Source organism: Oncorhynchus nerka, linkage group LG24 (genome assembly GCF_034236695.1).
Source record: "Oncorhynchus nerka isolate Pitt River linkage group LG24, Oner_Uvic_2.0, whole genome shotgun sequence".
NCBI classification, from domain to species: domain Eukaryota; kingdom Metazoa; phylum Chordata; class Actinopteri; order Salmoniformes; family Salmonidae; genus Oncorhynchus; species Oncorhynchus nerka.
The window spans coordinates 27627948-27755764 of NC_088419.1; the positions used below are offsets into that span (position 1 = coordinate 27627948).

The 127817-nt window shown below is 47.1% G+C and overlaps 1 protein-coding gene and 1 long non-coding RNA gene across 3 annotated transcripts; both read right to left on the reverse strand.

The window, feature by feature from the left end:
- Positions 1–7687: 7687 nt before the first annotated feature.
- hivep2a (HIVEP zinc finger 2a) lies at positions 7688–19012 on the reverse strand. The gene is given in 7 exon segments (XM_065008775.1): positions 7688–9861; positions 10652–11043; positions 11046–11591; positions 12113–12214; positions 12462–12637; positions 13468–13619; positions 13887–19012. Coding segments are annotated over 7 exon segments (7125 nt in total). The 5' UTR covers positions 18777–19012; the 3' UTR covers positions 7688–8994.
- A 115-nt stretch (positions 19013–19127) lies between these two features.
- LOC115119695 (uncharacterized) lies at positions 19128–117629 on the reverse strand. 2 transcript variants are annotated; one of them, XR_010460868.1, is made up of 5 exons: positions 117246–117629; positions 109246–109812; positions 108687–108761; positions 33671–33856; positions 19128–19198 (listed from the first exon to the last, which is right to left on the reverse strand). It is a non-coding gene; the product is annotated as an uncharacterized LOC115119695 (long non-coding RNA). The 2 variants fall into 2 exon arrangements; XR_010460869.1 differs by lacking the exon at positions 109246–109812 and having other exon boundaries at positions 117246–117607.
- Between the last annotated feature and the right edge of the window lie 10188 nt (positions 117630–127817).

A 127817-nucleotide genomic window follows, 5' to 3' on the forward strand; every position in this document is an offset into this window, starting at 1 on the left:
GCTGGGATCTTATGAGGGACATTGGAGTGATTTTTCTCCTAGGACATAGACACAGACAGTCTCCTCATGTTGTGTGATTGTGAGATAGTCAGTAACTGGGACAGATGTTTGGCATTTTCTTGCCTTGGGAAACATTATTGATGCATTGTTTACGTATATAATTGCATAAATTGTTTGGGTATTATAATCTAATTGCTGTGATGCTAAATGATTGAAAGCATTTCTCATGAAATAAAAACTATTAAAGTGTCATGTAAGGGGATAAGACGAAATACATGAGAGGTACTGACTAATAGAGGGCAGTCATCCGTCTACTTACGCGCAGTCCGATACTTTTCCCTCCACATTTTGACCAGGTTTTCTACACAGCTGTATTACTTTGTTTTACCTACAGATGGCAGTATATCTCTATGACATGAATGTTCTCAAAGCAGTTTAGCCCAGAGTCGACAAAACAGTTTCTACATTCATATATTCTATTCTATGTCCGTGCTGGCTTTTATTTAGGGTACAGTGTACCCAGCCTTTATGTAGTGCAGATATTCTGAATAAACCTATGTGTCTATGTCTTGCACTGACATTCATTGAATGACAGTTTCTGAACACCAATTGGGAAACATGTTGTTATGGTTCATATTCCAATGGCGCTGACACACACCTACCTCATTATTATCTCCTCTTTGGTCAAGCCATCACACATAGGTACAGTAAAGTTACAGTACAGTGCCTTCGGGAAAGCATTCAGACCCCTTGACTCTTTCCACATTTTCATACGTTACAGCCTTATTCTAAAATTGATTTCATTGTTCATTTCCCTCGTCAATCTGCACACAATACTCCATAACGACAAAGCAAAAACAGTTTTTTAGAAATGTTTGCTAATTTATAAAAGAACAAAAACTTTAATAACACATTTACATGAGCAGTCCGACCATTTACTCAGTACCTTGTTGAAGCACCTTTGGCAGCAATTACAGTCTCAAGTCTTTTTGGGTATGATGCTGCAAGCTTGGCACACCTGTATTTGTGGAGTTTTTCCCATTCTTCTCTGCAGATCCTCTCAGAATCTGTCAGGTTGGATGGGGAGTGTTGCTGCAAAGCTATTTTCAGGTCTCTCCAGAGATGTTTGATTGAGTTCAAGTGCGGGCTCTGGCTGGGCCACTCAAGGGCATTCAGAGACTTGTCCCCAAGCCACTCTTGCTTTGTTTTGGCTGTGTGCTTAGGGTCGTTGTCTTGTTGGAAGGTGAACCAATGCCCCAGTCTGAAGGCCTGAGCTCTCTGGAGCAGGTTTTCATCAAGGATCTCTTTGTACTTTGCTCCGTTAATCTTTGCCTTGATCCTGACTAGTCCCCCTGCCACTGAAAAACATCTCCAAAGCATGATGCTGCCACCACCATGCTTCACAGTAGGGATGGTGCCAGGTTTTCTCCAGACGTGAGCTAAAATTTGGTTTCATCTGACCAGAGAATCTTGCTTCTCATGGTCTGAGTGTCTTTAGGTGCCTTTTGGCAAACTCCAAGGGGATTGTCATATGCCTTTTACTGAGGCAAATCTTCCGACTGGCCACCATAAAGGCCTGTTTGGTGGAGTGCTGCAGAGATGTTTGTCCTTGTGGAAGGTTCTCCCATCTCCACAGAGGATCTCTGGAGCTCTGTCAGAGTGACCACCAGGTTCTTGGTCACCTCCCTGACCAAGGCCCTTCTCCCCCGATTGCTCAGTTTGGCCAGGCGGCCAGCTTGAATTTACCACAGGTGGAATCAAGTTGTAGAAACATCTCAAGGATGATCAATGGAAACAGGATGCACCTGGGCTCAATTTAGAGTCTTTTTTTTCCTTCTATTTAATACATTTGCAAACATTTCTAAAAACTGTTTTTGCTTTGTCATTGTGTAGTATTATGTGTAGATTGCTGAGATTTTTAAAATATTTAATCCAAATATTTAATCCATTATAGAATAAGGCTGTAAAATGTGGAAAAAGTCAAGGGGTCTGAATACTTTCCGAAGGCAAGTGGTTTCCATCTGAGTTTGTTAATGACACCAGTTTTTCCTGTCAAGTGCTCAGATGAACTTTCCCGATCCTTGAAAAATGGAAAAGAGAGGGGAAAATTTGAGAGGCTATGGTTTTAATTTGTTTCTTTTTTTCCTGGCACTTAAAATTGGAAAGCTGTTTACTCCTCCAACCAGATGCCTCTCCAGGAAAACAGGCACCACTTCTTTGGAACACATCTTGATGACAAATTGCAGTCTTCCATGTAGTACTACATGATGGTGATTGCAAAGGGCAAATTTAAAATGAGACAAGTGACTAGTTTGGCTAAATATGACAGCTTTTAGACAGCTTGTTTACCACCACGAAACAATTGCATGGCTTGAGGATTCAACAATTCTAAATAGAAGGCTTTGGTTTTATCCAGGAAAGTCCAGTTGATTAAGAGATAAGAACAACAAAATAATTAAAGAGCAGCAGGAAATAACAATAGCAGGGCTATTTACAGAGGGTACCTGTACAGAGTCAATGTGCGGGGGCACCGGTGTTGAGGTAATTGAGGTAATATGTACATGTAGGTAGAGCTATTAAAGTAACAATGCAGCATCTTAGAAGGGGGGGGGGGGGGGCAATGGAAAAAGTCTGGGTAGCCATTTCATTAGATGTTCAGGTATCTTTTGGCTTGGGGGTAGAAGCTGTTTAAGAAGACTCTTGGACCTAGGCTTGGAGCTCCGGTAGCCGCTTTCTGTGCTGTAGCAGAGAGAACAGTCTATGACTAGGGTGGCTGGAGTCTTTGACCATTTTTAGGGCCTTCCTCTGACACCGCCTGGTATAGAGGTCCTGGATGGCAGGAAGCTTGGCCCTGGTGATGTATTGGGCCGCACGCACTACCCTTTGTAGTGCCTTGCAGTCGGAGGCCGAGCAGTTGCCATACCAGGCAGTGATGCAACCCGTCAAGATGCTCTCGATGGTGCAGCTGTAAAGCCTTCTGAGGATCTGAGGACCAATGCTAAATCTTTTCAGTCTCCTGAGGGGGAATATGTTTTGTCGTGCCCTCTTCACAACTGTCTTGGTGTGCTTGGACCATGTTAGTTTGTTGGTGATGTGGACGCCAATAGCTTGAAGCTCTCAACCTGCTCCACTACAGCCCCGGCGATGAGAATGGGGGCATGCTCGGTCCTCTTTTTCCTATAGTCCACAATCATCTCCTTTGTCTTGATCACGTTGAGGGAGAGGTTGTTGTCCTTGCACCACACGGTCAGGTCTCTGACCTCCTCCCTAAAGGCTGGCTCATCATTGTCAGCGATCAGACCACTGTTGTGTCATCAGTAAACTTAATGATGATGTTGGAGTTGTGCCTGGCCATGCAGTCATGAGTGAACAGGGAGTACAGGAGGGGACTGAGCACGCACGCCTGAGGGGCCCCCGTGTTGAGGATCAGCATGGCAGATGTGTTGTTACCTATCCTTACCACCTGGGGGCGGCCCATCAGGAAGTGCAGGATCCAGTTGCAGAGGGAGGTGTTTAGTCCCAGGATCCCTTGGTTAGTGATGAGCTTTGAGGGCACTATGGTGTTGAACGCTGAGCTGTTGTCAATGAATAGCATTCTCACATAGGTGTTCCTTTTGTCCAGGTGGGATAGGGCAGTGTGGAGTGCAATAGAGCTTGCATCATCTGTGGATCTGTTGAGGCGGTATGCGAATTGGAGTGGGTCTAGGGTTTCTGGGATAATGGTGTTGATGTGAGCCATGACCAGCATTTCAAATCATTTCATGGCTACAGACGTGAATGCTACGGGTCGGTAGTCATTAAGGCAGGTTACCTTAGTGTTCTTGTGCACAGAGATTATGGTGGTCTGCTTGAAACATGTTGGTATTACAGACTCAGACAGGGAGAGGTTGAAAATGTCAGTGAAGACACTTGCCAGTTGGTCAGCGTATGCTCGGAGCACACGTCCTGGTAATCCGTCTGGCCCTGCGGCCTTGTGAATGTTGACCTGTTTAAAGGTCTTACTCACATTGGCTGCGGAGAGCGTGATCACACAGTCATCTGGAACAGCTGATGCTCTCAAACATGTTTCAGTATTACTTGCCTCGAAGCGAGCATAGAAGTTATTTAGCTCGTCTGGTAGGCTCGTGTCACTGGGCAGCTCTCAGCTGTGCTTCCCTTTGTAGTCTGTAATACTGTAGTTTGCAAGCCCTGCCACATCTGACGAGTGACGAAGCCGGTGTAGTACGATTCGATCTTAGTGCTGTATTGATGCTTTGCCATTTTGATGGTTCATCGGAGGGCATAGCGGGATTTCTTAAAAGCTTCCGGGTTAGATTCCTGCCCCTTGAAAGCAGCAGCTCTACTCTTTAGTTCAGTGCGAATGTTGCCTGTAATCCATGGCTTCTGGTTGGGGTATGTACGTACAGTCACTGTGGGGACGACGTCCTCAATGCAGTTATTGATAAAGCCAGTGACTGATGTGGTGTATTCCTCAATGCCATCCGGAAGAATCCCGGAACATATTCCAGTCTGTGCTAGCAAAACAGTCCTGTAGTTTAGCATCTGCTTCATCTGACCACTTTTTTATAGATCTAGTCACTGGTGCTTCCTGCTTTAATTTTTGCTTGTAAGCAGGAATCAGGAGGATAGATTTATGGTCAGATTTGCCAAATGGAGGGCAAGGGAGAGCTTTGTACGTGTCTCTGTGTGTGGAGTAAAGGTGGTTTAGCATTTTCTTCCCTTCTGGTTGCACATTTAACATGCTGATAGAAATTAGGTAAAACTGATTTAAGTTTCCCTGAATTAAAGTCACTAGGTGCACCACCTCTGGATGAGCGTTTTCCTCTTTGCTTATGGCGGTATACAGCTCATTGAGTTTGGTTTTAGTGCCAGCATTGGTCTGTGGTGGTATGTAGACAGCTATGAAAAATACAGATGAAAACTCTAGAGGTAGATAGCATGGTCTATAGCTTATCATGAGATACTCATTCTCAGGTGTGCAAAACCTTGAGACTTCCTTAGATATCGTGCACCAGCTGTTGTTTACAAATATGCAAAGGCCCCCGTCCTGTGTCTTACCAGAGGCTGCTGTTATATCCTGCCGATAGAGTGTATAACCCGCCAGCTGTATGTTATAAATGTCGTCGTTCGGCCACGACTCGGTGAAACATAAGATATTACAGTTTTTAATGTCCCGTTGGTAGGATATACGTGCATTCAGTTCATCCCATTTATTTTCCAGCGATTGAACGTTAGCTAGCAGTATGGATGGCAAAGGCAGATTAGCCACTCGTCGCCTGATCCTCACAAGGCACCCCGATCTCTTTCCGCAAAATCTCTGTTTCTTTCTCCAGCTAATGAGGGGATGATGGCCTGTTCGGGTGTTTGGAGTATATCCTTCCGGTGCAGACTCATTAATGAAAAAACGATTTGTCCAATTCGAGGTGAGTAATCGCTGTTCTGATGTCCAGAAGTTCTTTTCGGTCATAAGAGACGGTAGCAGCAACATTATGTACAACATAAGTTACAAACAATGCGAAAAAAACAAACATAATAGCACCGTTGGTTAAGAGCAAATAAAACAACAGCCCTCCCCTCCGGTGCCATCAATAACCACTCAATACAAAGGGTGAAGTGGGTGATTGTGGCACTAGGGAGGGGCAGTGGATTTCTCAAACAAATCCAAATATGTATTTACAGTAACCGCCTCACCCATTAAATCAATGACGACTGTAAACGGCTGTAAAAGAACAATAGGGAGTAGGTAGCCTTTCTTTAGGGCCAGGAGTTTTCCCTGAGCAGGGTCACGCTTAGTTATATTAAGAGGCTGGCTCCAGCGGCCGTCCTGCAGTCCTGATCTGTCTGTTGTAGCCATTCATCAGAGAGGGTTGGACATGAAGAGACAGAACACGGGCAGATGGATGGCCGGTGTCTGAGTGACACAGCCATGTCCTTGGGGCGGACGCTCAACCGAAACACCTGCACGCCACCGTGATGGAGGTGTGAGGACTAGAATACCTATAACGTTCTCACATACAACTGTCACAGCAGCATGCCACTGCATCCGCTCGCCTGGATAGGAAACAACCAATAGCCATTTGGTGGCTGGTTAAAATGTATTGTGTGTAATGGATTCCTATTTAAACATTCTACCTGAATACCAATATGTATTACATGTTAATCTCTACATGATCAGTGTACCACCATTAGAGGACATTTTTACAATGATACCCATTTAGTGTTGTAGCACTTGATCACTTGAATATGACTATGTATTATTGAGTAAATAAGATTTTCTTTCCAGTTGCAATATTCATGAGGATGACAATCTGACAATCCAAAATAGGTTTGAGTTACTGATCATCTATGGTGAGAATTCCCATGACAATTTCCGTAAACAGAATTGCTTTCAAAGTAAAGAAATCAAAACTAATCAAGACTAAAATACACCCTAAGATCAAAGTATCTTTCAAAGTGATCTGAGAGACAAACACGTTAGTGAGAATAACCAACCTAGTTGTGTCAGAGTGGATTACACCAAAGGGAAGTAACTATGTGTACTACGCAGTGTGACAGTGATAGCCTAAGCTTAGCAACTGGAGAGCTCTTTCAGGTTTTACAGAAGAGCTAGAACTGAGTTACGTTTACCAAAGGCCTACACTTATTTTGTGTGCAGACTCCTATTGTGTCTATGGTACTGTAAAGTAGGACATGTACTGTAGGCCTACGTGATATTGCAAGTGTGCCCACATACAGTGAGGCCCAAAGGTATTTGGAAAGAATTAAAGCATCGAGGACATTTTATTGTAGTGGTATTTATTTGAAAACAACAATCCGTTTTATTTCCACCTGCACTGTGATTAATGGTTGAAACTGGGGTCTTCCATGATATTGTACTTTCCACTGAACATCACAATGTTAGCTTTTCTATGTATGTTTAACAGCTTTCTTTTATTTCTTTCTATACTATGATTTGTGCTTTGATACCTTAGATTTTAAAGACATGTTGATACAGTTAGGTGAATACCAAGGACTAGTGACAAAAATGTCCAAAGAGTAAATTACACAGATCTTATACACACCATACAAAATACAGATATACACACATGAGTGACGGGCTGAATGCTCCTGTTCGTTTAGGTTTTTTATTCGCAAACAGGTTTTTAAAAGAAACTGGATTCCAAATCCCAGTTCCAAAATTGAGATACAGCATTATTGGATAGTACCCCCCCAAATTTAGGAAACATAAGGTGCATTTTTCAGAGTTCTGGATATCTGTGTGTACAAGCATTTAATATGTTTTGTTTTGTTGATGAACTGACGTCATTGCCCAGAATGAACTCTTTCCATGTATAAATGTGTATGACTGTGTGTGTGTAAGCCGCTGGGGTCTCCTCGTAGGTAACACACTGGTGTCTCACTAATCTGTGTGTGTGTGTGTGTGTGTGTGTGTGTGTGTGTGTGTAAGCCGCTGGGGTCTCCTCGTAGGTAACACACTGGTGTCTCACTAATCTGTGTGTGTGTGTGTGTGTGTGTGTGTGTGTGTGCGTGCGTGCATGCGTGTGTGTGTGTGTGTGTGTTTGTGCGTGCGTGTGTGCGTGTACGCGTCTGTGTATGTGTGTGTGTGTATACAAATTCATGGGCATTCAATATTTACATCAGCTGGAATGTTCCCCATACTAATCAATAAATCAAGTACTTCAAGCAATGTGATTCACAGAAGATCAAACTATCTTTAATATTTCACTACTACTTCAGTAAGCGTTGAATGAAAACAAAAAATAAAAGCACATTGATTCACTTAATGCTGAACAGTTCTACTTTTTGTAAAAAATGTAAAATCACAACTAGTGTAGCCAATCCAGCGAACAGGAGAGAAATAGGTCCAAGCATTTAGAAGTAACTACCATACTGTATGTGGGTGTCAATCTAAAACCTAAGTGCACATATATATTCTATATATATATATATATATATATATATATATATATATATATATATACTAGATATATATTCTGGTAAATTGTATCATATGTATATACCTCCAAGTAAAGTGCATTCACTTAGGTGTATATAAATACTTCTAACATTTAAAGCCATTTTACAGTGTACATATTGTTTGCTCTAATTATGCCATAGCAAAACCCATGCTTTACATAGAAAAGGCATCCACAACATTAAGAAAAATGTACATTTTATGAAACATGATACAATAAATAGTATTATAGAATTGCTGCTGTACACAAAAGCCATTAAATTTCACTCATATAAAAATATGTTTTAGTGCAACCTTACATATATTGATACTTCACATCATTCAGACTCAAGTGTCTAAAAAAGACGAGAAATTGCATTTATTACAAAGCTGATACACAAACGTGATATATTAACATATCTTCCTGCTTAATATGCTTATAAGAATATAAGCAAAAAGTAAAGAAAAGGCACACACATCTGTACATTTAAAAGTACCAGACTGGAGTCCATCATCAATTTGGTCAGGCTCATATATAAGTTAACATACTGTATGTATATTCTCTGAAAATTTAAATAAGAAAGAAATTGTTAAAATAGCAAACCAGGTTATAAAAGGCATGCTATACATTGAAACTACAGAGTATCTACTTAATTTGCTTGTTTAAAGACTTGTTTGTGTGTGTGTGTGTTTAAATGTCTGTCTCTCTGTGTGCGCGTCGTGTGTGTGTGTTTAAATGTCTGTCTCTCTGTGTGCGCGTCGTGTGTGTGTGTGTTTAAATGTCTGTCTCTCTGTGTCCGCGTCGTGTGTGTGTGTGTGTTAAATGTCTGTCTCTCTGTGTGCGCGTCGTGTGTGTGTGTTTAAATGTCTGTCTCTCTGTGTGCGCGTCGTGTGTGTGTGTTTAAATGTCTGTCTCTCTGTGTGCGCGTCGTGTGTGTGTGTGTTTAAATGTCTGTCTCTCTGTGTGCGCGTCGTGTGTGTGTGTGCAATTGTACGGGTTGATGTCTTTGTGTTGCACGTCCTTCCCTTTTTAACAATGTTCACCTGTTCTCGGTGGCATCCTTTAATATATTTTTGCCTCTCTTTGTGCTTTCTGGTCTTTCCCCTGGGCTTTGTTGACCTGGCGACCTCTCCTTGGCACAATGGCCTGGGCCTGCCGTGGAACCCGCCTGGCCCTTTGATGTGGCTGGCAGGGAGGTCTCCGAGCTGGAGCTGGAGTGTAGGGGGAGAGGGGAGGCAGAGTGGCCGTCCGGGGACTGCCTAATCTCTAGGCCACTAAAGTGCTGAATCCTGCTGGAGGCTCTCTCCTGAGGGCTGGGGTAAGGGGGGTGAGAGGAGTGAGGCAGTGGGGGGGGATGTCTCTGATGGGCGTTTGAAGAGCACACCAACATGCCCTTCTCCAGAGTGTCATGTTCTGTAGCGATGCAGAGCGAGGCGATAGCATTGGTACAAGTCTGTATGCTTTCCTCCTGCTGCTTAATGTCCTTGCTGTCTGACATGTCTGCACTGTCCTGGCGACTTCCTGACCAGGGTAAGGACGGTCCAGGGGAGGGGACCGGCGTCCCCCGAGAGGAAAAGGATGATGACACCATCCTCTCCTGGCGCTGGGGTGAGTCGGACGACCCGGTGGAACCCCTGGACCCTCCTCCTCCCTCGGCCAGGTGGAAGGAGACCTCGCTGGTGCTGGACTCCTCGGACGTGCTCTTCTGCAGGGGGAGGCGGGCGGGGTGGGTCAGGCCGGTGACTGAGGTGGGCACGGAGTGCACCATCTGGATGCCACCGATGGGGATCATGGGGAAGGAGGTGCGGACCTGTTGCTGGGAGTGCAGGGGGAGGTGGCTGAACAGGCCCTGGTGGGGCAGAGGGGACTCCTGGCTGCTGTGGGGAGGGGAACCCTTATTCTGCTCCTGAAACAATACAAGGTGAATTCAGTACAAGGTATAGTGGCTGTAGATCAATAGGGTCTGTCGATCTTAGTATGCAGATGATCTCTGAAAGTTCTAAGTACTAAGTAAATGTTACAACTATATGCAGCAAAACATCTGTGGTACACCTAATGATGTATAAAATGCTAACACTTAAAAATGTGGGTTCGTACTGACTGAGAAATTGTGAATGAGGAAAAGAGGGATTGTAATGGATTTTGAGAAGATAGGACAAATCTGCTCCCACACAACAAAACTATTACCAGCTAAAAATAAGTCAAATATGAATATTTGAAAATGATACAGCTGAAGCAGGCTCCATGTCATGCTTTATTTAAACTGGGGTTCCTGGAAAGTTGGGTTTAACAAGACTCGTAAGAACAAAAACAGCAGTTATTAACCACTGAGTGATGAGCCAAGCTATGGCAGCCTTATCTGTATATCACTCAGTTCCATGGAAACAAGCCAGATGGCATGGAGAAGAGAAGAATAACTGCACAGCACAAGCACACTGTACCTATTTTACCTATTTCCCCAGGGATTCTTAATTAGAAATAGAAATAAAAATGTCTGCAGATAGAGTAGCACTATATGGTGGTCCTTCATGGGTCCATTGTACTTGAACTTTAAGTTAGACTCTCTAAGACGGTTGTAGGCAGAGACCATTCATTAGTTAACATACCGTCAGTAAGGAGCTGTTTATGAAGACTCAAGTGCAGTGTGAATAGAATAAAATAGAAGAGAACAGTTTAATATGTTCTGGAACACTTACTGTCTCCATCTCTGAGTGGCTCCTACTGCGCTGGCCCAGTGACACCATCTCTGAGTCTAGGTGCTGACTTAGACTCCAAGGGGCACTGTGATGGTGCATTCCCCTCCTGGGGGAGACAGGTCTGATCATGCCCCGGTGGTGACTGCGCGGAGACAGCTCCCTCCTGCCCGCAAGGTCCCTGCCCGGTGACATGGGGCGTCCGGTGTGGGACAGGGGCGAGAGGTGACCTCTGGCGGACAGGTCCCTCCGAGGCGAGAGGTCCCTCCTGAAGGAGATGTCTCTCTTGGGGGAGATGTGCCTAAGAGGGGACACCTCTCTGTGGGGTGACAGGCGGCCACGGGGGGACAGGTCCCGTCGGGGGGAGAGGTACTTGCGTGAGGAGGTGGTGGGGGAGGGCTCTCGGAGAGGGAGGACCCCAGGCCTGGAGAGGAGAGGCGAGATGGGGACAGGTCAAAGGAGGAGGAGCTGTGATCTGTGGACAGGCCAAAGTCCTTGTCCATGGAGCTCGGTATGTCTAGCCTGTTCTTATAGTCCTCGCCCAGGGCGCCCTGCAGCAGACGCTGATACTCTGCCATCTGGCCCTGGCCTGCACGCTCGCTGGGCACCATGAGCTGGGTGATCTGGATGCTGGGCAGGCTGGTGAAGTAGCTGAAGATGGGAGGTTTGGGGCCGTGGCCCAGCAGGTCTGAGGAGCAGGCACTCTGAGAGGCCGCCACAGCTGTGATGGAGAGAGACGGTATGCCATAGGGCTGAGGGCTAGTGCTTCTGGAGCGTGTTTTCGGCGTGGAGTCGCCATCGTAATCGTCGTCATCGTCTTCATCATCATCCACCTCATCCCCGTCATCCTCGCCACCATCAGAATCATCAGCGTCTGAGAACTGGTGGTCCGCCATAATGCCTGACATCTTCCCAGACTCCCTCTGGCCATCCTCGCCATTGTCTAAAAAGAAACATATTGGTTAATCAACCGTTGATCCAGTCGCTATGCAAATGCAATAACAGTAGCCTACTTTATTCTGCAAGACAAATAAACGGCATTTAGTGCAGTCTTAACAAGGAAATGGGATATAAAAACACAGTAGGACTTTTTATATTTATGCGTTTTACAGATATTTTACAGCAACCGCAATTTATTTCAGTTTTACATTTACATTTACATTTAAGTCATTTAGCAGACGCTCTTATCCAGAGCGACTTACAAATTGGAGAAGAATTGGATTGAATAGGTCACTGGAGTTCTTTTATACTCTATGCAGAATGATGGGATTCAAGCAGGGAAAATGTGAACTTTGTATCTTAAAGTTGGATATTTTACATAAACCTGGCAGAGAGGTGGCTCCTGTTTTTCATTATGATAATTGTCCCTCAAGAACCGCACCAGTGCAACTTACAGGGCTCAGCATTTATGAAATATTGGCTCATCTCTACACAATGTGCTCAGTCAGTCTGTCTGATTCATACCAGCTTCCTCGGCGTCAGGATCCTCCACAGATGTCACTGACACTCCGAGCTCCAAGCACTTCTTCATGTGGGCTTTCGACTTCATGTGTTTTGTCAGGTTTCCTGAAATAAGAGTTTACAACTTTTAAAAAGTCTTACTGGAAGCAGCATAGGACGTTACTGAAGCAGAGAGAAAGAACCTTGCCACTCTCCTAATGCAATGTAAACCCAAGTCTGTATTTGCAGTTCTACATAGATCATTTTCCAGTGTGAACACTGTTTACGTTTGAACTATCAGGTTAAATTACTTGAGAGGAAAAGTGTACATTTGTATATATCTGGTTATATGAAGTGGAAGAAGGAAACCCACCTTTGGTTTTAAAAGCAAAGTTGCAGAACTTGCAGACATACGGCCGGACATCGGTGTGTGTGCGGATATGTTTCTTCAGCATGCTTGGTTTCTTACAGCGGATCCCACACTCTTCACAGATGTACTTCCCTCTTCCTCTGCCCCGCACGTAAACATAGTCTTCATTGGATTTGTACCTGAAATCATAAGAAGACCAGATATTTCAACGTTATTGGAGGATATTGAGTATATCGAAGCATGTGTTAAGGGGGCAAATATCAAGTACACCAAACAGACCACTTTACATTGGGAAGGTTTGCCTTATACTGCTTAGAGAAAATTATTCTGGTGCCAAATTCAACTGGGTATTGGTCAGAGATATTTTTTACAGCTGTTCCCATTTGTGAAATGGAATTCTTATACATTTTTCTCACTGTACATAAAATATCATAAAAGAGACATTACAGATATGTGATTTTGAAAACATTTCAGATGATTGAAAAACTAATTTGGAAATCTATTTTTTGCTTGCACCAAAGCAGCAGTAGCCTCATGCACAATAGTCAATAATACCCTTGGCTGTTAAAACAACAAAACTTTGCTCTACTATATTTCTATAAAAACAGAAGCCTATACTAGTAACTCCTTTCCACCACATTTAAAATACACCTGAAAAATACATCCCGTTTTTTTAATCTATCAAATCTCTACAGAAAACACCCTCAAATCCATAAATGTGAAGTAATAAAAAATGTGAAGTAATTTTTAAAAAATCAGGTAATACTTAATTTCCAGTTATCACAGTCATTGTATTACCATTCTCAAATAATATAATCTCTGAAGAAGTGGTTTCAGCCACCAGGCAACAAATAAAGTGCTGTTCATCTTCTGCGTTTCACAAAACTGTACATTTTGTGTAAAAGTCACAACAATATACAAATTTAGGCAGCCTCCTCGAAAAGGTGCCACAATGATATTAAAAAGCTTTCATTTTTTTTAATGGCTTATGGCAGCCATCTTCACATACCCTCCTTCAAAGATTTTGATGCGAGTGGGCTCAGCCTGCTTTGAGGAGGCCTCCTTCTCTCCTTGGTCCTCCTTGACTCGATCCCTGGAGCTCAGCCCCTTGATTTTCTTCCCATATTTGCTCACATCTAGCTGCATGAGCTCTGGCTTCATCTGCAAGTGAAAAACATGCATAACACTCAGTTAAATCCTCACAAACACACAAAAACACTTGATGGCAGATGTACTGGAATGTTGGCTTCAAAATAGACTTTTATCCCAGATTGGTTTCTAATATTGTAGGAGATTTCAAACTCTCTAAAGCATGCAAATTCTAAACCTTGAATACTTATTTAGTAACAAACCGTTAACCACCCATTAACCAATAAATACATTAACTATGAATAGATGGCATGCTGTATGTGACGTGTGATTGATTACCTGTTCAAACTTCTGCTTCCAAGCAAGAGAGGACACAAGCTTTCCAGTCCTGGGTTGATACATAGCAGCCATCGTGTAGGTTTCTGTGTTCTTCCTCTGCTTGGAGCAGAGCAAGGCCAGAGTAGCCTTGGTGCTGAGGCTGAGAGGGTTGGGGTTGTAGGAGCTGACGCACCAGGAGCCATAGACAGAAGTCAGGGGAGTCGTCTGAGCGTTGTTTGGCTTGGTGTAATTCAGGAAGCACCAGCTGACACTGGTTGTCATGCGAAGACTGGGGAACTGAAAGAACTGCTGAACGTCGGCCAGATCTGTGAGCAGCAGAGTGCTTCCGGCAGCACCCCCACTCTGATTGGCAGCCAGCTGCACCAGCATGTTGACAGGTATCTTGCTGCCCATGAGTGGCTTGGCTTCCTCTGGAGTGTCACTGGAGGAGACCATGAACTGTGGGCTGCAGCTAGCCTCTGGGGTGGAGTCATCTACGTCCAGCTCCTCTGGGGACTCTCTGCCACCAGGGAAGTCCGTCACGATTTGCAGAGGGGGAGTGAAGCTGTCAGCTGGTGGCACATCAGGTATGTGAGGTGCGTTGGAACGCACTGGGATTTTGGTGGAGGGGAAGTCTGCTGGTGGGGAGGAGGACATCCTCTCCTGATCGTCCATTGAACCCTCGCTCTTCAGAGGGGCACACTTTGATAACTTACCGCTGTCTTTCGAAGCACTCAGCTCGACAGCGCTCAGCTCCTTTACAATCTGACCGTACATCTTCTCCTCCTTGACCCGTTTCTGCTGTTTGGTCTCTATAAAGAGTTCCAGACTACTGGTGGGTGATAGCATCCGCTTGCTTCCCCCAATACTGGAGGACGCATCCGTGGTGGAGATGGTTCCTGATGTCAACGACAGCGGAATTCCCGTGTTCAGTCTCCCGTGTTCAGTGTTCAGATCCGGAATATTCCACAGTGGATAACGTAGAGCTCCCTCAGACTGACCAAGGATCTGAGATAAATTGAAGCCAACGCCTTGCTTTGAAACAGTGCAACCTGTGGGTGAACTAGATGATACACTCTCTGAGCATATGACTCTTGCTGAATAAGTGCTCTGGCCATGGTTAGCTAAGAGTTGTGAAACACTTGTGTACATAACACTTCCGTAAGATGGCACTTGAGTCTGTATCCTAACGGGGACTAGCATACCTGGGAGAGATGACTGTGAACCTGCATTCTGAGTGGCGAAGATTGGCTGGACCTGTTGCAGGAGCACCGTGCTCTCGGTGAGGGCCACTTTAGACGGTAGAGATCCGTAATGCTGGGCCTGGGGGGAGGCTCTGGAGGGATACTGATAGCTCTGACTGATAGCACCGTCAGCTTTTGCATCGCATTGCTCCTGAATCTGCTGTAGCTGATTAAGAGGTGGGTTGGATTTCTGGATCATGTGTGGTAGACTAGGCTGTCTGATATGTAGTTTCTGTAACTGGTGTGGCTGGAAAGCCAGATGCTGCTTGTGTCTCTGTGTGGACTCGGGATGCCAGAACAGACCCGGCTGACATGGCAGGAAAGGCAGTGAAGCCAAGCTGTTCTGGAGTGAGGAGTATTGCATCGTTTCCTTGCTCATGAGCTCGTGACCTGGATGCTCTCCCTCAGATGACTGTTGACTTGGCAGACGAGATGACTTCTGGAACAGTGGTGAGTCGTCCTGGCTGTCCTCACTAATGCTCTGTTGCAGAAGATGATGATGTGACCCTCTCTTGGGTCTTGCTACTTCGCTGGCTGATGCACCGAGAGAACTTTGAGAGGATGGGGGGCTCTGCCAAGATGAGGGTCCATGGTCCGAGTGCTCTTGCTTGACAGTAATTTCGAGACCACCATGCTCATGCACCGCAGTCTCAGGGTAAACGCTGAGGGATGCCTGCCTTACTAGGTAGCCCCGTCTCCGATCTTTCATGGCTGATGCACTGGAGTAAACCTCTCCCTGTCTGGATGATGTTGAGAGGCTACCATAGTCGAAGGACTTGCTACGGATCTCTGGGATCTCGGTGGGCAGAGCGCTGGGAGCCTGTTCTGATGAGGAGCGTCGCATCTCCCTCTGCTGGTGATGGCCGGGGATAGTGAGAGAGTTTCCGCTGTACTCAGACTGCTTGCCAAAGTCCTCCTGCTTGGACGGTGACACAGACTTTAGGCTCTCTTCCCTGTCAAAGGACATAGAGAAGCTGGAGCTGTGGGACAGGTTGCTCTCCTGGCTGGGGCTCCTGGACAGGCTGGTGCAAGACTCAAAGCTGGACTCCCCAGAGGAGTGCTCCAGGTCTGCCAGACGCAGACGCTTCTTCTTAGGAGGCAGCTTCTCCGCAGGGAGCTGGGACAGTGTCTCACTCCTCTGGGGCCACTGGAACTCTTCAACGTGCTTCTCCGGCTCCTTGGTCAGTACATCAGGCTCTTTCTCTGGTTTGTCTGGCTCCTCTGTCACCCTGATTTCAGGCACTTGGATGTTAGGCTGACGTACCAGTTTGGGGGGCATGTGACAGGGCTGGTTGGATGAAACTAAATCACTGTTGCTTTGCTGCTGCAGCTCCATGCTCTCAGACCTCAGGATAAACTCTGGGCTCTGCACATCCTCTATGTTCTCTGTATCTGATTGCTCTGAATATTGGCTGGAGGGTTTATCTTGCAGGTAGGCTGGGTGCTCGAAGGACTCTGACTTCTCAAAGGAGTTTGGCCTACTGAGTGAGTTGGTGTGCTGAATGACAGATATAACATTGCCAGCTGCCTTTCTGTCAGAGTCTGGGACTAGCACTACGTCCTCTGAGCACATGCTACTACAGCATGTTTCAAAACTGTCTGATTGGCTATGTGCACTGTACATAGATCCCATGGATCCCTTTCCAGTAGGTGTCCCCCTTGAACCCTCTTGACTACCTTGTTTTGAATCATAATCTCTGACCATATCTACTGAGCCACTACAACTACTGTCGTACTGGACAGGGCCATCCTCCTCATCTCCTACACTCTTTTCCTTCCTGCGTTTACGAGTGGCAATCTCTGTCATTCCCACTTTAGTACCATATGGGCTGTATGCTGTATGCTCTGGCAGCACAGGACTGCGCTCCCCTAGCTTTAATGCCACGGATGGGGCTGCGTTCTTGGGAACGTGTCCATAGGTGTCATAGTCGCCATGCCCTTCATGTGCTGAATGCTCAAATGCTGCCTGTCTCCTAAGCCTCCTCAGACCGGCAGCACCCGGGTAGAAGACATCATCAGTGGTCATCATCTCGTCAAAGGAGTGGCTTACTCTTATCCCCGGTGGGACGTTGAGGTTGGTCGGGGATGATGTTGGCATTGAGTTACTCCTAATGAGTGTCCCTGAATCAGAAGGAGTCTCTAGTAGACCTGTGTTGCTTTGGCAAGGGCCTGTGGGATACTGCTTAGGGTCAACACCTGCTAATAGTTGCACTTCACCGCTATCATTTCGGAAAAAAATATGATCCTCAGATATCTTCCCCATTACTATGTTAGTGTCTTGGCCAACAGTGGCCATGCCTACTGCAATGGATTGTCTAGATCTAGCAGAGTTAGGTTTGTAATACCAAGTCCGACCAAACATGATCTCCTCATAGGACTTTGCGTTTGTGTTGGGAGGGCTGATCTGTTGCTCTGCACTCTCTGAACGGGAGAAGTAGCCCGAGTCTGTGCTGCCTTTGCTGTGTGGACTCAGAAGGTTCAGGGACTGCTGGGACTGCTGGTCTGAGTCCTGTGATCCCTTCTTCTCTGTCAGTCTCAGAGCCAGTCTCTGTTTGATAGTGGGAGAGTCATCCACGTGGCCAACCTGGGAGCTGATGTGAGAAGCCTTGAGGTCCGTGAATGGGGGGCACTCCAATGCTGTTGGTGGGACCCCTTGTTTTGGGACAATTAGGATAGGCACTTTCATGGAAGCCATAGCTAGCTCCTCAGCTGAGTCAGCATATGCCGGCTCCCTACCCTTCTCCATTGTGCTTTTGTCCATCTCAAATGATATCTGGGGAATAGGGCTGCCTTTGTCCATAAACATGGAGGCCTCTGCAGTTTCCTCGTCGGTGTCTGTGCTCTGTTCACCGTCTGAGTGTACTTCTGTCTCTCCCACTGAGGATGCCTGATCCATGTCTGTGCGTGAAACTGCCAGTTCGGAGAATGGGACTAGTCCTGCTTTGATGGCATGGGCATGAGATTTCCTGTGTTTATACAAATTACTCTTGGTTTTAAATGAGAACCCACAGGGGACACAAGGGTAGGGGCGTTCCCCAGTGTGTGAACGAATGTGCTTCTTCAGCACGCTGGGTTTAGCACAAGCCCTTCCACAGTAGTGGCAGATATACTTCCCTGGCTTCTTGGGTTTCTGCTCCTTCTTGTATCCCTCCTCTGGTGGCTCCGGCCCTGACTGGGAATACTGGCCAAAAGAACTGGGTAAACTGGGAGATTTCTGACGAGGGAAAACTCCATGGGCACGGGAGTGTCCAGGGAATATGTCGTCGGATGGGAGCTGTCCAGCGAAGGGCCAGGCATGGGCCTCCAGACCGGGCTGTGGCTTGGCTCCGGACAGGAAGCGCTCTTGCATGGGTTGTTGTGGGTACGGTTGTGGTAGCTGGTAAGAGTAAGTACGAGGGAAAGCCTGTGCGTACTGACTATCTTGAGATGACTGACCCATTGCAGTTGATAGCAGCTTCCCAGAGCCATACTTTCGTGCTGAGCCAGTAATATTGCTGCCACTGGCACCACTTTGAAGGATTTCGCGATGCGAGTACCTCTTTTCCTCCGGGTCAGCAAAAGTGCTTCTTTTTGTGCCAGCTGAGGGCTCAGAGACCCACTTCCTTTGTAGCTTCTCCCGGGGATCCTTGGTGCATTTTGGTCCAGCAGCAGATTCACGTGGCTCCATTGTCCCGCTAGACGTCAGTTGGGTTTCTCAAAGGTCAAATGTCAGATGCTGTCACACCTGGAGATCTTAAACAAAGGGGCCTTCCATTGCTGAAGTTGTTGGGTTGTTCCACATTTGAGTCACGATGATCCTCTATAGTCTGCATCAGAACACTTTCTTTCTGTCAATCATACTGTAGACTTGCTAACATCCCTCCAATTTTCTGTCCAATTCATTAAATGTATGAAGATCTTTTCGTGATCTGAAAACGTAAACAGAATATATATATATATATATAAATGCCATATACTGTAAAATAAGACATGATCTTCAAAAACCTGATTGGGTACATATTTATTATTGAACACTTACCGGTCTAAAAAAAAAAAGTGCTTCTTGATTTCTCTCTTTTTACAACTTCCAAAAGAATCTTCACTTAAGACCTGGAGAGAGGAGAGAGAAATAATTCAGTGATTGAAACAAAACACTCACTGAGAAGTCACTGTTAATAACTTATGTCTCTAGGATTTTCCTCCATTTTCAAATAAATGAATCCCAGTTCGGTCATCTATATTCTCATGTACAGTGGCATGTAGTACAAAGAGTACAGTTCTAAACTAAACTGAAGTTGACTTGAGTGTAGTTTCAAACTGAACCACCCCCTCTTGCTAACAGTGAGTCATCAGTACCAAATAGGCCCACGTAGTTCCTAAAAGACACAGAAACTATAAATAAACATTTGTGGTTCTATTTCCGAGTGTTAACGTACAGAAACCACACCAACACCTGAATACAGAATGAACTCCAGTTTCTGAGGCTAACATGCTGAACCTGCAAGTCTATGCTGTGTATTTCCTGATTTCAGTTTTTTTTCTCTGATTGCGACAGACACACACACACACACAAGGCCCCTTTGCTCTGGCGCTGCTGGGGTAAGAGCACAAAAGCTGTGTGACGCGGGTGTCTGGAGGCCAACGTGAGAACTAAAAATAGCCCTGCAGAAAACCACTGGTATTTTTAGCACCGGAAATATTTACTTTTGGTCCGTTTTTGTTTTCATTCTCTTCAATGCTGTTACACAAAAGGAATGTGTGCAAACACCAGAGGGGTACACTACAAAGCAGGTTAAAGAAGCTAGCCAGCTAACTTTGGATTTATTTTTTTAAAGAAGCTTGAAAATCAGCATGGTCTAATTGATTCAACAAACAAAAAAGCATTTCTAACTTTAACTTTTTTTAATGAACCACAAAATCAACAGTCATTTCTGGTTGCTTATCAAAGTTAGCTGACTAACTTTGATCCAACCTTTCTAGTAGACCCCTCTGGACATCCCATAAGCCCTCTGTGGAAGCCTGAGTTTCGCAACTACAGTTTCGCAACTACAGTATAAGTGGTTGGATGGAGGTTTGTTACAGGCCAGAGCCCCTTTCTGTAAATATCACCAACAATATCGTAAAACATCCTTATATGTTTAAATTAAATCAAAAGCCAAATGTGTATGTTTCAAAACAGCCATGTTTTGATACATTTAAAAATAGGAAAATACAGAAACCAGTCTCAATTGAAACACACCTGCATGAACAGTTGTTGATACCAACTTAATGAAATGCGCTTGATTGACAGCTTTGTAAAGATAACGTAGATATAGATACATTCTGAGAGAGATATTCAGAGAGGAATAATAAATAACAAAGATGTCTAAACCTAAAGTACTTGTACCTGCCTCTTAACTCCTCCTAGCTTATTTTCACAAAATATATTCTCAATTGCTAGTATTTTGTGAAATAAGGGTCAACTGACGCAATTGAGCTTCATGATACCAGAGCAAACCTATCACTGAGTGGAAAAGAGCAATCTGTCTAAGCTGGAGTCAGTTTCATATATCACACTTAATGGCGGCCACGTTGGCACACCCCTCGCCCCCTCTCCCATCTCCACAATTGGGAGCATCTCCTTCCTTTAATGAATCTTTCTAGCTCTGCTGCTGGGCACCAGGGATGTGGATGCAATGCTGATAAACAGAAAAGTATCTCTTGTTAATCTATACAGATCTGCTACCATGGTGCTGAAGCATAAGCTTACCATTTTGTAAATCAAAGAAAAAGTTTTGAATGGGTTATATAAAGTGCTATTCATCCCAACTAAAACCCTGTCCTATTTTCTGACTGAGTGTGGGTGAGAATATTCATTGGCATCCGTTTGAAGTGGAGTACCTGGAGGAAGTGTGCGTGGGACAGTGACAGAGGCAGTGTGTCAGGGACACTTCGCTCTATAGAAATGGAACATCCTCAAAGATATAAACAGAAACACTCCACTGGATGATTCAAGCATTTTATGTAACATCTCCATAGTCCAACAGTAGATCATCTGATATGATGGCCCTCTGCCAACAACTGATGCCCCTGATAAGGCAGACATTTTTATTATACAGTACACCGGCCCCTACAGTAAGTTTCTGCACGCACACACACACATCAAGCCATGCACTACATATACCTCCATCAACCCCTCCTCCCCCGGAGGTATGCATAATGGGGGAGGACAGAACGCTGAGAGAGAGCCTCTGCCCACCTTCGGCCCAGTTCTGGTTTCTGACTGGGGATCTACGGGGAGTGTAGGAGGCTGCTAGCCTGGGGCAGTGCCATGCCCTATACACTGACGCACATCTCCATTGTGAAAAGATCAAACCTTACAGAGGCCCTTTAACTCTAGCAAAATACGTCCTCTTTCCAAAGCAGGGATTAGGTATTGAGCGTTTTTTGGGCAGGCAGATTCAGGAGAGAGGATTATAGAATGTTGTGCTATTTTGTGTGTCAATCACTTATGTGTGGCAGCCATAGTTATCCTTAAACCATTTGGCCAGCCAAGATGCCACATACCAATTTGAAGTGCTTGGAATTCCTTTCAACACTGAAATAGAGAATAGAGTGAATCCCGTTTTATTTTTCCTTCCCTCAAATACCAACATCTGAAGTTAAAATGAACCATGACGCCATATTTCTCCCTGTCCAACCAAAAGTTCAATGCAGGACAAGAGCACTGTAAATAAATACACAAACAAAATAGTGTAAATAAACGTCTTAATAACAGTCTTTAACACTGTTATTATCGACTGCTCTGCTGTTTTAGACCTGCCAGCATTACATGTTATAACACAAATAGAGACAATTCAATCAACCTCATCTGGTTCCAGTCCCATCTCTCTTACAGAGTTTGGCAATTCAAAAATGTGTGTAATTCCTCTAGAAACAAAGGTTAGTCACATGGGCAGACGCCTGTGTGCTTTGGTTATCGCTTCAACCAGAGGGCCATTTGATTAGCACAGTGGCCTAATTCAGTGGCCCGTCTGTGGGGTTGACCGTGACACACCCACCAGCGTGCGGTCGCGGTGGCGTGTTTTTAGGGCTCCGGTTACCCCCTTTTGTTTGTCCTCCTGGTGACATCACATTCACAACAGCCATGTAGGCACACACACACACACACACACACACACACACACACACACACAGGCCGTTTCTGATTTCCCTGAGCAGAAACAGGCACAGTTTCTTGTACTTTCCAGGGCAGACTCTGAATAATTCAAGGCATTGCTAATTGTTTCCATTCAGTAATTACAGAGTTTATGGTAGTCCTGCCTAGAAGTGCATCATGGTCAGTACCTCAGCCTCAGGAGGCCTAATGAGACCCCCAACTGAAACATCTTATTTATTTATCTGTGTGTTGGCTTGTTTCATTTTCTTTCTTTGTTTTTTCCCTCTTGCTTTTATGGGAAGATAGAACTGGCATAGAAACACATACATATCTGCATGCTCTCGTTTCTTTATCTTTCCTTACAGTGGGAATGAGAGGGGAGCTGGGTCGGTGTGCTGTGGTCTTTGTTCCAGCTATCCAGCTCATTAGGGATGGAGGCAACTTTAACAGCTCCAACTGGCTTTATCAACTGCTAGCTGTGGGAAAATGTGAAAGGGCTCTGAAAATAGATTGAGGCAAGGCTCGTACAAATAAAGTATTGTGTGTTTTAGGCGCATCTGTCTCAACGTTGCCTTTCACCTGAACGGGTTCAGGGAATTCTTCACAATGTGCTGTATTCAGAATCACTTGGTTCCCAAATGGACTGCATGTACATCATTGACAGAGCACACATGTTTGTGCGACTATAGAAAGGACTGAATCAGCTGTATTTAATGATGCGGTCTTGGACACACTTCTCGGTTCTGTTCATTTGTGGCTCTAAAGGTGAACAAAAAGTAGCTTGCATGGTCTTCACCAGTCTGTATCGTGTATCAACATATTTCATATTGACCATGACTAAAATAGAATGGAATACAAACATCAGCAAAACAAAGCACTATAAATAAAGGCTCCTCGGCCCGCCACGGAAAAAAATCTTTGAAACAGAAAATATCCCTGAATCTTATTGAAATCCCAGCAATAACTATTTTCACACTTAAACTTAACTCCCAGCAGCTTGGGTTTTGACAGCATGTGACGGGCACCATTTGCACAGCCAGCAGGTTTGGGGTGTGATTGTATCCCCTTGTAAGCAGGTTCTGTGGATGTATCACCCAGGCTGTTTGCAAGTCAGCCCCCGGGAGTGTCATATTGACTCCTCATTAGGAGCCCAAAGATGAAGCACAGCCTGGAGCGGGGAGAGACTGCAGCTGGGAGATACTGCAGTCTGAGACTGTGAAGAGGCAGAACGCAACAGGCTGAAAAACCAGGGGAGAGAGAGAGACCATCCATCGCTCAAACAGATCCAGATGATCAGCAGAGCCAGTTTGGCCTCACAGAGCAATACTAAAATTACAACTACAGTGTACAGTGTATTATAGAAATGTATAAGATGGTATGTGTGAATGGGTAATGTCTATAGCATGATGGGATGGATATTTTGTTTCGGGACAAACTCTCTACTGATTAAACTACTAGGTACAGGATTCAGACAAGAATCGTATCCAAACAGGCATCTATCCTGTCATATCCAGGTCTATATTTCCAGCAGCAAGTAGGAGGTTTAGCTAGGCGGTCGAAAAGGATGGGAGGGGATATTTTTAATGTAGAGGATGTGTGTGTGTGAGTGGTGAAAAGAGAGAGCTGCGCTCTGCGTAGGTGAGAGGTTTCGGCTATTCTCATTCAGACTGGCTGAGGTGAGGAGTGTGGGTGACACTTCCTGTTTGAGGAACAAGCCTGAATGCTATGCAGCAGGGTGACCAAACTTATGAATTGGCGTTACGAAAGAGGCTGGTTCCACAAGCTGGCTAGGCGGCTGGTCGCTGGCTCCGCTTGGGTCACCTCGACTCTCCGTCTGTGTGGGGTGACAGTAGGAAGGCCGTTCAATAGGCATAGCAAACCTTAAATTGATGTGTGAACTGTGCGCAGCCCTGCAAAAGGTACCAACAATATGATAGTTGTTCCACCTTTACCTCTGACAGGCCAGGTGGAAATTCTTGCTTCTATTTGCCTTTGTTGTTGTGAGATACCGCAAACATATTTGGCATTGAACAAGTAAACATCATCCAGCAACAAATTCTAAACATATCGACGTTACAAAAATCTGGGCGCTGGGTTGTCTCTTAACAAATCGCTGTGTGCCAAATCTTCACTGGGCCATGACACCGGCCATTAAATAAGACATGGATATCAGCCCCCATGCCTGATGATGTTACTGCTGATTGTGATGAATGTTATCTGCTCATCCAAGAATGCTGGGCCATTATGAACAAGTCATCTACAGTAGGAGCACCGGCTATAAACACTATCTCTGTCCATGGTGCGGAGCTAGTCAGACACTCAGGCCAACAGCACACACCTCACCTCACAGACACTTGCCCCAAAGACACCGTTTGCTCATTTGTTTATGAGCTTTTGATTGGTGCATCCATCCGGTGTCTGATCTGACCTCTCCCTGGCTCTCTCCCAGAGGACATTAGTCAGTTCTAGAGACCAGGAGCAGAGCTGTCTGTTGGTGTTGGGTAAAGGACGACAATACAGAGCTGTCTGTTGGTGTTGGGGAAAAGGACTACAATACAGAGCTGTCTGTTGGTGTTGGGTAAAGGACTACAACACAGAGAAGATGCTGTTCATACTCTGAGAGTCCAGTATTAAGTGTTTGGTTGTATGTGCAGAAGAAGCTAAAGGGGTATATGTACAGTGCAACCGGTTTGGCCATGCCACCAGCCCAACGCCTCATCTTGAAGATGAATTAGCCCAGAATCATCTGTGGACTTTGGACAGGCTTGATAGGGAACAGAGCGTGACATCATTTCCCCAGACAAGCCAGTCCATGAGCCTGAGCCTGAGTAGACACACACACACACACACACACACACACACACACACACACACACACACACACACACACACACACACACACACACACACACACACACACACACACACACACACACAACCGCATACACACACACAATATCACAACAGCACACAATTGTCCTCCTTCTCACTCTCTTTCTCTCCCTCCCTCTCTTTCTCTCCTCATCCTCCTCTATCAGTGAGAGGCCTAATATGGGGTGCTGGGAGAGTTCAGTGGTCTGAGCATAGTGATTGGGGTGTCGAGCCAAAAGGCCGGGCCAGGCCCCCGCAGGCTGAGAGCCATTTAGAGAGGGAAAATCAGCTCCTTTCAACATGAGGTCATGCTTAATGCAACGGGAACTCTGGCGGCCTCGCCAGTGTCCCCAGCCTGATATACAGTTACCAATCAAACAAGTGGCCAGACGGACACAGACAAAAGGGAGAGGCGGTAAGTGTCGCCATGCTAAGGTCCTGGGGAGGCTAGGTTGAGGGAGGGAGGGGAAGGGAGGGACTGTGGGACACTCTGGGAGACCAACTGTGGGACAGGGCATAGAGGAAAACACCTCTTGCTGTGTCTGTGTACCGGCCCTCTGCTCTGAGATGCTCCAACAGGCATTTCTGCAGACTGCTGCAATGCTAGAAAGAGCAACAACAAAAAGTCAGCAGCATGCAGCCAGGTTTTAGGATTTTTCTCCTGGAGGTGGTAACGGCTAAACATGCATGCTGAGTGCTTTGTGGGATAAACCATGTGACCCAGCGTTGACTCTCTATGTTGTTGGAGGTGCAATTATGGGATTTCTCCAGCTAAGCAGCAGAACCAAGTATCCCTAGTTAATTCATGCTCCACAGCTGTAGCCGTTTAATGTACATGTTTCCATTTAGCCCTGGATGAAACACATCACATCCTTTCTCTTGAAGGAAAAAGAAGGAGAATGAAGAAAAAAGTCCAGGATAAAAAAAGAAAAGGGCTTCATGTCGGTCTTAATTGTCTATGGAAAGACGGTCATATTTTCCACCGGGTAAGTTCCACCGGGTAAGCTTGAAACCATTACCGAGCCAGCCTTCATTACATTTTCCACAACATTTTGCAGAAATGACAGGAAGCAGCTGGAATGGTACTGATTAATTGTCTTCCTTACTTACAACACCATGCTTCATTGAAAGCCCACCGTCTTTTCACCTACAGTAGAACTTCATGAGGTAGTCTGAACTTTAAATCAACATAAAATGGGCGACCAGCAGTTAACCTTTAAAACCATGTAACCGTAGGAAAGAAGGACGCTTCCTTACGGACATGTCAGCTGTGACTATCTTGGATGGAGGATTAACACAGGTTTAATTAAGCCTGGAAGCTCATCACGTGACATGTCCCCCCTTCCTCCCCATCAACATACCCCTCCTCCCCCACACAGAACCCTCCTCCCCCACACAGATCCCTCCCAACTCTCAAAGTTGAGGTATTCTATTCCTAATATATACTGCACACCATGGGGACCCCAAGATATCAAACAGGGTGTTGTACTATACATCAAACAGGGTGTTGTACTATACATCAAACAGGGTGTTGTACTATATATCAAACAGGGTATTGTACTATATATCAAACAGGGTATTGTACTATATATCAAACAGGGTGTTGTACTATATATCAAACAGGGTATTGTACTATATATCAAACAGGGTGTTGTACTATATATCAAACAGGGTGTTGTACTATACATCAAACAGGGTGTTGAACTATATATCAAACAGGGTGTTGTACTATATATCAAACAGGGTGTTGTACTATATATCAAACAGGGTATTGTACTATATATCAAACAGGGTATTGTACTATATATCAAACAGGGTGCTGTACTATAAATCAAACAGGGTGTTGTACTATATATCAAACAGGGTGTTGTACTATATATCAAACAGGGTGTTGTACTATATATCAAACAGGGTAGTGTACTATATATCAAACAGGGTGTTGTACTATATATCAAACAGGGTGTTGTACTATATCAAACAGGGTGTTGTACTATATATCAAACAGAGTATTGTACTATATATCAAACAGGGTGTTGTACTATATATCAAACAGGGTATTGTACTATATATCAAACAGGGTGTTGTACTATATATCAAACAGGGTGTTGTACTATATATCAAACAGGGTGTTGTACTATATATCAAACAGGGTATTGTACTATATATCAAACAGGGTGTTGTACTATATATCAAACAGGGTATTGTACTATATATAAACAGGATGTTGTACTATATATCAAACAGGGTGTTGTACTATATATCAAACAGGGTGTTGTACTATATATCAAACAGGGTATTGTACTATATATCAAACAGGGTGTGGTACTATATATCAAACAGGGTATTGTACTATATATCAAACAGGGTGTTGTACTATATATCAAACATGGTATTGTACTATATATATATATATATCAAACAGGGTGTTGTACTATATATCAAACAGGGTGTTGTACTATATATCAAACAGGGTGTTGTACTATATATCAAACAGGGTGTTGTACTATATATCAAATAGGGTGTTGTACTATATATCAAACAGGGTATTGTACTATATATCAAGCAGGGTGTTGTACTATATATCAAACAGGGTGTTGTACTATATATCTATCAGGGTGTTGTACTATATATCAAACAGGGTATTGTACTATATATCAAAACATGGTATTGTACTATATATCAAACAGGGTATTGTACTATATATCAAACAGGGTGTTGTACTATATATCAAACAGGGTGTTGTACTATATATCAAACAGGGTGTTGTACTATATATCAAACAGGGTGTTGTACTATATATCAAACAGGGTGTTGTACTATATATCAAACAGGGTAGTGTACTATATATCAAACAGGGTGTTGTACTATATATCAAACAGGGTGTTGTACTATATATCAAACAGGGTGTTGTACTATATATCAAACAGGGTATTGTACTATATATCAAACAGGGTGTTGTACTATATATCAAACAGGGTGTTGTACTATATATCAAACAGGGTATTGTACTATATATAAACAGGATGTTGTACTATATATCAAACAGGGTGTTGTACTATATATCAAACAGGGTGTTGTACTATATATCAAACAGGGTATTGTACTATATATCAAACAGGGTGTGGTACTATATATCAAACAGGGTATTGTACTATATATCAAACAGGGTGTTGTACTATATATCAAACAGGGTTTTGTACTATATATCAAACATGGTATTGTACTATATATATATATATCAAACAGGGTGTTGTACTATATATCAAACAGGGTGTTGTACTATATATCAAACAGGGTATTGTACTATATATCAAACAGGGTGTTGTACTATATATCAAACATGGTATTGTACTATATATATATATATATATATATCAAACAGGGTGTTGTACTATATATCAAACAGGGTGTTGTACTATATATCAAACAGGGTATTGTACTATATATCAAACAGGGTGTTGTACTATATATCAAACAGGGTATTGTACTATATATCAAACAGGGTGTTGTACTATATATCAAACAGGGTGTTGTACTATATATCAAACAGGGTGTTGTACTATATATATCAAACAGGGTATTGTACTATATATCAAACAGGGTGTTGTACTATATATGAAACAGGGTGTTGTACTATATATCAAACAGGGTGTTGTACTATATATCAAATAGGGTGTTGTACTATATATCAAACAGGGTATTGTACTATATATCAAACAGGGTGTTGTACTATATATCAAACAGGGTGTTGTACTATATATCAAACAGGGTGTTGTACTATATATCAAACAGGGTGTTGTACTATATATCAAACAGGGTATTGTACTATATATCAAACAGGGTATTGTACTATATATCAAACAGGGTGTTGTACTATATATCAAACAGGGTAGTGTACTATATATCAAACAGGGTATTGTACTATATATCAAACAGGGTATTGTACTATATATAAAACAAGGTGTTGTACTATATGTAAAACAAGGTATTGTACTATATATCAAACAGGGTATTGTACTATGCCGCTGGGTATATCCAGTGGATCAGTATACCTCATAACCTCCAAGTATTTAAACTGCTGCGAGCTCTATAGAGACAAGTCGAAGGCAAAACAAGAAGGGGAGGCCGTGATCCTGGTGGATGAGACTGGTGGATGAGAGGACAAACTCAAACATCTGCCACCGATGTGACTCCCTGCCTGGTCCAACCAGGGTTGCACCCTAGACCAAATCAATTACTCTTGATTAGGGTAGTGTCAACAACGCAGCTAGCCTACCTCAGCAGTACTGTATCATTTTAATCATTTTAGTCAATTAGATTCTTGCTACGTAAGCTTAACTTTCTGAACATTCGAGACGTGTATTCCACTTGTCATTCAAATCTCCTCTGCATTAGCGTAGCCTCTTCTCTAGCCTGTCAACTATGTGTCTGTCTATCCCTGTTCTCTCCTCTCTGCACAGACCATACAAACGCTCCACACCGCATGGCCGCGGCCACCCTAATCTGGTGGTCCCAGCGCGCACGACCCACGTGGAGTTCCAGGTCTCCGGTAGCCTCTGGAACTGCCGATCTGCGGCCAACAAGGCAGAGTTCATCTCAGCCTATGCCTCCCTCCAGTCCCTCGACTTCTTGGCTCTGACGGAAACATGGATCACCACAGACAACACCGCTACTCCTACTGCTCTCTCTTCGTCCGCCCACGTGCTCTCGCACACCCGAGAGCTTCTGGTCAGCGGGGTGGTGGCACCGGGATCCTCATCTCTCCCAAGTGGTCATTCTCTCTTTCTCCCCTTACCCATCTGTCTATCGCCTCCTTTGAATTCCATGCTGTCACAGTTACCAGCCCTTTCAAGCTTAACATCCTTATCATTTATCGCCCTCCAGGTTCCTCGGAGAGTTCATCAATGAGCTTGATGCCTTGATAAGCTCCTTTCCTGAGGACGGCTCACCTCTCACAGTTCTGGGCGACTTTAACCTCCCCACGTCTACCTTTGACTCATTCCTCTCTGCCTCCTTCTTTCCACTCCTCTCCTCTTTTGACCTCACCCTCTCACCTTCCCCCTACTCACAAGGCAGGCAATACGCTCGACCTCATCTTTACTAGATGCTGTTCCTCCACTAACCTCATTGCAACTCCTCCAAGTCTCCGACCACTACCTTGTATCCTTTTCCCTCTCGCTCTCATCCAACACTTCCCACACTGCCCCTACTCGGATGGTATCGCGCCGTCCCAACCTTCGCTCTCTCTCCCCCGCTACTCTCTCCTCTTCCATCCTATCATCTCTTCCCTCTGCTCAAACCTTCTCCAACCTATCTCCTGATTCTGCCTCCTCAACCCTCCTCTCCTCCCTTTCTGCATCCTTTGACTCTCTATGTCCCCTATCCTCCAGGCCGGCTCGGTCCTCCCCTCCCGCTCCGTGGCTCGACGACTCATTGCGAGCTCACAGAACAGGGCTCCGGGCAGCCGAGCGGAAATGGAGGAAAACTCGCCTCCCTGCGGACCTGGCATCCTTTCACTCCCTCCTCTCTACATTTTCCTCCTCTGTCTCTGCTGCTAAAGCCACTTTCTACCACTCTAAATTCCAAGCATCTGCCTCTAACCCTAGGAAGCTCTTTGCCACCTTCTCCTCCCTCTTGAATCCTCCTCCCCTCCCCCTCCTCCCTCTCTGCAGATGACTTCGTCAACCATTTTGAAAAGAAGGTCGACGACATCCGATCCTCGTTTGCTAAGTCAAACGACACCGCTGGTTCTGCTCACACTGCCCTACCCTGTGCTCTGACCTCTTTCTCCCTCTCTCTCCAGATGACATCTCGCGTCTTGTGACGGCCGGCCGCCCAACAACCTGCCCGCTTGACCCTATCCCCTCCTCTCTTCTCCAGACCATCTCCGGTGACCTTCTCCCTTACCTCACCTCGCTCATCAACTCATCCCTGACCGCTGGCTACGTCCCTCCCGTCTTCAAGAGAGCGAGAGTTGCACCCCTTCTGAAAAAACCTACACTCGATCCCTCCGATGTCAACAACTACAGACCAGTATCCCTTCTTTCTTTTCTCTCCAAAACTCTTGAACGTGCCGTCCTTGGCCAGCTCTCCCGCTATCTCTCTCAGAATGACCTTCTTGATCCAAATCAGTCAGGTTTCAAGACTAGTCATTCAACTGAGACTGCTCTTCTCTGTATCACGGAGGCGCTCCGCACTGCTAAAGCTAACTCTCTCCTCTGCTCTCATCCTTCTAGACCTATCGGCTGCCTTCGATACTGTGAACCATCAGATCCTCCTCTCCACCCTCTCCGAGTTGGGCATCTCCGGCGCGGCCCACGCTTGATTGCGTCCTACCTGACAGGTCGCTCCTACCAGGTGGCGTGGCGAGAATCCGTCTCCTCACCACGTGCTCTCACCACTGGTGTCCCCCAGGGCTCTGTTCTAGGCCCTCTCCTATTCTCGCTATACACCAAGTCACTTGGCTCTGTCATAACCTCACATGGTCTCTCCTATCATTGCTATGCAGACGACACACAATTAATCTTCTCCTTTCCCCTTCTGACGACCAGGTGGCGAATCGCATCTCTGCATGTCTGGCAGACATATCAGTGTGGATGACGGATCATCACCTCAAGCTGAACCTCGGCAAGACGGAGCTGCTCTTCCTCCCGGGGAAGGACTGCCCGTTCCATGATCTCGCCATCACGGTTGACAACTCCATTGTGTCCTCGTCCCAGAGCGCTAAGAACCTTGGCGTGATCCCGGACAACACCCTGTCGTTCTCAAATAACATCAAGGCGGTGGCCCGTTCCTGTAGGTTCATGCTCTACAACATCCGCAGAGTACGACCCTGCCTCACACAGGAAGCGGCGCAGGTCCTAATCCAGGCACTTGTCATCTCCCGTCTGGATTACTGCAACTCGCTGTTGGCTGGGCTCCCTGCCTGTGCCATTAAACCCCTACAACTCATCCAGAACGCCGCAGCCTGTCTGGTGTTCAACCTTCCCAAGTTCTCTCACGTCACCCCGCTCCTCCGCTCTCTCCACTGGCTTCCAGTTGAAGCTCGCATCCGCTACAAGACCATGGTGCTTGCCTACGGAGCTGTGAGGGGAACGGCACCTCAGTACCTCAGGCTCTGATCAGGCCCTACACCCAAACAAGGGCACTGCGTTCATCCACCTCTGGCCTGCTCGCCTCCCTACCACTGAGGAAGTACAGTTCCCGCTCAGCCCAGTCAAAACTGTTCGCTGCTCTGGCCCCCAATGGTGGAACAAACTCCCTCACGACGCCAGGACAGCGGAGTCAATCACCACCTTCCGGAGACACCTGAAACCCCACCTCTTTAAGGAATACCTAGGATAGGATAAAGTAATCCTTCTCACCCCCCCTTAAAAGACCTAGATGCACTATTGTAAAGTGGCTGTTCCACTGGATGTCATAAGGTGAAAGCACCAATTTGTAAGTCGCTCTGGATAAGAGCGTCTGCTAAATGACTTAAATGTAAATGTAGTCACTGTCCAAAGTTAACAGCCCTGCTTATGGTGAGTATACCATCATGAGCCGGGTGTCTAACCCACTGACACTGCCTACCATAGACAACACTGTAAAGGGATACTACTTGCACACAGCAAGGATCCGTAGTTCAGACTCCTGGCAATGTACACATCGGGATATCTAGCACAAATGTTACCAAGTGTATGGGAGTCAATGGGCTAGTCAAATGGGTTTCCCTTCCCTGAAGAAACAGCTAGCTACACCACGAAGTTCATTCAGATTAACCAACATAGTAACAAACAGAGGAGCTCCTGTCAGAAAAGGGAGAGGGGAGAGGAGGGAGAGGAGAGAGAAGGGAGAGGAGAGAGGAGGGAGAAGGGAGAGGAAAGAGGAGAGAGAAGGGAGAGGAGAGAGGAGGGAGAGGAGAGAGGAGGTAGACAGAGGAGAGGAGAGAGGAGAAGGAGGAGAGGAGAGGTGTGAGCTGGAGGAGGTATGACAGGTGGAATATGATCTAGATGAAAGGTGACAGAATAATTCAGGGCATTAGATGGGGAGTCAGTGGGGAGTAGGGCAGAGAGGACCACTGACTAGATAAACACAGCCATAACCAATTGTGCATAAACACATAATTGAGAAATAAACAAAACACATTGTCTGCTTCCTGGTGGTACTGCAAAGTCCCAAATGTTCTTCTGTACTTATACTCACCTATTGAACAGCCAGTAAATCATGAGCAATATTTGTATCACCTTTATCATGAGTCAACCACAGCCCGTAGATCAGATAGCATCAGGCCTGTCCTTTTATCTCCCATCTGCTAGCACGCAGCTTAAGCTAACACACACCCCTTCCAGATGTGAGGCTCACTGAGACAAGGTGTCTGTTCCTAACATTCCCCTTATTTCCATTCTAAACACATGCACTCCTGACTCCTGTGTGTGTGTGTGTGTGTGTGTGTGTGTGTGTGTGTGTGTGTGTGTGTGTGTGTGTGTGTGTGTGAGTGTGTGTGTGTGTGTGTATGTGTATGAGTGTGTGTGTGTGAGTGTTATGAGTGAGCGTGTGTGTGTATGTGTGTGAGTGTGTGTGTGTACAGTTACCTGCGTAATCTCAGAGGACTTGAGGTGGTGATTGAGCCTGGCACTGTTTAAGGGTCTTCGGTCCGCTTGTTTGGTTGGGTGCAAGGTGGGGTGGTCGCTGGGTCAGGCTGGTGGGAGGAGGGTGAGGAGTGGGGGTTCAGAGATCAGGATGACCCCTTGGCCAGGGGGCGGAGATGACACAGACCACTGGAGAGAAACAGCAAAAAGAGAACCATTTATACACCCGCGGATGTCATAAAAATAAAAACCTGCCATAGAAAATCCAATAGACTGGTTCGGAATGGGCCAATGAATCAAACCAATTTTATCGTCGCTCTATCAATCTGCTTTTATTATTTAACAAAGTTTCAGCACTTTGGTCGGGCTCCATATGGTTAATGGAACACCACCTGCCAAAACGGTCCCAGAGGGGGCCTCAGACAATTGAGGCATACTGCCGAGTCATAGGGATAAGTTCATTATCCCAGATATACTACTGGGAAGAGAAGTATGGTCTCATACTGACAACACCCTCTCGGATTCAAGCAAACACAAGGACAGACACCTTGTATTATGTCCCTCTCTCCCGCACACTGTTGTGTGTATTGACGTCAAGTATAGAAGAGAAAAAGCACGTGTCATTTTACAGGAGGTCCACGTCAGCCTCTCCCATTAGAAGGACGACAGCTTTTGACATTTGGTATGGCGCTGTCACCGTGATAGTGTTGTATGGTACAATGAGCTCATATTTCATGGGATATCTAAGGTATGACGCAAAATGGAGAAATTGCCTGATAGAGCTAAGCTGTAACAATAGGCCTGAGCTCTTTCTACCATACATATCTCCCTCTGTTAGGAGAGGGTCGAATTGATGCTCTCTTTTCCAACCTGACAGCACCTGACAAATAAGACAAATGTTATCGGCGTAAAAGAGGAGCGGGCATAATTAGGTTGGTTGTTAATCTAAAGGACGGTGAGAGAGAGCGAGAGAACTTTCTTTCATCATCCTCCATGAAAATGCCAGCGTGAAACTCTGCTCGATCCATCCATTACCTCCTCGGCCTCGCTGACAAATCACAGATATTAAATTACCAGAGACCCAGGGAGCCAAGGCAACTGAAATATGGGAGAGGAGACACTATCTTTGTCTAATTCTCTTCCTCTCATCCTTTCCCTTTCTCTCATCCTCTTTCTTTCTTTCTTTCTCTTTCTTTCTTTCTTTCTTTCTTTCTTTCTTTCTTTCTTTCTTTCTTTCTTTCTTTCTTTCTTTCTTTCTTTCTTTCTCCTTCTCTCCTTTTCCCTCTCGCACTCTTTTCCTTTCTTTCTGGCTATCTGTAGCTTTCTCTCTCCCCTCTTTCTCTCTCACCCCATTTCTCTCTCTGACCACAGACTCGGCCCACCCTTCAGGGAGAGGGAAGATGTAATCCCATTGCTATGGTAAGGCCCCAGCCCTCGGCCCACTGGCTGGGTCTGATGCATGGACGCATTTCAATGTGATTTCGCAATAAAAGGGACCTCTCCCTGATTAAATACAGTATGGAGAGAGGCCTAAAAAACAACACTGGCCATAGTAAACTGAACTCAACCGCTCTGTGTTCCTCCATTTGATATGCGTTTTTATCCAGGACAGGGGTGGTATACTGGGCTGTTCATCTATTTTTACCTCAGAACCCTTTCCACTGCACTGGATAATACATGATTCATAGATGCAGGCTTTCTGAGAGGAAGCTGTGAAGTGGTCTATTCCTGATGGCAGGTAAGGTTGTTTTTTGAGATGTTCTCCTGGTCTTTATTTCGCTCTCTCTCTGACTCAGGATGCTGTGACTCAGACTTATGTAAGCTATGCCAGGCCAGAGGGCAGAGAGCAGGGGGCCAGGTTTCCTATCTCCGTGTGTCTCTATGAGTCTACCTCCTCCAGTAAGGTAGAATATTACCTCAGTTCGTCTGACCTAAGCCTGCTGGGCAGGGGTCCTTTGAGGCAAGAGGCACGATAACCCTTAACCTTTCCATGGGGATGCATCCTAATCTGCAGTACAACTCTCTCAGCAACAAAAGAGCATAGGTTAGCTAGCTTAAATCTAGCTATGTCAAATTCCACGCCCTGTTCCAATGCATGATTCCATCAGAAACAAAAATAAAGACATACTATCCTCTCTTTCACACAATGTAAGTCGATGTCCAAAAACGACAGTATAGTACAGCTAATCGAATCGATATGCCTAATGTACTGCCCTGAACTGTTGCAGAGTGTCTCAGAACACCAATAGATGACTTCAAGTTCATCACCCATAATTAAAAAGTGTTTCATGAATGTTTCTTATCCTCTTGGTAATAAGTCAAATCATGATCTATGACAGTTTATGGCACATTACGGAACTTGCCATGACTCAAAAGTAAAACAGTTGGCTAGCAACCAAGTACAGTATGCTATTGAGACACCAATGCATGTATCATAACACTAATGTCATTAGTCATAATTATAAATGTCTGTCATGGGTGTTATGTCAGGGTAATAAAAATGATAGTGTAGGGGTTGGGACTCTAATTTGTCCCACAGAACTCACTCAGAGATTGCTGCTCAGCCTAGAGGATTAGGCCTTATCTGCCTCCATAAAACTTTGATAAAAATATGTTTGATGAGGTCCCTGAAATTCCATCAAGTTGAAGAACATCAAAACAGAACTATAGAAATAGCAGAAGAACTATTCTGGATCTCTCTCTGCTATTTACCAGAAGATGAGCATCTTGCCAAGTCTGAGCTAGCCGAGCACTTGCGCCCAAACCAAACCCACGGGCTGTAGTCATACAGAATAGAGATGGATCCTCTTCTGAGAAGAAGTGAGCCATTTGTTTCAATGTGGGCCTGTTGGCAGCCTGTTTGCAGCCAGAGAGCAGGAGTTCCTCAGAGATTTGAGTAAGTGCTGTGATCATTGACTCCTAGTGGGAGAGCACTGCTCTGCTCCGGCAGCATAGGGGGCTATTCTTATCTCTAAAAATCACTATGTGGGCCTGTGAAAGATGCGCAGTTCCAAGGACGAACTTCCATGAAAAATACTAGAACAGCAAGGCTGTTACATATGCTCATCACTGCAACATCTCTAGTAATCTCTGAAACATCTGAACTGCATTTGTTAAAATAATTAGTCCTGAAAGAGTCACAGGAAACATCCTCTTACCTGTCCTGAAGTCCAACTAAAAAGGGAGCAATAACTGGAAAATGGAAACGAAAAAAATCTGTCCTTTATTAAAAATAGCAAACTTCCAGTTTCATACATTCTTTCCAATCCATTGGCTGTGGTTAGATATCCACTAAAAACAAGTTCCATGTTTACACTGTATGTTCTGCGGTGCAAAAATAGCGACCAGTATTATTTGTGCAATAATTCATCCTCCCTCCTGCCTACTGCAGTGGCGCAGTCAGGAAGAAGCCGTCACAGCTACACTCCTTATTATTGTCTCCATCTCACAGTGCAGGAGAATTTAATACCATACACATTATGGTACTTTCTAATCCTGATCCGGGCCCTGCATTTCTCTGAAACACCAACATCTTCCTGAGGAAGAACAAATCCAGTCACGCTTGTCTGACAGCAGGACTGTAGCTGCAGTGGCGTCGACGCGTGGCAAGGATGGATGCACCAGAAAGACCCCCGCCACTCTGAACGTAACAACCCTCTTATGTAATCACTAAATTCTTAAACACTTGTTTCCATTTAAGTGCCGCTTTAACTCAATAGAAGATACAAGTGCATTGTTTGGCTACGGTATAAGACGGGACACGTACGAGACAAACTGAAGAAAGCAGAGCCTGAAAAAACACTTCCGTAAAACTTTTTTTTTAAATCTACCGCAACCATCACAATTGCGGTACATTGGACAATGTTTATTGTGATGGCCTCAAAAAAACAGTGGCTGACAACCACTGTCTCGGTTTGAACTGAACTAAACTGAACTGGGGGTTGGAGATGACCCTCCTGCTCTTCTCCGCTTGCACAACATTATTCAGCTGATAAAAAATGTATGCGTAGTAATACAGGAGAGTTAGTGGGATCATTGGAAGTGGCATTAAGAAGCTAAATGTATCACAGTGTGAGGTGCCCTGAGGCCACCGGGCCTGTCATCACCTCCTGCCCTACTCCCCCTCCTCACCCCCACCCCCACCAACGGGGCTGAAACCATGGGAACAGACGAGCGCCCTGTCAGGTGCACCTGCATCGGCCTGACACCTCCTCTACCCTAGACGACAAACGTCCCCTTCTCTCTCACTCCATGCTTCTCTCTCTCTTCTCCTGTCCTCCTCTCACTTTCTCTCCCCTCTCCTTTTCGCTCCTCTCCTCAGCCCAGAAACAGTCAGCCCTCCACAGCACATGTTGGTTTAAGTCCTATTCACCAGGAAAACCAATGGCTGTCAACCTCCCTAACACAATCCCATAATGTAGGGGCCAATTAGGCTATATAATGGGCTGGAGTGGCAGGGACGCAGGGTTGACAAAGCTCCCGCTGCCCGTCCTCGCCACGTGCTCTCTGACACATTTCTTTGGCATCAGTCACGGCCTCACGTCTGCCCTGTGGCCTTTTGCTCGGAGAGAGAACAGCGGAACTCACTGCACACATACATGCTCCTGGGGGAACAAAGCCCCCTGTGTGTTTCAGTACCCTCTCTCTCTGTGGCTATGTCTCTGTCTTTCCCCCTTCTCTCTGTGGCTATGTCTCTGTCTTTCCCCCTTCTCTCTCTGTGGCTATGTCTCTGTCTTTCCCCCTTCTCTCTCTGTGGCTATGTCTCTGTCTTTCCCCCTTCTCTCTCTGTGGCTATGTCTCTGTCTTTCCCCCTTCTCTCTCTGTGGCTATGTCTCTGTCTTTCCCCCTTCTCTCTCACTCCATGCCCCTCTCTCTCTGTGGCTATGTCTCTGTCTTTCCCCCTTCTCTCCATGCCCCTCTCTGTGGCTATGTCTCTGTCTTTCCCCTTCTCTCTGTCTTTCCCCCCCCTTCTCTCTGTGGCTATGTCTCTGTCTTTCCCCTTCTCTCTCTGTGGCTATGTCTCTGTCTTTCCCCCTCTCTCTCTCTGCCCCTCTCTCTCTGTGCTATGTCTCTGTCTTTCCCCCTTCTCTCTCACTCCATGCCCCTCTCTCTCTGTGGCTATGTCTCTCTTTCCCCCTTCTCTCTCACTCCATGCCCCTCTCTCTCTGTGGCTATGTCTCTGTCTTTCCCCCTTCTCTCTCACTCCATGCCTCTCTCTCTGTGGCTATGTCTCTGTCTTTCCCCCTTCTCTCTCACTCCATGCCCCTCTCTCTCTGTGGCTATGTCTCTGTCTTTCCCCCTTCTCTCTCACTCCATGCCCCTCTCTCTCTGTGGCTATGTCTCTGTCTTTCCCCCTTCTCTCTCACTCCATGCCCCTCTCTCTCTGTGGCTATGTCTCTGTCTTTCCCCCTTCTCTCTCTGTGGCTCTGTCTCATGTCCCCCCTCTCTCTCTGTGGCTATGTCTCTGTCTTTCCCCCTTCTCTCTCACTCCATGCCCCTCTCTCTCTGTGGCTATGTCTCTGTCTTTCCCCTTCTCTCTCACTCCATGCCCCTCTCTCTCTGTGGCTATGTCTCTGTCTTTCCCCCTTCTCTCTCACTCCATGCCCCTCTCTCTGTGGCTATGTCTCTGTCTTTCCCCCTTCTCTCTCACTCCATGCCCCTCTCTCTCTGTGGCTATGTCTCTGTCTTTCCCCCTTCTCTCTCACTCCATGCCCCTCTCTCTCTGTGGCTATGTCTCTGTCTTTCCCCCTTCTCTCTCACTCCATGCCCCTCTCTCTCTGTGGCTATGTCTCTGTCTTTCCCCCTTCTCTCTCACTCCATGCCCCTCTCTCTCTGTGGCTATGTCTCTGTCTTTCCCCTTCTCTCTCACTCCATGCCCCTCTCTCTGTGGCTATGTCTCTGTCTTTCCCCTTCTCTCTCACTCCATGCCCCTCTCTCTCTGTGGCTATGTCTCTGTCTTTCCCCCTTCTCTCTCACTCCATGCCTCTCTCTGTGGCTATGTCCTGTCTTTCCCCCTTCTCTGTGTGCTATGTCTCTGTCTTTCCCCTTTCTCTCTCTCTGTGGCTATCCATGCCCCTCTCTCTCTGTGGCTATGTCTCTGTCTTTCCCCCTTCTCTCTCACTCCATGCCCCTCTCTCTCTGTGGCTATGTCTCTGTCTTTCCCCCTTCTCTCTCACTCCATGCCCCTCTCTCTCTGTGGCTATGTCTCTGTCTTTCCCCCTTCTCTCTCACTCCATGCCCCTCTCTCTCTGTGGCTATGTCTCTGTCTTTCCCCCTTCTCTCTCACTCCATGCCTCTCTCTCTGTGGCTATGTCTCTGTCTTTCCCCCTTCTCTCTCACTCCATGCCCCTCTCTCTCTGTGGCTATGTCTCTGTCTTTCCCCCTTCTCTCTCACTCCATGCCCCTCTCTCTCTGTGGCTATGTCTCTGTCTTTCCCCCTTCTCTCTCACTCCATGCCCCTCTCTCTCTGTGGCTATGTCTCTGTCTTTCCCCCTTCTCTCTCACTCCATGCCCCTCTCTCTGTGGCTATGTCTCTGTCTTTCCCCCTTCTCTCTCACTCCATGCCCCTCTCTCTCTGTGGCTATGTCTCTGTCTTTCCCCCTTCTCTCTCACTCCATGCCCCTCTCTCTCTGTGTCTATGTCTCTGTCTTTCCCCTGTCTTTCCCCTCTCTCTCCATGCCCCTCTCTCTCTGTGGCTATGTCTCTGTCTTTCCCCCTTCTCTCTCACTCCATGCCCCTCTCTCTCTGTGGCTATGTCTCTGTCTTTCCCCCTTCTCTCTCACTCCATGCCCCTCTCTCTCTGTGGCTATGTCTCTGTCTTTCCCCCTTCTCTCTCACTCCATGCCCCTCTCTCTCTGTGGCTATGTCTCTGTCTTTCCCCCTTCTCTCTCACTCCATGCCCCTCTCTCTCTGTGGCTATGTCTCTGTCTTTCCCCCTTCTCTATGTCTCTGTCTCCATGCCCCTCTCTCTCTGTGGCTATGTCTCTGTCTTTCCCCCTTCTCTCTCTGTGGCTATGTCTCTGTCTTTCCCCCTTCTCTCTCTGTGGCTATGTCTCTGTCTTTCCCCCTTCTCTCTCACTCCATGCCCCTCTCTCTCTGTGGCTATGTCTCTGTCTTTCCCCTTCTCTCTCCTCCATGCCCCTCTCTCTCTGTGGCTATGTCTCTGTCTTTCCCCCTTCTCTCTCTCCATGCCCCTCTCTCTCTGTGGCTATGTCTCTGTCTTTCCCCCTTCTCTCTCTCCATGCCCCTCTCTCTCTGTGGCTATGTCTCTGTCTTTCCCCCTTCTCTCTCTGTGGCTATGTCTCTGTCTTTCCCCCTTCTCTCTCACTCCATGCCCCTCTCTCTCTGTGGCTATGTCTCTGTCTTTCCCCCTTCTCTCTCACTCCATGCCCCTCTCTCTCTGTGGCTATGTCTCTGTCTTTCCCCCTTCTCTCTCACTCCATGCCCCTCTCTCTGTGGCTATGTCTCTGTCTTTCCCCCTTCTCTCTCACTCCATGCCCCTCTCTCTCTGTGGCTATGTCTCTGTCTTTCCCCCTTCTCTCTCACTCCATGCCCCTCTCTCTCTGTGGCTATGTCTCTGTCTTTCCCCCTTCTCTCTCACTCCATGCCCCTCTCTCTCTGTGGCTATGTCTCTGTCTTTCCCCCTTCTCTCTCACTCCATGCCTCTCTCTCTGTGGCTATGTCTCTGTCTTTCCCCCTTCTCTCTCACTCCATGCCCCTCTCTCTCTGTGGCTATGTCTCTGTCTTTCCCCCTTCTCTCTCACTCCATGCCCCTCTCTCTCTGTGGCTATGTCTCTGTCTTTCCCCCTTCTCTCTCACTCCATGCCCCTCTCTCTCTGTGGCTATGTCTCTGTCTTTCCCCTTCTCTCTCACTCCATGCCTCTCTCTCTGTGGCTATGTCTCTGTCTTTCCCCCTTCTCTCTCTCCATGCCCCTCTCTCTCTGTGGCTATGTCTCTGTCTTTCCCCCCCTTCTCTCTCTCCATGCCCCTCTCTCTCTGTGGCTATGTCTCTGTCTTTCCCCCTTCTCTCTCACTCCATGCCCCTCTCTCTCTGTGGCTATGTCTCTGTCTTTCCCCTCTTCTCTCTCTCTCCATGCCCCTCTCTCTCTGTGGCTATGTCTCTGTCTTTCCCCCTTCTCTCTCTGTGGGCTATGTCTCTGTCTTTCCCCCTTCTCTCTCCCATGCCCCTCTCTCTCTGTGGCTATGTCTCTGTCTTTCCCCCTTCTCTCTCACTCCATGCCCCTCTCTCTGTGGCTATGTCTCTGTCTTTCCCCTTCTCTCTCACTCCATGCCCCTCTCTCTCTGTGGCTATGTCTCTGTCTTTCCCCCTTCTCTCTCACTCCATGCCTCTCTCTCTGTGGCTATGTCTCTGTCTTTCCCCCTTCTCTCTCTCCATGCCCCTCTCTCTCTGTGGCTATGTCTCTGTCTTTCCCCCTTCTCTCTCACTCCATGCCCTCTCTCTCTGTGGCTATGTCTCTGTCTTTCCCCCTTCTCTCTCACTCCATGCCCCTCTCTCTCTGTGGCTATGTCTCTGTCTTTCCCCCTTCTCTCTCTCCATGCCCCTCTCTGTGGCTATGTCTCTGTCTTTCCCCCTTCTCTCTCACTCCATGCCCCTCTCTCTCTGTGGCTATGTCTCTGTCTTTCCCCCTTCTCTCTCACTCCATGCCCCTCTCTCTCTGTGGCTATGTCTCTGTCTTTCCCCCTTCTCTCTCTGCCCCCTTCTCTCTCTGCCCCTCTCTGTGGCTATGTCTCTGTCTTTCCCCCTTCTCTCTCACTCCATGCCCCTCTCTCTGTGGCTATGTCTCTGTCTTTCCCCCTTCTCTCTCCCTGCCCCCTCTCTCTCTGTGGCTATGTCTCTGTCTTTCCCCCTTCTCTCTCACTCCATGCCCCTCTCTCTCTGTGGCTATGTCTCTGTCTTTCCCCTTCTCTCTCACTCCATGCCCCTCTCTCTGTGGCTATGTCTCTGTCTTTCCCCCTTCTCTCTCACTCCATGCCCCTCTCTCTCTGTGGCTATGTCTCTGTCTTTCCCCCTTCTCTCTCACTCCATGCCCCTCTCTCTCTGTGGCTATGTCTCTGTCTTTCCCCCTTCTCTCTCACTCCATGCCCCTCTCTCTCTGTGGCTATGTCTCTGTCTTTCCCCCTTCTCTCTCACTCCATGCCCCTCTCTCTCTGTGGCTATGTCTCTGTCTTTCCCCCTTCTCTCTCACTCCATGCCCCTCTCTCTCTGTGGCTATGTCTCTGTCTTTCCCCCTTCTCTCTCACTCCATGCCCCTCTCTCTCTGTGGCTATGTCTCTGTCTTTCCCCCTTCTCTCTCACTCCATGCCCTGTCTCTTCTCTCTGTGGCTATGTCTCTGTCTTTCCCCCTTCTCTCTCACTCCATGCCCCTCTCTCTCTGTGGCTATGTCTCTGTCTTTCCCCCTTCTCTCTCACTCCATGCCCCTCTCTCTCTGTGGCTATGTCTCTGTCTTTCCCCCTTCTCTCTCACTCCATGCCCCTCTCTCTCTGTGGCTATGTCTCTGTCTTTCCCCCTTCTCTCTCACTCCATGCCCCTCTCTCTCTGTGGCTATGTCTCTGTCTTTCCCCCTTCTCTCTCACTCCATGCCCCTCTCTCTCTGTGGCTATGTCTCTGTCTTTCCCCCTTCTCTCTCACTCCATGCCCCTCTCTCTCTGTGGCTATGTCTCTGTCTTTCCCCCTTCTCTCTCACTCCATGCCCCTCTCTCTCTGTGGCTATGTCTCTGTCTTTCCCCCTTCTCTCTCACTCCATGCCCCTCTCTCTCTGTGCTATGTCTCTGTCTTTCCCCCTTCTCTCTCACTCCATGCCCCTCTCTCTCTGTGGCTATGTCTCTGTCTTTCCCCCTTCTCTCTCCTCCATGCCCCTCTCTCTCTCTGTGGCTATGTCTCTGTCTTTCCCCCTTCTCTCTCACTCCATGCCCCTCTCTCTGTGGCTATGTCTCTGTCTTTCCCCTTCTCTCTCACTCCATGCCCCTCTCTCTGTGGCTATGTCTCTGTCTTTTTCCCCCTTCTCTCTCACTCCATGCCCCTCTCTCTCTGTGGCTATGTCTCTGTCTTTCCCCCTTCTCTCTCACTCCATGCCTCTCTCTCTGTGGCTATGTCTCTGTCTTTCCCCCTTCTCTCTCACTCCATGCCCCTCTCTCTCTGTGGCTATGTCTCTGTCTTTCCCCCTTCTCTCTCACTCCATGCCCCTCTCTCTCTGTGGCTATGTCTCTGTCTTTCCCCCTTCTCTCTCACTCCATGCCCCTCTCTCTCTGTGGCTATGTCTCTGTCTTTCCCCCTTCTCTCTCACTCCATGCCCCTCTCTCTCTCTGTGGCTATGTCTCTGTCTTTCCCCCTTCTCTCTCTCACTCCATGCCCCTCTCTCTCTGTGGCTATGTCTCTGTCTTTCCCCCTTCTCTCTCACTCCATGCCCCTCTCTCTCTGTGGCTATGTCTCTGTCTTTCCCCCTTCTCTCTCACTCCATGCCCCTCTCTCTCTGTGGCTATGTCTCTGTCTTTCCCCCTTCTCTCTCACTCCATGCCCCTCTCTCTCTGTGGCTATGTCTCTGTCTTTCCCCTCTTCTCTCTCACTCCTATGTCTCTCTTTCTCTCTGTGGCTATGTCTCTGTCTTTCCCCCTTCTCTCTCCTCCATGCCCCTCTCTCTCTGTGGCTATGTCTCTGTCTTTCCCCCTTCTCTCTCACTCCATGCCCCTCTCTCTGTGGCTATGTCTCTGTCTTTCCCCCTTCTCTCTCACTCCATGCCCCTCTCTCTCTGTGGCTATGTCTCTGTCTTTCCCCCTTCTCTCTCACTCCATGCCCCTCTCTCTCTGTGGCTATGTCTCTGTCTTTCCCCCTTCTCTCTCTGTGGCTATGTCTCTGTCTTTCCCCCTTCTCTCTCACTCCATGCCCCTCTCTCTCTGTGGCTATGTCTCTGTCTTTCCCCCTTCTCTCTCACTCCATGCCCCTCTCTCTCTGTGGCTATGTCTCTGTCTTTCCCCCTTCTCTCTCACTCCATGCCCCTCTCTCTCTGTGGCTATGTCTCTGTCTTTCCCCCTTCTCTCTCTCTCCATGCCTCTCTCTTTCTCTCTGGCTCCATGTCTCTGTCTTTCCCCTTCTCTCTCACTCCATGCCCTCTCTCTCTGTGGCTATGTCTCTGTCTTTCCCCCTTCTCTCTCACTCCATGCCCCTCTCTCTCTGTGGCTATGTCTCTGTCTTTCCATGCCCCTTCTCTCTCACTCCATGCCCCTCTCTCTCTCTCTGTGGCTATGTCTCTTTCCCCCTTCTCTTCCCCCTTCTCTCTCTGTGGCTCTCTGTCTTTCCCCTTCTCCTCCTCCATGCCCCTCTCTCTCTGTGGCTATGTCTCTGTCTTTCCCCCTTCTCTCTCACTCCATGCCCTCTCTCTCTCTTCTGGCTATGTCTCTGTCTTTCCCCCTTCTCTCTCACTCCATGCCCCTCTCTCTCTCCATGTGGCTATGTCTCTCTCTTTCTCCCTTCTCTCTCACTCCATGCCCCTCTCTCTCTGTGGCTATGTCTCTGTCTTTCCCCCTCTCTCTCCATGCCTCTCTGTTTCTCTGTCTTTCCCCTTCTCTCTCACTCCATGCCCTCTCTCTCTCTGGCTATGTCTCTGTCTTTCCCCCTTCTCTCTCTCTCCATGCCCTCTCTCTCTCTGTGGCTATGTCTCTGTCTTTCTCCTTCTCTCTCTCCATGGCTATGTCTCTGTCTTTCCCCCTTCTCTCTCACTCCATGCCCCTCTCTCTCTGTTATGTCTCTGTCTCCCCCTTCTCTCTCATCCCCCTCTCTCTCTGTCTTTCCCCCTTCTCTCTCACTCCATGCCCCTCTCTCTGTGGCTATGTCTCTGTCTTTCCCCTTCTCTCTCACTCCATGCCCCCTCTCTCTCTGTGGCTATGTCTCTGTCTTTCCCCCTTCTCTCTCACTCCATGCCCCTCTCTCTCTGTGGCTATGTCTCTGTCTTTCCCCCTTCTCTCTCACTCCATGCCTCTCTCTCTGTGGCTATGTCTCTGTCTTTCCCCTTCTCTCTCACTCCATGCCCCTCTCTCTCTGTGGCTATGTCTCTGTCTTTCCCCCTTCTCTCTCACTCCATGCCCCTCTCTCTCTGTGGCTATGTCTCTGTCTTTCTCCTTCTCTCTCCTCCATGCTCTCTCTCTATGTTTCTCTCTCTCTGTGGTTATGTCTCTGTCTTTCCCCTTCTCTCTCACTCCATGCCCCTCTCTCTCTGTGGCTATGTCTCTGTCTTTCCCCCTCTCTCACTCCATGCCCCTCTCTCTGTGTGTCTCTGTCTTTCCCCCTTCTCTCTCACTCCATGCCCCTCTCTCTCTGTCTTTCTCTGTCTTTCCCCCTTCTCTCTCACTCCATGCCCCTCTCTCTCTGTGGCTATGTCTCTGTCTTTCCCCCTTCTCTCTCACTCCATGCCCTCTCTGTGGCTATGTCTCTGTCTTTCCCCCTTCTCTCTCACTCCATGCCCCTCTCTCTCTGTGGCTATGTCTCTGTCTTTCCCCCTTCTCTCTCACTCCATGCCCCTCTCTCTCTGTGGCTATGTCTCTGTCTTTCCCCCTTCTCTCTCACTCCATGCCCCTCTCTCTGTGGCTATGTCTCTGTCTTTCCCCCTTCTCTCTCACTCCATGCCCCTCTCTCTCTGTGGCTATGTCTCTGTCTTTCCCCCTTCTCTCTCACTCCATGCCCCTCTCTCTCTGTGGCTATGTCTCTGTCTTTCCCCCTTCTCTCTCACTCCATGCCCCTCTCTCTCTGTGGCTATGTCTCTGTCTTTCCCCCTTCTCTCTCTCCATGCCCCTCTCTCTGTGGCTATGTCTCTGTCTTTCCCCCTTCTCTCTCACTCCATGCCCCTCTCTCTCTGTGGCTATGTCTCTGTCTTTCCCCCTTCTCTCTCACTCCATGCCCCTCTCTCTCTGTGGCTATGTCTCTGTCTTTCCCCCTTCTCTCTCACTCCATGCCTCTCTCTGTGGCTATGTCTCTGTCTTTCCCCCTCTCTCTCACTCCATGCCCCTCTCTCTCTGTGGCTATGTCTCTGTCTTTCCCCCTTCTCTCTCACTCCATGCCCCTCTCTCTCTGTGGCTATGTCTCTGTCTTTCCCCCTCTCTCTCACTCCATGCCCCTCTCTCTGTGGCTATGTCTCTGTCTTTCCCCCTTCTCTCTCATGCCCCATGCTCTGTCCTTCTCTCTCTGTGGCTATGTCTCTGTCTTTCCCCTTCTCTCTCACCCATGCCCCTCTCTCTCTGGCTATGTCTCTGTCTTTCCCCCTTCTCTCTCCTCCATGCCCTCTCTCTCTGTGGCTATGTCTCTGTCTTTCCCCCTTCTCTCTCTCACTCCATGCCCCTCTCTCTCTGTGGCTTTCTCTGTCTTTCCCCCTTCTCTCTCACTCCATGCCCCTCTCTCTCTGTGGCTATGTCTCTCTTTCCCCCTTCTCTCTCACTCCATGCCCCTCTCTCTCTGTGGCTATGTCTCTGTCTTTCCCCCTTCTCTCTCACTCCATGCCCCTCTCTCTTTCTGTGGCTATGTCTCTGTCTTTCCCCCTTCTCTCTCTCTCTCCATGCCCCTCTCTCTCTTTTCTCCTTCTCTCTCACTCCATGCCCCTCTCTCTCTCTGTGGCTATGTCTCTGTCTTTCCCCCTTCTCTCTCACTCCATGCCCCTCTCTCTCTGTGGCTATGTCTCTGTCTTTCCCCCTTCTCTCTCACTCCATGCCCCTCTCTCTCTCTTTCTCCTTCTCTCTCACTCCATGCCCCTCTCTCTCTCTGTGGCTATGTCTCTGTCTTTCCCCCTTCTCTCTCACTCCATGCCCCTCTCTCTCTCTTTCTCCTTCTCTCTCTCTCTCCATGCCTCTCTCTCTCTCCTTGGCTATGTCTCTGTCTTTTTCCCTTCTCTCTCACTCCATGCCCTGTCTCTCTCTCTTTTCTCCTTCTCTCTCACTCCATGCCCCTCTCTCTCTCTCTCCTTCTCTATGTCTCTGTCTTTCCCCTTCTCTCTCTCACTCCATGCCTCTCTCTCTCTCCTTCTCCTTCTCTCTCACTCCATGCCTCCTCTCTCTCTTTCTCTCTCCATGCCTATGTCTCTCTCTCCTTCTCTCCTCCATGCCTCTCTCTCTCTCCATGCCTCTCTCTCTCCTTCTCCTTCTCCTTCCCTCCTTTCTCTCTCTCTCCATGCCCTCTCTCTCTCTCCTTCTCTTTCTCCTTCTCTTCTCTCACTCCATGCCTCTCTCTCTCTCTCTTCTCTCCTTCCTCCTCCATGCCTCTCTCTCTCTCCTCTCTCTCTCACTCCATGCCTCTTCTCTCTCTTCTCCTTCTCTCACTCCATGCCTATCTCTCTCTTTCTCCTTCTCTCACTCACTCCATGCCTCTTTCTCTCTTCTCTCCTTCTCTCTCATGCCTGCCTCTCCTTCTCCTTCTCTCTTCTCTCTTTCTCTCTCTCCATGCCTCTCTCTTCTCCTTCTCTCACTCCATGCCTCTCTCTTTCTCCTTCTCTCTCTCTCTTTCTCCTTCTCTCTCACTCCATGCCTATTTCTCTCTTTCTCATTCTCTCACTCCATGCCTCTCTCTCCTTCTCTCTCACTCCATGCCTATTTCTCTCTTTCTCCTTCTCTCACTCCATGCCTCTCTCTCTCTCTTTCTCCTTCTCTCACTCCATGCCTCTCTCTCTCTCCTTCTCTCTCTCCTTCTCCTTCTCTCACTCCATGCCTCTCTCTCCTTCTCCTTTTCTCTCACTCCATGCCTATTTCTCTCTTTCTCCTTCTCTCACTCCATGCCTCTCTCTCTCTCCTTCTCCTTCTCTCTCTCTCTTCTCCTTCTCTCACTCCATGCCTCTCTCTCCTTCTCCTTTTCTCTCACTCCATGCCTATTTCTCTCTTTCTTCTTCTCTCACTCCATGCCTCTCTCTCTCCTTCTCCTTCTCTCACTCCATGCCTATTTCTCTCTTTCTCCTTCTCTCTCACTCCATGCTTCTCTCTCTTTCTCCTTCTCTCTCACTCCATGCCTATTTCTCTCTTTCTCCTTCTCTCTCACTCCATGCTTCTCTCTCCTTCTCCTTCTCTCTCACTCCATGCCTCTCTCTCTTCTCCTTCTCTCTCACTCCATGCCTATTTCTCTCTTTTCTCCTTCTCTCTCTCACTCCATGCTTCTCTCTTCCTTCTCCTTTCTCTCTCCTTCTCTCTCACACCATGCCTCTCTCTCTTTCTCCTTCTCTCTCACTCCATGCTTCTCTCTCCTTCTCCTTCTCTCTCACTCCATGCCTCTCTCTCTTTCTCCTTCTCTCTCACTCCATGCTTCTCTCTTTCTCCTTCTCTCTCACTCCATGCTTCTCTCTCCTTCTCCTTCTCTCTCACTCCATGCCTCTCTCTCTTTCTCCTTCTCTCTCTCCCATGCCTCTCTCTCTTTCTCCATGCTTCTCTCTCTTTCTCCTTCTCTCTCCCTCCCATTTCTCTCTCTTCTCCTTCTCTCTCCCTCCCAGCCTTCGGCTGTCTATCTGGGTGCTGGAGGATGAGGATCATCTCTCTCCTTCTCCTTCTCTCTCCTCCCAGCCTTCATGCTGGGTGCTGGAGGATGAGGATCATCTCTCTCTTTCTCCTTCTCTCTCCCTCCCAGCCTTCGGCTGTCTATAAGGGTCTGGGTGCTGGAGGATGAGGATCATCTCTCTCCTTCTCCTTCTCTCTCCTCCCAGCCTTCCTGTCTATGCTGGGTGCTGGAGGATGAGGATCATCTCTCTCCTTCTCCTTCTCTCTCCCTCCCAGCCTTCCTGTCTATGGGTCTGGGTGCTGGAGGATGAGGATCATCTCTCTCCTTCTCCTTCTCTCTCCCTCCCAGCCTTCGGCTGTCTATAAGGGTCTGGGTGCTGGAGGATGAGGATCATCTCTCTCCTTCTCCTTCTCTCTCCCTCCCAGCCTTCGGCTGTCTATAAGGGTCTGGGTGCTGGAGGATGAGGATCATCTCTCTCCTTCTCCTTCTCTCTCCCTCCCAGCCTTCCTGTCTATGCTGGGTGCTGGAGGATGAGGATCATCTCTCTCTTTCTCCTTCTCTCTCCCTCCCAGCCTTCCTGTCTATAAGGGTCTGGGTGCTGGAGGATGAGGATCATCTCTCTCCTTCTCCTTCTCTCTCCCTCCCAGCCTTCGGCTGTCTATAAGGGTCTGGGTGCTGGAGGATGAGGATCATCTCTCTCTTTCTCCTTCTCTCTCCCTCCCAGCCTTCGGCTGTCTATAAGGGTCTGGGTGCTGGAGGATGAGGATCATCTCTCTCTTAATATCTCTCATTTAAAGTCACACGTCTGTCTTCCATAATTAATCGAAGTCTTCTTAATAAATATGCCTAAACTCCTGTTTCTGCTTTAATTAGTCTCGTAGCTCGGGGCGTTATATAGAGCCAATGCAATTACCTTATACTTAATGGGGATGCTAAAAAATTTATGGGCGGAAACCGAAAAGTACATTTGAAGAATGGCACAATCGACAATGTGGACAGGATCCAGCACTGCTCCTGTGATGGGGGGAGAATGGGGGTGAAAAGAGAGAGAGAGGCTCCATGTTCCAGCACACAAACACACACATCAGAGGGTTCTGTTATTCTTCACTTCTCTCTCGCTCCAGCTGTACATCCCCCCCCTCCCCTCCCTCCAATCCCCATGTCTGTTCCTGACAGGGCGGCCTGATGGAAAGCAAAGCACTGAAGGATGAGTGCATCAGCGTGGAATTCAGAGAATAACTGCGGTCGTGACATCAGAATCACACCTTTTTTTTAAAAAGTGGGGGCCCTGAGCGCTCCACTGACAGCTAAGGTCGAGTGTCGTGTTACTCTTTATAAAGAGCCGGGAAATCGGCCTAAGTGGATCTCCTGACGGCGTCGGCGGCCATCTTTCATTTGAGTGGTCTTGACGCTGGCGTTCGTTCAGCGGTGAAGTCAAAAGGAGAGAGGGACCTCTGTGTGCTGCTGGACAACAGACAAACCACTGATCTCTCAGAGAGCTGCTTGGTTGGCCAGGCCTACACATGGATTCCTCCACTGAGGACTTGTCAGGACTGAGGTTTCAACACAATATCCCCTTCACCCTGGGGATGTGTGTGCGTGCCTTCATGCCTCTCACAGGCCATATGTTGACTAAACTCTTCAGTTAGATTTTTTCTCCAAAGACAACAATGCATAACACGTCCCTTTCCTCTCAATAGCCTTTATACACTCATAGAACCATAGTCCACATTGCCTCCAGACAGACAGTTTCCCCAAAAACAAAATCCTCAGGAATTGTTCAAAGCCTCAATGCTAGTAACACTAACTATCCCCACTGTGTGACACCCCAGAGGGGCTCCAGAACCAGACCAGACAGAGGAAACAATCAGGGGACTCAGGGAGTTGGGAGCCAGGAGCCAGCAGGTGTAGCAGAGCGAGAGCAGGGCCTTTGAGCTGACAGGTCGTTGCGCTGCTGCTCTGTAATCAGCTCATTGGGAGACAGGATTTGGGCTGAACCAAAATGGGAAGCACATGGCATTTAATGGGGATTAATCACACAGTGAACCCGGCTCTCTGGAGAGGGACACGCGTGGCCACGGACATGCTGTCTCCGGGGACCAGATAATCAGTGTCATTTTCACACCCCGCCATCCCCAAATCCCAAATGACTTTGTCTTTCTCTGGGTGTGATGAAGAGAGAGACAGGGGATATCTGTCAACACACTCACACTAACACTTCCGCAGGCCGAGGCCAGCGTCGAACCACCAGCGGGCAGGGTGAGCTGATAACCCAATGACACTCGATGTGCTTGTCATGTCCAAAACAGAGCCATGAGAATCATGCGGTCTGTGAGGGGTGAACCACCCACTCTCCCTCTGTCTGTCACCTGCTCCTCCTCTCTCCCCCGAATAACAACCTGGCCAGACCTTGATAGCTAGCCTGGGCTGCCTGTGAGTCTCAGCAGCAGCGCCAGCCGCCGGCGTCCCCGCCAAGCCCACTCCTAGTATACGAGGCGGGAGCTGGCCCCGCTCTCCTCTGAGTCAGCCTGTAAAACTTAGCAAGTCCCCGTCTGTCCAGTTTCCACTAGTTTCACCTCCCGACCCCCCCCCTCCCTTTCTCTCTTGTTGTTTTAGGAAGGTTTGGGTCGTTTAAGAGCACAAAGCACTTCGGTGCTGGGTGTGCTGTGCTGGGGCTGAAATCTCTGGGCTGAAATGAGAGCTTTATGGCTGTGTAATTGATGGTCTCGGGACGGGCAGCACATTTTATCAGGTCCCAAACGTGTTGATTGAGGTTGAGGAGACAGGGGACTGCCAACTCATGAACACTCACAGCCAAAGAAGGTGGAAACTGTGCATATGGTATATATGCATTATCATGTTCTCTAAACAAGGTCTGACACCATCCATCTTTAACTAAACAGTAGTCAGAAAGAGGAGGCTACTTCAAATCACCTGCCACTACAACACTGTTCAATATGATTCACATTAAATGCTACCGTACATACAAGCTGCATGTCTGATAATATGTCATTCACAAGTCAGACCACCTCCCATACATTGTGCTCCTCCAGCCCCAGTGTGAGAGAGAACTTCGCCTTTCCTAGGTGTGAATTATTTCCCTCCCATGTTAAGCAGTGTGCTGCATTGTTAAAGGGCACAGCTGTTTTCTCATGACAGGGAGCTGAACAATAGCCCCTAGCTTTGGCCTCCCCTGGTACGACGGTCATTTCCTCATCCATACCCTCCAACCCAGTGGCATTCCCCACTCCCCACACACAAAGCTCTGAAAAACCAACTGCCTTCTGATGAAATTCCCTGAAATCCGCAGGAAACAAAGCGTAATTCATCCATAACAGCGTCTATTTCCACCATTGTCTTGTACACACCATGTGGGTATAGAGGGTAACTGGCTCTGGTTGTCCTGCCAACCCTGTTTGTGGAAATCCTGGGTGTTGGTCAAACAAAGACAGTCTACATCCCCCACTGCCAACAGCCAACAATACTTGGGAAGGAGCGGGGAGGGAGGGACAGAGGCTTGGTAGAGCTAGCTGGCTGTGGTAGGGGATGCCTGTAAGACCAAACAGGACAGAAACAGTATAGGACGTAGGTTAGGCTATCCTGTTGAAAGAAGATAGTTATCAATGAAAACCCTGTGTTCATCCTTGTGAGCGGCCACAAAGTGTTATAGAACTCATGCTGATGTATTGTAAAGTACAGCACAGATCAGATTCCAATGATGATACCAGTGTAACATTCCGTCGGTGTGGTATTCTCACACGCCAGACCGATATGTCCATTGTTGGTGCCATATTTTGTGTGTGACTGTAGTGGCAGTGGAAGATGGTGTGCATTTGACTTGTGTGGTCAGCCTTTCATACAGATGTGTTTAGAGTTGAGGTTTTTACCGAATCCTTCCAGCTGTCTGTCTGTCAGCTCTACCCACAAACCTTTGACTGGAGTCGGACTTCCTCTCCATGAAAACACACACACACACACACACACACACACACACACACACACACACACACACACACACACACACACACACACACACACACACACACACACACACACAGTCTGGGTATGATGTAACAGTGCCACACCCCCTCTAGGCATGATGTTTCCAGGTGGCGTGGCCTTAGAGGAGCTACTCTCCCAGACAGAGGACGGTGAAATGGTAGGTCCACAATCAGAAGATCAGCCCTTCGTGCATCACCTCCTTTGAAAGGAACAGCTTAGTCACGAGAGGGAAAAAAAGAAGAAAGAACTGTAAGGCTTCCAAAGCATCGTGTTCATTAGTCCAGAAACATCTACAGAGTATCATTGTTCAAGAGGCTCCCTGACAACACCTATAGGCTCTATGATAGACAAAGGTCTGTTCACACCAAAGCCTTTCACTCAAGGTGTTCTGAAGATTAGTTCAACACGTCCTAACGCCGCAATCATAATGTAACATCATCAGCCTCAGGGTTTGTGTTGGGATTCCAGACGCCTTAAAACATGGACAATCAAGCTGAGTCGTTGATAATGAATCGTAAGAAATCACAACATAGTTTAGTTCCTCACAAATGGGTAGTTTATGATAAGGGGTTGACCAAAACAGGTTTGCCACATTTTTATTTCACCTTTTACTTCCCCTTGGTTATTCAAGTATCAAGCCAAGGTTGACTGCTGACTCACCTCAGTGACGGTAGATACAGGTTGTATACTGATACTCCAGCCTCTGCCGTCATATTCATTATGGCCTTTGATACAGAAACTGCTGTGTTTGCACAGAGTCTTTCCCAGCTAATCTCTGTATAATGGAGGGTGTGATAGGCTGTAGGGCTTCCTCAAGATAAAGTAGTGCCCTTACCGGAGTCCCTGTCAAGAGGATTAGCTAGAGACTGTAGGGAGTTGGAGCGTAAACCTGATTCTGTAGGGACCCGGGCCATCCTCTGAGGCCCCCTACAGTAATGTTGTCATTGGAGAGCAGGCTGCCTGCCCTGTCCACACGCCTAATAAAGAGCGAATTGGAGAGGGGAAATGGAGAAGAGTTACCTGGAGCCAAGAATATCTCCCTGTCTGTCTGTCCGTCAGTCTTTCTGCTGGGGTTCTTCTTAAAGCCACTTCAGACAGAGTGTCTATATTTTGGCATTGATTTCTGCCTGTTTAACAGCTGCACTGAGAGGGAGACGGCCCCGAGCGCAAGATAATAACAATGCCTGAGTGAGCCTCAGTATGCATTCATATTAATGCTAAGCTAAGCACATGAGTAAAGTGGCCCACTTATCAAAGCAACCTAGTTGCCAGGCCTGAATTATACAGAAGGCCAGTGTCACTCCAGCCCAGCAGGGAGAGAGAAAGAGAGAGAGAGAGAATCTCCCTGATGAGTAGATCGGGAGCAGGACAGTACATCCTCAGGGAACACACAGGGTCAGAGCTACCCATGGCTAAGGGCTGTAGTAAAGCCACTCCCACCCTGCAGGCTGATAACAAATCAGCTGTCTGCTTCTCACACCTCCACAGACACAACACTATACACAGCGACATCCACTGCTATCTGCTCTCCGTCCCAGTCGCAATGAGGGGTGAGGCCAGGCCAAGCCAGGAGAGGAGAGGAAGGCCTGCTGTTATCCCTCATTATCTATTCATATCAACACAGACAGATAGAAACATGGGAAATGTTTCTGCTCCATTCACTTTATACAACAAATGTTATTCAGTCAAGTAAGAGGCTTTTATCAAATTGTACTTAGTCAGCCGGAGGAAATGTGTCGGCGGGACAAGAGGGTTCCTTTAGTGTCTGGGTAAGGTAGCAGGGGGAAGGGAGGGGAGAGGAACGGGGAGAGAGGACTGACACAGCTGTGGTGGGCAGAACATGGAATCCTCTCCACCAGACTGGGGAGACCAGAGGGAACACTACTTCACTCTACTGACTGACTGACTGACTGACTGACTGACTGACTGAGTGACTGAACACAAGGTGCCAGAATTGGACTTAAATGGCTTCTTCTATTAACTCGACATAAACAGAACCTCATGGAGGACCAGATGTAGTTGGGTTCAAAGACCTGACTTTCTCCTGGTCATGTGACACAAGCGGGAAAAACTTGGGCCTTAGATATAGCCTACAATATAACGACTCTATAATAGGGGCTCAGATCAGACCTGGTCAGATCAAGTGCTTATTAAGAAACAACTCTGGGCCATATTCATATTGTATGGAGAAACACTTACTGTGTAGCTCCACTGTAAGTAGTGTAATATCCTGCTGTCTTTCTTGACCAACCAGAAAACAGTACAGTCCTACAGTACAGTGTGTTCTCTCTAACGTCGGGGAAGAAGATTCCGGAAGAGCACGTTCAGGAACCTGAATAAGAAACAAAAGGTGTGCGCTACCTTGCTTACTGACAGCTATACTGTTTGTAACTGGATGTTTTACATAATATTCTACTGACCCACAATATGGGTCACTCCAGGGACACTAGAAACATGATTTAAAAACAAGGCATGATGGAGATAACTGAACTGCTCAAAACTGTCTTTTTTCTCTTTTTTTTATTACTATTACTGTATTTAAAAAGATATGCACTCTCCACATTAGATAATGTTGTATCCTGTCCAATGGAATTGATCCATGCATTCATATCCATTGAGAGTCTCCCCTGTTTATGTTAAAAAGGCACCAGATCCCCGCTGGGTATTCACAGCAGAAGGGTTAAACTGCTGATTGAAATAGGTCGAAGGACATTTCTCAACGGAGCAGCTGCAACAATATTTGAGATGCTTCCATAATAAGAATCCTATGTAGAGGGGAGGGAGGAACGGAGGTAGGGAGTGAGGTAGGGAGGGAGGGACGGAGGTAGGGAGTGAGGTAGGGAGGGAGGGACGGAGGTAGGGATGGACAGAGGGAGGGAGGGACGTAGGGACGGAGGTAGGGAAGGAGGGACAGAGGTAGGGAGTGAGGTAGGGAGGTAGGGTGGTAGGGAGGGAGGGAGGGACAGAGGTAGGGATGGACAGAGGGAGGGAGGGAGGGACGTAGGGACGGAGGTAGGGAAGGAGGGACAGAGGTAGGGAGTGAGGTAGGGAGGAGGGACGGAGTGAGGTAGGGAGTGAGGTAGGGAGGTAGGGATGGACAGAGGAGGGAGGGACGTAGGGACGGAGGTAGGGAAGGAGGGACAGAGGTAGGAGTGAGGTAGGGGTGAGGTAGGGAGTGAGGTAGGGAGGTAGGGATGGACAGAGGGAGGGAGGGAGGGACGTGGGACGGAGGTAGGGAAGGAGGGACAGAGGTAGGGAGTGAGGTAGGGAGGGAGGGACGGAGTGAGGTAGGGAGTGAGGTAGGGAGGTAGGGATGGACAGAGGGAGGGAGGGAGGGACGAGGGACGGAGGTAGGGAAGGAGGGACAGAGGTAGGGAGTGAGGTAGGGAGTGAGGTAGGGAGTGAGGTAGGGAGGTAGGGATGGACAGAGGGAGGGAGGGACGTAGGGACGGAGGTAGGGAAGGAGGGACAGAGGTAGGGAGTGAGGTAGGGAGTGAGGTAGGGAGTGAGGTAGGGAGGTAGGGATGGACAGAGGGAGGAGGGACGTAGGGACGGAGGTAGGGAAGGAGGGACAGAGGTAGGGAGTGAGGTAGGGAGGTAGGGTGGTAGGGAGGGAGGGAGGGACAGAGGTAGGGATGGACAGAGGGAGGGAGGGACGGGGGACGGAGGTAGGGACGGAGGTAGAGACGGAGGTAGGGAGGGAGGTAGGGAGGTAGGTAGGGAGGTAGGGACGGAGGTAGGGATGGACAGAGGTAGGGATGGACAGAGGGAGGGAGGGACGTAGGGAGGGACGGAGGTAGGGAGGGAGGTAGGGAGGCAGGTAGGGAGGTAGGTAGGGAGGTAGGGACGGAGGTAGGGATGGACAGAGGGAGGGAGGGAGGTAGGGAGGTAGGGTGGTAGGGAGGGAGGTAGGGAGGTAGGTAGGGACGGAGGTAGGGAGGTAGGTAGGGGAGGTAGGGAGGTAGGTAGGGAGGTAGGGACAGAGGTAGGGAGGTAGGTAGGGAGGTAGGTAGGGAGGTAGGGAGGTAGGTAGGGAGGTAGGGATGGACAGAGGGAGGGAGGGAGGAGGGACGTAGGGACGGAGGTAGAGACGGAGGTAGGGAGGGAGGTAGGGAGGTAGGTAGGGAGGTAGGGACGGAGGTAGGGATGGACAGAGGGAGGGAGGGAGGTAGGGTGGTAGGGAGGGAGGGAGGGACAGAGGTAGGGATGGACAGAGGGAGGGAGGGACAGAGGTAGGGATGGACAGAGGGAGGGAGGGACGTAGGGGAGGGACGTAGGGAGGAGGTAGGGAGGGAGGTAGGTAGGGAGGTAGGGACGGAGGTCGGGATGGACAGAGGGAGGTAGGGAGGTAGGGAGGTAGGGTGGTAGGGAGGAGGGAGGGACAGAGGTAGGGATGGACAGAGGGAGGGAGGGAGGGACGTGGGAGGGACGAGGGAGGGGAGGTAGGGAGGGAGGGAGGGACGGAGGTAGGGAGGTAGGGACGGAGGTAGGGATGGACAGAGGGAGGGAGGGCTAGGGACGGAGGTAGGGACGGAGGTAGGGAGGGAGGTAGGTAGGGAGGGAGGTAGGTAGGGAGGGACGGAGGTAGGGATGGACAGAGGGAGGGAGGGAGGGACAGAGGTAGGGATGGAGGTAGGGAGGGAGGGATGGACAGAGGTAGGGAGGGAGGGATGTGGGGAAAAACTCTAGGGAACAATGTGGTATTTCTGCCTGCCTATCTAAAATTATCTTGTCAGAGTGGATTGGGGCTGTGAAGGACACTTTTTGAGCCATTGCTCAAGTGGCCTTGGACCGGTGAGGAACTGCTGAGACCAGAGAAAAGCCATGCGCAATATACTGTGTATGTTCGGCACAAAAATAAACACACTTACATGGGTCTAACGTCCCTGTGGATTCAACCCTATACGGCTGTTTTGTTCTGATGGTTTCTTTTTGGCGTGCTTTTGTTTCACTCACAGCCGTACACAAGTATTTACGTTGTGGCTGATTTCTCTACCTTTATTTCAATGCCTGGATGTAGCCGTTATAGATGGCTGTGTTTTAACACAACACCGACACAAATTCCTGTTTCAGCGTTTCAACCAAATATGTGAGATTGAGAGAGCGCGATAGAGAGGCGTGCAGCCGGAATCGAGCCAATGACGCTGAAGGAAGTGGTCACGAGAGGTGTGAAGTTGACTTCTCTGAGTCTCTGACTGACAAGGGAGGGAGAGAGAGAGAGACAGACAGAGAGAGAGAGAGAGAGAGTCACTTTTGTTTATTATCTACTTCACTTGCTTTGGCAATGTTAACATATGTTTCCCATGCCAATAAAGCCCTTGAATTGAAGTGAATTGAGTCACACACGGCTTCCGCTTTACGGGGAAGATAAAGGACAGGAAACAGGCCTAAGACGAAGTGGTAGTAAAAAGAACAGAAAACAGTTTCATTCATGTTTACCCAACAGCAGGGCAGCAAGGAGCAGGCTGTGAGACATGAACCCCAGGGGCCCAGGGGCCCAGCCGTGACTAAACACTGACTGACTCTCTGACTGGCAAGAGGTGGAAACACTCGGCTCCACATGAGGAGGAAAGTTAGTCAGATTCCACCTGGCTCACTCAACATGTTCCTCCCTTAAGAGGGAGGGAGAGGAACTGGACTGGATTATAAAAACATGGCTTTGTGACAGACTATTCTACTTGTTCTCCTCTCTCTTTATAAAAACATGGCTTTGTGACAGACTGTATTCTACTTGTTCTCCTCTCTCTTTATAAAAACATGGCTTTGTGACAGAGCGTATTCTACTTGTTCTCCTCTCTCTTTATAAAAACATGGCTTTGTGACAGAGCGTATTCTACTTGTTCTCCTCTCTCTTTATTAAAACATGGCTTTGTGACAGAGCGTATTCTACTTGTTCTCCTCTCTCTTTATAAAAACATGGCTTTGTGACAGACTGTATTCTACTTGTTCTCCTCTCTCTTTATAAAAACATGGCTTTGTGACAGACTGTATTCTACTTGTTCTCCTCTCTCTTTATAAAAACATGGCTTTGTGACAGAGCGTATTCTACTTGTTTGTCCTCTCTTTTATTCTTTGTGACTTATTCTACTTGTTCTCCTCTCTCTTTATAAAAACATGGCTTTGTGACAGAGCGTATTCTACTTGTTTTCCTTTCTCTCTTTATAAAAACATCTTTGTGACTTTCTACTTGTTCTCCTCTCTCTTTATAAAAACATGGCTTTGTGACAGAGCGTTCTCCTCTCTCTTTATTCTACTTGTTCTCCTCTCTCTTTTATAAAAACATGGCTTTGTGACAGACTGTATTCTACTTGTTCTCCTCTCTTTTTATAAAAACATGGCTTTGTGACAGAGCGTATTCTACTTGTTCTCCTCTCTCTTTATAAAAACATGGCTTTGTGACAGAGCGTATTCTACTTGTTTTGTCCTCTCTCTTTATAAAAACATGGCTTTGTGACAGAGCGTATTCTACTTGTTTTGTTTCTCTCTTTATTAAAAACATGGCTTTGTGACAGAGCGTATTCTGCTTGTTCTCCTCTCTCTTTTATAAAAACATGGCTTTGTGACAGATTCTACTTGTTTTGTTTCTATTCTACTTGTTCTCTCTTTATTAAAACTCTCTTTATAAAAACATGGCTTTGTGACAGACTGTATTCTACTTGTATTCTACTTGTTCTGGTTTTCTCTCTTTTATTAAAACATGGCTTTGTGACAGAGCGTATTCTACTTGTTTTGTTTCTCTCTTTATAAAAACATGGCTTTGTGACAGAGCGTGGCTTTGTGATTCTACTTGTTTTGTTTCTCTCTTTATTAAAACATGGCATGGCTTTTCTACTTGTGACAGAGACTGTATTCTACTTGTTTTGTTTCTCTCTTTATAAAAACATGGCTTTGTGACAGTGTATTCTGCTTGTTTTCTTCTCTCTTTATTAAAACATGGCTTTGTGACAGAGCGTATTCTACTTGTTTTGTTTCTCCTTTATTAAAACTGGCTTTGTGACAGAGCGTTTATTAAAAGACTGTATGGCTTTTTGACAGGCTTTGTGAGCGTATTCTACTTGTTTTGTTTCTCTCTTTTTATTAAAACATGGCTTTGTGACAGAGCGTATTCTACTTGTTTTGTTTCTCTCTTTATTCTGGCTTTGTGACAGAGCATTGTTTTGTTTCTCTCTTTATTAAAACATGGCTTTGTGACAGACTGTATTCTACTTGTTTGGTTTCTCTCTTTATTAAAACATGGCTTTGTGACAGAGCGTATTCTACTTGTTTGGTTTCTCTCTTTATTAAAACATGGCTTTGTGACAGAGCATATTCTACTTGTTTTGTTTCTCTCTTTATTAAAACATGGCTTTGTGACAGACTGTATTCTACTTGTTTGGTTTCTCTCTTTATTAAAACATGGCTTTGTGACAGAGCTGTATTCTACTTGTTTGGTTTCTCTCTTTATTAAAAACTCTAATCTACTTGTTTTGTTTCTCTCTTTATTAAAACATGGCTTTGTGACAGAGCGTATTCTACTTGTTTTTTCTCTCTTTATTAAAACATGTTTTGTGACTATTCTCTTGTTTTTTCTGTTTCTCTCTTTATTAAAACATGGCTTTGTGACAGACTGTATTCTACTTGTTTGGTTTCTCTCTTTTTCTCTCTTTATTAAAACATGGCTTTGTGACAGACTGTATTCTACTTGTTTGGTTTCTCTCTTTAGAAAAACATGGCTTTGTGACAGCGCATAATCTACTTGTTTTGTTTCTCTCTTTATTAAAACATGGCTTTGTGACAGACGTATTCTACTTGTTTGGTTTCTCTCTTTATTAAAACATGGCTTTGTGACAGACTGTATTCTACTTGTTCTCCTCTCTCTTTATTAAAACATGGCTTTGTGACAGAGCGTATTCTACTTGTTTTGTTTCTCTCTTTATTAAAACATGGCTTTGTGACAGACTGTATTCTACTTGTTTTGTTTCTCTCTTTATTAAAACATGGCTTTGTGACAGACTGTATTCTACTTGTTTTCTCTTTAGAAAACATGGCTCAGCGCATCTTTGTTTTGTTTCTTCTTTATTAAAACAGTCCTCCTTTTTGAAAAGCCCTTTTTTGTTTGGTTTCCATGTCACTTGTTTTGTTTCTCTCTTTACATGGCTTTGCCAAAGTAAAGGGTTTGGTTTCTCAAATTGCGTGACTCTTTTCTTTTTCCGTGTCTGTCATAACATGTTCAATCCACTCTGTGTACATGTTCATTTTAAATTTTCCGCTGCATCATGGAGACAGTCAGAGAGCGAGGGAGCGACTCTTGGTTGGGGAACATCGCCTCTTTATTTCTCCAGTAGGAAGATAAATCCAATCATCCCAAATTAAGAACATTTGGGGGATAATTGTTTTTCCAGTAGATTTCCAGCGAGATGACACAGCCCTGTGGTACGGTACCCGGGTAACAGAGCATGCCAATGATTCCTGTTCCTGCATCCATAGGTGGATTTACCAGCACGGCTAGAGAGAGAGAGCAGAGCAGGTCCCTCCTGATTGGCCTGCAACATGTGCGTTGGTAATTAATTGTGATGGGAATGAAAACAGCTTTGGGCTCAATTAAAGAGTAATTAACGAGGCTAGGGTGGGAGCCGCGCGGCTGGGGCGGAAGCCACACAAACAGGCCCTGTGTTGGAGCAGAGCCCCAGAATACCAGAGAGACCTAGAGCCCTGGGCTGCCAACCAACCAAACAACCAACCCAACCCTCAACACAGCAGCAGCACAGGTGTTCCTGCTTGTATGGGACTTCCTGTCACCATCACTGGGACACTTTCCAGCCCAGCCGGGATCAGGAAGACATGGGAAATTCCACAGACTGCATTTTACTATAGCTCCATACAGAGGATAACAGGTGTGTTCCACATCAGCCTATGCCGGCTGTACTGAACTATATTCAAAGCCAAAGAGAGGACTGCGTCCCTAGAGTCCCTGGTTCGAATCCAGGCCGTATCACATCGGGCCGTGATTGGGAGTCGCATAGAGCGGCTCACAATTGGCCCAGCGTCATCCGGATTTGGCTGGGGTACGCCGTCATTGGAAATAAGAATTTGTTCTTAATTAACTGACATGCCTAGTTAAATAAAACATGTTAAGTACAAAATAACTTGGGAGGTATATCCTTCCATTTTCTAGTAAGACGGAGCACTATAGAATTTCTCCTAAGTGATATATATATATAAGTTGTAAGAAGATGGGCTTCTCTCTCAGCACGGCTTGTATCTCTTGAGGAAATACCCTTCACTCTCCAGAGAAATAGGAGTCTTAGCCAAGGGCTAGTATTTCAGCAGCGAGACGTCCACAGCAACATTATTTCCTATCAGAACAGTAAAGCTAGCAGCTAAAGCCCTCTGTCTACAGAGGCCTATGGAGAAATCATGCTCTATATTACAGAGACAGGAGCTGTCTCCCTCTCTCTCCAACTCTCTCTCTCTCCCTCTCATTTTCCCTCTCTCCCCCTCTCTCTCTCCCTCTCTCTCTCCCCCTCTCTCTCCCTCTCCCCCTCTGTCCCCCTCTCTCTCCCCTCTCTCTCCCTCTCCCCTCTCTCTCTCCTCTCCCCCCTCTCTTTCTCCCTCCCTCTCTCTCCCTCCCCCCTCTCTCTCTCCCCCTCTCTCCCCCTCCCCCCCCCCCCTCTCTCTCCCCCCTCTCCCCCCCTCTCTCCCCCTCTCTCTCTCCCCCTCTCTCTGCTGAGTGAATGTGATTCAGGGTGTCACAGTAGATAGGGACACTGAGCCAGCTTCATACAGAGAGAGCTAGCTACCACAAATCAGTGATGAATCAATGACATTACATAAACCTCTAGGATACAGCTAAACATCTTTCAAGTCAGAGTCAACTGGGTGTCCTCGTGAGGGCTGGACACGCATGCACACGCATGCACACAGACACACACACTTGCTTATGGTAGTCCATCGTATCCGAGGATGACTTTCTACTTCTGAGTTAACGAGGAATTCTTTGGTCTTCAGCACAGTGCTTACGTAACGTTAGCAGCTGCTGTTTTACTGGAGCGGAGGGTTTATACACCACACAGTACACTGGCTCCCCTGGGACACACACTGGAGTCACCACTGCCTCCTAGCAACAGCTAGTGTGTGTGTGTGTGTGTGTGTGTGTGTGTGTGTGTGTGTGTGTGTGTGTGTGTGTGTGTGTGTGTGTGTGTGTGTGTGTGTGTGTGTGTGTGTGTGTGTGTGTGTGTGCGTGCATATAGATGTCTGGAGGGGGATCAGAAAGGGGAGCGAAGGAGAATAAATCAACAAGGCCTGTAAACAAACCACATAATCAACTGTGCTGGAGTTTCTTTTTCCGAGCAATACTGACTACAACACTATGTACCAAAACACCTCACTGCTCAAATAGCTGTGGTGGTGGAAAAACATGGCTTCTAGCTAGGCCAGGCCTAGGACTTTTGCCTGAAAAACATGGCTTCTAGCTCGGCCAGGCCTAGGACTTTTCCCTGAAAAACATGGCTTCAAGCTAGGCCAGGCCTAGGACTTTTCCCTGAAAAACATGGCTTCTAGCAAGGCCAGGCCTTTCCCCTGAAAAACATGGCTTCTAGCTAGGCCAGGCCTAGGACTTTTCCCTGAAAAACATGGCTTCTAGCTAGGCCAGGCCTAGGACTTTTCCCTGAAAAACATGGCTTCTAGCTAGGCCAGGCCTAGGACTTTTCCCTGAAAAACATTGCTTCTAGCTAGGCCAGTCCTAGGACTTTTCCCTGAAAAACATTGCTTCTAGCTAGGCCAGGCCTAGGACTTTTCCCTGAAAAACATGGCTTCTAGCAAGGCCAGGCCTTTCCCCTGAAAAACATGGCTTCTAGCTAGGCCAGGCCTAGGACTTTTCCCTGAAAAACATGGCTTCTAGCTAGGCCAGGCCTAGGACTTTTCCCTGAAAAACATGGCTTCTAGCTAGGCCAGGCCTAGGACTTTTCCCTGAAAAACATGGCTTCTAGAAGGGACCTGGGCAGAAAAAACTCTGGGCCCTAGTTGACTGTTCTGCTCTGCAATGTCCCAGTAAACTGTGAGGTATTCAGCTAAAACAGTCCACCACCTCTAAACAGAACAGGACAGTAGAAAAATAGAACAATGGCTTAGTCAGGGTCAAGAGGAACGGCCCTCCCTCATAGTAGCAGAGTACGATATTGTTAAACCTATATCATATTGTGTTGATATTGTCTTGATCTCTATGACAATGAGATTAACCAAACAGGAAGTGGAGACCAACAATCTCCAGTCCCCTGGGCCACATCAACGCACCAGGAAACTCTGACATGAGCTCACTCAAGATCCTCTTCATCACTTAGGACTACTCCTGGGCATTTAAATGACAGAGACAGACAGGAATATTCTAGGTCCCTATTCTGTATTTGGGGAAAGTCTCTTTCGCTCCGGCAAAAATCTGTCATCTGTTGAGCATTCATGTGAGACGCGGCAAAGGTGAGGCATTGTCAGGCTGAATGGAGGACTGTCTGTATTGTCAGGGTACAAGTGCAGCTGTCACGACTGATTTCAGCTCTTGGAAATGCTACGACTTCAAGCCAATCCAGCTGTGGGGAACAGCCAGGCTGAAATATTACTGAATGATTGAAACTCCTCTTGGTTAGGAACAGTTTGTTCCGGCTGCAAATTGTACTGCACTTTCATATGACACAACCAGAAATCTATCAACAGCTGCTATTCAGTTCTCCCCACTGGACAATCATATATTCCCCAGCCTCTGTTTAATAACTGGCAGTGGTAATCAAATTGTAGCACTCTTCCAAAAGTTGCAACACCCGTCATGCAAACGTACACAAAACACATTTCACCCAATTATACGCCATTTCAGCTGCAAATTACCAGAAGCAGATCTATCTGAGAGAGGGCGAGAGAGAGAGAGAGAGAGAGAGAGAGAGAGAGAGAGAGAGAGAGGGCAGAGAGAGAGAGAGAGAGAGAGAGAGAGAGAGAGAGAGAGAGAGAGAGAGCGTGAGAGGGGGAGAGAGAGCAAGAGAGAGAGCGAGAGAGAGACAGGGAAAGGGAGAGAATGGGTGAAGTAGCATACCAGTGTTTAATTCCACCATTAAAGTGGTCATGAAGGGGCCACCCTGGGCCGTGTAGGCATGGGCCCCCCTCCCCCTCCTCCTTGGGCCCAGATGCCCCCCAACCAGGAATGCACGGGGCCCTGGACCTGTACAGCCCCCTTAGCTGAATGCCCCCCTGCAGCTACATCACGCCAGAGCTTTAAAGGAATTTCCTACTTTCATATAACATTGATAACGGGATGTGTACGCAGCGGGAACGGAAAATCAGAGGTGCGTTACGAGGTTTCACATTCCTCCTTCTCCATGGGCCAGACACGACTGCCACACATCTGCTGTACCTCTCAGAAGTCTCTCACTACTCTCTGTGTGTGTGTGTGTGTGTGTGTGTGTGTGTGTGTGTGTGTGTGTGTGTGTGTGTGTGTGTGTGTGTGTGTGTGTGTCGCTGAGGTATCCTCATAAGTAACACCCTGGTGTTTGTTTATTAAGTGTTTTCATGGAGAGGAAGTCCGACTCCAGTCAAAGGTTTGTGGGTAGAGCTGACAGACAGACAGCTGGAAGGATTCGGTAAAAACCTCAACTCTAAACACATCTGTATGAATGGCTGACCACACAAGTCAAATGCACACCATCTTCCACTGCCACTACAGTCACACACAAAATATGGCACCAACAATGGACATATCGGTCTGGCGTGTGAGAATACCACACCGACGGAATGTTACACTGGTATCATCATTGGAATCTGATCTGTGCTGTACTTTACAATACATCATCATGTTATTAGCAACAGTAGTAATAACACTACTTATTTCCCCTATTGTGTCAAAAAGCCACAAAGAAAATTCCCGCCTGTTTCCAGAGCTTGTGCCCTGTTCGTGTAATTCTCCAGCTTAATATCTTAACACAAACTTGGCCTTTGTACCGTTGGGAGCGTCATGCAGAACCAGATAGCAGATTTTCCCTCCGGCTCTGGTCTCTACAGATGACCTATGCTGGGGTTGGCAACACTCAGGGCCCAGTTTTTCAAACGTTATCTATCTGGATTCTGCCTATCAGAGAGGATTACATGCATAGAAATAGAATGAATAAAGTGGACAAATCATTGACTCGAATGGGGACTCTGGTTCTATTTCAATGCATTTAGTCCTGTCCGATAGACAAAATAGATAACTTAGAAAAAGTGGGCCCACAGGTTTCACCGGGTGACACACAGACGCAATATCTGGTTTCTCCCATGACTGCTGATACATTGCATCACTTCCTCTCTTCCTTTTGTCCTGCTCTTGAGGTTCCTCCTGTGTTTGGCTGAATACAGAGGAACCAGTAGCACATAGTTACTGCTGGGTGACAAAAACACTCAGACCAAAAACCACTGGATGTCTCATCATCCGTGTCGAAATATTCCAGACATAATGAATTTCATAGGTGAGTAAGAGAGAGTCTGTATTAGTTTCAGAGGACAGAGCCCTAGAGGGCTGAGCAGCCTTGTTCTATCCGCCTGTCATCATCACAACTGATCCTCTCCACGGTGTTTGCATGTGGTTCAAACAGACAGTCAGGCCAGTGTGTCGGGTTGTGTTGTACACTGGGCTACTGTAAGGCTGGGGGCAGTGTGTCGGGTTGTGTTTGTACACTGGGCTACTATAAGGCTGGGGGCAGTGTGTTTGTACACTGGGCTACTGGGTTGTGTTTGTGTTGTACTGGGCTACTGTAAGGCTGGGGGCAGTGTGTCGGGTTGTGTTGTACACTGGGCTACTGTAAGGCTGGGGGCAGTGTGTCGGGTTGTGTTTGTACACTGGGCTACTTTAAGGCTGGGAGCAGTGTGTCGGGTTGTGTTGTGTTGTACACTGGGCTACTGTAAGGCTGGGGGCAGTGTGTCGGGTTGTGTTGTGTTGTACACTGGGCTACTGTAAGTCTGGGGGCAGTGTGTCGGGTTGTGTTGTACACTAGGCTACTGTAAGGCTGGGGGTAGTGTGTCGGGTTGTGTTGTACACTGGGCTACTGTAAGGCTGGGGGCAGTGTGTCGGGTTGTGTTGTGGGCTACTTGTACAGGTTGTGGTACACTGGGCTACTGTAAGGCTGGGGGCAGTGTGTCGGGTTGTGTTGTGTTGTACACTGGGCTACTGTAAGTCTGGGGGCAGTGTGTCGGGTTGTGTTGTACACTGGGCTACTGTAAGGCTGGGGGCAGTGTGTCGGGTTGTGTTGTGTTGTACACTGGGCTACTGTAAGTCTGGGGGCAGTGTGTCGGGTTGTGTTGTGTTGTACACTAGGCTACTGTAAGGCTGGGGGCAGTGTGTCGGGTTGTGTTTGTACACTGGGCTACTGGAAGGCTGGGGGCAGTGTGTCGGGTTGTGTTGTACACTGGGCTACTGTAAGGCTGGGGGCAGTGTGTCGGGTTGTGTTGTACACTGGGCTACTGTAAGGCTGGGGGCAGTGTGTCGGGTTGTGTTGTGTTGTACACTGGGCTACTGTAAGGCTGGGGGCAGTGTGTCGGGTTGTGTTGTACACTGGGCTACTGTAAGGCTGGGGGCAGTGTGTCGGGTTGTGTTGTACACTGGGCTACTGTAAGGCTGGGGGCAGTGTGTCGGGTTGTGTTGTGTTGTACACTGGGCTACTGTAAGGCTGGGGGTAGTGTGTCGGGTTGTGTTGTGTTGTACACTGGGCTACTGTAAGTCTGGGGGCAGTGTGTCGGGTTGTGTTGTGTTGTACACTAGGCTACTGTAAGGCTGGGGGCAGTGTGTCGGGTTGTGTTTGTACACTGGGCTACTGGAAGGCTGGGGGCAGTGTGTCGGGTTGTGTTGTACACTGGGCTACTGTAAGGCTGGGGGCAGTGTGTCGGGTTGTGTTGTACACTGGGCTACTGTAAGGCTGGGGGCAGTGTGTCGGGTTGTGTTGTGTTGTACACTGGGCTACTGTAAGGCTGGGGGTAGTGTGTCAGGTTGTGTTGTACACTGGGCTACTGTAAGTCTGGGGGTACAGTGTGTAAGTCTGGGGGCAGTCGGGTTGTGTTGTACACTGGGCTACTGTAAGGCTGGGGGCAGTGTGTCGGGTTGTGTTGTGTTGTACACTGGGCTACTGTAAGTCTGGGGGCAGTGTGTCGGGTTGTGTTGTGTTGTACACTAGGCTACTGTAAGGCTGGGGGCAGTGTGTCGGGTTGTGTTTGTACACTGGGCTACTGGAAGGCTGGGGGCAGTGTGTCGGGTTGTGTTGTACACTGGGCTACTGTAAGGCTGGGGGCAGTGTGTCGGGTTGTGTTGTACACTGGGCTACTGTAAGGCTGGGGGCAGTGTGTCGGGTTGTGTTGTACACTGGGCTACTGTAAGGCTGGGGGCAGTGTGTCGGGTTGTGTTGTACACTGGGCTACTGTAAGGCTGGGGGTAGTGTGTCGGGTTGTGTTGTGTTGTACACTGGGCTACTGTAAGGCTGGGGGCAGTGTGTCGGGTTGTGTTGTACACTGGGCTACTGGGTGGCTGGGTGCAGTGTGTCGGGTTGTGTTGTGTTGTACACTGGGCTACTGTAAGGCTGGGGGCAGTGTGTCGGGTTGTGTTGTACACTGGGCTACTGTAAGGCTGGGGGCAGTGTGTCGGGTTGTGTTGTACACTAGGCTACTGTAAGGCTGGGGGCAGTGTGTCGGGTTGTGTTGTACACTGGGCTACTGTAAGGCTGGGGGCAGTGTGTCGGGTTGTGTTGTACACTGGGCTACTGTAAGTCTGGGAGCAGTGTGTCGGGTTGTGTTGTACACTGGGCTACTGTAAGGCTGGGAGCAGTGTGTCGGGTTGTGTTGTGCATTGGGCTACTGTAAGGCTGGGGGCAGTGTGTCGGGTTGTGTTGTGTTGTACACTGGGCTACTGTAAGGCTGGGGGCAGTGTGTCGGGTTGTGTTGTACACTGGGCTACTGTAAGGCTGGGGGCAGTGTGTCGGGTTGTGTTGTACACTGGGCTACTGTAAGGCTGGGGGCAATGTGTCGGGTTGTGTTGTACACTGGGCTACTGTAAGGCTGGGAGCAGTGTGTCGGGTTGTGTTGTGCATTGGGCTACTGTAAGGCTGGGGGCAGTGTGCTATCTCCTTTCTCACATGCTTTCTCTATGCACCCGTGGGCACCACTCACTCACCCCCTCACTACTGCTGTTTTTAAACCAGTGTTAGAGACAACGGGTTCTGTTTCTCCTCTCGCTGGTGTTTTCCTCGGTCTACCTTCATGTCTCTATGCTCTCTAAGTCAGCTGGTAAATCCTACTGGACAGTTACTATTCATGGGTGTAAAATTCCATCCACTTTACTTCACCAAGGGAGCAATTCTGCTGTCAGTTTTTCATCCCTAGTAGTTAGATCCCTGTCACTCTCTCTCTCCTACTCTTACTCTCTCTGTCTCTACCGCACTCTCTCCGTTTCTGCTTCCCACTCTCTCCTTCCCTTTGTCTCTCTGCTGCACACAACAACCATGTAACCCCACAGACCCAGCTAACGATGAACTAGTCTCCAGGCATTTCCCTCCACTATCACTCTGGACCTACAGAAATGGAAATAATCTCCGATATGGAAAAAGACAAGAATAAAAGACATGGAAAAACAATAATAATACTATATATACTTGTAATCTCTGGTTTATACGAAAATAAGGGGGATCATTAAAATGACGACATCTATATGCATAAGTCCACAGATATTTTTATGGAGGTTTGGGTCCACCTGTGCTATGAGTAATGCAGGCCGACTGGCCCGGTGATTTTTCCATGATTTAAATGAGCGGTGCAGCAGCAGTTGTCTCTGGAAGCGAGAGAGAGAGAGAGAGAGAGAGAGAGAGAGAGAGAGAGAGAGAGAGAGAGAGAGAGAGATTAGTGAGTCTGAACAAACGAACTGCAGACAGGAAGCTTGGTCGCGCCAGTGACTGGATCATTTCAGAGGGATTTCGTTTACGAGAGCTGAAGCTGATCCTACTGTAGTTCATGAAGCCTCTCTCTCAACTTAAGGCTCTATAGTGTAAAATACTGAGTGCTAACAAAATGCTACCCTTCTAGCGGTTAGCCTGCTAGCTTTGTTCAGCCATGGATGAGTAGCCTGACTGTGCCACAATGAGCCCCAGCACTGGAGCTCCATTCTGGGCTTGAGTCCCTGCCTCCAGTCCCCTTTCTGTGGGTGTGGGGGATCAGAGTGGACGTGGCCAGGAACAAGACTGGGTGGACAGGTGGCACCACCTGGAGATGAAGTGTTTACACCATGGAACACAGTCCCACGCTTTCCTGGCCACATTACAATATCTCTCTCTCACCTCCACATGGAGCCTCTCATTCATTACCTCTCTTTCACCTTCCTCTCTCTCTGCATGTCCTTTCAGCCTGCCCTGGGCACTGTGTCCCGTGTCAGCGGGCCATCTGTCTGAGAAGCCCCCCAGCCCTGTCTTTTCACTTCCTCTGTGTGTGTCCGGGCCTGGAGCCTGGCCTACCACTGCTGGGCAGTGCTGGCAGCAGGCTGTAATGACAGAGCACCAGCAGCTAGTCCTGGTCACACTGAGGGGTGCTGCCCTGCCAAACCACTGACATTAGCATTAGCATCTGTGCTAATCCTCCAATGTAGGCCAGGACCCAGCACCTCCAGCCCACCTGCCAGGATCTGGAAACAGCTAGCCTGACACAGCTAGCCAGACACACAGAACACATACACTAGGCTTCCTGATATGCTAACAGTGGCCAATGCTAGCCATACAAGCTCACCCCTAATCTTGAGGCTTACCTTCAGTCGATTTGAATTTGTGTGATTCACGCAAGCATTGTTGACAAAGGTCATATGTCTTTATGATTCATTGTTTTTGTTTGACAGTTGATCATATTCATATATTCATGTGTGTTCCAGTGCTTCATACTTGACTAATAGTAACCCATGGTAACTGTGTGAATACTGATTGTGAACACAATGGACAAGAGGCATGATGGACCTACTTCAGAGAGGTCCAATATGTTTTTGACTAAGAAATAGATTCACTGTCTTTTTCCCCTCACTACCCATCTCTCTCCCCGTTTCCCCCTTTCCTCTCTCTCTCTCCACGTTTCCCCTCTCTCTAACCTGTTTCCCCTCTCTCTAACCCCGTTTCCCCTCTCTCTAACCCGTTTCCCCTCTCTCTCTCTCCCCGTTTCCCCTCTCTCTAACCCGTTTCCCCTCTCTCTCTCTCTCTCCCCGTTTCCCCTCTCTCTAACCCGTTTCCCCTCTCTCTAACCCGTTTCCCCCTCTCTCTCTCTCTCTCCCCGTTTCCCCTCTCTCTAACCTGTTTCCCTCTCTCTCTCTCTCTTTCTCTCTCTCTAACCCGTTTCCCCTCTCTCTCCCGTTTCCCTCTCTCTCCCCGTTTCCCCTCTCTCTAACCCGTTTCCCTCTCTCTCCCCGTTTCCCCTCTCTCTCTCTCTCTCCCCGTTTCCCCTCTCCCTCTCTCTAACCCGTTTCCCCTCTCTCTCCCCGTTTCCCCTCTCTCTAACCCGTTTCCCCTCTCTCTCTCTCTCTCCCGTTTCCCCTCTCTCTCCCTCTCTCTCCCCGTTTCCCCTCTCTCTAACCCGTTTCCCCTCTCCCTCTCTCCCGTTTCCCTCTCCCTCTCTCTCCCCGTTTCCCCTCTCTCTCCCGTTTCCCCTCTCCCTCTCTCTAACCCGTTTCCCCTCTCTCTAACCCGTTTCCCCTCTCTCTAACCTCTCTAACCCGTTTCCCCTCTCTCTAACCCGTTTCCCCTCTCTCTCTCTCTCTCTCTCTCTCTCTCACTAATTCAATTTAAAAAAATATCTTAACTGTTAAGCACAGTGTGAGCACAAAGCCATGTTTGCCAAAGGCAGGGCTGTGTTTGGCTGCCTGCTGGGTATGAAGGGGGTAGGAGGCAGAGAGAGGGGAGCTTGCCCACCTACCAGGGCTCCGCTCTCTCTCTCTCTCTCTCTCTCTCTCTCTCTCTCTCTCTCTCTCTTCTCTCTCTCTCACACACACACACTCTCTCTCGGGCCTGGCACCAATGGCTGCTGGACTGAAGGACAGAAGGTGTGAGGGGCTTAGACCCACTGCGCCCTGTCAGAGACCAGGACACAGGCATTCACTGGGAGAGGGAGGGAGGGAGGGAGGGAGGGAGGGAGGGAGGGGGAGGGAGGGAAATGGAGCGGAGGAGAGACAGAGCGCAAGAGAGTGAAAGAGAGAGGGAGAAGTGACCACCCCCAGACATATTTAGTGTAACACTCATCCTCAGACACTATAGTCCAACAGGACACAGACTCCCCTATCTAATCACCTCCACAACTACAACTACTGGACTGTCTGTCTGTCTGTCCTGACAACGTTCTTCACAGGACCAGAAGAATCATGTATGTGCCACCCTCCTAATTCAGAATTCTCCATAAGAATGAGATTTGGGGGTGAGACAAGCACAGCGTGTAGCTACAAGGAGAATTGTGAAAATAAGGTTGCCGCAATGCACCTCAATATAGTATTACTAGAACCAGGGATCCATTGATGATGATAATGCCTACAGTATGTGTGTGTTTCAAGGACTGATATATATTCGGCAAGGCCGATTTTGCTGCTTCCATTCAACCAGGCATCTGCTGTACAGCGGTTATGTGTGGGAGTATCCATTCAGAAGAATGTATTGAGCAGATAGCTCTTCAGAACGCGATCCTTAAAGGAAGTCGTGTTGGCTTCAGTAACTCTAGCTGTGTGGTTATGTTACTACCTACACCGCGAGGACCAGATATAGGTCATGTCGATAGAGGAAAACGTCAATACTGGAGCATACGACCGACCGGCTAAGGCTGCGTTACTATGCACAGTCACTCACTCTGTGGCCAAAGTCCTGTTCAGAACACACATACTTTTGAGAGAGAGAGAGAGAGAGAGAGAGAGAGAGAGAGAGAGAGAGAGGAAGAAAGGGGAGAGAGAACTTGAGAGGGACAGAAAGAGAAGGAAAAAGAGAGAGAGAGAGAGAGAGAGAGGAAGAAAGGGGAGAGAGAACTTGAGAGGGACAGAAAGAGAAGGAAAAAGAGAGAGAGAGAGAGAGAGAGAGAGAGAGAGAGAGAGAGGAGAGCAGTGCTAAAAGTGCTGACATGTTGATTTACTTCCTCCTCTGAATCAGACAGCTGAACGAACGCTCCTTGGACAAGGTCACTGAGGATCACGCGTCTCAGGTTAACACACTGAACCCATCCACCTGGATATTACACTACAGCAGACAGAGACAGGACACTGCACAAGGACAGCCCTTCTCCCTAATGTCCCCCTGTTCCCTTCTCCTACAGTAGTGGGGTGGGGTTGAAGCCCGAAGGTAGAGAGAGGGAGGGATCTGTATACCCAACCAGATAGCGGTTTGGATACGACAGAGAAATGGAGACTTCATTTTATCCATCTAACGTACTTGGTGTTTGCTGCTAGTGTGGTCACAGAACTGTATATACTCTATATTTCTTCATTCCTTTATTTTTATTTTGTGGATTTGTGTGTATTGTTTTGGAGTGTCAGGTATTACTGCACTGTTGGAGCTAGAAACATAAGCATTTTGCTACACCAGATCTGATTTGATTTATGTGCTGTCGCCAACACCGTGTCACGTTCTGCATGGCACGGAACATGAAAAAAGGAGAGCATGAAATAAGCACAAACTGATCTGCTACCAGGCTAGTCTAAACCTGGGTGAAGTACATGAGGTGAACACTTCCCCCAAAAATACTCAGATTGAGGACATAGGCTACTGAATGTAAAATCATTCCCTGCGGAGGTCATGGATGTGGGAGCGAACGAGTAGCAATAAAGCAGATGGCAGTAAGGCCTCTCTGCACAGTAGACCATTGTAGAGTGGAGGGAGTGGGACTGACTGTTTCACTCACTGTAGAAAGGTCTGGAAGCAAGCAGCAAACACAGAGTTAGATAGATGGAAAAACAAAGTTAGTTAGGAGACCCCCTTCACACTGTTGGGGATCCAGGGAGATCTTTATCACGCACGCACGCACACGCACAGGCTTGAGGGTAATCAAATAATAGCAAACAGAAAACAAGCAACAACAAATGCAGTACCAAAACCTGCACACAATTACTGGCCTGTCCCGCTGCCAAGAGAGGGCAACTGATAAAGCAGGGTCCGTATCAGGTGGTTCCCAATGTGCTTCCATTGTAACCCTGTAACCAGAGTGGTGGCTGTTTAATGTAGCCCTGCATCACATTACCCCACGCACTTTGAGGGCTAATGGGATCCAACTTGGGTGGGTAATTGGATTGGCCCCCAATGACAGACAGACAAACAGACAGACGGACACTATACAGACAGACACTATATAGACAGACACATGACCAACACGCCCCATCACCCCACCATAACGATGTGGTAGAGTGGTACTCACCGCTCCCTCTCTCTGCCCTGTCAGGATGCTGACGTACAGCACTATACACAGGGCAAACACTAGCAATAGCATGCCCAGACATCCCTTCCATAACTTCCTGGTATGAGGATTAGGATGTTGAGTCTCTTAAAATGTATCTCCACACTGTTGAGAGACAGTAGGAGGCCAGACAGGGGGCCTACAGTGAGGGAGAGGGTGTCCTCGAGACATGCCCGTGCAAAAATGTCCCCCCCCCCAAACCCCCTGAAGCACAGTGAGCTGCGGCGACACACATTATAAATCGTCTGAGAATTAGAGAATGGAAAAATAGTTTAGCACACTTAGCAGAGGCACGAGTCCTCATTCCACAGGTGCCAGATAGGGGCATTACAGTTCTCTTCTCCGCAGAAAGACAGACAGAGGGAGAAAAAGACAAGAGAGAGAGTGCATAAGAGGAATCTCTCTGGCTGACTGAGGAGAGAAGGGAGAGAGAGGAGAGGAGGGAGGGAGGGAGGGAGGGAGGGAGGGAGGGAGGGAGGGAGGGAGGGAGGGAGGGAGGGAGGGAGGGAGGGATGATAAAAAAGGACCCAGCCATGGAAGCTAATTTCAAGGTTGTGGTAATCTCACCCCTGGGCCCCAGATGATGGAGTCTGGGGTTGGGGTTGTTGTTGTTGGGGTGGTGTATGTCATTAGGCATGCAGAGCGGCAAGAAGATAAGCTTTTCCGAAAACAACAACTTTGAAATAGTGTGTGTTTGCATGCGTGTGTGTGTGTGTGTGTGTGTGTGTGTGTGTGTGTGTGTGTGTGTGTGTGTGTGTGTGTGTGCGTGCGTGCGTGAGGAGGCATGAGGTGTGTGTATGTGTGGTGTTTCCCTGCCTTATCACCAGGACCTTCCCTCACATAACAAGTTATTCCAGTATGATAACACACACACAGAGTGAGACAGACAGACAGGCCCGCAAGCGAGTCAGTGGCTTGGGGTGTTGGGCTGGAAAACGGACTTGTTATGTGAGATTTAGAATAGGTGAGATTTAGAACAGGTGAGAATTAAAACAGACAGCAGCGGCTGGGGGATGGAGGATGTGGGAGGCTTCGCAGTGCCACGCTCGTCTGCGGAGCCCGGGGGGGGGATGTGAATGGGTGTTTTACAGCTACCCTTCCTCCCTCCTCAGGCTGCCTCACGGACTAAACAACAAGTGCCTCACCACTGGGGAGGAGAGCTAGAGAACAGGAGGATGAAGTAGGGAGGGAGGGAGGGACGTGCTCTGCGGAGCGAAGAAGAGGTCAGGTTATGTCATAGTTTCTCGCTTATCTCAGTCTCTTTAAATACCTGCCAGGGCTGTGCAAACAAGCCGTCAGTAGACAGAGCCCCTGCAGCCCAGGCCAGCCCCATCTGTCACACACACAAATACACACGCACAGTGACGGCTGTATCGCCACGACAACACACAGCAGACGGCTTGTACCAAAACACAGAGAAGAAGGCTGTGTATGGTGGAGAACCAACAGCCACTGTCATCCTCCATTCAGTTTACAAACACACTGACAACAAGGGAATCACTTCTCAGCAGCATCACCACAGAGAGAGAGAGAGAGAGAGACGAGGTAGAGAAAAGGAGAGGGATAAACGGTATGTCTACTTACCTGGGTATATCAGCTCCCCAGTCCCACAACATCTCCAGTCACCAACAGCAATCCTCTGGGGTGAAACTTTTCCTGTCCATTCTCCGGGGTCACCGATAGAAAGCCAAAACAGCCAAAACAGCGGGGCCAAACTCCCATCAATCAGAATAGCCACTCACTGGTAGTGAGAGCGTATGCTTGCTCGGAGACCTACTGATGTAAGCTAGTCACCAGAGAAAATACCCAGTCTGTTGTGACGCATATCCAGGATCAGAAATAGCAATAGGGCCCCCAGAGGGATTATACAACAGACTACATTTAGAGGAACTTCCACTGGCCCACAGAGCAGGAAGGCAGGCAGTGCTCATGCTCATTCTCTCTCTCTCGCCTGCCTGCCTGCCGGCCGGCCTGCCTGCCTGCCCTCTCTTTGCTGGCTCCACAGTCTTTTTTTACAAAGTAAGATGACATTTTCCTAAGCAAGACATGACCACAAATAGAGGGGTCAAGTGAAAGACAGCAGTTATGGGGTGGAGCGGCAGGAGCAGGGCTGTTGCCGGCTGCTTCTCTCTCTCTAAGTGTTGTGTTGTTATGACACAGCAGCACAACCTTATCAGGCTGGCCTAGCGGGCGACACCACACTACAGCAGTCTGGACACACACCACCTCTGACCCCCCGGGGGTTGTCCTATCCAAAAGCGAGTGTGTCCTGTCAAAGAGCGAGCCATAACATGGTATCCCTCTACTCTCCCTCCTTCCCTCTTCCCCTCCCGCCCGGCTTCCCCTGCCACCTCCCCCTCCCCACTCCTCCTCCTCCTCCTCCCTAGCTCTATAAATAACTTGCCAAGCTAATAGTGAAAAATGGCCTCAGAGATGTGTTTTCTCCGGCCCAATCCCCTGCTCTCCGGTCAACGATATGATTCGCTCCTGTGTTGCTCCTTCAGTGCGTGGCTACCGCCACATTACTGGCCATGAAGAGTGACATTGGGATAGGGCAGCACTGGGACAGGGCAGCAGTGGGACAGGGCAGCACTGGGACAGGGCAGCACTGGGACAGGGCAGAATTGGGACAGGGCAGCATTGGGACAGGGCAGCACTGGGACAGGGCAGCACTGGGACAGGGCAGCATTGGGACAGGGCAGCACTGGGACAGGGCAGCATTGGGACAGGGCAGCACTGGGACAGGGCAGCATTGGGACAGGGCAGCATTGGGGCAGAGCAGCACTGGGACAGGGCAGCATTGGGACAGGACTGCACTGGGACAGGGCAGCATTGGGACAGGACTGCACTGGGACAGAGCAGCACTGGGACAGGGCAGCATTGGGACAGGACTGCACTGGGACAGGGCAACATTGGGACAGGGCTGCACTGGGACAGGGCAGCATTGGGACAGGGCAGCATTGGGACAGGGCAGCATTGGGACAGGGCTGCACTGGGACAGGGCAGCAGAGAGAGATGGAAGAGGGAAAGGGAGAAAGAGAAGAGAGAAGCCCAGCTGAGCAATAGCTTCCAGCCACAACCCTCGCTGCAGCGTTGAATATTAATGCATGTTTATGCTTCTGAATTAACCTCAGGTATGTCATGAGTGACAGTGCTGGGCTAGTTTGAGAGCTCCCGTATAACATTCTCCGCATTGCCTACATTCAGGGCCACACGTTGTCAAAACGCAGGCAGTGTGGAGAGGAATTCACCTCAACAGTGGGCGGATGACAACAAACACATACGGCAGTTGTTTTGAGTGGACCAACTCAAGCAAGGGTAGACACCAGTTCCATGCTGGTGATACTCTGGCTAATAACGCCCATGCTGTCACGCAAGTCAAACGGGCACCTCTATTATAAGACCATTGTTACTTTGCCCTTACTGGAGAATCCAATCTACAGGTCTAGCAATAACTTGACCTCTGTTGAACTCCCTATGAGAAATCAGAAACTGCTGCGGGCAGGAGACAACTGGATAATATTTGACCCAACCCCCCCCAAAGGACTGTCCCAGAGCAGGGAGACCTGACACCATAGCCACCTATTGGCTATCCAAAGTAGCCAACACCTGCTGTGAACTAAACTCAATAGTCCACACTGTTCAGCTCTAAGTGGGAGTGCAGTACTCCTGAGCAGGAGGCAGAGGTATAGTTGATGCAATGTGTGGGACAAGATGAAATGACACAGTTCACAACGACAGGCCTAGCTATTCCTACGCGAGCATGTGCATTCACACTGGGAGACAGCAGAAAGAGAATAACACTATAGCACACAACAGGTGTTACGAGAGAAAGACAGGTAAAGTGTTTAACACACTCAAGACTCAACACTCCATTTGACTTCATCTTAAAAGACACAGTTCCCCATTGCCTTTTACAGGTGGAATAGCATCATTAGGTATAAACAGAGAGAAACATATGTTTATATTTTGAAATTAGCAGAGTATAAAAACTAGGACAGTTCTCTATCATATACTGTAGGCCCTTCTGCACATCTTTATGTAAACACATAACATGACCTGGATATCAAGCAACAGAATGATCTAGTAGAAACATACACTCAGATGTCAGTTTATTAGGTACACTACCCCATTTCTGAAGAAAAAACACAAATGGGAAAAATGTATGTATAGTTCTAGCATTTTGGAAATAAACTCTTCATTTATGCATAAAACGCTGAACGGCACATGCTGCGTGTGACCAAATCAGCTTATCCTGTCAAGGCACAAACTCTCCCACTATCCACGTTTGAAAACCATTTAGCTAGCTAGTAAAACAGACTAGACAACCTTGTAGAGTTCTTCAAGTGGAGAATTCTGTGAATGTCTATGAATACATCTAAAGATAGTTTTCCGGCACCTCAGGTCAATTCCTTGCCCTATGGGTTTCTATAACCGTGTTATAAACTGGCGAGGAAGATTCCAACCTTTGCCATCTAGGACCCTGGCTGCACAAGGTTAGTCCCAAACCTCTGAGAGGAGTGGACTCTTTCAATAGGCTACAAAACCAGCTACAGAAATGTAACCTAAATGTACGCTATAAAATGTAGTTACTTCAAAAGCTGGTGGCACCATATCACTCTAAAATACACGAAATGAAATTAATCCCAATGCAACACCAGTCATCAGAGACCTGGAATCACATTGAACTTAAGGATGTTACATTTGAGTCATTTAGTAGATGCTCTTACACAGGGCGACTTGCAGTAGTGAGTACACACATCTTCGTACTAGTCCCACGTGGGAATCGAAACGCCAACCCTGCCCTCGCTAGCACAACACTGTACCAGCTGAGCCACACAGGACTTTCATCAGACACATATTGATATCTGTGTCTAATGTACACTAGAGAGAGAGGGGGAAACCGGCTTGGTAACTGGAGCAGAGAACATGGGGAGAGGAAACCCTTTCTGTATTTTTCTATTGAAAGCTGTGCAGAGGGTTTCACTTATACACCCCCTGGAGCTGAGACAGAGGAACACACAGGGAGCGGAGTCCGCAAAGCACGCAGCACACACACACGCACTACATTTTAAACCGTGTTTTATGGTGCGACAAAATAACGAACGTGCTCCTTTAAGTCAAAGCAGACATCGAATGAGTCACATCACATTTTATCGCTATTTTATATCCCTTTACACGTTTCTTTCCTTCTATTCAGGGACGGACAGAGAGAGGGAGAAGTAGAAACACAGTGTGTCACATCAGCCTCTCTAATGGGACCAGAGCTTTTTCATGACAAGGTCATATTTGACCTAGCGACCCCTGACCGTCCCTGGCCAGGGGGTGGGTCTTCCTAGCAGGCCTTGGGGGAGCGTGAGGCAGCCTGACAGAATGAGATCAAGCGATCATGAAAACAGTCGCTCAGCAGCCCCTCCAAAACAAACCCGCTCTCATGCAGCCGAGGTACAATTGCTCATTGGAGTGTGAGGCAGTGACTCTCTCTCAGCCAGCCATCAGGGACCCAGTTAGGAGTTACACAACAGGCCTGCCTGCGTGTTTTCCACCGCCAGCTGAGGGGCCGACCCCACAGCTGTTCCCGATTCCGATGGTGAAACCCTTTCTGGGCAAAACCTCTCGGAACGTCGCACCCCCCCCACCCCCTCCCGCCCGAAGCCCTTCTCTCCGTCCCTGTCACTCCACCGGGTCTCATGTTGCCCGTGGCACCTGTTACCCCCAGCGGTAAAGCAAAGCAGGCAGGCAGGCCAGCTCAGAGAGCCCCCCACTCCCTTCCACCACTCCCCCATGGCCCTTTTTCTCTCCAGTGTCAGTTTACGGCAATCACCCAGACAAGCAGTAACAATTTTAGACCTGGCCCTGAGTCAGATCAGCTGGCTGATGCTGGGAATGAGCACCGGGGGCTTCCCAAAGAGAACACCCCTGCTGGGGTCCCATGGCCCGCAGCTCCTCTACAACCAACAACACATGGGAGTGCAGGTGAGTCACTAAGAGCCACGCTCAAGAACAAAACGATCAAAAGGTATCTGGGATCAGGCTGGCTCACTGAATAATGTGTTTTTTTTCCAGACTTGAATCAAAACCAAATGTACTGTCGTGATTCGTGAAAGATCATGGATGGGAGTTAATTTAACAAATTATATTTTTCCCTGACAAACAATTGCCCTGGAAAGAGCATTATGGCCTCATAATCAAGTCAATTGCTTTGACAGCACATATTTAACCGCTTTTTAATTTGCTCGAAAGACAAATCAGTCCAAATCCTCCATCACAGATGGCTGGATAAAATTTCCATCAAACATGATATTAATTGGGTTGCATCACACCTTTCAGTTTTACAGGCGATTAACATAATCTGGGTTTTAACAGGTTTTAATGGCAGCCAATTTGTAGCTATTTGTGGCATGCACACAGGAACTGCGTAGGAGGCTCTGAGAGGGTGGTAAGTGGCATCTTGAATATTGACAGATTTGATTCAAAATTCAGTTCAATGACTCCCATGAATATCCAGTAAACGCCCCCACACAACCCACAAAGTGTTTTAAATCTTCATACACCATGCTGTACACCACAAATATGCAAGCACGTTCTAGAGGGAAGTACATTTATAGAGGAACATTCTCAAATAAATCACTCAATTTACCCCTAAAATACACTCCTCTCAATCTTTCATTGCAAATGACTGAGACGATAATCTTACCTCTTGCTTTCTAAAAACAGATCCTTCCACAGAGCCAAACGAAGCTAAAGCACACATGCCATTCATCTTTATAGCCTGGGCATGCTCTGTCATTCATCTGTATAGCCTGGGCATGCTCTGTCATTTAGATCCTATGGCCTGGCTGGGGAGTAGAGTAACACTGAGCGGCTCTTAGTGGATGAGCAGTGAAGGACATGCTGTCAGAATGGCTCAGGCTAAAAATATCATGGGCTGCCCCATGGACGTTACTATACTCCTAGCATCTCTCTCTCTCTTTTCTCATGGACGTTACTATACTCCTAGCATCTCTCTCTCTCTCTTTTCTCATGGACGTTACTATACTCCTAGCATCTCTCTCTCTCTTTTCTCATGGACGTTACTATACTCCTAGCATCTCTCTCTCTCTTTTCTCATAGACGTTACTATACTCCTAGCATCTCTCTCTCTCTCTTCTCATGGACGTTACTATACTCCTAGCATCTCTCTCTCTCTTTTCTCATGGACAGTACTATACTCCTAGCATCTCTCTCTCTCTCTCTCGTCTCATGGACGTTACTATACTCCTAGCATCTCTCTCTCTTTTCTCATGGACGTTACTATACTCCTAGCATCTCTCTCTCTTTTCTCTTTTCTCATGGACATTACTATACTCCTAGCATCTCTCTCTCTCTTCTCATGGACGTTACTATAGTCCTAGCATCTCTCTCTCTCTTTTCTCATGGATGTTACTATAGTCCTAGCATCTTTCTCTCTCTCTCTCTCTCTCTCTCTCTCTCTTTTCTCATGGACATTACTATACTCCTAGCATCTCTCTCTCTTTTCTCATGGACATTACTATACTCCTAGCATCTCTCTCTCTCTCTCTCGTCTCATGGACGTTACTATACTCCTAGCATCTCTCTCTCTCTTTTCTCATGGACGTTACTATACTCCTAGCATCTCTCTCTCTCTCTTTTCTCATGGACATTACTATACTCCTAGCATCTCTTTCTCTCTCTTCTCATGGACGTTACTATAGTCCTAGCATCTCTCTCTCTCTTTTCTCATGGATGTTACTCCTTTTCGACTTCCGGCGCCGACAGAGATGGCCGCCTCGCTTCGCGTTCCTAGGAAACTATGCAGTTTTTTGTTTTTTTACGTGTTATTTCTTACATTAGTACCCCAGGTCATCTTAGGTTTCATTACATACAGTCGAGAAGAACTACTGAATATAAGATCAGCGTCAACTCACCATCAGTACGACCAAGAATATGTTTTCCGCGACGCGGATCCTGTGTTCTGCCTTACAAACAGGACAACGGAATGGATCGCATGCAGCGACCCAAGAAAACGACTCCGAAAAAGAGGGAAACGTAGCGGTCTTCTGGTCAGACTCCGGACAAGGGCACATCGCGCACCACTCCCCAGCATTCTTCTTGCCAATGTCCAGTCTCTTGACAACAAGGTTGATGAAATCCGAGCAAGGGTAGCATTCCAGAGGGACATCAGAGACTGCAATGTTCTCTGCTTCACGGAAACATGGCTTACTGGGAAGACGCTATCCGATGCGGTGCAGCCAACGGGTTTCTCCACGCATCGAGCCGACAGAAACAAACATCTTTCTGGTAAGAAGAGCGGCGGGGGCGTATGCCTCATGACTAACGAGACATGGTGCGATGAAGGAAACATACAGGAACTCAAATCCTTCTGTTCACCTGATTTGGAATTCCTCACAATCAAATGTAGACCGCATTATCTTCCAAGAGAATTCTCTTCGATTATAATCACAGCCGTATATATCCCCCAAGCAGACACATCGATGGCTCTGAAACGAACTTTATTTAACTCTTTGCAAACTGAAACCATTTATCCGGAGGCTGCATTCATTGTAGCTGGGGATTTTAACAAAGCTAATCTGAAAACAAGACTCCCTAAATTTTATCAGCATATCGATTGCGCAACCAGGGGTGGTAAAACCTTGGATCATTGTTACTCTAACTTCCGTGACGCATATAAGGCCCTGCCCCGCCCCCTTCGGAAAAGCTGACCACGACTCCATTTTGTTGATCCCTGCCTACAGGCAGAAACTTAAACAAGAGGCTCCCACGCTGAGGTCTGTCCAACGCTGGTCAGACCAAGCTGACTCCACACTCCAAGACTGCTTCCATCACGTGGACTGGGACATGTTTCGTATTGCGTCAGATGAAAATATTGACGAATACGCTGATTCGGTGTGCGAGTTCATTAGAACGTGCGTCGAAGATGTCGTTCCCATAGCAACGATAAAAACATTCCCAAACCAGAAACCGTGGATTGATGGCAGCATTCGCGTGAAACTGAAAGCGCGAACCACTGCTTTTAATCAGGGCAAGGTGTCTGGTAACATGTCCGAATATAAACAATGCAGCTATTCCCTCCGCAAGGCTATTAAACAAGCTAGCGTCAGTACAGAGACAAAGTGGAATCTCAATTCAATGGCTCAGACACAAGAGGCATGTGGCAGGGTCTACAGTCAATCACGGACTACAAGAAGAAACCCAGCCCAGTCACGGACCAGGATGTCTTGCTCCCAGGCAGACTAAATAACTTTTTTGCCCGCTTTGAGGACAATACAGTGCCACTGACACGGCCTGCAACGAAAACATGCGGTCTCTCCTTCACTGCAGCCGAGGTGAGTAAGACATTTAAACGTGTTAACCCTCGCAAGGCTGCAGGCCCAGACGGCATCCCCAGCCGCGCCTCAGAGCATGCGCAGACCAGCTGGCCGGTGTGTTTACGGACATATTCAATCAATCCCTATACCAGTCTGCTGTTCCCACATGCTTCAAGAGGGCCACCATTGTTCCTGTTCCCAAGAAAGCTAAGGTAACTGAGCTAAACGACTACCGCCCCGTAGCACTCACTTCCGTCATCATGAAGTGCTTTGAGAGACTAGTCAAGGACCATATCACCTCCACCCTACCTGACACCCTAGACCCACTCCAATTTGCTTACCGCCCAAATAGGTCCACAGACGATGCAATCTCAACCACACTGCACACTGCCCTAACCCACCTGGACAAGAGGAATACCTATGTGAGAATGCTGTTCATCGACTACAGCTCGGCATTCAACACCATAGTACCCTCCAAGCTCGTCATCAAGCTCGAGACCCTGGGTCTCGACCCCGCCCTGTGCAACTGGGTACTGGACTTCCTGACGGGCCGCCCCCAGGTGGTGAGGGTAGGCAACAACATCTCCTCTCCGCTGATCCTCAACACGGGGGCCCCACAAGGGTGCGTTCTGAGCCCTCTTCTGTACTCCCTGTTCACCCACGACTGCGTGGCCACGCACGCCTCCAACTCAATCATCAAGTTTGCGGACGACACAACAGTGGTAGGCTTGATTACCAACAACGACGAGACGGCCTACAGGGAGGAGGTGAGGGCCCTCGGAGTGTGGTGTCAGGAAAATAACCTCACACTCAACGTCAACAAAACTAAGGAGATGATTGTGGACTTCAGGAAACAGCAGAGGGAACACCCCTATCCACATCGATGGAACAGTAGTGGAGAGGGTAGCAAGTTTTAAGTTCCTCGGCATACACATCACAGACAAACTGAATTGGTCCACTCACACTGACAGCGTCGTGAAGAAGGCGCAGCAGCGCCTCTTCAACCTCAGGAGGCTGAAGAAATTCGGCTTGTCACCAAAAGCACTCACAAACTTCTACAGATGCACAATCGAGAGCATCCTGGCGGGCTGTATCACCGCCTGGTACGGCAACTGCTCCGCCTCAACCGTAAGGCTCTCCAGAGGGTAGTGAGGTCTGCACAACGCATCACCGGGGGCAAACTACCTGCCCTCCAGGACACCTACACCACCCGATGTTACAGGAAGGCCATAAAGATCATCAAGGACATCAACCACCCGAACCACTGCCTGTTCACCCCGCTATCATCCAGAAGGCGAGGTCAGTACAGGTGCATCAAAGCTGGGACTGAGAGACTGAAAAACAGCTTCTATCTCAAGGCTATCAGACTGTTAAACAGCCACCATTGAGTGGCTGCTGCCAACACACTGTCATTGACACTGACCCAACTCCAGCCACTTTAATAATGGGAATTGATGGGAAATGATGTAAATATATCACTAGCCACTTTAAACAATGCTACCTTATATAATGTTACTTACCCTACATTATTCATCTCATATGCATACGTATATACTGTACTCTACATCATCGACTGCATCCTTATGTAATACATGTATCACTAGCCACTTTAACTATGCCACTTTGTTTACTTTGTCTACATACTCATCTCATATGTATATACTGTACTCGATACCATCTACTGTATGCTGCTCTGTACCATCACTCACTCATATATCCTTATGTACATATTCTTTATCCCCTTACACTTTGTATAAGACAGTAGTTTTAGAATTGTTAGTTAGATTACTTGTTGGTTATCACTGCATTGTCGGAACTAGAAGCACAAGCATTTCGCTACACTCGCATTAACATCTGCTAACCATGTGTATGTGACAAATAAATTTGATTTTATTTGATTTTGATACTATAGTCCTAGCATCTTTCTCTCTCTCTCTCTCTCTCTCTTTCTCATGGACGTTACTATACTCCTAGCATCTCTCTCTCTCTTTTCTCATGGACATTACTATACTCCTAGCATCTCTCTCTTTTCTCATGGACATTACTATACTCCTAGCATCTCTCTCTCTTTTCTCATGGACATTACTATACTCCTAGCATCTCTCTCGCTCTCTTTTCTCATGGCAATGGGCCACAACTTTTGCTACTGTGATGGCACATTACAGTATTTTGACTAACAGATATGGGAATTTATCAGTTTGATTTGTTTACAAATTCTTTCCGGGTCTATGTGATCTGTGGGAAATATGTGTCTCTAATATGGTCATACATTTGGCAGGAGGTTAGGAAGTGCAGCTCAGTTTCCACTGTGGACAGTGGGCACGTATCTAATCTATTGATTCTAGATAGCATTCCAAATTGCTTTGTTTTCTGGTTGATTCTTTACAGTGTGTCAAATAATTATCTTTTTGCATTCTCATAATTTGTTTGGATCTAATTGTGTTGCTGTCCTGGGTCTGTTTGTGTTTGTAAACAGAGCCCCAGAACCAGCTGGCTGATGGGACTCTTTTCTAGGTTCATCTCTGTAGGTGAGAGCTTTGTGGTGGAATGTGTCGGCATCTTTTCATTTTAGGTGGTTGTAAAATTTAACAGCTCTTTTCTGGATTTTGAGAACTAGCGGGTATAGTCCTAATTTTGCTCTGCTTGCATCATTTGGGGTTTTGCGTCTTTGCAGAATTCTGCATGCAGTCTCAATTGGGTGTTTGTCCCATTTAGTGAATTCTTGGTTGGTGAGTGGAGCCCAGACCTCACAATCACAGAGGGCAATGGGTTCTATAACTGACTGAGCCAGATCCTAATTGGGATGTTGAGTTTTATGATCCTCTGTTTATGCAGAGGTAGGTATAATTATTGGTATGCTCTTGGGCAATGGTGTCTAAATATGATCTCTCTTGTATTCGTTGTCCTGGCAACTGGACCTTTTTTGGAACACCGTTATTTTTGGCTTACTGAGAGTCACCGACAGGTCCCAGGTCTGACAGAATCTGTGCAGAAGATCTAGGTGCTGCTGTAGGTCGTCTTTGGTTGGGGACAGAAGAACCAGATCATCTGCAAACAGTAGACGTTTGAGTTCAAAGTCCAGCAGGGTGAAGCCGGGTGCTGCAGACTGTTCTAGTGCCCTCGCCAATTAATTGATATACAGTATGTTGAAGATGGTGGGGCTCAAGCTGCATCCCTGTCTCACCCCACGGCCCTGAGGAAAGTGTATGTTTATTGCCAATTTCCAACCATTTGTTTAGCAGACCCTAATGCCAAAGTGGTCCCATGTGTCTCAGTTGGTAGTGCATGGCACTTGCAACACCAGGGTTGTAGGTTCAATTCCCAAGGGGGTCCAGTATGACGAAGAAGGAAAAAAAAGTATGAAAATGTTTGCAGTCTACTTACTGTAAGTCACTCTGGATAAGAGTGTCTGCTAAATGACTAAAATATAAACTTGAGTTAAGCACTTTTTTAAATCATCAAAGCATGAGAAGACTTCGCTTTTGTTTTGTTTTGTTTGTTTGTCAATAAGGTTGTGCATGGTGTATACGTGGTCTGTTGTACAGTATTTTAGGAAGGAGTCAACTTGACATTTGCTCAGGACATTGTTTTCACTGAGGAAATAAATGTTGGACTCTGCTGTTGATGATACTGCAGAGGATTTTCCAGAGATTACTGTTGACGCAGATTCTGCTGTATTGAGGTCCAATTTGCCTAAACTTTTGTGGATTGAGGTGACCAGACCTTGGTTCCAAATATTGGGGAAGATGTCAGAGATGAGGATAATGTTGAAGATTTAAGAATAGCCTATTTTAATTTGTGGTCTGTATCATTTTGTTTAGTATACCATCAACACCACAGGCCTTTTGGGGTTGGATGGTTTGTACTTTGTCCTGTAGCTCTTACAATGTAATTAGTGAATCTAATGGCTTCTGGTGATAGTTGATTCTAAGTGAAGTACATTATCATGAATATGTTTTTGTTCTTGGTTCTTTGTTATACAGCCAAAAGAATGGAGAAGTGGTTTATCCACACATCTCCATTTCTGGATAGAAGTGATTTGATTCTACGGATTCATCAATCACATTGAGCTGTTTTCTTGCATGCTGTTCCTTTCTTATTGTATTTCTGTATTGTGTAAGCTAAACCACTTCTCATCGCTGTTCATTTTCTTAGGTTTTCTGCTTAATATGTTAGCTGATAGGTCAAATATACTGTTCAGGCTTCCTACTGCTAAATGTACACTTACAGACTGTGGGTTAAGTTCAGTGATAAAGTAATCTACAGTACAACTGCCAAGAGATGAGCTATAGGTATACCTACCATAGGAGTCCCCTCGAAGTCTACCATTGACTATGTATAGTTCCAGCGTGCAACAGAAAAGCAGGAGTTGTGACCCGTTTCTGTTGGTTGTTTTGTCGTAGTTGTGTCTAGGGGGCACTCTCTCTCTCGCGCGGCAGCCAGCACACCACACACACTATATTCGATGCACACATGTAATGCTGTGAATTCTCTCAACACACATCCTATTGGAGCATAAATACTTGATGACTGAAGAGCATGACCCACCATCAGCAATGCCAATAATGCAGGACCAATGTGACCAAGCAGGTCAATTGTAATACACTGAATGAAACAATTAGCTCCCAGCCCAGTGATTGATCCCATGGCTGTCTGATGGATGTGTAAACAGAGCTGTTAGCTAACATGAATGGAGTGCCACGCTGAATAAAGCAGACACAGTCAATGAGTTGAGTTACAACATACTGTATCTAACTGGTCTGGTAATGGAATCCCAATACATGGCATCAACCTTCAGCCCACACGTTCCTCTTTGTCTCTACATCCATCCAACAAGCTGATCAACATCAATGACATTGACCGGAGGGAAGTGTTTGGCCCCAATGTCAACTCAAGGATAAATCCCCAGTAAAATGACTTGGGAGAACTAACCTAATCCTGACTGAGGAAGAACAAAATGACCTGTCGATCCTGGATGTAATCCCTTTCCCTTACTTTTCCCACACACTCCTAATGAGGACCTGCCTGCTTTTCCCCGCTCACTATGCACTGCCAAGGCAGGCACCGGGCCCGTAGACCCGGTTGTAAAAATGTCTTGTTTCGGGAAGTAACATGACTCACTCATTTATTTAGGAATTTCTCAGACAAATCAACAAGCTTTGTGAGCTTATCCTGGCTCACAAACAACAATACCCATAATGGGACATTTATAGGGTTCTATTAAACCATGGGAGCAGATATCTGTGACTGGTGATGTTGTGATTGGATCTGTGTATATTGCCAATTCCTATACAGCAGTAGAGTGTGTGTAATCCTGGCCAGCGTAAAGAATGGTGTGTGACTATTTACTACACTGTCGTGCTAAATGGATGCCATCGCATTGTGGAAGGAGCTATTGTATCGCCAGGGTCATCCCATCAACTGTAATAAAAAAAAAAACATTGCAGATGGTCAAATAATAACACATATCACCATGGTAAGACATGGTTTATAAATAATCAAGTGAGCAAATCATTTTCTTCATTTCAACCAAGAAAAACAAACACAGGCCTGTGCACAGAACACCTAGAGCCTCTGGTAATGTAGGTAATGTATCTGTAGGCTAGCTAGAAGAGAGCTTCTCCAACATAACGTAGCTTATTCACAGCGGAGGTCAACAATACTACAAAACCTATTTCCCGTTGTGAATTTGCTAGGCATAGGAATGTATTCTAAACGAGGAACATGGATCAGGAGGGTCACAAATGAATTTGCTACTCTTCAAAGAAAGGGTGGCACGACCAATAGATACAGTACATTGGAAATAATAGGTGACAACCTTCAAATATGGGAACCTTATTTTTTCCATCATCTTTACTGCAGGAGGATTACATATACTGCAATCATCCTCCATTCATACAATGTATCAATACCTGGCCGTGCTGCTGCTCCAGTTTCAACTGTTCTGCCTTATTATTATTCGACCATGCTGGTCATTTATGAACATTTTAACATCTTGGCCATGTTCTGTTATAATCTCCACCCGGCACAGCCAGAAGAGGACTGGCCACCCCACATAGCCTGGTTCCTCTCTAGGTTTCTTCCTAGGTTTTGGCCTTTCTAGGGAGTTTTTCCTAGCCACCGTGCTTCTACACCTGCATTGCTTGCTGTTTGGTGTTTTAGGCTGGGTTTCTGTACAGCACTTTGAGATATCAGCTGATGTACGAAGGGCTATATAAATACATTTGATTTGATTTGATCTGTAGAGAATACAGCAGTAGACACTATTAGCACCCGAGCCTGAGACGCTGCCTCTGTAAATGGCCCCAGGTGAAGTAACTTCTCCTCTCCCTGTCAAACCCTGGAAGCAGAGCTGACCTTTTGCCTCCTATCTGACTCGACAGCGCAGATCTACGAGCGGGGTACCACCATAAAGCAGCACTCTCCCTGCAATATTCAGCATAAAATATGCATCAAATTATATAACCCTTATATAATGCATCCATGGGCCAGGTCTGGGCTCATCCATGCTGTGTTCTACAGCTAATTAAGCGATCTGTGCAAAGCAAAACAGAGCATGGGGAGCTGCTAATTTTAGGTCCTTCCCTGAGCCCATCTGAGAAACAGGAGGCTGGGAAGCAGTGGGAGGCTCCGGAGCTAACGCAACCAAGTGGCTTGAAGGCGGGGGAGAAGCGGCAGGGGGGATGCTTGGTTCGCTAAAAAGCCCATATGACATCAGTCAAAGTGAGCGTGGCGATGGGAGTGAAACAAAGACCTGTCAGGAGGGGGAGAGAGGAGGAGAGGAGACAATGGCACCCCAGTCAGCTCCACACAGTCACAGAGTCCAACAGAGAGCAGCATCCATGAGGTCACACAATTAGTACCAACTAGAGGTCGACCCATTATGATTTTTCAACGCCGATTCCGATTATTGGAGGACCAAAAAAGCAGATTTATTTTTGCATGTATTTGTAATAATGACAATTACAACAATACTGAATGAACACTTATTTTAACATATATTACATCAATAAAATCTATTTAGCCTCAAATAAATAATGAAACATGTTCAATTTGGTTTAAATAATGCAAAAACAAAGTGTTGGAGAAGAAAGTAAAAGTGCAATATGTGCAATGTAAGAAAGCTAACGTTTAAGCTCAGAACATGAGAACATATGAAAGCTGGTGGTTCCTTTTAACATGAGTCTTCAATATTCCCAGGTAAGAAGTTTTAGGTTGTAGTTATTATAGGAATTATAGGACTATTTCCCTCTATACCATTTGTATTTCATTAACCTTTGACTATTGGATGTTCTTATAGGCACTTTAGTATTGCCAGTGTAACAGTATAGCTTCCGCCCCTCTCCTTGCTCCTCCCTGGGCTCGAACCAGGAACACAACGACAACAGCCACCCTCGAAGCAGCTTTACCCATGCAGAGCAAGGGAAACAACCACCCCAAGACTCAGAGCGAGAGACGTTTGAAACGCTATTAGCGCGCGCTAACTAGCAAGCCATTTCACTTCGGTTACACCAGCCTCATCTCGGGAGTTGATAGGCTTGAAGTCATAAACAGCGCAATGCTTGACGCACAACGAAGAGCTGCTGGCAAAACGCACCGCTCAGTCAGATACTTAGATACTTGTATGCTCAGTCAGATTATACACGCTAGATAATATCTAGTAATATCATCAACCATGTGTAGTTAACTAGTGATTATGATTGATTGTTTTTTATAAGATAAGTTTAATGCCAACTAGCAACTTACCGTGGCTTACTGCATTCATGTAACAGGCAGTCTCCTTGTGGAATGCAACGGTCATTATTGCGTTGGACTAGTTAACTGTAAGGTTGCAAAATTGGAGCTGACAAGGTGAAAATCTGTCGTTCTGCCCCTGAAGAAGGCAGTTAACCCACCGTTCCTAGGCCGTCATTGAAAATAAGAATGTGTTCTTAACTGACTTGCCTGGTTAAATAAAGATTAAATAAAGGTGTGTAAAAAAAGATATAATAATACATTTTTAAAAATCGGTGTCCAAAAATACCAATTTCCGATTGTTATGAAAACTTGAAATCAGCCCTAATTAATCGGTCATTCCGATTAATCGGTCGACCACTAGTACCAACACACTTTCAGCCCTGTGCAGCCCTTCCAATACTTGTCAATTTGCACACATAGTCACACCCCTCTCTGTTTCTCCCTATCTTGTGTGCCAATAGTGAAAACCGAGAAAAACAGCCGCCCTGGAAGGTTTCTATCAGCAAGACTGGAGGGGAGAGCTAGTAGGTTCACAGTTCAACAGAATGGGCAGACTCAGGTTTCATCAGCGGAGAACCCAGATCTGTTCCAGGTCTGTCCTAGCAAAGGAAAGGAAATCAATCTGCCTCCCTGCCTACTGCTGGGCCTTCCTCAGATCAGCTGTGTGTTTATTGAGATCATTAACATTGCCAGAGTCCTCTGCTAGCAACAAACCACATGGGTAACACCAACCAGGCAGCCACACTGGTTCCCTCACCTGTATCCTGGAGCGGATCCTTCCTTCCTTCCTCCTCTGCTGGTTAACTGGCGTAACCTAATAAGTTCAACACTAACATAACATCTTCAACTCCAATAGTTAGTCACCTATACAGTAGAGACACATAGTGGTATCAGCCTCATACTCAAGGCTAGTATAGAAGTGAATCACCCCACAAGGCCACCAACACACTCACCATTGTTTTCATTTCCATTGGAGAAATGAAGGAGGTGTCATGTGTGGGAGCATACGGAGAGGAAACATTATTCTGAGATGAACATGGAGCGGTTTGTTTGGAGATAAGAGCAGGCAGAAAGAGAGAGGGGGAGCGTCTAGGGAAAACAGGCATCTGTGAGGAGTACTGAAGAAGGCTGGAGGACACATGCCTCCGGCTAGATCCTGTAGCTCAACAGCAGTGCTGTGTGAGAGGCTGACCAGAATCTCTCAGACAGGCAGTCCCAGCAAAAATACATGCATTTTCTCCTCATAAAAAGCCAGAGAATAAATGTGGCAACCTTTTACAGGAATACAGTCTCGATTAGCATCGGAATTAGCTGCTTCAATATTTATACATCCCACAAACTTGCCAGAGCAGCTTTTTGGGTGTCTGCTCGGTATGGAAAAAACACTTCAATGATTGTTTTCCATACAGTGGCACATCAGACACCTAAGCTATGAAATGAAACTACAGGGACTCCCTTTTACAACCAAATAATATGTATGCAGTCCTCTAGATGTGACACACTGTAAAACATTGTTTCTTTTCAAACTCTCTCTGCATAATATTTTCACTGTATTTTTTACTTTGCAACATTTCAAATGGTAATAAAAATAGACCATTATTATTTCAGTAAATAATACATGGGCCTTGTTCATACTGTATAGTACACCAATATACTGTAGGCACTTATTTCCCAACTGGAAAGCAGTTAGTAAATTCAGTGGGACCGCTCATACGTTCAGTATTACAGCATCTCTCCAGCACTATGCTACCCAGTAGGCATGGATACTCAGGGCTCATTGTGACCTCAATTACTCCGGATTGAGTTGGGTTCCCCACCTCTCTCTGTCTCAACACCAAGTCATTCTCACCAGACACAGGTACTCCAAGGGATAAACTGACTAGTTCCCTTCTATGGAGAGCAGAGGGCTAAACTGAGGATGGAGGAGCACAGCGCAGAGAAATGAAGGGCATTCTTCCTAGCCATGCCATGCACACGAGCCCGGGTACTGTACTGTAGAACATTTTACTCCTCAGTAGTGCACCTCCCATCATTCGGCATTGTGTATGAACTACAGACAGAGCCTTTAGCTTGGCAGGAAGTGTGTAGCATGCCACAGCACGGAAGATACAACTGCAGGCTGGAGCCTTCAGTCAGGCAGAATGCTTAAACTAGATGCTTAAGATTTGAGTATCAACGTCAGCTTCTGTGGGTCTGCTAACTGCCAGATGGGATAAGCAAACTGACAGAAATCAGATAAAAGAGAAACTTCCTGCTTAGCTACTGGTGCATACCTGCCTGCCAAGACACAGCCCATACACAGTCCCTACACGACTAGTAACTACGTACGCTACTTTCATTGGAAATCGCAGACACACAACCTGCTTGCTGTGGCCACGTTGTAGGGTGTGTGTGTGTGTGTGTGTGCGTGTTCTCGCACACAGCTGTAGATCGAGTGATTCTGCATTTGCAACACTATGTTTTATTTGACACGTGCTCAGAATGAGTGGTGGTAAAACAAAAAGATTTAGGGAATTCCACAAATATTATCTTTCTTCCCTCCATAGCTGTGGAGAGGAGAGGACAGGAGGGGAGAAGAGAAGACAGGAGGAGATTGGGAGAAGACTGGAGGAGTGAGGAGAAGGGGAGAGGAGAAGACAGGAGGAGATGGGGAGAAGACAGGAGGAGAGAAGAGAAGGGGAGAGGAGAAGACAGGATGGGAGAGGAGAAGACAGGAGGAGATGGGGAGAAGACAGGATGGGAGAGGAGAAGACAGGAGGAGATGGGGAGAAGACAGGAGGAGAGAGGAGAAGGGGAGAGGAGAAGACAGGAGGGGAGAGGAGAAGACAGGAGGGTGGAAGACAGGAGGGGGAATACAGGAGGGGGAGTGAAGACAGGAGAGGAGAGGACAGGAGGGGAGGGGAGAAGAGAAGACAGGAGGGGAGAGGAGAGGACGGGAGGGGAGAAGACAGGAGGGAGGAGAAGAAGACTGGAGGGGAGAGGAGAGGACAAGAGGGGAGAGGAGAAGACAGGAGGGGAGAAGAGGAGACAGGAGGGCGGAAGACAGGAGGGGAGAGGAGAAGACAGGAGGGGGAGAGGAGAAGACAGGAGGGAGGAGAAGCCTGGAGGGGAGAGGAGAGGACAGGAGGGGAGAGGAGAGGACAGGAGGGGAGAGGAGAAGACAGGAGGGGGAAGACAGGAGGGAGAGAGAAGACAGGAGGGGAGAGGAGAAGACAGGAGAGGAGGGGAGAGGAGAAGACAGGAGGGGGAAGACAGGAGGGGAGAGAAGACAGGTAGGGAGAAGACAGGAGGGGAGAGGAGAAGACAGGAGAGAAGGGGAGAGGAGAAGACAGGAGGGGGAAGACAGAAGGGGGAGAGGAGAAGACAGAAGGGGAGAGGAGAGGACAGGAGGGGAGAGGAGAAGACAGGAGGGAGAGAGGAGAAGACAGGAGGGGGAAGACAGGAGGGAAGAGTAGACAGGAGGGGAGAAGACAGGAGGGGAGGAGGAAGACAGGAGAGAGGAGGGAGAGGAGAAGACAGGAGGGGAGAGGAGAAGACAGGAGGGAGGAGAAGAAGACTGGAGGGGAGAGGAGAGGACAGGAGGGGAGAGGACAGGAGGGGAGAGGAGAGACAGGAGGGGAGAGGAGAAGACAGGAGGGGGAAGACAGGAGGGGAGAGAAGACAGGAGGGGAGAAGACAGGAGGGGAGAGGAGAAGACAGGAGAGGAGGGGAGAGGAGAAGACAGGAGGGGGGAAGACAGAAGGGGAGAGGAGAAGACAGGAGGGGAGAAGAGAAGACAGGAGGGGAGAGGAGAAGACAGGAGGGTGGAAGACAGGAGGGGAGAGGAGAAGACAGGAGGGAGGAGAAGAAGACTGGAGGGGAGAGGAGAGGGACAAGAGGGGAGAGGAGGAGACAGGAGGGGAGAGGAGAAGACAGGAGGGGAGAGGAGAAGACGGGGGAGAGGAGAAGACAGGAGGGGAGAGGAGAAGACAGGAGGGGAGAGGAGGAGACAGGAGGGAGGAGGAGACAGGAGGGAGGAGAAGACAGGAGGGGAGTGGAGAAGACAGGAGGGGAGAGGAGAAGACAGGAGGGGAGAGGAGAAGACAGGAGGGGAGAGGAGAAGATAGGAGGGGAGAGGAGAAGACAGGAGGGGAGAGGAGAAGACAGGAGGGGAGATGAGGAGACAGGAGGGGAGAGGAGGAGACAGGAGGGGAGAGGAGGAGGTGGTGTGTAGAGCAGGGTGCTGGCACTGCCAGGTTGCTAACCATACGCAGCGTGGGCTGCTGGGAGCACTAGAGACCTGACACAGAGCCAGCTCACACTTCCCTTCCTCAGCCCACCTAAATAAGATGTGAGAGTGTGTGTGTTGTGGGGTGTGTGTGCATGCGTCTGCAATGGCAACACCTTCTCTGCTCTGCCCAAAATCACAGTCTGTTTAGAGAGGAGCAGGATGCAGCACCAGCAGCACTGTCGTCACTGGAGGCAGGTGACTAGTTGGGAGGAAGAGATGATTGCCACAACTGTCCCAATTTGTCCCTGGCACTATTCAACCTATTTAGATATAGAATAGAAAGGGAATACAAGCTATAACATCTCCATTGAAGTGCAGGTTCAGCCCAGACTAGTTTATAAATACAGTATGAAAAACATAGGCCTCCATGTCTGGGCCTGATAGTATCTGACAGCCAAGATAACATACAGTACATGTCAGAAAACGTGTGGTGACATGCCTGTCTGACTGGTACTCACCAAGAGAGAACAGAGCGCCAATGACTTCAATGCTAAACAAGACTAGACAAATGAAGCACGCTAAAAACACAGACACTGTATACACTGAGAGCTGCCTGGCTTTCATGTTCATGTTCATTTGTAGTTCGTGTTCAAAAAGAGGTTGAATATCAGGCTGATGGTGTTGTCTGGAGCTGTCAGTGAAGTAGTATCTGTGTTCGCAAAGTGTTACTGCCACGTGTAGTACCCTTTGTCAGACTGCGCCGATCGGATTTCAGGTTTCAACAAAACGCCACTATTTTAACTATGTCAAATGAGAACACAGTGAAGAGCATTTAAACAAATACATCACAACGCGCTTTTCGATGTTTTGTCGCCTCGCCAGTTAAAAGGATCGAGGACACAAAGAAGAGCCTCAGAGCGGAGCTAGACATTCTGACACGTGCGGAGAAAATCAACCATTTTCTTTAAGCTAATATTGCCTTTGGGGTGTCGCTGCGCGCTGACAGGATGAGGAAGAGGATCAATGTTTACAGACAGATTGCTAGGGCTTTGAAGGGGAGGCAGCGAGGAGTATTCATCAAGACCTCTGACACTGCGTTTCACAGCAGACTCGGTGCTGAAGACGTCTGAAGACTGCCAGCCCTGTGATCAAGGGCCCAGCTCTGGGACGGATGGTAACACACACACACACACACACACACACACACACACACACACACACACACACACACACACGCAAAGACACACACATATCTTACATATAACTTATCAAAAGCACCCATCGAGAACAACTTTGGGATATCAGTAATATAAGCTACAACATTGGCCCACTTGTTGTCTGTTTGCTTAATGTTTGAACATCGAAATTCAGCAAAATAATCCTGAGGGCTAATAGAGAAGCCCCTGCCACTCTCATCCCACACGTAAATATGAGGAGCTCCGCTCTGGGCTGAAGAGAGTGATATATTAGAGCCAGAAAAAGAGGCTGGAGGCTGGGGGAGAGTATGAGAGATCACGTACACACACACAGACAATTGCACACACAAATGCAAGCACGCACACACAGTAAGAGCAGAGGGATGATTATCCTGGGTCTGTACATTGGCTAGCTTCTCTGTTAACACTTTATAAGGTTTGACGTGTTGTTGCCATGTGAGCTAAACCAGGCTCTGAGTTTCAGGATGTTTTATCTCTCACTGTCTTGGCATGGCTGCTACAGTATTTACACTCCATCGAGGAACTTTCCTTTGTCACCTGCTTGGTAAACAGCAGGTGTAGATGAACAGTGAAATGCTTTACTTACTTACGGGTCCTTTTCCAACATGCCTAAAGACACATTTGTTTTATTTTAAGAAAAAAAAGGTTGTGAAGGACTTGTGACTGGGCTGATGTGCCTCACCTCAGACATCAATCTCAGGGTTGTCTTTCAGCGCAGCGATGCCTGGATGGATACAAGGTTGGAAAAATTGTGACAAAACGCCGTGAGGTGAGAGACAGCTCTATCCATCTGAGAACAAGACATTTGATTTCTCGATCTCATAAGACTGAGCCCTGTCCGTCAACTCCTGGTGATGTCATCCAATTCATTACAGTAAGTGTACCATCTTCAGACTGTAGTGTCAACCTGCTTATTAGCTACCTCACATCTTCCTAGCTATTGACCTCTTTTCGCTGAAAACAAACATCTTGGTCTGTAAGCAGTGCTTCAGGCTGAGTGGCCAACTCTAGCTAATCAAATACTGTGACGCGTCCATCGCTCCTGCCTCTGATTGCAGAGTGGATGAGTGTCATCACCGTCGCCCCCTCGTCCCATCATTGGAGTCCATAAAGAGAAGAGACATTGTTTGTCCGGCTTTCACGTCTCTCTCCTCTCTCCCTTCTCTGGTTAATGCAGTGAAAAGCAATCTGAATGGCAGACAGGTCAGATTTGGAGATGGAGGGAGAGGAAGTGACAATATGTCAGAGGGGCTCTATCCATCTCCTTAGCAGGCAGCACCACCCTGTAGGGCTCTCACACACATACAATCATAAACGTGCACACACAGATTCCCAAGCGCACACACAGATTCACATACGCACACAGATTCCCAAACGCACACAGATTCACATACGCACACAGATTCCCAAACCCACACAGATTCACATACGCACACAGATTCCCAAACACACACACAGATTCACATACGCACACACAGATTCACATACGCACACACAGATTCACATACGCACACACAGATTCACATATGCAAACACAGATTCACATGCGCACACACAGATTCACAAATGCACACATAGATTCACAAATGCACACACAGATTCACACACTGCACATGGGTGGCCTGACACACTCCATGTAAAGGACTGAGGGCTCAATCATGTGCTGAGAAGAAAAGGATAACATTCCAGAAGGAAGAAAGGGACGGACGGACAGACAGACAGACAGACAGACAGACAGACAGACAGTGGTGACAATGGGAGGTGGGTGTCAGTCAGCAGCCCAAGAGTATGGCAAACCTACCATCATACAAATCTCACTGGGCAGAAAACTGTTTTTTTCTCTCTCATGTCTGAAATTGTTCACTCTCTCAAATCATATACCTCTGTCAGTCACCCACCCGTTCTCTCTCCCCCCACCCCTTCTCTCTTCCCCCCACCCCCCCGGTCCTCAGACATCCGTCGGCACGTAGCGAGCAGAACGAGCTATCTAGTGACACTCCTGCCATTTGCTCTTTTGAGAGCGTGGGCGTAGTGAAGGAGCGCTTTAGTCACCGCCTGGCACAGCTGCGGGCTCCGGGGCGACCAACTGGTGCCTCAGCAAGCTCACCACCTGTTCTGCCATGGCAAAGGAGAAGAGAGAGCCTAACCCCCTCCACACTCCCTTGCTTCCTTTTACTCCCTTCCAGAGACAACCCGTTTATTACTGGGGCAGCTTCCTCCACCAGCCTGTTTCCACATTCACCCCTCATGGGCTCCCAAGTGGCGCAGTGGTCTTAGACACTGCATCTCAGTGCTAGAGGCGTGACTGCATTACCTGGTTCGAAACCATGCTGCATCACATCTGGCTGTGATGGGGAGTCCCATGGGGGGCTGCACAAGTGGCCCGGCGTCATCCGGGTTTGGCCAGGGTAGGCCGTCATTGTAAATAAGAATTTGTTCTTAACTGACTTGCCTAGTTAAATACAAAATAATTTTTTTGTCAGGAAGTGCTGCTACAATAAACCTGGACATTGTTTCACAGAGCAGTGAAACCACCCTAGTTTCATTCCTATCTGTCTACAGTAAGTCACACATACTATCTGACTGTGCCATCCTGCTCTTCGGCATGGAGCTCCCTGCAGCCAGGCTATTGGAGGAGGACCAAGAGAGGGAGGTTGGAGCGAGACGGACAGGGGCATCAAGCTCAGGGTTACAGGGAGGAACAGGTGTGAGATGGGGATCCCTTTGTGTCCTCTACGTGGCAGGCAGGGGGACATTGAGAAGGGGGCTTATGGGTGGGACTGAGTGGGGGGGAACAAAGACCTGCAGAGTGCCATGCATCATCCCTAACCCTGGCTGGTGTCATGATCCCCTGAGCCAGCCTACTGTAGCTCATCATCCCTCTTTGGCCTAGTCAGTCACACCATGGGATGTACCACCCAGACTGGCTAGGCTGTAGCGGTGGCTTACGGTAGAACTGCAGTGTACTGCACTAATGATGTAGTAACGCATACATTGGTGGAATATAACTTATCAGATTGGTCTTCTGTTTTGATACAGCTTACTGTCTATCAACATTATAGCTTGGAGGCTGAGGTGAGCAATGGTATGGGCTTATCAGGGCCCACAGATCACACTCAGGACATACCAGTCCGTAACTAATCAAGACGTCCTTCAGAATGCGTGGGAAGAAAGAGGAGGCAGGGGGCAGGTCTGTGTTCCTGGATGCAATCACTCCAGCCCTAAATATCCCTCCCTCTCTCATCAGGACCGACCCACACCATGGTCATGACTGCACGCTTCCCGAAACAGAAAGTACGCGTGGCTGCAGAGATGCGAGTTTGTGGGGCTTCATTTGCATGTGCGATGAAGAGGAAGAGGAAATGAAACCGTGCCTCGTTATTTTTTACTGTACTGAGCCGCCGCAGCGCCACACCTTTCCCCAAACGCTGCTTTCCATGTGCTTTGACTACGGACACAAAGTCTGCCCAAGGACTTCTGGGTATTTACAGAAAATGGGAGCAAACAAACTGGTGCTCAGCGATGCTTCAATCCATGCTATTAAAATTCAAATGCTCGGTTATCTCCCCAGCACCAAAGAGAAATGGACCACCATGTGTGTGTTTTTCTCTGTCTGTCTGTCTGTCTTTCTCTGTCTGTCTGTCTGATCACTGGACACAGAGAGAAGGAAGGACAAAATGAGGGTAACACAATACAACCTAGAGTTATGGGTTTGTGTAACTATTTCTGCTTGAAAGCAGAGGTAATGTTCACATGAGGGCTTGGGAATAAATGGGACTTTGAAGTGTTGTGTACACACACAGTCAAATGACCTACATACCTACATGATGTGTGCGTGTGTGTTCCGCTCCGGATCTGACGAGACACCTGCACACACTCTGTAGACTAAAGTAGAGCTATTGTTCTAATTGAGAAAGCCTACACCGATGCAGGCACAGCGTTTTGGCTGGCTTCTACCCCCGTGTACACCAGCGTGAACACGCAAACAACAGCTAGTGCTGTGCTAAAACATATTGACTGACTCACCTATTCCCTGTCTGGGTTTCACCTTCATCAACACAACACAGATAGTCAGCAGCAGCCAGGATCCAGCTACAACCTCCTCACAGTAGCACAGACATCAGTCTGGCCACCACTCCTGACTCCTGGATGCAGCCATATCAATTCAGAAAGTATCCAATCAATAGAGAGGGAGAAGGAGAAAGAGAAAGAGAGACTGACAGATGGAGGGAGAGAGAGAGGGGGAGAGGGAGAGAGAGACCGACAAAGGGAGGGAGGGAGGAGAGGGGGGGAGGGAGGGAGGGAGGGAGGGGGGAGGAGGGAGGGAGGCCGACAGAGGGATGGAGAGAGAGAGAGAGAGAGAGAGAGAGAGAGAGAGAGGGAGAGAGAGAGAGGGATGGAGAGAGAGAGAGGGATGGAGATAGAGAATCAGCAGGTGACCAATTTCAGACATAAGAGACAAAGAAAACAGTTTTCTGCCCAGTGAGATTTGTATGAAGGTAGGTTTGCCGTACTCTTGGGCTGCTGACTAACACCCACCTTCCATTGTCACCACTTCCTGTCTGTCTGTTTGTCTGTCTGTCTGTCTATCATTTTCTTCTCAGCACATGATTGAGCCCTCAGTCCTTCAGGAGAAGGAGGACATGTGTTGCGGTTCTGAGTACCTGCTGCACATGAGAGGCGGTCGCCGTGCAAACACAGGCTAATCACATGTGCCTTTATTCTTACCAGCCAAATTTAGATCCCCCCCGGGGGAGAGTATTTGGCCACAGCTGTCTCTCAGGCTGAGCTCCCCCCTCCTCTCCTCCCTCGTTCAGTCCCGTCTATACTGTTACACTCTCAATCTGATTCCTTTAAGGACACAGCGGCGCGAGGAGCGCTGAGGGTTCCCATAGTAACAGAATGTGTGTTTCTACTTTAGGGCTCTCTGTCTATTGTCTACCACGCTGGCAGCTTGAATCCAAGCGAACGGCAGGCTGACCAGCAGTGGTCATTTATTTTCCTCTCCCCCTCAGCTCCTCTGTCCATGACAAGCTTTTGGAATCCCTGCTGTGGTTCATAAAGTGGTCGGCCATTTTCTCTCGCCACCTACGAATATGGCTGTGTGTTTCTCCTGGAGTGGACCCTTTCATTTTGGATGGTTAGGGAGAGAGATGGATTCGCTTTTTGCTAGGCTTGGCTGTCCAGTGGAGGCCAAGGAGGGCCGTGGGGTTCCAGTACTGGGTTGCTCTAGTTGCGCCTGGTCACGTCATGGCTGTGGTATTCTGCCTGTTCTCTTCTCCTCATGGCCATACGGTCCGAGAGTACCGTGCAGCTTACCAGCGCTTCCACGCCTGGAGTCCACACACACACACACACACACACACACACACACACACACACACACACACACACACACACACACACACACACACACACACACACACACACACACACTCCAACTACGCCAGAGGTCTCATGTCTTACCCTATTTGCCTTACCCACATCTACTTAGCTAGAAAGTCTACGTGTGTGGATTGTTAAATCCCACCAACCCAACATGATGTACCTAAATGTGTTTGCTTCAGGGAGAGGGGGGCAGTGTAGCTCCAGATCTCTCTCTGTATGTGACATAGCCCTGCCAGGTGTGTGCCTGAGCCCCAGCACATTGGTCCAATCCTCCCAGGGAGGGAAGAATCCAGCCTCAGCTCTCCCTGGAAGCATTGACCTTTCCCCAACCCGAGCCGAGGTCTGAAGATGGTGGTGCTGACAGAACCCCACCGCTATCAGAGGGAGCCGAGCTGGCTGGGTCGATGCAGCATGACACACAGTGACAGCACAGAACTCAAGGGCATCGTGTGACTGGCCAGTGAGCTGAGCCACCTCCACCTCTAAATGTATGCACGGCACTGGAGACAGGCAGACATACACAATGTCAAATGTAAATCAGAGAGGCCTTATCTGACCCAGCGGGTGGTAGTCTGACCTTCTGCTACAGTAGCCACTCTCCTATGGTTATTAAACTTCACAGAAGATAGACTCAAATCTACATAGATGGGGGTTGGGGGGTTTCCTATTGACTACCCAGCAAGCACCAGCGTGAGTCCCATACCCAATCCTCCCTCCCATGAGCCTCCTGGGTGCCTGGCTGGGCCGAGGTGACCTCAGGGCCAGAGTGGCTATGGTTGACTTGTAGGCATGTAGCAGGCAGTTCCACTGAGAACAAGACGCTATGGACGGTAGGATGGATCAGCAAGACACGACTGTCACTAGTTCAACGCAACCACTGTCTGTGAGTCAGTATAACTTAGTGGTTAAGTCTTACTGCTTGGAAAACAAGAAGTCACTGGACAATGGACATCGGCATGGATAATCATTTGGCATAATAATATGAATGTTACCATGTATCAAGCCACTATTCATAAATTATAACACATTAAGTTCACCTCACTTCTGTGTGAGTCCATTGGTGCTGTGTGGGAGGGAGGAGTTATGGCTCTGCATAAATCATACTTCCCTGTCGGTCTGTCTACACTGAAGACCCATGGAAACTATTTTCCATTGGACAGAACATGACCTAAATACAGAGTGCTTCCATAACCTGTTCCCCACTGATGTCCTGTCTCCCAAAAGCCCATGCATCCCACTCAACCAACAGCTTCAGTTGCAACCCTAATATTCGCCATATTGAACATTGACGCGCCCATGTCTAACCTCTCCCGGCTTCTGACAGCTACTGCTGCTCAGCTGACTCGCTGGCAGCCATTTTGGATCTCACCATTTTCAAGGGGATTGCATGAGTCTCCAATTAGCAGATAAAACAACAACTTGGAGGGCTCTACTACAGTACCCTTCTGTCATGATAGATAGGTGGAGCTCAGCAGCACATACACTCTGCATCATGACAAATCCCAAGTCAGAGAGGGATTACAAATGACTTTTAACCTCCTGGAATGTGTGTAAACAGTAACCAAACGAGATTTGACTATACACTACACTACAGAGCAAAACAAAACCACCAGCCCTCAAAAATAAATTGTATTGCAATATAGTAGTTGATAAGTTCTCAATAAAGGCAAGAAATATCTTCCTTTTGTTGTTAAGCAGCTTGCCACACAACGCTGTGCAATTAGTGACAATCATCCCTGTCTGTGCACCCATTACCCACCTCCTCTGGTATCCCTGTCTGTGCACCCATTACCCACCTCCTCTGGTATCCCTGTCTGTGCACCCATTACCCACCTCCTCTGGCATCCCTGTCTGTGCACCCATTACCCACCTCCTCTGGCATCCCTGTCTGTGCACCCATTACCCACCTCCTCTGGTATCCCTGTCTGTGCACCCATTACCCACCTCCTCTGGTATCCCTGTCTGTGCACCCATTACCCACCTCCTCTGGTATCCCTGTCTGTGCTGGTATCCCTGTCTGTGCACCCAACACCCTGTCCCTGTCTGTGCACCCATTACCCACCTCCTCTCCCTGGTATCCCACCTGTCCCACCTGTGTCTGTGCACCCATTACCCACCTCCTCTGGTATCCCTGTCTGTGCACCCATCCCACCTCCTCTGGCATCCCTGTGTGCACCCATTACCCACCTCCTCTGGTATCCCTGTCTGTGCACCCATTACCCACCTCCTCTGGTATCCCTGTCTGTGCACCCATTACCCACCTCCTCTGGTATCCCTGTCTGTGCACCCATTACCCACCTCCTCTGGTATCCCTGTCTGTGCACCCATTACCCACCTCCTCTGGTATCCCTGTCTGTGCACCCATTACCCACCTCCTCTGGTATCCCTGTCTGTGCACCCATTACCCACCTCCTCTGGCATCCCTGTCTGTGCACCCATTACCCACCTCCTCTGGCATCCCTGTCTGTGCACCCATTACCCACCTGGTATCTCTGGCATCCCTGTCTGTGCACCCATTACCCACCTACCTCTGGTATCCCTGTCTGTGCACCCATTACCCACCTCCTCTGGTATCCCTGTCTGCCCTGTCTGTGCACCCATTACCCACCTCCTGGCATCCCACCTCCTCTGGCATCCCTGTCTGTGCACCCATTACCCACCTACTCTGGCATCCCTGTCTGTGCACCCATTAGCCACCTCCTCTGGCATCGCCCGGCTTGTCACCCCGGTTCACAGCCACTGACGCACCCCATACACTCTCACTCCCACTTCCTGTGTGTGACGAGATACTGACATTCACACACTAACGCTGACGGCGCTGTGGGGGGCACACACACACACACACACACACACACACACACACAAACACGCTCTCATCAGGTTGTGAAAGTTATCAGTGTTTTACATGTTTATTTGTGTCTGCAGCCACACCACAAGCCGCTATCAGACAAAGAGCTGAAGAGCAGGCGGAACACACACCACCTGCACAACAACACAACTAGGTACAAAGGGCAACGAGAGAGAGAGACAGAGAGAGAGAGAGAGAGAGAGAGAGAACAGAGAGAGAGGGCAGAGAGAGAGACAGAGAGAGAGAGAGAGAGAGAGACAGAGAGAGAGAGAGAGAGAGAGAGACAGAGAGAGAGAGAGAGAGAGAGAGAGAGAGAGACAGAGAGAGAGAGAGAGAGAGAGACAGAGAGAGAGAGAGAGAGAGAGAGAGAGAGAGAGAGAGAGAGAGAGAGAGAGAGAGAGAGAGAGAGAGAGAGAGAGAGAGAGAGAGCGAGAGAGAGAGAGAGAGAGAGAGGGGGAGAGAGGGAGAGAGGGAGAGAGAGGGGGGGGTGAGGTGTCAGAAGAAAATACATAGTTAAAGTTCTCCTTCACAGAGCCAGTCTGCCACACAGGATATGACACGGGTGGCTCTAGTGACAGAAGGCTCTTTAACCCTTTAAAGGCGACATTGCTGCACGTCGTCAACAGCACACATCATCTGACACAAGCTGTTTCTTTTATCAAGCCCATCGCATGGAAAGAACTGAATCTGAATTATTCTAGCGGCAGGAACATCAGGGATAACAGGGAAAAAAGCACACACAAAAAAAACATTGAACATTTTGGATATTATACCCATGGCAAAAGATTATAACTGAGTCATTTGGTTAGCATGGTATTCAGCGCCGACATTGAGAATAATCTACAAAATGACTACATTACGCCTCATTCAACCCTATCTATCAGACACAGACAAAATAACTTACATTTTAGCCCCTAATGATGGGTATTATGCAAAAAAAAATGGCTTCAATGGTTGTGTTAATAATCTCTCTTTAGACAGAAATTCACACGTTAGCTAGGTGCCTGTTTCGGCTCTCCAAGCAGAAGTGCTCCTATGATGGAGCTACAGTACTGTGTAAAGAATGAGAGATAGAAATGGCTGAACAGAGCAGTACTGTGTAAAGAATGAGAGATAGAAATGGCTGAACAGAGCAGTACTGTGTAAAGAATGAGAGATAGAAATGGCTGAACGGAGCAGTACTGTGTAAAGAATGAGAGATAGAAATGGCTGAACAGAGCAGTACTGTATAGAGGAAACACAGTACAGTCAAACACTACAGCAGAGATACAGCAGAGATACAGTAGAGATACAGTACAGTCAAACACTACAGCAGAGATACAGCACAGATACAGTATAGATACAGTACAGTCCAATACAGTCGAGTACAGTATAGATACAGTACAGTCCAATACAGTCGAGTACAGTATAGATACAGTACAGTCCAATACAGTCGAGTACAGTATAGATACAGTACAGTCCAATACAGTCGAGTACAGTATAGATACAGTACAGTCCAATACAGTCGGGTACAGTATAGATACAGTAGAGTAGAGTACAGTACAGTCCAATACAGTCGAGTACAGTATAGATACAGTAGAGTAGAGTACAGTACAGTCCAATACAGTCGAGTACCGTATAGATACAGTAGAGATACAGTAGAGATACAGTACAGTCCAATACAGTCGAGTACAGTACAGTCCAATACAGTCGAGTACAGTATAGATACAGTAGAGTAGAGTACAGTACAGTCCAATACAGTCGAGTACCGTATAGATACAGTAGAGATACAGTAGAGATACAGTACAGTCCAATACAGTCGAGTACCGTATAGATACAGTAGAGATACAGTAGAGATACAGTACAGTCCAATACAGTCGAGTACAGTAAAGATACAGTAGAGTAGAGTACAGTACAGTCCAATACAGTCGAGTACCGTATAGATACAGTAGAGATACAGTAGAGATACAGTACAGTCCAATACAGTCGAGTACCGTATAGATACAGTAGAGATACAGTAGAGATACAGTACAGTCCAATACAGTCGAGTACAGTATAGATACAGTAGAGTAGAGTACAGTACAGTCCAATACAGTAGAACCGTATAGATACAGTAGAGATACAGTAGAGATACAGTACAGTCCAATACAGTCGAGATACCGTATAGATACAGTAGAGATACAGTAGAGATACAGTACAGATACAATACAGTCGAGTACCGTATAGATACAGTAGAGATACAGTAGAGTACAGTCCAATACAGTCGAGTACAGTATAGATACAGTAGAGTAGAGTACCGTATAGATACAGTAGAATACAGTACAGTATAGATACAGTAGAGTAGAGTACAGTATAGATACAGTAGAGTACAGTACAGTATAGATACAGTAGAGATACAGTACAGTCCAATACAGTCGAGTACAGTATAGATACAGTAGAGTAGAGTACAGTATAGATACAGTAGAATACAGTACAGTATAGATACAGTAGAGTAGAGTACAGTATAGATACAGTAGAGTACAGTACAGTATAGATACAGTAGAGTACAGTATAGATACAGTAGAGTACAGTACAGTATAGATACAGTAGAGATACAGTACAGTCCAATACAGTCGAGTACAGTATAGATACAGTAGAGTAGAGTACAGTATAGATACAGTAGAATACAGTACAGTATAGATACAGTAGAGTAGAGTACAGTATAGATACAGTAGAGTACAGTACAGTATAGATACAGTACAGTACAGTAGAGTATAGTATAGATACAGTAGAGTACATAATATATACAGTAGAGTACAGTATAGATACAATAGAGTACAGTAGAGTACAGTATAGATACAGTAGAGAGTACAGTATAGATACAGTAGAGTACAGTACAGTATAGATACAGTAGAGTACAGTAGAGTATAGTATAGATACAGTAGAGTACAGGTAGAATACAGTATATATACAGTAGAGTACAGAATAGATACAGTAGAGTACATAATATATACAGTAGAGTACAGTATAGATACAATAGAGTACAGGTAGAGTACAGTATATATACAGTAGAGTACAGTATAGATACAGTAGAGTACAGTATATATAAGTAGAGTACAGTAGAGTACAGAATAGATACAGTAGAGTACAGTATAGATACAGTAGAATACAGTATGTATAAGTAGAGTACAGTATATATAAGTAGAGTACAGTAGAGTACAGAATAGATACAGTAGAGTACAGTACAGATACAGCAGAGTACAGTATAGATACAGTAGAGTGCAGTATAGATACAGTAGAGTTCCGTAGAGTACTGTAGAGATACAGTATAGATACAGTAGTGTACAGTATAGATACAGTAGAATACAGTAGAGCACAGTACAGATACAGTAGAGTACAGTAGAGATACAGTAGATTACAGTACGGGAACGTACCTCTGGGATTTGACAGACGACTTCTGCCTGGCAGTCCTGGCAAGCCTATCCAGGCACACACCCTCTTCACACGCCCTGTGATCGGGAGAGAGGGATACGAAGCTGTCAGGAATATACAGACTAGTGGCTAAACGTGCATGACCATGCACAAAGACGACACATAGACAAACACTGTGAAAGTGTTCAATAAAATTACAACTAAAAGGTATTGGTAGTCATGTATATTCTGCCCAAAGTGAACAGTGGACTTGCTCTCCACATTGTTCCTCTGTGTATCTGTGCCTGTCAGTCTGCCACGCTCCTCTTCATCCTTTGGGTGGCGTGGTGGAGCCTCAACCACCATGCGTGAGAGACCCTCTCTGTCCTCTGATGTCACCTCACCCCCCCTACACTGATGAAGCAGGTGACAAGAGCAGCACCGAGACACTCTGACAAGAGCTCTCTCTCTCTCTGTATCGCCCACTCCCTATATCTCTCTTTAACTTGCTCCCTTCATCTCTATGTCTCTCCCGACATTATTCAGCGGTATTCAATTGCCAAGACCCCCCCAGCAGCCCACCTGACACGGTGTCCTCTGCATCCCTCCAGCGCTGGGGAGCCTCGGGGGAGAGGGGTGGGGGGTACAAATCACAGCCTCACCGAACCCGAGTCTCAGCAGCCTCTACGAGCGCCACTCAAACGGCTCTAAGAGGAGCTTATTCCCTTCTACTGTCTGCAGCCCTCCCTCTTTCTCTAGCCCGCCTGCGCGCTCTCTCTCTCTCTCTTGCTCTGCTTCTAGCGCTGCTCGCTGCTCAGAGGCTGGAGCAAAGAACGATCACATTTCTCCAGCATAAACAGCTGTGGTCTGATTGGCTGGATGGGAGCGGAGGAGGCATCAATGGAGCCAGCAACACTCCAGCAGTGGCTGCTGGCAGAGTGCGGACATAAAAGTAGGTCTCAGCTGGTTCTACCACTACAGAAAGCCATAGAAAAGAATGAAAGAGGGTGAGAGGAAGAAAGAAAGAGACTACCTCTTTCTGAGCGCAGGAAGGAGGGAGGCCACAAGTGTTTCCTGTTGTGCAGCCAAGGAGAGCGACTTGCGAGGACGTCACACAGCGTTCACACTCCTCCAGGGCATCGGCACAGCCTGCCAAGGAAATACACTCCTTTCAGACACCCAGAAAAGGAGGAGCAGGAGAAGGATCAGGACGAGAACAACACAAAGACTACTCCGTGTGTTTACTCTCAGTCACAGATCAAATCAAATCTTATTGGTTGCATACACATATTTAGCAGATGTTATTGCTGGTGAAGCGAAATGCTTGTGTTCCTAGCTCCAAGAGTGCAGTAGTATCTAACTAAATGCTTGTGTTCCTAGCTCCAACAGTGCAGTAGTATCTAACTAAATGCTTGTGTTCCTATCAGTAACTAAAAATGCTTGTGTTCCTAGCTCCAACAGTGCAGTAGTATCTAACTAAATGCTTGTGTTCCTAGCTCCAACAGTGTAGTATCCAAATGCTTGTGTTCCTAGCTCCACAGTGCAGTAGTATCTAACTAAATGCTTGTGTTCCTAGCTCCAACAGTGCAGTAGTATCTAACTAAATGCTTGTGTTCCTAGCTCCAACAGTGCAGTAGTATCTAACTAAATGCTTGTGTTCCTAGCTCCAACAGTGCAGTAGTATCTAACTAAATGCTTGTGTTCCTAGCTCCAGCTCCAACAGTGCAGTAGTATCTAACTAAATGCTTGTGTTCCTAGCTCCAACAGTGCAGTAGTATCTAACTAAATGCTTGTGTTCCTAGCTCCAACAGTGCAGTAGTATCTAACTAAATGCTTGTGTTCCTAGCTCCAACAGTGCAGTGTTATCTAACTAAATGCTTGTGTTCCAAACAGTGCAGTAGTATCTAACTAAATGCTTGTGTTCCTAGCTTCAGTAGTATCTAACTAAATGCTTGTGTTCCTAGCTCCAACAGTGCAGTAGTATCTAACTAAATGCTTGTGTTCCTAGCTCCAACAGTGCAGTAGTATCTAACTAAATGATTGTGTTCCTAAACAGTGCAGTAGTATCTAACTAAATGCTTGTGTTCCTAGCTCCAACAGTGCAGTAGTATCTAACTAAATGCTTGTGTTCCTAGCTCCAACAGTGCAGTAGTATCTAACTAAATGCTTGTGTTCCTAGCTCCAACAGTGCAGTAGTATCTAACTAAATGCTTGTGTTCCTAGCTCCAACAGTGCAGTAGTATCTAACTAAATGCTTGTGTTCCTAAATGCTTGTGTTCCAGCTCCAACAGTGCAGTAGTATCTAACTAAATGCTTGTGTTCCTAGCTCCAACAGTGCAGTAGTATCTAACTAAATGCTTGTGTTCCTAGCTCCAACAGTGCAGTCTAACTAAATGCTTGTGTTCCTAGCTCCAACAGTGCAGGATTATCTAACTAAATGCTTGTGTTCCTAGCTCCAACAGTGCAGTAGTATCTAACTAAATGCTTGTGTTCCTAGCTCCAACAGTGCAGTAGTATCTAACTAAATGCTTGTGTTCCTAGCTCCAACAGTGCAGGATTATCTAACTAAATGCTTGTGTTCCTAGCTCCAACAGTGCAGGATTATCTAACTAAATGCTTGTGTTCCTAGCTCCAACAGTGCAGTAGTATCTAACTAAATGCTTGTGTTCCTAGCTCCAACAGTGCAGTAGTATCTAACTAAATGCTTGTGTTCCTAGCTCCAACAGTGCAGTAGTATCTAACAATTCACAACAATACACACATCTAAAAGTAGAAGAATGGAACTAAGAAATATATATATGTGATGGGATGTATAGGCATTATGGACATTATGGACAGTACGTGGATAGAATATTTAGTATATCTGTAGAATACATAGGATAAATAGTAAATATACAGCAATAGTTGAATAGGATGGAATTGCCTAGAATACAGAATATACATATGAAATGAGTAAAAAAATATGTACACATTATTAAAGTGACCAGTGATGCCATGTCTATGTACATAGGGCAGCAGCCTCTAAGGTGCATGGTAGAGTAACCAGGTGGTAGCCGGCTAGTGACAGTGATTACATTTCAGGCCAGGGTACTGGGCGGAGGCTGGCTAGTGACTGTGATTACATTTCAGGCCAGGGTACTGGGCGGAGGCCGGCTAGTGACTGAGTGGGTACTGTGATGATTACATTTCAGGCCAGGGTACTGGGCAGAGGCCGGCTAGTGACAGTGATTACATTTCAGGCCAGGGTACTGGGCGGAGGCCGGCTAGTGACAGTGATTACATTTCAGGCCAGGGTACTGGGCGGAGGCCGGCTAGTGACAGTGATTACATTTCAGGCCAGGGTACTGGGCGGAGGCCGGCTAGTGACAGTGATTACATTTCAGGCCAGGGTACTGGGCGGAGGCCGGCTAGTGACAGTGATTACATTTCAGGCCAGGGTACTGGGCGGAGGCCGGCTAGTGACAGTGATTACATTTCAGGCCAGGGTACTGGGCGGAGGCCGGCTAGTGACAGTGATTACATTTCAGGCCAGGGTACTGGGCGGAGGCCGGCTAGTGACAGTGATTACATTTCAGGCCAGGGTACTGGGCGGAGGCCGGCTAGTGACAGTGATTACATTTCAGGCCAGGGTTTAACAGTGATTACATTTCAGGCCAGGGTGGCCCGGCTAGTGACAGTGATTACATTTCAGGCCAGGGTACTGGGCGGAGGCTGGCTAGTGGTGACTATTTAACAGTCTGATGGCCTTGAGATAGAAGCTGTTTTTCAGTCCCTGCTTTGATGCACCTGTACTACTGACCTCGTCTTCTGATGTGCCTCCTCTGCTGGCCCTCAGTACCCATGTCCTGCTCCACTGACAGGGGTTCACATTTAGACACATAGCCCTGTGTGTGGGTGAATGTGCTATGTGTCACAGTGATCTATGATGTGGGTGAGTGTCATTACTCAGCTGTGAATATCCCCATCCAGCTACTCTACCCCTGTCTGCACTGACACCCAGCTATGGGCCAATTACACTGTAAACCATTAGTGAAGGGGGAATCAGCACTGTTGCATATCAGGATAATATTTTTGACGATATATCGTTATGACAATATCACAATATATATTTGTTTTGCGCTAGTTGGCTGTACCTGCACCAAAACGACAGTGTTTTCCCTTCATAGCCTGTTCTCCATCTTCTTTTTAAATAGGGAGCCCATTTGTTTTCAGCACTTTTATTTCCATGACTGATCAACACTTGTTTTCTCATGTCTCTCTCTTATCCCTCTGCAGCAATGTGTTTGGGACATTGAATCTCAATAAAATCACAGCATCGAATCGCAATACATATCGTATCGGCACTGAAGTATCCTGATAATATTGTATTGTGAAGTCCCTGGCAATTCCCAGCCCTAGAAATCACCACTTTAATCAAAGAAAACACTGTTGTTTAAAGAAAGCAAATACGACAAGAATCTACAATTAGATGTGTGCAGGGTTTTCCTTTCTTCGTTTAAGGAATGTTTGTCACAAGGCACAAGAGGAATAATAAAACTAGTCGCCATATTTTTCTACTAATTCTCTCTCTTTTAAAGGGTCTTCTCGCTTTCATTAGCCTTGAACAGCTTGCTATCACTTCACAGTTGGCTACAGCACAGAGCACATTTGCAGCTGTTATAATGCCATCTGACGCTCATTTTCTCCAGATGCCCGGCCGCCCCTAGGCCAACATGGGCCATAACACTAGAGGAAGGCAACAGAAGTCACATTCTGTTAGCCCAGCGCTAGCTCAACAGAGCTAGCGCTGGGCTAACAGAGTGACAGAGTCGCCTTGTAGAGTGACCTTGTAAAGTGTCAGAGTCGCCTTGGTTACCAGTGTTGTTTCCTCCTCCTTCCACTGCTGCTCCAGGGGAGGTGTAGTCAGCACCACATGCCGCCACCCCCTCCTTCCTCCTCCCTCCTCTCCCTCCCCTCCCCTCCCCTCCGCTGCCTCCTGGCTCCGCAGGTGCACATGTACAGCTAATAGGGGAAACCACAGAGCAGGTTGAGTGTTTAGCAGGGTGAGCCACTGAACCCAGTCGGCCCATTTAAGTGTGTGCGGTGCACGGAGCACGGTGCTGGTGACACGGCCACAGCTCAGGCTGAATCATTCAAAGGGCCCCAGTCACATACACACTGCTGGGGATTACACACACGCATTACATAGAGATTCTGTACTGTAGAGGGGTGAACCTGAACACAGTCACCTGTGTCGGTGCTGTTTTTGTTATTGTGATCACATGATTGTGAGGATTTCAAGCCATGGTCAGGCTCCTGTGTGTGCAACGGTGCTATTTTCAGTTACAGACATTTCCATGGCATCAGATGTAGGATGCAGGTGTCTGAGTGTTCTGATTGTTAAGTGAACACATTTCTAGCAAGCCACACCACAGACCTATACACCCATTGGAATATAACCTGGATAAACAGTCTCAAAATGTACACATCGTACAACTACACAGTCACAATGTCCCCATCTCTGACCCACCTCTCTAACCAGTTGACCCGTCTGACCGTCTCATACGTTTGAAGACGTTGTTTGGACCCACAATGAAAAAGTGTGAGATCAAAGGGACCGACTAGTCTGAAGGTCATTCAGATGCTTGGACCTTTGAGTCATCATGACTCATTGGTGCAACTGGAAATCATTCTTCTAGTAATCAGAACACCATCTCTTCCTCACACACATATAAACACACACACACACACACACTAACAAACAGTTATTCTGTAATATAACTCACATAATCTTCCTTGGGATATTGTTTCTCTTTAATTATTTTTCTATTTCTATTCATTCTTCTTAAATGTTTTGTTAAATTATTTTAGTAAATACTTTAACACCTATTTTTCTTAAAGCCTATTGTTGGTTAAGGGCTTGTAAGTATGCATTTCACTGTAAGGTCTACCTGTTGTATTCGGCGCATGTGACAAATTGTCACGTTCTGACCTTTATTTCCTTTCTTTTGTATTTATTTAGTATGGTCAGGGCGTGAGTTGGGTGGGTAGTCTATGTTTGTTTTTCTAGGTTTTGTCTATTTCTATGTTTGGCCTGATATGGTTCTCAATCAGAGGCAGGTGTTAGTCATTGTCTCTGATTGGGAACCATATTTAGGTAGCCTGTTTTGTGTTGGGTTTTGTGGGTGATTGTTCCTGTCTCTATGTTTTGCACCAGATAGAGCTGTTTTTGGTTTTCCACGTTTATTGTTTTGTAGTGTTCATGTTTATCTGTTTTTATTAAACATGAATCAATATAACCACGCTGCGTTTTAGTCCGCCTCTACTTCACCACAGGAAAACCCTTACACAAATACAATTTGATTGGAATTGATTTGATTATGTGGGAGTCCCCATGTAGATTGGGATGGGGGACAACAGACAGAGGTTAGAGCGTGAGACAGACAGATTACTCCGAGGTTTTAGAGGAGGCCAGACACCGCTCAGGTATGAGTCACTGTCATCTTCCCATCGCTGAAGAGTGTATATGGAGGCCAAGATACTTAGGACCCTATGCTCAGTAATAACCTAGCACCTCAGTCTCCTGAGCTATACACTACACATAATACACGCAGAACCACAAGGTTTAGATATCATGGCCTTTCCTTCCCTCTCTGGGATATCAAGTCATTAAATGTGTTGCATGGGTTGTCCTTTGAAACTACAACGTGAGAGTGAATCTTCCACAATGACAAAGATGCAAAGAGGACCACCTCTTGCAAGGCTGTGTGTGTCCCGTGTTCTGTGTTCAGGTCCGTAGCTCAAAGGCAGAGAAGGACAGGAGCCGACAATGTATTCACCCCACCACAGAAGGTGTGACTGTATCATTAACCCGCAAGTGCCAAATGATCCACAGTGTCTCTGCACAGTACCGGAAAGCCTCTTATGGGTATATTGGGACTGATGAATCTACAGTAGCGCTGAAAGAAAATTTCACAATAGGCCAGCTCCCTAACCAGAGGCACAAAACAGAAACCGTCCATACACAAAGAGATGGGTAGAGTTCTTCATTCACTGCTAAGTGCCTATTGTAAAATTGTGCAATATCATATAGCTTACGTTCTGTATTCCAGGCTCACAACCTCTCCGTCCTCCTCTCACAGTCAGTTTGCTGGTACAGCGAAAGACACACTACAATGTATGTGCAGTATGATAAAAGATATCCCATTCCTCTCCTACGACGCTGCTGTGGGACAGATGATACCGTATGTAGGTTGGTCTTTCAGAATGAATTCCCAGTGCCTGATGGATATCCACAGTGCAGCTCTACTGCTCCCTGCCTTTGGCTGGTGGTGGCTAACCTGATATTCAGTCATATCATGCTCAACAATGGTGAATTACAATGATGGGACTGTAGGTTATAGCTGTATCTGCAATAAAGCAATGTAGGATATCTAAATGAAGGTATTGTAGGATAAACAGATTCAAATCTACCACCGGGTGATATAGGCCTCAATTGCGGTACCATGTTAATAGGCTGTTACCATGGAGGCAAAGGCTTGAATGTCTCATGGGAGAACCTGTTGCATTTTGATGGATAGTTCTGCTGTGCTGATTTAAAAACAAACACCAGTCACTGTCGTGATGACAGACTGAAATATGGAGTGACAATATGTACAGTTTGAGGACACACCAGGTAAACGGGTTCAATTGGGTCAAGCATAATAACAGCGAGGCGGGATGTTAAACATAAAATGTATAATCTTATAGACTGATGCTGTATGCACAAGAGAACTGACCTCTCTAGAGTACATTCCAATAAAAAGCCTTTGAAATATTTGCTTTCTATGAGGAAAATATGATAATAGACATGCATGTTGAGCAAATGGTTGAGAGGAAATAACATTTAGGCTACTGAACAAAATAAACAAGCAAAGCAGAAAATTATAACTCTTAACACCACTAGCTCTGTGCATTGGCTAAAAGCTGGGCAATATGATGCATACATAACCCATGCCTAGTCCATGCGTAATATATGTCTAATTAATAGGCTCCAAGACTTACGAAACATAAATAAAGTCACTTTTTTTTCATGTTAATATTGTATTTTCAACAGAAAGACGGAGAGAATCAGCGGCAGAGAACCCCCTTGATGGGCCCCGATCTTGACGGCGAACACGTCATGGAACATTCCCGGAACGGGCCAGCGTACCACCCACCATCCCTCTCATAGACACACACACACATTCAAGCACAGAAACATACGACGTACATAGAATTACAGACCACAACAGTCAACACGGATACAACACTATGTACAGATAGGTGACAATGACAGAGGGGTGTACATGGCCTTGACTGTTCTGCAGAGAGAGAGAAAAACACAATCTTCCTGCCATGAATCCAGCTTCATACTGTAGCTAGGTTTTACAAGCCGTTTGCCCGCTGCATTGGCTGTGCAAATTCCTTAGGATATTACGCAACATTCCTAATCTGCATGCAAAGCACTGGGTATTCCCCACATAGCTATCGTAATAAACTGAATAAACACTATAGATTTTTCGTTGCAAAACAACGAAATTGTACACTGGAAGTCAACTGACAGCTTCTATTTAGTCACTTACCGTGTCACACTTCAGGTGCCGTGCAAAAACCCACGTCCGGTAAAATCCCAAATAAATGACAACCTATGACAACGCTCTTGACACTTCGCTAATTGTCGGATAAAAGCGTCCAAGACTCAAGAGTGAAAAATTAAACAAGAATTAGCACCAAAAAAAGATCGACTTCCGTATGACTATTCTAAAGCCTTATGCTGCTACTAAATGAAGACACCTTGTGAGTAAAACATCCTCCTCGACACGATTTTTCCGTTTGTGAGGAAGACGCCGAAGCTATTATTCCTGGCACAACTTCCCAGAATAGAACATCTGAAAGAGGGAGAGGGGAAAGCGAAAGACAGAGGTAGAGAGAGAGGGAGTGAGTGACAGTGTTTGGTGCGTGACGTCATCGGATCCCCCAGCTCGGCCCAGAGAGAGAGAGGCAGAAGCCATGGAGCGAAGCAGTGTGAGGAGGGAGAGGGACAGGGAGAATCCGGCCCCGTCCCCCTCTCAACCGAGCTCTGCACAAAGGGAACTCCCTCAGCGGCGCGCCCGGGGACGTGACACGCAAACAGACAGAGTACATTTCATGCGAGGCCCAATTTGATGTGTTTTCACTCATTTATTCTGGCCTCTATTCATATAAAAATATGTATCTAGTATATCTTATAAAATACCATGGTGCAATTACTGTGTGCCTGCCACTACAGTCACTGTTGCCACAGTGAATGTAATTCAATAAAGGTGTAAACGCTCTTTATTCTCAGGGTACAATATGCAACCCGTTTATTTAGTCTGCCTCTACATATGTTCCAGTGAAAATGATTCTCTACATGCAGTGGGGATTCAAGCTTGTATGGCTCCCTGGGCGAACCTCCCCCTTCAGCCGCCCCCCCCCCCCCCCCCCCAAAACGGTCATTTTTATTCAGACATTTGTAACAACACAAATAAATAATCATAACATTTAAAACTATATAAATATAAACATATATCAAAAAGAAGAAACAGAGACAAATAGACAGAAGTTTGTGTTGATTTGGCACTGAGCATCAAATCATTACCCTTCCCCCAACACTGTCAACCAAGAGTCAAGACTAAACCAGTTCACACAAACCAGAAAAAAAATCAACAATATGTCTGTGACAACAATATGTCTGTGAAACTATATATTCACAGTATTATGAATTAATTGTGCTTTATTTGGTAGCATTTCGTAGTGTGACTGATTTGACTAATTGCATTAGTACTGTACAAAGTTAGAGGTGAGCTATTTGATAGATTCCCCTGCTCCCCCTACCTCGGGCTTCCAATGGGGAGACCTGAGGTCAATCTACCCCCGCCCCCACCCCATCTCATACTTATGAGTGGGAGACCTTCCCCAGACAGTAGCCTGCCTAGCTCACCAACTAGAATCAGGGCGCCCACTCCGACAAGGTTAATTGACTCACAGTCCCACACGGTGACATGATATCATCGACGTGATGTGCAAATGCGCGATAGAAAACCGGTCACGTAAATGTCACCATTCCACTTTTTTTTTTTGTGCGGGCGCCCCGTGCCGTCCCCCCGGGAAAATGCCGCGCTGGGTCGGCTATACCTAAATCCGCCACTGTCTACATGAGAGTACACGCTTCTCTTTGAGCTGTATACTTCAGCAACCCCTTAAACAATTACAGAATGAGTTAGGCAACTAAAATGAAAAGTCCATTCATTATTATTAACAGTCTACGGCAGTCCATTGGTAGTTCAGAAGCAAAAGGACAAAGTGAAGGGAAATGAAGAGGCCTATGGGTGCTAATGGTTTCATCTGTATGAGACTATGGTCACCATGCATTATAAAAACAGAATAACACCCGATGCTACTTATGTAGCCTATGTTAGACTGCATGTGCATCAATAGAACAACAATAGGCTCACCCTATATTATCTGAAGCTAAAACCCAATACAATCACATGGTAGTTACAAAGGTAAGTGTAACGTAGGTATTAGGGACATAGCCTTGCTGGCCAAAGTCCTCACATAGAGTATTCCAGTCATTTCCATAGCCCTAATTATTCAAACGCAAAATTATTGATTTGACTCTAGATATTATCCCAAGAGTGAATGTCTATAAATAACCAGACCACCACAACAGCCATCATGAGACATCCAGTAAACTCATCCTCTTTTGGTAAACACATGAGCCAGTCCTTAGGAGCGAGGTAACACAACTCCTCAGTGAAAGTGAGTGTGTCTAATGCAGCCTATGCTTTCTTTGGCCTGGGCCCTGGTCCTGTGTGTGTGTGTGTGTGTGTGTGTGTGTGTGTGTGTGTGTGTGTGTGTGTGTGTGTGTGTGTGTGTGTGTGTGTGTGTGTGTGTGTGTGTGTGTGCTGTACATATATAGAGTTAAGTGGATTATCAGCTAGAACAAGAGTGGCTTACAGTCTCTGGTAGCTCATGGCCATATCATATCAGCTGTGGCTTGGGACTCCCCATGAAGACCTCCTCTCTGTAATCTTTAGAAAGCCATTCCCAAGGGAGATCAGCTCCCATGGCCCTAAACTAACTGTCTTTAAATCATGGCTGGTCTTCTACGAGTAATATTGTCATACCGCTCAAGGGCTGACTAGTAAGAGATAGTGTGCCTATACGTCAATAGGACTCACATGCATAAATGCATGACACATAAAAAAGCTAAACGTTATCCAACGTAACATTTTAAAAACGTTAACCAGCACTGCTACTAAACCCCCTTAAACTATCTCTGGTGAAACAACACCAAGAGAAATAACCTGTCCTCTTAACCACAAAAGGCATGTTAGAACAGTGTCATTCCTCTGGGTTATCTAACATCGTTGGTACAGTATTCCTAGAAGGTGATGTCAAAGCTGCTGGTACGAGTACCTGCAAGAGTCTCATATTTTGACATTCATCCAAGGACCCCTGAGGGTATTCCCACAGATCAAGTTTTTTGTACTCTGACTTAGTCACTGAAACGTAATGGCCCAAGAACCAAGCAGGTGGTGATATTTGTTAAAACACGGTGACTGATTTTTATTATGAATGTCTAAAATATATTAAATTGTAACCCCATGTTAATTATACATAATCACATCAAATGATGATACTATAGCCTTTACTGTTACATACTTCGAGTTCCTACTCATTAAGCTCATTTGTAACTGATCCTGAGACAAGCCCCTTGAATGTCTTCTTCGCTGTGTAATGGCTTAGATAGAACACAGCATGTCCATTGAAGGCCTGTCCGCTCCCTTCACAACACATTGTGCACAGTCATCAAACAGGCCACTTCCTGAAGCACACAGAGGCACTGGAGACCATTTCCATGCCTGTTGTCCTGCTGCAGTATCATCGAAAGCATTATAAAGTTCCTCAGAACAATGCACACACAGACACACACACAGAGACACACACACAGCACACACACACACACACACACACACACACACACACACACACACACACACACACACACACACACACACACACACACACACACACACACACACACACACACACACACACACACACACACAAACATTCTTGCCCTCAGGCACATGTCCCGTGGCTGCAACCAGTGCCTCTGAAACAATGAGGTCTCGACAGCTGATGTATTGTCAGTGCTTACTCACTGGGCATGGGCACCACCCTCTCAAGCTCCACACCTAGTTGTACCCAGCAATAATCTGCTGCTATTGTGCAAGTTCAGCTCCTCTGATTAGCTCTAACACTCAGTGCTGTGTCATACATTCCCTGGAATCCCAGCTTCACCTCTCTCTCTCTGTCTCTCTCTCTCTCTCTCTCTCTCTCTCTCTCTCTCTCTCTCTCTCTCTCTCTCTCTCGCTGCCAGGAAATGACATAAGGATATACTGTACATGTGCTACACTATGACAAAGGTCATTTTGTGTGAGTGATAAGGCAGGGCACTAACGCAGCATGACTGTTGGCCACTGGTGAATCCTCAAGGAAGAGCTGCTTTCATCTCTTGCTCCCAGGCTGTAAAACAGTCAGTAAAAACTGCACTAGGCTGATGGGTGACTATGATAAAACAACCCAGGTTTCTTCAGACATACCTGAGAAAGGGACAACACTTCTCACTGATAGGATAGACAAACACATATGAAACATATTCAATTCAATTCAATTGTTATTATTCAATGGGGGTAGCATTTTCACTTTTGCGTACCAAGAGTTGTCAGTTTATTCAACACTATTGTTTGAATGGCTGTGTTGAGTCATGAAATAGCAAACCAAATGGAAAATGTTAACGAAAATGACACTTAGCGTGCCCTACATTGGATAGAAGGCCTGTTGAAAGCCTCTCAGATAGGTAACTGTAATGTCTTCACTCTTTTACCAGACAGAGGTAAACCAAGAACCCTAGTGGTCGAACTAGAATACTGTCTCCGACCTTAAGAGTTCCTGTTGATTGAAGTTCAAAGTAGGTACAGAGCAGACAGTCTGTGTTACTAGAGAAATCCCAAACAGTGTCAGCATGCCTGATCTGACTTCTCCTGATACAACTTAAAATGTCAGAAATAAAATAATCACCTCATCAATTATTGATGATGGGTTGATAGCTGTTCACTTCTGTTCACTTACTAAAGTTTGAGTGCTCCAAGAATCAAACTATATATAAATCTAAATATGCTCTTGGCTATTCTTTCCTTGTAGTTTTTGTGAGTGGGAGAATGTTTTGACTTACCCATCAAGGTTGTGAGGTCAGAGACACGCACCCCTGTTCTGGGAGCCAGTGTACCCCCTCTTCCTCGGAAATGGGCCGATCTTGTTTTTTTATTTCCAACCTCCGGACACTGGGGCTCTTGTTGCCTAGGCAAAGTTTCCCACAGTGGAACATTTCGGGAGATAAAAAGCCGGCTACTGCCAGCACCTCTTAAACTCCTGGGACTGCGCTGTGTTTGAAGTAGGAAACTGACAGAAAGTGACAGAAAGTGGTAATACATAGGAGCCTGGCAGAGGGATGCTTTCCACCCAGGACTTGGCAGCTTGTTCTGCTTGCCTGGGATCAACCGGGTCAACATATTCTCCAAATTACAGGACACAGCCACTGATCCCGTTATGATTTCTCTTTCCTGTCAAATAGTCCCATGCCGGAGTTCCCAACCCTTCCATTTAGGATTGTTTAACCTTCATCTACAATACATCGAGTTTATTCTAAGAGTTTATTCCACATAGTGTTTATTCTAGTCTGCCACTACACTGTGTTAAACCCCCTTCAGATCTATAGGTATCGGTCTATCTGTAATATTCAACAGTATGAATATGACATTTTCTCATATCTGGTTTAAACAAGCTGATCTCTTCTCACATGATACACAAGCTTCAACGTGGCTGCTGTGAAATCAGAACAGTCTAGGCAATAGGACCCTCTTAGATCATTTACGTGATTTAGTCTAGACAAAATAATTGAACATGGCACCCATCGTTGCAATCCTCTCAGTGAGCATGTAAAGCATGATACTGCAAGGCTTTAAAGTCACTTCCAAAGACAATGTTAATTGCAGACTGAGCAGAACCAATTCCAGGCTGAGATGTTTTACAGGTGGTGATTAAGCTTGCTGGCATATAGCTGAGACACAGTGACATGCCAGTTTAATCTCTATACCTTTCAGCACAGTCATATATTTTCCCTGAGCTCAGGCAGGAGCAGGACAAATGAAATTGTTTTAATCTATGCGTAGTAAAATTGTGTGCACTGCAGACGACCCTTCCCGATGGCAAGAACGGCAGCTCATAACCGGCAACAGCGGCCAGTATACTTTTAGCTAATGAGATCTCTCTGTTTATTATCCAGATGGGATTGGTAAATGGGCTATAATGTCATACTGTGGTTGTGGAGGGATAGCCCTGACAGACAAAATACATATTTTCTGTATTAATATCACCCGGTCGCTGTGAATAATATTTTCCACAAAGTGATTGCTCTTTCCATTTGGACAAATCCCCGGTTTTATTAGGAACTTTGTGGTGTAAATAATAAGGAGAGGCCATACTAGTAGCCTAGTAATTGAACAGACAGAGAGCCAGCACAGGCCAGCTCCGCTAGGTAAAAGATACGGTTCTGTCCTTATACAGACAAACATACACCACAGAAGGTTGGACGTAACAGGCAGGTTATGAGAATGCTATTTCCATCCAACCCTCACCTGTCAGTGTCCCTTTGTGGCCCATTCCGTGCCACCTTTGTTTGTCTCTGAAGCTTTTACAGCCTGGTGTTTGTGCAAGCTACACTTTTTCTTTTTGTGGAGCTCTTGCGTAATCAGCCATTCTCCTGCACAAACACATGTGTTTACCTTCCTATTGGCAGCCTCCGGCCTTTTCACACCTCTCCATCAAAAATCCAAGGGTATAGACACGCTCCTCTGTCACTGCCTCGCTCCGTTCCTCACAACAGGTGCATGGCTGAGGCCCCTCTCCTCTGGTGTCAGCCTATAAAGAAATCAACTAAACGTGGACATTTTGGCATAGCCATGGGTCCAGGAATATGATACAGTGAGCTTTATTCAGAAACGTCATCCTTTAAACACTGTCATCAGGACGATGCTGAAAGCAGACAGAAGTAGATACAACATGCAACACTCCCATTCAGGCCAGTCAGAGGCTTGGGGACAATTAGCGTTCTGCTCTGCCGTGCGTCTCATGACATCTTTATCTCATCAAATGATCCATTCTAATCAGAACACATGAGGCAGGCAGGGAGACCCTTGGCAGTGCTCTTTTTCACTAATCCTACCCCCCCACAAGGTTGGTGATACTCATTTCACTTGAGTGCAAAATACAGACAAACATAAAAGCCATGATCAAAGTCAAAGGCTAAAACCATAAAAACCATCATCCGTTTCAAAATCGAAAAACACTCACCCTCCTTCAGGATTGTAATGCCGTAATAAACCAACCAAGCGTGTAGCTTATGCACATGGAAGATGTTCCACATTGGGCTGGGCTATAGCCACTACACTTAAAGGACTCATTTATCGGCCATGTTTCCTCATCAAACTGTCTGGGGGGTTATTATGTAAACCAACCCTGTTTAAAGCTGGAAGCATTTGCCCCCGACTAAATAGATAAATAAATATTTATTTATCATTACCAATCTGGATTAAAGCAGTGGTTTACCATGGGGACCTCTCATTACAAAAATTGGGATGGAGGTAAAAGACAGAGGCACGAGAGAACAGATGTGTGTCCTCGTTCTCCTCATTAGATTGATTGGCCAGACTTTGATGTTTGCAAACAGACACAAACACCCGGGCCAATGGATGCCAGCGTTTGTGCATGGGCATTATACCGAGGCAAACAAACTTAGGGCCGTAATGAGGCTTGGAGGCCTATTTTTAGGCACTTGACATGATGTGCCAGCCAGCTAGCCAGCCAGCCAGCTAGCCAGCCAGCCAGCTAGCCAGCCAGCCAGCTAGCCAGCCAGCCAGCTCACACAGAGAAAGAGAGAGAGAGCTAAGTCACTTGCATGATGTATTGAAATCTATGGGGCCATAGCGAAAGGTGAGGAGAGGAGAGGTGAGTGAGGGTTTATGTCCTGTGTAGCGCCAGTCAAGACACAGCCTTGCCCTGGCTGCCAGAGGATTAGCCCGACCTTTCCTACACATCTCAGCTAGTGGGGGATAATGCAAGATGACTTGGATGAGATGGACATCCTCTCGTGTGTTGTTTGTGGAGATTTATCTGAGGCGAGGGGGAGGTCATTAAAGACGGATGCTTGGATGAGGACAGATGTCGAGTGGATTAAGGACTGAAATTCCCTAGTTAACCTGATGGGAATTTGTGACCGCCACATTTAGGCCGCACAACATCTATGGCGTAATCCCAGTCTGGTTCTTGTAGTGTGTTGGGTATCTACAGTCAACATAGAATGAACGACATATTCAAAGAGGAAGAACAGAGAAAGAAAAGCCACGGTATGTGGATGTGATAGACAGAGTCTGGAGTGCTAAACCCACAACTACTGGCCTTTATAGGCCCGCCATAAAACAATACTCAAAGCTGTTCCAATGCTTTAACGTGCCAATGGTTATACTCCTAGATCATATCCAAACATGAGACGGAGCCCATGCTGTGTTCACCCAGCACAGAAGCCTCTCGCTAGCCAATACATCCCAGTGAGAAGAGGGACGATTTCGGGCTGTATCCACCGAGTGCACTGAGAGTGCAGAGCAAACTGGATGAGTGTGCAATAGCTAGCCGCGAATCAGCTCCTCTACTTTAAAGCAGGCGGTGACACTGGAAACTCTCAAGCAAACACCCCACGGCTAACCACAAACCGTCAAAAGCCAGCGCATGCACTCCAGCAGACCCCTGCAACTCTGCAGCAGGCCAAGAACACTTGCAGAACAATTGAGAAGGTTTTCTGCACTCTACATGAAGTGAATGTCCCTGACAGAATGTTTGAGTAACTCAGTGTATTAGATCCAAAATGTAGAAATTATGCATTTATGGTAGTTGGGAGCTTTTGTGTTACCGAATGAGGCAGGACTCATATTCAGACCCACAAAGCCTCTCACCAGGGTTATACCAGGATATGCCATCCATCCATACCATCTCTGCCTGCCTGCCCAAGTCAGCCTTCCAATCTTGTGCTGACTTTGGGGGGGACCGAGGCCAGAATCTGTAATCCCCAGTTCTCTATCCTCTTAATAGCTGGGATTGGAAACCATTTGTCTGTCTCTAGCGAGGGATTTTTATAGAATAAACCTCTGTAGCTGCCTTATCGTAACTTAATACTGATTTTAACAGGGGGGAGAGTTATTCTGCCGCTGCCTGACATCTCTCAAAAAGCTTTGAGACTGGAGCTGGCAATTATAGATTACGGTAATACTGTGTGAAGCAGTCAATGTGTCAGTGGGAAAAACCTAGGTGTTTTTCTGTTCCGGAACGGTGTCTGATCTGATTCGCTTGATGCCCTCTTATTTCCCAGGCCTATTCTCTTAGCTCTGAAGAGTCACGCAACACTTTGATGTTCTTCTGGTCATGCCCTCAGTCCCCTAGTGGTGTTTTGGTTTGGTTAAAGTACTGTACTTTTACGGGATCAATAAAATATGAAAACCCAGTGGCGGAATTAATAACACACTATCTAACTTATAACAGCCTTGGGATCCTGAAGACTGCCAATAAAGTAGTAAACAGATATAATCTAAGCACCATCAGTTGGCCTTGTGTCCTAGAGACCATTGTAGAGTTGTAAAACGCTTCTAGTAATAGTAAGCTACATGCCAAAGGCAGTTAATTATAACATATCAGAAAGTCTCGGCTGGAGCAACAAACCTCCTCTGTAACTGCCTCTATCTTGAAACATAATGTAAGTATGTCAGAAGCAAGACAGTGTTTTTTATTCCCCGCACGCCCGACTAGCATCACTACCCTGGATGGTTCCGACCTAGAATATGTGGACATCTATAAGTACCTAGGTGTCTGGCTAGACTGTAAACTCTCCTTCCAGACTCATATCAAACATCTCCAATCTAAAATCAAATCTAGAGTTGGCTTTCTATTCCGCAACAAAGCCTCCTTCACTCACGCCGCCAAACTTACCCTAGTAAAACTGACTATCCTACCGATCCTCGACTTCGGCGATGTCATCTACAAAATAGCTTCCAATACTCTACTCAGCAAACTGGATGCAGTTTATCACAGTGCCATCCGTTTTGTTACTAAAGCACCTTATACCACCCACCACTGCGACCTGTATGCTCTAGTCGGCTGGCCCTCGCTACATATTCGTCGCCAGACCCACTGGCTCCAGGTCATCTACAAGTCCATGCTAGGTAGCTCCGCCTTATCTCAGTTCACTGGTCACGATGGCAACACTCACCCGTAGCACGCACTCCAGCAGGTGTATCTCACTGATCATCCCTAAAGCCAACACCTCATTTGGCCGCCTTTCGTTCCAGTTCTCTGCTGCCTGTGACTGGAACGAATTGCAAAAATCTCTGAAGTTGGAGACTTTTATCTCCCTCACCAACTTCAAACATCTGCTATCTGAGCAGCTAACCCATTGCTGCAGCTGTACATAGTCTATCGGTAAATAGCCCACCCAATTGTACCTACCTCATCCCCATACTGTTTATATTTATTTACTTTTCTATTTACACTGCTATGCTTTATCTTGGCCAGGTTGCAATTGCAAATGAGAACTTGTTCTCAACTAGCCTACCTGGGTAAATAAAGGTGAAATAAAATAAATAAATAAATTCAATTGGAGGGACAAGCACAGTCTTGTGTTAGAACACAATGTTAATTTTGTGTTGCCATTTTTTATTGTTTAAAAGCCCCCAAGTGAAAAATCTATATACACATTTAGTTACAATAAATTGTTGAGCACATTTGAACTATATGCATGTGCAAAGATGCAATGGCCTCAGTAGAAATGTGAATACATTAGCATTATTCCACTATTATACTAGTGTAACAGTATAACTTTAGACCGTCCCCTCGCCCATACCCGGGCGTGAACCAGGGACCCTCTGCACACATCAATAACAGTCACCCACGAAGCATCGAGCAAGGGGAACCACTACTTCAAGGTCTCAGAGCAAGTGATGTCAACGATTGAAACGCTATTC